This window comes from Anser anser (genome assembly GCF_964211835.1).
Source record: "Anser anser genome assembly, contig: HAP1_SCAFFOLD_36, whole genome shotgun sequence".
In the NCBI taxonomy this organism is placed as follows: Eukaryota; Metazoa; Chordata; class Aves; order Anseriformes; family Anatidae; genus Anser; species Anser anser.
Genome location: NW_028154189.1, coordinates 2,078,673 through 2,218,480, shown reverse-complemented (window position 1 = coordinate 2,218,480; position 139,808 = coordinate 2,078,673). Strand labels below are relative to the sequence as shown.

At 51.0% G+C, this 139,808-nt stretch overlaps 6 protein-coding genes across 21 annotated transcripts; 3 read left to right on the top strand and 3 right to left on the bottom strand.

Annotated features, from left to right (window-relative positions):
• Window positions 1–22,472: 22,472 nt before the first annotated feature.
• LOC310890400 (ATPase family AAA domain-containing protein 2-like) lies at window positions 22,473–50,692 on the top strand (the record flags this gene model as incomplete). The annotated part of the gene is made up of 7 exons (XM_083852758.1): window positions 22,473–22,595; window positions 33,211–33,442; window positions 33,593–33,789; window positions 34,959–35,118; window positions 35,457–35,588; window positions 42,826–42,954; window positions 44,372–50,692. The coding sequence occupies 5 exons, from the start codon at window positions 22,473–22,475 to the stop codon at window positions 35,525–35,527; spliced, it is 783 nt and encodes a 260-aa protein (XP_083708884.1). The 3' UTR covers window positions 35,528–35,588; window positions 42,826–42,954; window positions 44,372–50,692.
• On the bottom strand, window positions 49,216–57,250 carry LOC310890403 (uncharacterized protein). Its single transcript, XM_083852766.1, has 3 exons — window positions 55,998–57,250; window positions 55,648–55,727; window positions 49,216–55,322 (listed from the first exon to the last, which is right to left on the bottom strand). The coding sequence occupies exons 1-3, from the start codon at window positions 56,307–56,309 to the stop codon at window positions 55,196–55,198; spliced, it is 519 nt and encodes a 172-aa protein (XP_083708892.1). The 5' UTR covers window positions 56,310–57,250; the 3' UTR covers window positions 49,216–55,195.
• Window positions 57,251–60,908: 3,658 nt separating this feature from the next.
• LOC310890409 (uncharacterized protein) lies at window positions 60,909–64,215 on the bottom strand. Its single transcript, XM_083852772.1, has 4 exons — window positions 63,591–64,215; window positions 63,147–63,249; window positions 62,826–62,885; window positions 60,909–62,538 (listed from the first exon to the last, which is right to left on the bottom strand). The coding sequence occupies exons 1-4, from the start codon at window positions 63,978–63,980 to the stop codon at window positions 62,402–62,404; spliced, it is 690 nt and encodes a 229-aa protein (XP_083708898.1). The 5' UTR covers window positions 63,981–64,215; the 3' UTR covers window positions 60,909–62,401.
• A 229-nt stretch (window positions 64,216–64,444) lies between these two features.
• On the bottom strand, window positions 64,445–79,988 carry LOC310890407 (uncharacterized protein; the record flags this gene model as incomplete). Its single annotated transcript, XM_083852769.1, has 15 exons — window positions 79,852–79,988; window positions 77,084–79,746; window positions 76,865–76,986; window positions 75,487–75,635; window positions 69,568–74,159; window positions 69,238–69,363; window positions 68,900–68,979; window positions 68,471–68,582; window positions 68,055–68,144; window positions 67,127–67,231; window positions 66,845–67,000; window positions 66,532–66,686; window positions 66,022–66,169; window positions 65,251–65,388; window positions 64,445–64,831 (listed from the first exon to the last, which is right to left on the bottom strand). The coding sequence occupies exons 6-15, from the start codon at window positions 69,346–69,348 to the stop codon at window positions 64,445–64,447; spliced, it is 1,482 nt and encodes a 493-aa protein (XP_083708895.1). The 5' UTR covers window positions 69,349–69,363; window positions 69,568–74,159; window positions 75,487–75,635; window positions 76,865–76,986; window positions 77,084–79,746; window positions 79,852–79,988.
• LOC310890402 (ATPase family AAA domain-containing protein 2-like) lies at window positions 79,885–96,310 on the top strand. Of its 16 annotated transcripts, none has more exons than XM_083852761.1 (13): window positions 79,885–80,447; window positions 81,099–81,273; window positions 81,383–81,490; window positions 82,299–82,459; window positions 83,310–83,399; window positions 83,823–84,136; window positions 85,145–85,271; window positions 86,739–88,781; window positions 88,932–89,128; window positions 90,295–90,465; window positions 90,804–90,935; window positions 93,198–93,326; window positions 94,744–96,310. In XM_083852761.1, the coding sequence occupies exons 2-6, from the start codon at window positions 81,113–81,115 to the stop codon at window positions 83,840–83,842; spliced, it is 540 nt and encodes a 179-aa protein (XP_083708887.1). In that variant the 5' UTR covers window positions 79,885–80,447; window positions 81,099–81,112; the 3' UTR covers window positions 83,843–84,136; window positions 85,145–85,271; window positions 86,739–88,781; window positions 88,932–89,128; window positions 90,295–90,465; window positions 90,804–90,935; window positions 93,198–93,326; window positions 94,744–96,310. The 16 variants fall into 16 exon arrangements, 6 of the variants coding, with proteins under 6 accessions (XP_083708887.1, XP_083708886.1, XP_083708888.1 ...); XR_014577238.1 differs by lacking the exons at window positions 79,885–80,447; window positions 81,383–81,490 and adding an exon at window positions 80,684–80,808 and having other exon boundaries at window positions 82,299–82,458; window positions 83,314–83,399; window positions 86,739–86,994; ... (1 more) ...; window positions 89,792–90,465; window positions 90,895–90,935; XM_083852760.1 differs by lacking the exon at window positions 79,885–80,447 and adding an exon at window positions 80,684–80,808.
• Window positions 96,311–104,504: 8,194 nt separating this feature from the next.
• LOC310890410 (olfactory receptor 14C36-like) lies at window positions 104,505–105,611 on the top strand. Its single transcript, XM_083852773.1, has one exon. The coding sequence runs from the start codon at window positions 104,602–104,604 to the stop codon at window positions 105,526–105,528; it is 927 nt and encodes a 308-aa protein (XP_083708899.1). The 5' UTR covers window positions 104,505–104,601; the 3' UTR covers window positions 105,529–105,611.
• Window positions 105,612–139,808: the final 34,197 nt, after the last annotated feature.

The window sequence follows — 139,808 nt, the reverse complement described above, 5'->3', positions numbered from 1 at the left end:
TCTACCCTTTGGATATGCTTTGTTGCTCCAAAGAGATGCCTGAGTGCCCCAGAGACATGCGGTGTGCCAGACCAAGGGGCTCCAGGAGTCCACGGAGGTTTGTGGGTGACCCAGGAAGATCCTTGGGCATCCCAGGGAGATGTGTGTCTTCTCCTGGGAGGTGCTCGATGGCTGTAGGGAGGTGCTTGGGAGCTCCAAGGATGTTCTTGCATGCCCTATGGAGATGCTGGGATAGCTATGAGCAATGCTTTTGTGCCCCGAGGAGGTGCTTGGTTGCCGCAGGCTCTAGCAATTCCCTGTATGCCACAGTCATCTCACTCAGGCAGGCAGGAGTTTCCCAGGGAACTCAAGCATCTCCACATTTCTCTGATTCTCTCATCCATGGAGTTGCTTGTTGGCCCCACAGCCATTCTTGGTTTCTCCAGTGTGGACCTTGGGTGTTCCAGGGAGATGCTTGGTGAGTCAGCAAGATTCTAAGCACCCCTGGGGAGGTGTCTGAGTACATCAGGAGGTGCTTGGTTTTCCTGGGGATATGCTTAGGTGCCCAAAGAGGTGCTTGTGTTCCCCTGGAGGAGCTTGGGCGCTCCAGGGCAGGAGCCTGGTTCTTAACGATTGAGTGCTCCAGGAAGATACTTATGTGTGTCCAGGCAGAGAGAGAGTCAGGTGCTGCAGGGAGCTGCTTGGGTGCTCCAGGGTGGTGCCTTCTTTTCCCTGGAGGTGCTGGGGTGCCCTGGACTGATACACGAGTGCTCCGCTGAGTGCTTTGTGTGATCCATAAAGCTGCTTGCTTTCTCTGGGGAGATGCTTGAGTGCCCCAGGAAGTTGCTTGGCTGCTCCAGGAAGGTACTTGGATGAGCTTTGAGTGCTCAAACGGGGAGCTTGTGTTCTCTGGTTATGTGCTTGGGTACCCTGGGATGATGGTTTTTTCTTATTTTTCACTGCCTTGAAACTTGGGTGCCTTGGAGAGTAGAAATCAAGTATGTTGAAGACCCCTTTACTTGAAATACTGGAAGACTGCGATTCCTTTCTTAATCTCCTAATAAGAAAAACAAAGACAAATTAGCAGCAAGCACAAATGAAAGCTTAAGAACACTTTCTATTACTATAAAAATAAAGACTCTGTCATACAGAGTCAGTAATATTTAGCAAAATAGTGTGCTACCACCATCACAATGACCTATTACCCCTTCTAGCTTCAGATGCATCCTTATGCATCCAAAATAGAGGGTAGGATATAAACTGTATGGACCTGTATCAGCAGTGGTTTCACAACAATTAGGAAGAGTTAGAAACAGTTCCTGAAAAGCCACAACAAGCTCAAGAAGTTAATTTCTAGACTTTGAATAATTACCCGTTAAGTTCTCTCTCTTCCTACAGCAGAGCACGCTCCTGACTAACTTGTACAGTGCCCTCTGAATAGGAGAGATTTGTTTGTTAAAGCTAAAGGAAGAAATAGAAAACCAAGAAAGCTAATTACTTTTAATTTAAGTATTAAAAGTTAAGTTACAAAAGTTCACAGGCCCTGAGATAACAGAAGGGAAGCCCTTCTCAAGCTAAAAGATCTCATTTTTTCAGGAGCGGCCTCCCTGAATCCAAAGAATCCTCTCTCTTTCACAGGCGGAACAGAGCGTCCGTTCTAACTCCTTCTCAGATGTGGAAGAAGAGATCAAGATGACCAGTGCCTGAAAAAAGAGGCACTCTCTTTTTAGGGCAGACAGATAGGCATAACAACTTTTATCTGTTCTCAAGCACAAGCGACCCCAAGACAAATGGGTTCAAGGATCTTGAATCAGAAGACTGAATAGCCAACGTACACTGGGAACACCTGACTTGGACCACGGATGCCTCATGCAGATTTCTGCTGAGTTCTGACAACTCGGAAAGCATCTTTTACAGGAAGAGACCAGAGAATTTGACTCATTAGTGTAAAACTGGCACAGGCAGAAATCTCCCAAATTACAGATGGTCAAGCATATTAGTTAAAAAGAGATTAGAGTGTGACTAGAGAGAAGTCTCAAACTCTTGTTATATACTTCAATTTCTCTCCAAGGATGGAACGACTACGAAGTATTACCATGCCTGACTGGCCGTAGAGGGAGAGAGAGGAAGCGAAAGACTTAGAAAAGCACCTTCCCTTCATGGCCCTCCCGCCCCCAAGAAAAACTACTGACAGACTAAGGTTAACTGCTTTGAAAGGGCTGTGTGGGTGAACCCACTGTCTTCGAGTTCAAGCTTTCTCCTGCTGAAACTGCCAACAATTATGCCAAGTACAACAATGGTTTTGCAATACGGATAAACGTCTTCCAGACTGAAACGAAAAAGTCTGACTTGTGTTTTTGTCTGTGCACAGACAACTAAGCAGTAAAGAGCAATGCTAAATTACCGTGATAGCCAGAATGCACAAATACTGCAGAACGGTGACAGAAAGTGCTATAACACAAACCAAAAATTACCTCCACCAAATCGGTTTTGTCATAGTCTTCCCGATGTTTGTAAATACATTGATTAATCGTGCCATATACTTTTTCCAAGTGAAATACGTCAAATCCCTTAGTTAGCTCAATGACAGTGTGCAACAGTTTCTGAAGAAAACAATGGGGAAAAAAACAAATAACCTTACAAGAGCACGAGATCCTTTGAATACGCTCTTTATGTTTCCAGAGGTTCAACAGTAACAAGTGACATCCTACTTTTCTTACGCTCTTAAATAAAATGTGACGCTTCAGAGAACAGATTAAATATCCCATGTGATTTCAGTGGAGAAAATGAGTTCATTTTTCATACTTCAGAGAAAGGAAAGGCTTACATTTCAGACAATCTTTTATTACTAATCAATCTATCACATCTATGGTCATAATTGCAAGTCAGCTGCTTCCAAAGCAGCAGGGAATGACACGATCCTCTTTGTAGGATAGTTGCTGCCACAGCAAAGCCACTGTTGCATTTCACTAGAGAAGCCGTTGCAGCAGCACAGGGCGCTGTAAAAAGCATGTTTTGAAGCTGGGCTACAGATCTTGTAGATACAGCTGTGCCAGCTGGAGAAGGAAGCATCCTTAGGCGATTCCCTTTACCCTTTAGCCAAATGTGTACCATGCCTACAACTCTGCTGGCAGAACAGATTGCTCAAGCACCCAAAGCAAAGTTAGACTAGTTAGTTCAATCCTACCTTTCAATTCAGGGCTGGATAAATAGTAGAGACTGCTTGTAGCAATTACCAATCTCTCACACAGTCGTTTCTATTACCAAAGATGCAGAGATGATAATCTCTGGCACAGCCACAGTGACAAGCTAGTGGCAGCACCTTCTTCCACCGCCACAGCTGTTCACTATTGCTGTGAGACTGTGAGTATGTAGCTTTAGAGAGCAGCCATGCCAAACGGAAATACTACTGCGCCCTGGAAATACTGCTGCTCATCATCTTACCATCAAACTCTGCCTCTGCCTGCCTCAGACCACCTAGCACAAAACCTGAGTATTCCCCTCAACTTCATTCTATACAACATGGAGATAAAACACACGGAAAACACCCAGAGCGCTTTCAGCTGCAGTAAACAGAAAAGGAAAATCTGAGAAAGGTCGAGGTCCCATGTGAAACTGTACCTAACTGCTGCCATGTAGATGGCTGCACGCTGATCAAGAAGTTCACAGTATCACAGTATCACAGATTTCTAGGTTGGAAGAGACATCAAGATCATCGAGTCCAACCTTCGACCTAACACTAAGTACTCCACTAAACCATATCGCTAAGCTCTACATCTAAACGTCTTTTAAAGACCTCCAGGGATGCTGACTCCACCACCTCCCTGGGCAGCCCGTTCCAATGCTTAATAACCCTTTCGGTAAAGAAGTACTTCCTAACATCCAACCTAAAACTCCCCTGTCGCAACTTTCGCCCATCCCCCCTCGTCCTGTCACCAGGCACGCAGGAGAACAGACCAACCCCCACCTCTCTACAGCCTCCTTTAAGGTAACTGTAGAGAGCGATAAGGTCGCCCCTGAGCCTCCTCTTCTCCAGGCTGAACAAGCCCAGCTCCCTCAGCCGCTCCTCGTAAGACTTGTTCTCCAGACCCCTCACCAGCTTGGTCGCCCTTCTCTGGACTCGCTCGAGCACGTCCATGTCCTTCCTGTAGCGAGGGGCCCAAAACTGAACACAGTACTCGAGGTGCGGCCTCACCAGAGCCGAGTACAGGGGCACAATCACTTCCCTCGACCTGCTGGCCACACTGCTTCTTATGCAGGCCAGGATGCCGTTGGCCTTCTTGGCCACCTGAGCACACTGCTGGCTCATATTCAGCCGACTATCAACCAATACTCCCAGGTCCTTCTCGGCCAGGCAGCTTTCCAGCCACTCATCTCCCAGCCTGTAGCTCTGCTTGGGGTTGTTGCGCCCCAGGTGCAGGACCCGGCACTTGGCCTTGTTGAACTTCATGCAGTTGACCTCAGCCCATCGCTCCAGCCTATCCAGATCCTCCTGCAGAGCCTTCCTGCCCTCGAGCAGATCGACACACGCACTTAGCTTGGTGTCATCTGCAAACTTACTGAGGGTGCACTGGACGCCCTCATCCAGATCATCGATAAAGATATTAAAGAGAGCCGGCCCCAGTACCGAGCCCTGGGGGACACCACTAGTGAGCGGCCTCCAACCAGATTTGACTCCATTCACCACAACTCTCTGGGCCTGGCCACCCAGCCAGTTTCTAACCCAGCGAAGCGTACGCCAGTCCAAGCCCCGAGCAGCCAGTTTCTTGAGGAGAATGTTGTGGGGAACTGTGTCAAAAGCCTTACTGAGGTCAAGGTAGACCACGTCCACAGCCTTTCCCTCATCCACCAAGCGCGTCACTTGGTCATAGAAGGAGATCAGGTTCGTCAAGCAGGACCTGCCTTTCATAAACCCATGCTGACTGGGCCTGATCGCCTGCTTGCCCTGCAAGTGCCGCGTGATGACCCTCAAGATAATCTGCTCCATGAGCTTTCCTGGCACTGAGGTCAAACTGACAGGCCTATAGTTCCCCGGGTCTGCCCTGCAGCCCTTCTTATAGATAGGCGTCACATTGGCTAGCCGCCAGTCAACTGGGACCTCCCCTGATAGCCAGGACTGCCGATAAATGATGGAAAGCGGCTCGGCCAGCTCCTCCGCCAGTTCTTTCAGTACCCTCGGGTGCATCCCATCCGGTCCCATCGACTTGCGCACATCCAAGCTCCGTAGCAGGTCGCCAACCATTTCCTCATGGATAGCGAAGGCCACATCCTGCTCCCCATCCCCTTCCACCAGCTCAAGGCACTGGGTGTCCGGAGAACAACCGGTATTGCCGCTAAAGACTGAGGCAAAGGCGGCATTAAGCACCTCAGCCTTTTCCTCATCCTTAGTAACTAGGTTTCCCCTCGCATCCAGTAAAGGATGGAGATTCTCCTTAGTCCTCCGTTTCGCGTTGATATATTTGTAGAAGGATTTTTTGTTGTCTTTAACGGCAGTAGCCAGGTTGAGCTCCAGATGAGCTTTGGCCTTTCTAATTTTCTCCCTGCACAGCCTCGCTACATCCTTGTAGTCCTCCTCAGTGGCCCGCCCTTTTTTCCAAAGATTATAAACCCTCTTTTTTCTGCTAAGCACAAGCCGCAACTCTCTGTTGAGCCAGGCCGGTCTTCTTCCACGCCGGCTCGTCTTTGGGCACGTGGGGACGGACCGCTCCTGTGCCATCACGATTTCCTTCTTGAGGAGCGCCCAGCCTTCCTGGACTCCTCTGCCCTTCAGAACCGCCTCCCAAGGGACTCGGCCAACCAGCGTCCTGAGCAGCTCAAAGTCAGCCCTCCGGAAGTCCAATACAGCAGTTTTACTGGTCCCCTTCCTGGCCTCGCCAAGAATAGAGAACTCTACCATTTCGTGGTCACTCTGCCCAAGACAGTTTCCAACCACCACATCTCCCACCAGTCCTTCTCTGTTTGTGAAGAGAAGGTCTAGCGGGGCACCACCCCTGGTAGGTTCACTGACCAGCTGCGTCAGGAAGCTATCTCCCACGCTCTCCAGAAACCTCCTAGACTTCTTTCTCTGTGCCGTGTTGTGTTTCCAGGATATGTCCGGGAAGTTGAAGTCCCCCACGAGGACAAGCGCCGACGATTTTGCAACTTCTGTCAGTTGCCTATAAAACTCCTCATCCGTCTCCTCATCCTGGTTCGGCGGTCTGTAACAGACCCCGACCAGGATGCTAGCCTTGCCGGCCTTCCCGCGGATCCTAACCCACAGGGATTCAACCTTATCATTTCCAGCCTGGAGTTCCACAACATCGAAAGATTCTCTAATGTAGAGAGCCACGCCACCACCCCCTCTGTGCTGCCTGTCCCTCCTGAAGAGCCGATAGCCAGGCATTGCAGCACTCCAGTCGTGGGAGCGGTCCCACCACGTCTCCGTGATGGCAACCAAGTCGTAGCCTGCCTGCTGCACGATGGCTTCCAGCTCCTCCTGTTTGTTACCCATGCTGCGTGCATTAGTGTAGATGCACTTCAGCTGGGCCATCGCCTTCTTCCCCGGCCTAGCCATTGTTTCCCCTGGCACAGCTCCAACAAGCCTTGTTTGAGCCCCGTCCCCCTTCTTCCCTAGTTTAAAGCGCTCTCTATGAGCCCCGCCAGCTCCTGGCCTAGGATCCGTTTTCCCCTTGGAGATAGGGACCCATCTGGGGCCATCAGGCCAGGTGCCGAGTAAAGCTCCCCATGGTGAAAAAAAACAAAATTTCTGTGCTGGCACCAGCCTCTGAGCCACCTATTAACCACGCGAGCTTTCCGTGTCCTCTCCGTGCCTCTCCCTTCCCCCGTAGGGATAGACGAAAACACCACCTGCACTCCCGCTCCCTCCACCAATCGTCCCAGCCCCCTATAGTCCTGTTTGATAGCCTTGAGGCTTCTCTTTTCAACATCGTCACTGCCAGCCTGGACTATCAAAAGCGGGTAATAGTCAGAGGGGCGAACCAGGTTTGGAAGCTTCCTGGTAACGTCTCTGACCCTGGCCCCAGGGAGGCAGCAGACTTCCCTACGTGTGGGGTCAGGCCGACAAATAGGGCCCTCCGTTCCCCTGAGGAGGGAGTCGCCCACAACAATCACCCTTCTTTCTTTCTTGGTGGAGGCAGTCCTGAGGCGTGGAGTCAACTTCCTCACCTCAGGCATCCTCCCGGGTAGGCTTCCTACCTCATCCTCACCCACCGGTCTCTCCAGCTCCAGGGCCTCAAACCTATTGTTCAAGGGCACCTGGGAAGGCGGCACCGGAAGGGGAGGGCATCTCCTGCGAGGTTGAGCAGGGACCTGCCTCCATTCCTCCTCAACTCGCAGGTCCCCTCCCTCTGCCCGATGGCAACAGGGCAGGGGGTCCACCCCCCTTTGGAGCATCTCACCCTGGTCCCTCTCCCTCCGGTCCTGCAGGGAGTCGCTCCACCAGTCTATCTCCAGCTCGCACTCCCTGATATCCCTCAACCTCTGCACCTCCTCCTTGAGTTCCGCCACCATGCGGACCAGGTCGTCCACCTGCTCGCACCTCACGCAAGCAGTCTCTCTGCCCCCCGCCGATGGCAGCAAGAGGCTCAGACACTCCCCGCATCCGGAGACCTGAACTGCCGCGTGTTTGGACGGGCAGTCGGTCTGGGTGTGTACTGACTTCCTAGAGAAAGCACCGTGCCTGGTGGAGACCATCGCAGCCCAGCTGACGGGAGAGTGCCGTTGGAGGAGTTGTCCCTATGGGCGGGTGTGAGCGCTCCGCCCTGCCTGCCCGCCCTGCCTGCGCTCACTGCCTCGCTAACTGCCGCGTCACTCCCCCCGTGTCACTCCCTGTTCGCCGCGCTCCTGGTCGCTCGCGCTCCCTAAGGGCTGCCTTTGAACGGCCGGGGGGAGGAGCTGTCGCTGACGCTGCTGGCTCCGCCTACGCCTCGTCAGCCTCCCTCACGAGGGCTGCCGGTGCCTGGCGGCTCCCTCACGTAGGCTCGATGCCCGAAAAATAGCCCTGCCTGTCCCGATCCCGCGCTCCGCTGCAGCACGCGTCTGCCCCGGAGCCGGTCGCCTCGGCAAGTTCATCAGGTTCGAGGACAAAGGAGCAAACAACAACAACAAAAATCCAGCTACTTCTTGAGGTTTACCTAGCTGACTCTGTGAAAAACCTCTATGGCTTTTCCATATATATTGGCAGACACGAACAACAGAGAAACCTGGAATCTGCTTCCTTAGGAACACGCCTTTAAAAAGTTAGTATCGCCTCTACAAATTAGGTCACAGCTTAAGGATGTGACAAAAATTGTGTTGACAAGCCCCTTTACCAAAGAGGATTCTTATCTGCTCATAATCTCCCCACACAGGATTCATGCAGCACAGAAACAGCAGTCCTAATCTGTTTTGGGCCAACCTCCATGACTCCTAGCAATTTTCCTAAATTCTAATTTCCTCGTTCTAATTTCTAATTTCCCTCATTCTGCTCTCCACTCAAGATGGTCCTTACTCATGCCCTCTCCAACTCATGCAAAGGAACCTTTTTCCTCACGTACCTAGGGCCACTCTTACCCATTTCCCCCACTGGAGCCTAGGATAACCACCTTCCTCCCGTGAGGGATTGGCAAACCCTTATTACACTGCAATAGTATGGATGGGTGTCCTGGTTTCAGTTAGGACAGAGTTAATTTTCCTCCTAGTAGCTGGTAGGGTGCTATGTTTTGGATTAGGATGAGAAGAGCACTGATAACATGCTGATGTTTTAATTGTCGCAGAGCAGTGCTTACACCAAGCCAAGGACTTTTCAGCTTCTCGCTCTGTCCTGCCAGCGAGCAGGCTGGGGGTGCAGCGGGAGCTGGGAGGGGACAGACCCAGGACAGCTGACCCAAACCGGCCAAAGGGGTATTCCATACCATCTGACGTCATGCTAAACAATATATAGGGGTGGCTGGCCGGGGTGGGGGCCGGCTGCTCGGGGCTGGGCTGGGCATCGGTCAGCAGGTGGTGAGCAATTGCATTGTGCATCACTTGTTTCGTACACATTATTATTAGTAATACTATTATCATCATTATTATTATTGTTATTCTTATTTTCCTGTCTTAATAAACTGTCTTTATCTCAGCTCGCAGGCTTCACTTTCCCGTTTCTCCCCCCAGCCCTGAGAGGGAGGGGGGAGGGTGAGCGAATGGCTGTGTGGTGTTTAGCTGCCGGCTGGGTTAAACCACAACAATGGGAAATCCTAATACTGCATTTTGAAGGAATTTCAGAAAAGTAGTCGCTTATCCATGACTAGCTAGTTTATGTCAACCTGCTATCTTCAGGTTTAAAATCATCACTGCAAGAAATAAAGATCCTTTTCAGGTTCCTAATACATCAAAGCATGCAAAAAAAATTAAATACATAATAAACATCCCCAAAGAAAAGCCCTCAAACCCATCATAAAAATTGTTAAAACAACAATCATAACCAATAGTACTAAGCAGGTCATCAGTGCGGTATTTTAAAATTCAACGAGGCCTTTTACCTTAAAAATTAGGCAAAGAAACTGTCTCCTCAGCTACAGTTGACCAAAAGCAAACGGTAGCCTACAGAAATCTACACGAGGTGTGGAAACTAAACAGTCACGGTGCATTATAGGTTGAATTACTTCACAATCTAAATGTCCTTCCAATTAACTGTTTTAACTGGCATTGCTTAACAAATGACTTAATTTGCAGTTGTACAGGTCGCAAGAATATGTCCTATTTGAGTATTACAAAAACTTGGAATTAGACATACTTTGAGCTCATAGTGATCCACAATAACTACATTGTCTGGCTCTGTGGAAGCTTCCACAGTGTTCTCATCTGTTGCTGTCCTACCTGAGAATGTCCAGTAGGAGTCAGTTGAAGTGTCTAAGAATCTGGAATGACACAAATGTCTTCAGTCAGGTTTTCTGTTTATGTAGAATACAGTCTCAATGAAGTATCCTGTACCTGCAAAACAATCTCTTTCTACAAATACAGAGACAGAATTGTTATCATCTTCACTGAGAAATACTTGGCTTCTCCCTTCTTTCCAGCTAACGTCACTGCTCCATACAAATTTGAAACTGAGACAGAAAACAAACACCCCCCAATCAAACAAAAAGCAGATGTTCCTTGTGAACACTTAGATCCCAATTCCATGCCCAAGTAGCAAAATGCTGAAATATTTACAACCCGGTAAGAAATGTTCTCTGTGGATATCCAAAATCATCTAATCCATCCAAAGGCTACTGTCCACACACAGCATTTATCCATCTATACATCTGACAGATTTTTTAAACTAGGCATAAAAAGCACATCCTCACCTGCAGGTCTTTGATCTGGGTTGTATTCTAAGGCATTGTTACAGATTAGATCAATATCCTTCAGAAAGTCTCCTGCACTTAGGTATTGGGGCGAGTCAATTTTACTGAGAACTGGTGAAAGGTCCATTGCCTCTTTAATGACTGTTGCATAACCAGGTACCTGCCAATCAAATAGATGTGTTCAGAGGTTTTCTTACACTTGCACGCTGTCTACCAAAATCATTTGGAAAACTTTCAATAAATGTCTTCTTAAAACCCTGAATACTTGTGACGCATCAGAAGATGCTGAAATTAACCACTTCGCTTCTCAAAAACGGAAGGGCTCTTTCAACTGGCGTTACAGCTGCTACGAGAAGAAAAAATGAAGTAGGGAGGTCAGAAGCATGGTAGAGAAGGAACACCGAGGGTGGGAGAGTCATTTCACTTTGCTTCAGAAAAATCACAGCAATGAAATCTGAGTAAGCCATCCGACATTCTCTTTGTTGTTGACATTGAGAAAAAGGCGCACAAATTGCACCTCTGAGGCGTCTATTCCAGGCATCTGCTTTAGAATGAGATAACTGGGCTCAGGGGTGCTCATTTCTTTACTCAGACCGTAAGAGGCGCCTAATGACTAGTTTGCATGAGGACATATGTATTTGTCTAGATGTTTCACACCTCAAGAACCTAGGAGGAAAGGGGAAGAAAAGTCAGCGCATGCCTACGTGAACAGGACTTTGCTGATACGCGGGCATATTCCAGTTACATCTGTCTTTGAAGTATATGCCCCTAGTTTAGACTTTTTGAATACATGAAAGGAGAAAAAGGGACCTAAGCAGCAAATGGGAGGAAAAAGAAAACACACAGCACTTCAGGCTGATCTCATATTGAGGAGTTCCAGATGAAACAGAGAACAGAATCTCAAAACTTCTTTTACAAACTGCTGCTTCTACTCCTGTTCCCACAGAAACTGACAGTCCAATAAAGAGCTTCAGACTTCACTAACATAGTCCTGTAAATACTGTTTGTAATTATAAAGAAAGATCTCTGTGCTTTTCAGTGCTCTAACATGCCTACATATCAAAGCCTTTTCATGAGCAAGCCGTGGTGGCATTTGGTCTGACGGTTTAGAATGAAACCAGGGCTTTCAGCGAATAATCCAATCACAGATATTGGAGAGTCAGCAGAAGTAAAAGCCCTGCCTGCTTCTTGCAAAATCACAACAGTGCACTAGAGCAGTCCTAAAAACAAAGTTAAACCTTCCTTCCCCAAAATGCTGAGAAATACAAACACTGAGAAATTACAAGTACACACAGATAAGATGCTACGCACAGATCAACGCTCGTTTACCTTCTGTGGGTCAACGGGCTTTGTAAATTCCACGAAACGTCTGTCAGTGGCAAGTCTCTGAGTAAGCTCCCTTAAGAAAACTCTAAGTTCACGCAACGTATCCTCCAATTCCTCCTCCAGCAGTCCTACTTCTTCCTCTGTCGGCTCTTGAGGCTCAGCTGGTGATGCTACAGGCAGGACTTCCAATGTCCGGCGAACTTCAATTAACCAGGAAAAATTAGCCAATTCACAGTGCTCAAATACAAGCAGATGAAAAATTACCGATAGAAAATGACCAGCAAAGAAAATACCAAAGAGCTAGTAACTTTCAGTTAGGAAGGTTTTAGATGTACTTCTTAGATCCTCACCTGCTTTCTTTACCGGAGGCTTAACAGTTCCATTTAGAGTTAGGTCCTCAAAAAATTTTGTTCTGTCTTCCTTACTCGTAAACTTCTCCAAATTCCTTAATAAATAATTTTTGGATCGAAAGCAGAAGGAGAAAAAACATTTCAGATTTAAGGCCACAAAGAAATCATACTCTATTCCAAAAAGATGAGTACCTGTTAAAATTACTAATAACCTGAAGAAGACAAACTGAAGTTATCTTCTTGGCCTTAAAAGGCTACATTTTCACAGTTTAGCATGGCAAGTTCAAATATCACCTTTAAGAAACACCTGCAGAATTACATTTCAATGAAAGGATTGTGCAATGATAAAGTAATGGCATTCACCACATCCAAGATCGCTTACTTTGTATTTACTTGCCTTGCTGCCCTTTAGTTAGAACCTTTATGGCTATAGAGGGAAGAGAAAGGCTTCAGGAGACAAGTGAGGGCTTTTTGCTGAGTTTTTATTTCTGTACCAAAAGAAGGTGTCTGAAGTAGCTAGCACTTCTTGGGTTTCCTCCATTATTCAATTTCTAGTATCAAAAGGGAGGTAAGGAATTTCAAGACTTATTTTAGAAGGAATTTAGAACCAGCACACAAACTGCTGCGGAAACTTAAGCACTTTCAAAGCAGTTGACAATAAACACACCTACGTAAGACCCATTCTCTCCCCCAATAACTGAGACAAAATAATCAGAAGGAGAACAGCTTGTTCCTGTTTTGAACACCTTCCTTTAATGTAAACGCTCAGAAGTCATCCAAGTTATGCATGTACTTTTACTACAGTTTGTTTAGGAATACAACTATAAATTGATTTCAAAGTTACTTCAGCAGAAACTGGATCTCGGCTTTCCAGCTTAGAAAGCTTTGGCTCATATTTGGCTCGACTTGCTGAGGCGACCGGCTCTGGAGCAGACGTGTGCTGCAGCGGAGCGCGGGATCGGGACAGGCAGGGCTATTTTTCGGGCATCGAGCCTACGTGAGGGAGCCGCCAGGCACCGGCAGCCCTCGTGAGGGAGGCTGACGAGGCGTAGGCGGAGCCAGCAGCGTCAGCGACAGCTCCTCCCCCCGGCCGTTCAAAGGCAGCCCTTAGGGAGCGCGAGCGACCAGGAGCGCGGCGACCAGGGCCGGCAAACAGGGAGTGAAGCGGGGGGAGTGACGCGGCAGTTAGCGAGGCAGTGAGCGCGGGCAGGAAGGGCGGGGACCCATCGTCGCTCTGTTGCAGCTGCCTCTCCCTTCGGTGCTTGTAACCTGCTTGCGTAGAACCTGACCATGGTATCAACCAGGCAGAAAACCGTGGCCTCCGCATCTCGTGCGGCATCTCCAGCCACGGTCACCAGGGTGGCTACTCAGACGGAGGGCTCCGGGAAACACGCAGCCGTCCAGGTCCTGGGCTGCAGAGTGTGCCCCAGCCTTCTGTCGGTCTCCGACAGCAGTGGTGGGTATGCCTGTGGGAGGTGTGCCCAGGTTGAAGAACTGCTCAGACAGGTAGCGGTGCTCCGGGAGGAGGTGAACAGGCTCAGGAGCATCAGGGAATCGGAGATGGAAATTGACTGGTGGAGGTGCACTCTACCCTCTCTGAGGCAGGCTCACGAGCCTGCCACAGCACAGGCGTCTCCTGTTATGCAGAAGACGGAGGTTCCCTCCTCCTGCCAGGCAGCGGGAGGAGACCTAGATCAAGGGGGGGAATGGAGGCAGGTGCCTATTCGGGGTGGTAGGCGAGCCCTCTCTCTGCCCACCTCACCTTCTCATCTACCCTTAAATAATCGATATGAAGGACTAGAACAAGACAATCTGAATGACAAAGTAGATAAAAACCCGTCCCAGTTGGAGGGGGCGCCTAAGACAAGGCGACCTACACATCGCATTGCCACATCATCCTTCAAAAAAGAAAGAAGGGCTATTGTTATGGGGGGCTCCCTTCTGAAAGGGACAGAGGGACCGATATGCCGACCGGACCCAACCCGCAGAGAAGTCTGTTGCCTCCCTGGGGCTCGGGTGAGAGACTTCGCCAAGAAAGTCAAGCGCCTGGTACGGCCCACTGACTACTACCTGCTACTGGTCTTTCAGGCTGGTAGCGATGAAGTAGCAACGAGAAGTCCGAAGGCGATCAAAAGAGACTTTAGGGACTTGGGGTGACTACTTAGAGGATCAGGGGCGCAGGTTGTGTTTGCCTCTGTCCTTCCAATAGGGGGGATCGAAGCTGAAAGGCGTGCTGCTCACATAAACTCGTGGCTTCGAGACTGGTGTGACCGGCAGAACTTTGGGTTCTTTGATCACGGGAAGGTCTATGCTACACAGGGCCTGATGGCACCGGATGGGATGTGCCTCTCTCGGAGAGGGGTAAGGATCTTTGGTCAGGAGTTGGCAGGGCTGATAGATAGGGCTTTAAACTAGAGTCGAAGGGGGAAGGGGCTAAAACCAGGCACGCCGGTGAAGACCTAAGGGAAGGTACGCTAGAATCAGAGGGGCTGTGTGCCAGTGAGGTCCTTCGGGCAGATCCACAAGGTGCTGAGTGTAAGGAGACACACCTGAAGTGCTTCTACACGAACGCATGCAGTATGAGGAATAAAATGGATGAGCTAGAAGTCCTGGCCCAGTCCCGCAACTACGACATCATCGGCATAAGCGAAACCTGGTGGGATGAGTCCTGTGACTGGGGTGTCGCGATAGATGGTTACAGGCTCTTCAGGAGGGACAGGCAGGGTAGGCGAGGTGGTGGGGTGGCGATGTATGTGAAGCAGGGGCTGGACTGTGTGGAACTTCAGGTCGGCGATGGCGAAGTTGAGAGCCTCTGGGTAAGGATCAAGGGACGAACGAATAAAGGGGATGTCGTTGTGGGAGTCTATTACAGACCGCCTGGCCAGGACGATAGCGCCGATAAATTATTCTTTACAGAACTAAGAGAGGCCTTGAGATTAACTCCCCTTGTCCTTATGGGGGACTTCAACTTGCCAGACGTTAACTGGGAGTGCCACACGGCTGACACGAGCAAGTCCAGGAGGTTCATGAAGCACCTAGATGATAACTTCTTGGTGCAGGTGCTAACGGAGCCAACTAGGAAAGGTGCCCTCCTAGACCTGTTGCTAGAAAACAGGGAGGGTCTGGTGGGAGATGTGGTGATTGGTGGCCGCCTTGGTCATAGCGACCATGAAGTGGTTGAATTCAAAATTTACGGTGACAGAAGGAAAAGTGCCACCAAAACCTCATCCCTAGATATGGGGAAAGCGGACTTCAGGCTGCTCAGGGAACTAGTCAGCAAGGTCCCCTGGGAAACTGCTCTTGAAGGCCTCGATGTCCACCAGTGCTGGTCATTCTTTAAGCGATGCCTCCTAGAAGCACAAGATCAGGCAATTCCTAAATATCGCAAGTCAGGCAGGCGGGGCAGGAGGCCGGCGTGGCTGACCAGGAACATTCTAATGGAGATTAGGCGGAAACAGAGAGTGTTTCGCTACTGGAAGGAGGGCCAGGTGTCATGGAAAGGATACAGGGATGCTGTTCGTGTTTGTAGGGAGAAAATTCGTGTGGCCAAAGCACACCTAGAGTTGGAGCTGGCTGTGTCTGTGAGAGAAAATAAAAAGGGCTTTTTCAGATATGTGAATGGAAAAAAGAGAACTAAAGAATACATAGGGCCGCTCCTTGATAGGGAAGGTCTCCTCACAGACAATGACATAGGCAAAGCAGAGACGCTTAACGCCTTCTTTGCCTCTGTCTTCAATGCCAATGATGGGCTTCGGGACCCAGGGTGCCCTGAGCTGGAGGACCGGGACGGTGGGGATGACAAACTCCCAACCGACCCTGAACGTGTGCGGGATTTGCTACTCCACCTGGATCCCTACAAATCCATGGGTCCGGATGGGATTCATCCGCGGGTGCTGAAAGAGCTGGCGGACGTCATCGCGGAACCTCTCTCAATTATTTTTCAACGATCCTGGGAATTTGGAGAGGTCCCAGTAGACTGGAAGCTGGCAAATGTTGTGCCGATTTACAAGAAGGGTCAGAAAGAAGACCCTAGCAATTACAGGCCTGTCAGTCTCACGTCAGTGCCTGGTAAAATCATGGAGAAGATGGTTCTCGAACTTATTGAGGTGCACCTGGGGGACAAAGCAGTCATTGGTCCCAGCCAGCATGGGTTTGTGAAGGGTAGGTCCTGCCTAACTAACCTGATTTCCTTTTATGATAAGATCACCCGTATGATGGACCAAGGGAAACCAGCTGATGTGATTTTTTTGGACTTCAGCAAGGCTTTTGACACGGTTTCCCATAGGATCCTACTGGACAAAATGTCCACCATACAGCTAAATAAAAACATCATACGATGGGTGAGCAATTGGCTAACGGGCAGGGCCCAAAGGGTTATGGTAAATGGGGCTGCGTCAGGCTGGCGGGCGGTCACCAGTGGGGTCCCTCAAGGCTCCATTTTAGGGCCGGTACTTTTCAATATTTTTATAAACGATCTGGATGTAGGAATAGAAGGTATTTTGAGCAAGTTTGCTGATGACACCAAACTTGGAGGAGTTGTGGACTCGAATGAGGGTGGAAAGGCCTTGCAGAGGGATCTGGATAGGTTGGAGAGCTGGGCGATCACCAACCGCATGAAGTTCAATAAGAGCAAGTGCCGGGTCCTGCACCTGGGACGGGGAAACCCTGGCTGCACGTACAGACTGGGCGATGAGACGCTGGAGAGCAGCCTAGAAGAGAGGGATCTGGGGGTCGTGGTAGACAGCAAGTTGAATATGAGCCAGCAGTGTGCCCTGGCGGCCAGGAGGGCCAACCGTGTCCTGGGGTGCATCAAGCACGGCATCGCTAGTAGGTCAAGGGAGGTGATTGTCCCGCTCTACTCTGCGCTGGTGCGGCCTCACCTCGAGTACTGTGTGCAGTTCTGGGCACCACAGTATAAAAAGGACATGAAACTGTTGGAGAGTGTACAGAGGAGGGCTACGAAGATGGTGAAATGCCTGGAGGGGAAGACATACGAGGAACGGCTGAGGTCACTGGGCCTGTTCAGCCTGGAGAAGAGGAAGCTGAGGGGAGACCTCATCACAGTCTACAACTTCCTCGTAAGGGGGTGTCGAGAGGCAGGAGACCTTTTCTCCATTAACACCAGTGACAGGACCCGCGGGAACGGGGTTAAGCTGAGGCAGGGGAAATTTAGGCTTGACATCAGGAGGGGGTTCTTCACAGAGAGGGTGGTTGCACACTGGAACAGGCTCCCCAGGGAAGTGGTCACTGCACCGAGCCTGTCTGAATTTAAGAAGAGATTGGACTGTGCACTTAGTCACATGGTCTGAACTTTTGGGTAGACCTGTGCGGTGTCAAGAGTTGGACTTGATGATCCTTAAGGGTCCCTTCCAACTCAGGATATTCTATGATTCTATGATTCTATGATATGAAGAAAGAAGCTGATTTTTTTATTAAAGCGTTTCAATTCTCTACTAAATTGCATTATTAGCAGTTTACCCAGTACAGCATGAAATGACACACTGTCAGAAGAAATCTCTTCAGTAAAAATATCTTTTTGTCATTTACATTTCAAGCACTGCATATTTTGCACAAATTATGCTGGTGCTGTCTTCTGAGCATTTTGGATCAGCTAGCGAAAAGGAAAGCTTGGAGAAGAAAACTAAAACACTAAAAAAACTAAAACACGTAGAGTAGCCTGTTAAGACACAACTATCCAGTCATGTAACGGGTCTGTCCTTACTTGTACGGCTCACAAATGTTTTTACTAAAGGTGATGTCAAACAACAATTTCCTGCCTAAATGTAAAAACACCAAATCTGCTTATGTTTATTTTTTCGAGTTAAAACCACATCAGTTTGTAAATGAAGCGTTTTGTGAATTTTAATGCTTTGATTGCACATACTGCAACAGCACAAGTTGTATATGTACATGTAAAAACAAAACAAACAGAAGCCCCAGACCTTAGCTGCCTTACAAACAGAATAAAAAACAAGGCTACAAAAAGTACACGACATGCAGTCTGATACAGAGCCATCTACTGAGAGCACACAGTCTTATGAGGCAAGGAAAACTACTTTCTGGATCCCACTGAGACCAGCATTTCTTTCCACAGACAGAGCTCTATTAACAGCACCTCCCAGCTTCCTGAGCTGCTAGCAACATCCTCACTGTAAAATTCGGTATGGAAAATGTGGATGTGTACAACATCCATAATGTTTATGCTTTTCTCTAAAAGAAAAGTGGATTTTCAGACAGAAGCAAACATAACAGCACATGAAAACAAGGCCACCTCCATTACCAATGAATTTTGCTTACCTTACTTGCAACTCAATTGATCCTTTACATACAGTCAATGAATCCTATGAGAAGAAAAAGAAAAAAACATACCCCTCTGCATATTTCTTCTGGCGGTGCAATATTTGTAAACAGAATGGATAGGTCCAGGGTGTGAATGGGAAACTTCTCCAAAGCATGCAACACCGCAGATGCAAAATAAGAAACCTGGCCATATCCTGCTTTTCCTACTATTAGCAGATGAGGCTGACACGATGTCGGTTTGTAGTAAGCACTCCTAGAACAAGAGTCATAAGAAAACAAGTTTAGAAATGAGGTGCTGAATAGACACACAGATGTTCCAAGTACTTTTCCTATATACTTCCCCATCCCCCCTCCCCCCCCCAAATAATCTCCATTTTCCAGCAAGTAATAAGCTGTTCTGTGATCAGGAAGACTATCAAAGCCCATTTTCTTACAATCTTGTGCCATTACTCCCCCTCAGAAATCCCGCCCATCTCTATCGTGTCTGCTGTTCATTTGGCTGGGCTACGTAATGACTCCTCAAGTGTACACATGGACTGTCTAACCAAATACATAGACGACACCTGATCTGCTACCTGATATGGGGGAGCACAGCAACTTTCTCTCTCAGCACACACCAATCTGGATCTCATCACTTCCCATATACACCAGTCTTCAGAAGGTCTCAAGTTGAAGTACCCGAGAGATCTCTACATCTGTCAAGTTTAGCCGAAATGTGGCCCTAGTTACTGGAGAAGGTAGCAAGAAAGGAGCAGAACAGCTTTTCTAGAAAAAAATGGATGTGGGCGCTGAACCACATGGGCCATATCTAAAGCAGCACACAACTGGATCGGTTAAATGACAGCGGTACATTAAACACATGTAAGATTTCCAGTTAATTTATTCAGTCATTCTAATTGTTTCATCTTCTTCCCTTCTGTTTCCTATTCGTTACTAAAGACGCAAGACTTAATTTTCAAGACTGCAAATTAATAGCCTGGCAATCTTGCTTTCCTACTAGGAAATATATTTGCGAGAAGCATTTGCTTTTTTTCCACTACAATAAGGCTGTACCTTTACTGGCTTAAATCAAGGATGCTAGAGAGTTAACTTTGCTCAAAAGGACAGAACATTTCCTGGACAGCACAGCAACAGAAAGTGAGAAAAATAACTGACGCGACTGTGACAACATAATCTAACTTTCCAACCGTGGGCTTACGTGACTTCCACATTAAAATACCAAAAGATAACACAATTTGGTGGCTTAATGGTAACAAATAAAAACACCGTTTGAATTTGTCTCAAGGTGTTTTAACAAGCCATTTCTCAGTTTTCCTTCTGCTACAGAATTCACTACTTGTTTAGCAGTCCTGCAAAACAGAAGGGCAAAAGGTGGCAACACAAATCCAGAAAGTTGCTTATTTTTAGCTAAAAGGACAGACAGCACGTTTATGTGGTCTGGAGTCTTTCAAAGAATGCCATGGATTAAGTAGACATGTTCTAGTAGTCTGCGGATCACTTTGGCTCGGGAGGAGAAGCCTGGGCTTTTCACTTTGATCATTTAGAGCAACTTACTTCATTAGAACTTTAGTCCCTTCACACTTTCTTCTTGAGAATACCGAGCACCCCTTCAACACACAAACTTGATGTTCCCCCTTCATCTACCAACCCTCACCCTTTTAACGGCTGAAACTGTTTACAAAGACTCAGCAGTCCTAAGAATGTAAACATAATGGGGACCCATCTTTCTTTACCTGCAGAAACAGAGGAATTTTTCCTCTCGTCTGTCAGGCATTTTATCTGGTAGTTCATCTCCAGAGATTGAGGATGCGTCGTCATCACTGTCAAGTATATCATCTTGTAAAATAGGATTTAAATTGTCTGAAAGACAAAAGAGGTTTGTTAACTTTCCTGAATAGCCTGTGCCTCTTTCTCTTGCATTAATACAGCTTCTAAATCAGTGCCAAAACCATTGCTTCATTTGAGGGCACACACACAATGCTACTTCCTAGAGTTCATCCCACCACAGATCTAAGGAGATGGCACAAGTCTCAATAAAGCTGTCTTATGTCCCACTGATGTGTATGTATAAGGTACGCTACTCTCTTGGTGATTTTTTTCCCTCTTAGAATAAAGAAGATTAGGAACAATTTCTGTAGCTGCTAAATAGCTATAAAAACAAGACCCTTTCTTTCTGGAGGAGGTTCCCACAATGAAAGCACGGGGATTAAGGATGTGATGGTCACAGAATTCCATTCGTCTAGGACTACTGAGACCTGACAGAGAGACCAATGCATCTTCTACGTAAGGCTCCTTAAAGATCACTGAAGGAGAAGATAGAAGGCAGACAGCAGAGCGGGAGCGCAATTACCAATCCCCTAGCCTCTCTGCTTCCACAATCATTTAAATTAGGAGACTGGTGAAAAATCACGATAGCTAAAACAATATTTAGCTTAAACCAGTTATACTTGTATCCTGGTCCCGATGTTCTTCAGAAAGGAATTAAAAACACCAACCTAAAAATGCTTCCCCTCCACGTATCGGAGTTTTTATTTTTAAAGGAAAAGAGGCGCCTTATACTTCAAACCTTCAGTCAACCTCTACAAATGCTAATTGTCTTAGCTACTGTCAGAAGCAGGATGCTTTAGCAGAGAACGCATAGTCCTCTACCGGGTGTTGGGTCATTCAGAGCTTCTATTTGGCATTGCAGTTTAGAATCCAGAATAAAACCTATGCATTATATTCCAGATATTCCCAAAATAAACACACGCACATGCAAATAATAAAATTCTACCATCACTATGTCTGGAAGGTTTCTGTATGCTGATTGCACAAACCACAAGCTTTCGCTCTGGCAGAATTTTAAAGAAGTGGATGCTACGGTTATACCTTGCTGTCGGTCCTTCTTTAGCGCAAGCTCTGCATGCAGGAATGTCTTCTGCACGGCTTGTAAAATATTCGCTACTGAATTTTCAAAAAGCGGCTTAAAAATGGGTGACAGTGCTTGTCCAGGTGAAGCCACAATCCTGTTTGAAGCTGGAACAACCTTCTTCAGAGCCATAAAAAAAGCCTTTGCTTTTATTTTCATGGAATTAACGTCTAGTCGCAATTTCTCCCCACTTGCATAGATCGGAGGATAGCGTCGACACACAGAGCACAGCGCAGCTTCAGCACATAAGGATTTTATATCTGCACCACATTACCTTAATAAACAAAAATCAAATGTTACATTAGTCAAGGCCCAGGTTTACAATATGCAACATTTAAAGAATTTGTAATGCCAAAACTAAACAGGTTAACAGGGACTTGAAAGTGCTACCGCCCTGCAGGGAAGTTTTGTTATGTTGCTCACTGCCTGATATCCTGTGCTTATTAAGCCGAAGCAGACTCCTCATCAAGACTATACTCTTGAGGAAGATGCCCCAAAACCATTCAATGTTCTCAGACAACACGAAGAACGACAACAAAAAGTAAATAGATGAAAGCATCTAACAGATGCAGGCTGGAAGCATGGTTATTTAAATTCATAAAGGAAGCTTGCTTCCCGAACCTGTAATTGAATTAAGTTCTGACTCGTGTTTTTTTTTTCTTGTTTGCCAAGAAGACTGCCATCTTCTGTTAGTCATGCCAGATAGTCCATTAGCTCTATCAGTAGAGGTCCCAGATGCTAAAGTGAAAAATCGCGTTTTGGTGACATTCCAACCATAATGTTTTTGTGAATTTTTTCTTCAAATACTGCTGTTTTACTCTGTGTTTTCATTCTGGGCCTATCAGATGCGACCTTCAGTTATTTTCTTTGATGAGGTAGATGGCCTCGCTCCTGTGCAGTCCAGTAAACAAGACCAAATTCATAGGCAGTACATTTTTGCACCTACCTAAAATCTGCTTGATCTTTGGGGAACAAAAAAAAAAAGATGATAACCTGCTTAATTTCCTGTGAACACATTAATTTATCCTGAAAACTCGTAACTCATTTCCACTAAACTTCAGGTGATTTTAAACGATAGCTGAAAACAATACACTAAGCCAGATATCAGCACGTGGTCTGTGTTAACTTACCTATTTTTTTATGTCTTAAAATGAATCTTGTCCTTAAAAAGCTTGTCCTTTTTGACTACTCATGGAAGAAAGTCATGTGGAATGTAACAAAATTTACTGAACTGGTAAGTCTAAATTATGTTTTTCTACTAGTTCCATTATCTCAACACTTCTGACACTTCTGGATGACATGGACAACAGAGGGGAGATTGTGGTAGTCGGAGCCACCAACAGACTAGATTCTATAGATCCTGCTTTACGGAGACCAGGACGCTTTGACAGAGAGTTCCTCTTCAACTTGCCAGATAAAGAGGTGAGAACTTAAATTCAACGTTAATGCTAACGTGGCAAAGTCCAACTTTATAGAAAAAAAAATTTACAACGTGAGCAAAAGAGTGATATGTGGAGACACCGTGTCATACCGTGGTCGGCAAATGTGGTACTGAGTATATATGGTCAAGATGATACCACCAAGTAGTTAGTTCTGTAATCAAATCTTTGATTCCCGAAGTTGTTCCCGTTTGCTTAATTATTTAATCCACGTAGGCGCTTTCATCTTGACATTGTGTTCTTGGTCTCAGTACTTCCTTTATGAATGGATAGGGGACGTATTTGCATTTGATTGTTCCCCGGGTCAGTGGTAGTAGTTTGAGTCATAATTATTTTCTTCTTTATAGTAATTGTAGCAGCTTGAAACACAGCGCTAGAAGTGCTTTTTGCGAATTTACTGACTGAAAAAAAAAATTGATGAACTAATGAGACTGTCACAATGAAAGTTTGCTCAATTTTAGAGAAGTTTTTTGGAGAAAAAAGATCTGTTTCTGGATAAATTTTTCATTCCAGTATTTTCCTCTGGGTCATTAGGTCTCATATTTTGGAAACTTATTATAGAAGGTATAAATGCCTTTTCTTTCATTGCAGGTTCCTATCAAAAGTTCAGTGTAACAAATTAAGAAATACTGGATTTCCTGGTTGAAAATGCAGAGTGTATATTACGTAACTGTACAATACTTGAAAGTTTAGCAAATAAGAAAAGTATATTAATATATGGGGGGTTTTGAGGGAAGACTGTTTTTTGTTTGTTTGATTTTTGGTTTGTTTGTTTTTGTGGGTGTTTTTAAGGAAAACTTAGGACAAGCTAAAATGCGATGATTTTGTTTCCATGCTAGAAAAGAAATTTTCAAGATTCATACTCGTGACCGGATCCCTAAGCCACCGCACCTGTTGCTTGATGAGCTAGCTGAGAAATGCATTGGTAAGACTGAAAACAAAATGGATTAATGCTTGTGACTAAGTTCTGAAGAATCTTAGCTTGTGCCAGGCAGTACCCAAGCTCTTGTGCCTTTCTGCACAACTAGTCCATGAGTCAGCTGGCACGCCTTCGTAGCAATCAGGTGCTTTCATCTATTTATTTTTGTTGTCGTTCTTCATGTTGTCTGAGAACATTGAATGGTTTTGGGGCATCTTCCTCAAGAGTATAGTCTTGATGAGGAGTCTGCTTCGGCTTAATAAGCACAGGATATCAGGCAGTGAGCAACATAACAAAACTTCCCTGCAGGGCGGTAGCACTTTCAAGTCCCTGTTAACCTGTTTAGTTTTGGCATTACAAATTCTTTAAATGTTGCATATTGTAAACCTGGGCCTTGACTAATGTAACATTTGATTTTTGTTTATTAAGGTAATGTGGTGCAGATATAAAATCCTTATGTGCTGAAGCTGCGCTGTGCTCTGTGTGTCGACGCTATCCTCCGATCTGTGCAAGTGGGGAGAAATTGCGACTAGACGTTAATTCCATGAAAATAAAAGCAAAGGCTTTTTTTATGGCTCTGAAGAAGGTTGTTCCAGCTTCAAACAGGATTGTGGCTTCACCTGGACAAGCACTGTCACCCATTTTTAAGCCGCTTTTTGAAAATTCAGTAGCGAATATTTTACAAGCCGTGCAGAAGACATTCCTGCATGCAGAGCTTGCGCTAAAGAAGGACCGACAGCAAGGTATAACCGTAGCATCCACTTCTTTAAAATTCTGCCAGAGCGAAAGCTTGTGGTTTGTGCAATCAGCATACAGAAACCTTCCAGACATAGTGATGGTAGAATTTTATTATTTGCATGTGCGTGTGTTTATTTTGGGAATATCTGGAATATAATGCATAGGTTTTATTCTGGATTCTAAACTGCAATGCCAAATAGAAGCTCTGAATGACCCAACACCCGGTAGAGGACTATGCGTTCTCTGCTAAAGCATCCTGCTTCTGACAGTAGCTAAGACAATTAGCATTTGTAGAGGTTGACTGAAGGTTTGAAGTATAAGGCGCCTCTTTTCCTTTAAAAATAAAAACTCCGATACGTGGAGGGGAAGCATTTTTAGGTTGGTGTTTTTAATTCCTTTCTGAAGAACATCGGGACCAGGATACAAGTATAACTGGTTTAAGCTAAATATTGTTTTAGCTATCGTGATATTTCACCAGTCTCCTAATTTAAATGATTGTGGAAGCAGAGAGGCTAGGGGATTGGTAATTGCGCTCCCGCTCTGCTGTCTGCCTTCTATCTTCTCCTTCAGTGATCTTTAAGGAGCCTTACGTAGAAGATGCATTGGTCTCTCTGTCAGGTCTCAGTAGTCCTAGACGAATGGAATTCTGTGACCATCACATCCTTAATCCCCGTGCTTTCATTGTGGGAACCTCCTCCAGAAAGAAAGGGTCTTGTTTTTATAGCTATTTAGCAGCTACAGAAATTGTTCCTAATCTTCTTTATTCTAAGAGGGAAAAAAATCACCAAGAGAGTAGCGTACCTTATACATACACATCAGTGGGACATAAGACAGCTTTATTGAGACTTGTGCCATCTCCTTAGATCTGTGGTGGGATGAACTCTAGGAAGTAGCATTGTGTGTGTGCCCTCAAATGAAGCAATGGTTTTGGCACTGATTTAGAAGCTGTATTAATGCAAGAGAAAGAGGCACAGGCTATTCAGGAAAGTTAACAAACCTCTTTTGTCTTTCAGACAATTTAAATCCTATTTTACAAGATGATATACTTGACAGTGATGACGACGCATCCTCAATCTCTGGAGATGAACTACCAGATAAAATGCCTGACAGACGAGAGGAAAAATTCCTCTGTTTCTGCAGGTAAAGAAAGATGGGTCCCCATTATGTTTACATTCTTAGGACTGCTGAGTCTTTGTAAACAGTTTCAGCCGTTAAAAGGGTGAGGGTTGGTAGATGAAGGGGGAACATCAAGTTTGTGTGTTGAAGGGGTGCTCGGTATTCTCAAGAAGAAAGTGTGAAGGGACTAAAGTTCTAATGAAGTAAGTTGCTCTAAATGATCAAAGTGAAAAGCCCAGGCTTCTCCTCCCGAGCCAAAGTGATCCGCAGACTACTAGAACATGTCTACTTAATCCATGGCATTCTTTGAAAGACTCCAGACCACATAAACGTGCTGTCTGTCCTTTTAGCTAAAAATAAGCAACTTTCTGGATTTGTGTTGCCACCTTTTGCCCTTCTGTTTTGCAGGACTGCTAAACAAGTAGTGAATTCTGTAGCAGAAGGAAAACTGAGAAATGGCTTGTTAAAACACCTTGAGACAAATTCAAACGGTGTTTTTATTTGTTACCATTAAGCCACCAAATTGTGTTATCTTTTGGTATTTTAATGTGGAAGTCACGTAAGCCCACGGTTGGAAAGTTAGATTATGTTGTCACAGTCGCGTCAGTTATTTTTCTCACTTTCTGTTGCTGTGCTGTCCAGGAAATGTTCTGTCCTTTTGAGCAAAGTTAACTCTCTAGCATCCTTGATTTAAGCCAGTAAAGGTACAGCCTTATTGTAGTGGAAAAAAAGCAAATGCTTCTCGCAAATATATTTCCTAGTAGGAAAGCAAGATTGCCAGGCTATTAATTTGCAGTCTTGAAAATTAAGTCTTGCGTCTTTAGTAACGAATAGGAAACAGAAGGGAAGAAGATGAAACAATTAGAATGACTGAATAAATTAACTGGAAATCTTACATGTGTTTAATGTACCGCTGTCATTTAACCGATCCAGTTGTGTGCTGCTTTAGATATGGCCCATGTGGTTCAGCGCCCACATCCATTTTTTTCTAGAAAAGCTGTTCTGCTCCTTTCTTGCTACCTTCTCCAGTAACTAGGGCCACATTTCGGCTAAACTTGACAGATGTAGAGATCTCTCGGGTACTTCAACTTGAGACCTTCTGAAGACTGGTGTATATGGGAAGTGATGAGATCCAGATTGGTGTGTGCTGAGAGAGAAAGTTGCTGTGCTCCCCCATATCAGGTAGCAGATCAGGTGTCGTCTATGTATTTGGTTAGACAGTCCATGTGTACACTTGAGGAGTCATTACGTAGCCCAGCCAAATGAACAGCAGACACGATAGAGATGGGCGGGATTTCTGAGGGGGAGTAATGGCACAAGATTGTAAGAAAATGGGCTTTGATAGTCTTCCTGATCACAGAACAGCTTATTACTTGCTGGAAAATGGAGATTATTTGGGGGGGGGAGGGGGGATGGGGAAGTATATAGGAAAAGTACTTGGAACATCTGTGTGTCTATTCAGCACCTCATTTCTAAACTTGTTTTCTTATGACTCTTGTTCTAGGAGTGCTTACTACAAACCGACATCGTGTCAGCCTCATCTGCTAATAGTAGGAAAAGCAGGATATGGCCAGGTTTCTTATTTTGCATCTGCGGTGTTGCATGCTTTGGAGAAGTTTCCCATTCACACCCTGGACCTATCCATTCTGTTTACAAATATTGCACCGCCAGAAGAAATATGCAGAGGGGTATGTTTTTTTCTTTTTCTTCTCATAGGATTCATTGACTGTATGTAAAGGATCAATTGAGTTGCAAGTAAGGTAAGCAAAATTCATTGGTAATGGAGGTGGCCTTGTTTTCATGTGCTGTTATGTTTGCTTCTGTCTGAAAATCCACTTTTCTTTTAGAGAAAAGCATAAACATTATGGATGTTGTACACATCCACATTTTCCATACCGAATTTTACAGTGAGGATGTTGCTAGCAGCTCAGGAAGCTGGGAGGTGCTGTTAATAGAGCTCTGTCTGTGGAAAGAAATGCTGGTCTCAGTGGGATCCAGAAAGTAGTTTTCCTTGCCTCATAAGACTGTGTGCTCTCAGTAGATGGCTCTGTATCAGACTGCATGTCGTGTACTTTTTGTAGCCTTGTTTTTTATTCTGTTTGTAAGGCAGCTAAGGTCTGGGGCTTCTGTTTGTTTTGTTTTTACATGTACATATACAACTTGTGCTGTTGCAGTATGTGCAATCAAAGCATTAAAATTCACAAAACGCTTCATTTACAAACTGATGTGGTTTTAACTCGAAAAAATAAACATAAGCAGATTTGGTGTTTTTACATTTAGGCAGGAAATTGTTGTTTGACATCACCTTTAGTAAAAACATTTGTGAGCCGTACAAGTAAGGACAGACCCGTTACATGACTGGATAGTTGTGTCTTAACAGGCTACTCTACGTGTTTTAGTTTTTTTAGTGTTTTAGTTTTCTTCTCCAAGCTTTCCTTTTCGCTAGCTGATCCAAAATGCTCAGAAGACAGCACCAGCATAATTTGTGCAAAATATGCAGTGCTTGAAATGTAAATGACAAAAAGATATTTTTACTGAAGAGATTTCTTCTGACAGTGTGTCATTTCATGCTGTACTGGGTAAACTGCTAATAATGCAATTTAGTAGAGAATTGAAACGCTTTAATAAAAAAATCAGCTTCTTTCTTCATATCATAGAATCATAGAATCATAGAATATCCTGAGTTGGAAGGGACCCTTAAGGATCATCAAGTCCAACTCTTGACACCGCACAGGTCTACCCAAAAGTTCAGACCATGTGACTAAGTGCACAGTCCAATCTCTTCTTAAATTCAGACAGGCTCGGTGCAGTGACCACTTCCCTGGGGAGCCTGTTCCAGTGTGCAACCACCCTCTCTGTGAAGAACCCCCTCCTGATGTCAAGCCTAAATTTCCCCTGCCTCAGCTTAACCCCGTTCCCGCGGGTCCTGTCACTGGTGTTAATGGAGAAAAGGTCTCCTGCCTCTCGACACCCCCTTACGAGGAAGTTGTAGACTGTGATGAGGTCTCCCCTCAGCTTCCTCTTCTCCAGGCTGAACAGGCCCAGTGACCTCAGCCGTTCCTCGTATGTCTTCCCCTCCAGGCATTTCACCATCTTCGTAGCCCTCCTCTGTACACTCTCCAACAGTTTCATGTCCTTTTTATACTGTGGTGCCCAGAACTGCACACAGTACTCGAGGTGAGGCCGCACCAGCGCAGAGTAGAGCGGGACAATCACCTCCCTTGACCTACTAGCGATGCCGTGCTTGATGCACCCCAGGACACGGTTGGCCCTCCTGGCCGCCAGGGCACACTGCTGGCTCATATTCAACTTGCTGTCTACCACGACCCCCAGATCCCTCTCTTCTAGGCTGCTCTCCAGCGTCTCATCGCCCAGTCTGTACGTGCAGCCAGGGTTTCCCCGTCCCAGGTGCAGGACCCGGCACTTGCTCTTATTGAACTTCATGCGGTTGGTGATCGCCCAGCTCTCCAACCTATCCAGATCCCTCTGCAAGGCCTTTCCACCCTCATTCGAGTCCACAACTCCTCCAAGTTTGGTGTCATCAGCAAACTTGCTCAAAATACCTTCTATTCCTACATCCAGATCGTTTATAAAAATATTGAAAAGTACCGGCCCTAAAATGGAGCCTTGAGGGACCCCACTGGTGACCGCCCGCCAGCCTGACGCAGCCCCATTTACCATAACCCTTTGGGCCCTGCCCGTTAGCCAATTGCTCACCCATCGTATGATGTTTTTATTTAGCTGTATGGTGGACATTTTGTCCAGTAGGATCCTATGGGAAACCGTGTCAAAAGCCTTGCTGAAGTCCAAAAAAATCACATCAGCTGGTTTCCCTTGGTCCATCATACGGGTGATCTTATCATAAAAGGAAATCAGGTTAGTTAGGCAGGACCTACCCTTCACAAACCCATGCTGGCTGGGACCAATGACTGCTTTGTCCCCCAGGTGCACCTCAATAAGTTCGAGAACCATCTTCTCCATGATTTTACCAGGCACTGACGTGAGACTGACAGGCCTGTAATTGCTAGGGTCTTCTTTCTGACCCTTCTTGTAAATCGGCACAACATTTGCCAGCTTCCAGTCTACTGGGACCTCTCCAAATTCCCAGGATCGTTGAAAAATAATTGAGAGAGGTTCCGCGATGACGTCCGCCAGCTCTTTCAGCACCCGCGGATGAATCCCATCCGGACCCATGGATTTGTAGGGATCCAGGTGGAGTAGCAAATCCCGCACACGTTCAGGGTCGGTTGGGAGTTTGTCATCCCCACCGTCCCGGTCCTCCAGCTCAGGGCACCCTGGGTCCCGAAGCCCATCATTGGCATTGAAGACAGAGGCAAAGAAGGCGTTAAGCGTCTCTGCTTTGCCTATGTCATTGTCTGTGAGGAGACCTTCCCTATCAAGGAGCGGCCCTATGTATTCTTTAGTTCTCTTTTTTCCATTCACATATCTGAAAAAGCCCTTTTTATTTTCTCTCACAGACACAGCCAGCTCCAACTCTAGGTGTGCTTTGGCCACACGAATTTTCTCCCTACAAACACGAACAGCATCCCTGTATCCTTTCCATGACACCTGGCCCTCCTTCCAGTAGCGAAACACTCTCTGTTTCCGCCTAATCTCCATTAGAATGTTCCTGGTCAGCCACGCCGGCCTCCTGCCCCGCCTGCCTGACTTGCGATATTTAGGAATTGCCTGATCTTGTGCTTCTAGGAGGCATCGCTTAAAGAATGACCAGCACTGGTGGACATCGAGGCCTTCAAGAGCAGTTTCCCAGGGGACCTTGCTGACTAGTTCCCTGAGCAGCCTGAAGTCCGCTTTCCCCATATCTAGGGATGAGGTTTTGGTGGCACTTTTCCTTCTGTCACCGTAAATTTTGAATTCAACCACTTCATGGTCGCTATGACCAAGGCGGCCACCAATCACCACATCTCCCACCAGACCCTCCCTGTTTTCTAGCAACAGGTCTAGGAGGGCACCTTTCCTAGTTGGCTCCGTTAGCACCTGCACCAAGAAGTTATCATCTAGGTGCTTCATGAACCTCCTGGACTTGCTCGTGTCAGCCGTGTGGCACTCCCAGTTAACGTCTGGCAAGTTGAAGTCCCCCATAAGGACAAGGGGAGTTAATCTCAAGGCCTCTCTTAGTTCTGTAAAGAATAATTTATCGGCGCTATCGTCCTGGCCAGGCGGTCTGTAATAGACTCCCACAACGACATCCCCTTTATTCGTTCGTCCCTTGATCCTTACCCAGAGGCTCTCAACTTCGCCATCGCCGACCTGAAGTTCCACACAGTCCAGCCCCTGCTTCACATACATCGCCACCCCACCACCTCGCCTACCCTGCCTGTCCCTCCTGAAGAGCCTGTAACCATCTATCGCGACACCCCAGTCACAGGACTCATCCCACCAGGTTTCGCTTATGCCGATGATGTCGTAGTTGCGGGACTGGGCCAGGACTTCTAGCTCATCCATTTTATTCCTCATACTGCATGCGTTCGTGTAGAAGCACTTCAGGTGTGTCTCCTTACACTCAGCACCTTGTGGATCTGCCCGAAGGACCTCACTGGCACACAGCCCCTCTGATTCTAGCGTACCTTCCCTTAGGTCTTCACCGGCGTGCCTGGTTTTAGCCCCTTCCCCCTTCGACTCTAGTTTAAAGCCCTATCTATCAGCCCTGCCAACTCCTGACCAAAGATCCTTACCCCTCTCCGAGAGAGGCACATCCCATCCGGTGCCATCAGGCCCTGTGTAGCATAGACCTTCCCGTGATCAAAGAACCCAAAGTTCTGCCGGTCACACCAGTCTCGAAGCCACGAGTTTATGTGAGCAGCACGCCTTTCAGCTTCGATCCCCCCTATTGGAAGGACAGAGGCAAACACAACCTGCGCCCCTGATCCTCTAAGTAGTCACCCCAAGTCCCTAAAGTCTCTTTTGATCGCCTTCGGACTTCTCGTTGCTACTTCATCGCTACCAGCCTGAAAGACCAGTAGCAGGTAGTAGTCAGTGGGCCGTACCAGGCGCTTGACTTTCTTGGCGAAGTCTCTCACCCGAGCCCCAGGGAGGCAACAGACTTCTCTGCGGGTTGGGTCCGGTCGGCATATCGGTCCCTCTGTCCCTTTCAGAAGGGAGCCCCCCATAACAATAGCCCTTCTTTCTTTTTTGAAGGATGATGTGGCAATGCGATGTGTAGGTCGCCTTGTCTTAGGCGCCCCCTCCAACTGGGACGGGTTTTTATCTACTTTGTCATTCAGATTGTCTTGTTCTAGTCCTTCATATCGATTATTTAAGGGTAGATGAGAAGGTGAGGTGGGCAGAGAGAGGGCTCGCCTACCACCCCGAATAGGCACCTGCCTCCATTCCCCCCCTTGATCTAGGTCTCCTCCCGCTGCCTGGCAGGAGGAGGGAACCTCCGTCTTCTGCATAACAGGAGACGCCTGTGCTGTGGCAGGCTCGTGAGCCTGCCTCAGAGAGGGTAGAGTGCACCTCCACCAGTCAATTTCCATCTCCGATTCCCTGATGCTCCTGAGCCTGTTCACCTCCTCCCGGAGCACCGCTACCTGTCTGAGCAGTTCTTCAACCTGGGCACACCTCCCACAGGCATACCCACCACTGCTGTCGGAGACCGACAGAAGGCTGGGGCACACTCTGCAGCCCAGGACCTGGACGGCTGCGTGTTTCCCGGAGCCCTCCGTCTGAGTAGCCACCCTGGTGACCGTGGCTGGAGATGCCGCACGAGATGCGGAGGCCACGGTTTTCTGCCTGGTTGATACCATGGTCAGGTTCTACGCAAGCAGGTTACAAGCACCGAAGGGAGAGGCAGCTGCAACAGAGCGACGATGGGTCCCCGCCCTTCCTGCCCGCGCTCACTGCCTCGCTAACTGCCGCGTCACTCCCCCCGCTTCACTCCCTGTTTGCCGGCCCTGGTCGCCGCGCTCCTGGTCGCTCGCGCTCCCTAAGGGCTGCCTTTGAACGGCCGGGGGGAGGAGCTGTCGCTGACGCTGCTGGCTCCGCCTACGCCTCGTCAGCCTCCCTCACGAGGGCTGCCGGTGCCTGGCGGCTCCCTCACGTAGGCTCGATGCCCGAAAAATAGCCCTGCCTGTCCCGATCCCGCGCTCCGCTGCAGCACACGTCTGCTCCAGAGCCGGTCGCCTCAGCAAGTCGAGCCAAATATGAGCCAAAGCTTTCTAAGCTGGAAAGCCGAGATCCAGTTTCTGCTGAAGTAACTTTGAAATCAATTTATAGTTGTATTCCTAAACAAACTGTAGTAAAAGTACATGCATAACTTGGATGACTTCTGAGCGTTTACATTAAAGGAAGGTGTTCAAAACAGGAACAAGCTGTTCTCCTTCTGATTATTTTGTCTCAGTTATTGGGGGAGAGAATGGGTCTTACGTAGGTGTGTTTATTGTCAACTGCTTTGAAAGTGCTTAAGTTTCCGCAGCAGTTTGTGTGCTGGTTCTAAATTCCTTCTAAAATAAGTCTTGAAATTCCTTACCTCCCTTTTGATACTAGAAATTGAATAATGGAGGAAACCCAAGAAGTGCTAGCTACTTCAGACACCTTCTTTTGGTACAGAAATAAAAACTCAGCAAAAAGCCCTCACTTGTCTCCTGAAGCCTTTCTCTTCCCTCTATAGCCATAAAGGTTCTAACTAAAGGGCAGCAAGGCAAGTAAATACAAAGTAAGCGATCTTGGATGTGGTGAATGCCATTACTTTATCATTGCACAATCCTTTCATTGAAATGTAATTCTGCAGGTGTTTCTTAAAGGTGATATTTGAACTTGCCATGCTAAACTGTGAAAATGTAGCCTTTTAAGGCCAAGAAGATAACTTCAGTTTGTCTTCTTCAGGTTATTAGTAATTTTAACAGGTACTCATCTTTTTGGAATAGAGTATGATTTCTTTGTGGCCTTAAATCTGAAATGTTTTTTCTCCTTCTGCTTTCGATCCAAAAATTATTTATTAAGGAATTTGGAGAAGTTTACGAGTAAGGAAGACAGAACAAAATTTTTTGAGGACCTAACTCTAAATGGAACTGTTAAGCCTCCGGTAAAGAAAGCAGGTGAGGATCTAAGAAGTACATCTAAAACCTTCCTAACTGAAAGTTACTAGCTCTTTGGTATTTTCTTTGCTGGTCATTTTCTATCGGTAATTTTTCATCTGCTTGTATTTGAGCACTGTGAATTGGCTAATTTTTCCTGGTTAATTGAAGTTCGCCGGACATTGGAAGTCCTGCCTGTAGCATCACCAGCTGAGCCTCAAGAGCCGACAGAGGAAGAAGTAGGACTGCTGGAGGAGGAATTGGAGGATACGTTGCGTGAACTTAGAGTTTTCTTAAGGGAGCTTACTCAGAGACTTGCCACTGACAGACGTTTCGTGGAATTTACAAAGCCCGTTGACCCACAGAAGGTAAACGAGCGTTGATCTGTGCGTAGCATCTTATCTGTGTGTACTTGTAATTTCTCAGTGTTTGTATTTCTCAGCATTTTGGGGAAGGAAGGTTTAACTTTGTTTTTAGGACTGCTCTAGTGCACTGTTGTGATTTTGCAAGAAGCAGGCAGGGCTTTTACTTCTGCTGACTCTCCAATATCTGTGATTGGATTATTCGCTGAAAGCCCTGGTTTCATTCTAAACCGTCAGACCAAATGCCACCACGGCTTGCTCATGAAAAGGCTTTGATATGTAGGCATGTTAGAGCACTGAAAAGCACAGAGATCTTTCTTTATAATTACAAACAGTATTTACAGGACTATGTTAGTGAAGTCTGAAGCTCTTTATTGGACTGTCAGTTTCTGTGGGAACAGGAGTAGAAGCAGCAGTTTGTAAAAGAAGTTTTGAGATTCTGTTCTCTGTTTCATCTGGAACTCCTCAATATGAGATCAGCCTGAAGTGCTGTGTGTTTTCTTTTTCCTCCCATTTGCTGCTTAGGTCCCTTTTTCTCCTTTCATGTATTCAAAAAGTCTAAACTAGGGGCATATACTTCAAAGACAGATGTAACTGGAATATGCCCGCGTATCAGCAAAGTCCTGTTCACGTAGGCATGCGCTGACTTTTCTTCCCCTTTCCTCCTAGGTTCTTGAGGTGTGAAACATCTAGACAAATACATATGTCCTCATGCAAACTAGTCATTAGGCGCCTCTTACGGTCTGAGTAAAGAAATGAGCACCCCTGAGCCCAGTTATCTCATTCTAAAGCAGATGCCTGGAATAGACGCCTCAGAGGTGCAATTTGTGCGCCTTTTTCTCAATGTCAACAACAAAGAGAATGTCGGATGGCTTACTCAGATTTCATTGCTGTGATTTTTCTGAAGCAAAGTGAAATGACTCTCCCACCCTCGGTGTTCCTTCTCTACCATGCTTCTGACCTCCCTACTTCATTTTTTCTTCTCGTAGCAGCTGTAACGCCAGTTGAAAGAGCCCTTCCGTTTTTGAGAAGCGAAGTGGTTAATTTCAGCATCTTCTGATGCGTCACAAGTATTCAGGGTTTTAAGAAGACATTTATTGAAAGTTTTCCAAATGATTTTGGTAGACAGCGTGCAAGTGTAAGAAAACCTCTGAACACATCTATTTGATTGGCAGGTACCTGGTTATGCAACAGTCATTAAAGAGGCAATGGACCTTTCACCAGTTCTCAGTAAAATTGACTCGCCCCAATACCTAAGTGCAGGAGACTTTCTGAAGGATATTGATCTAATCTGTAACAATGCCTTAGAATACAACCCAGATCAAAGACCTGCAGGTGAGGATGTGCTTTTTATGCCTAGTTTAAAAAATCTGTCAGATGTATAGATGGATAAATGCTGTGTGTGGACAGTAGCCTTTGGATGGATTAGATGATTTTGGATATCCACAGAGAACATTTCTTACCGGGTTGTAAATATTTCAGCATTTTGCTACTTGGGCATGGAATTGGGATCTAAGTGTTCACAAGGAACATCTGCTTTTTGTTTGATTGGGGGGTGTTTGTTTTCTGTCTCAGTTTCAAATTTGTATGGAGCAGTGACGTTAGCTGGAAAGAAGGGAGAAGCCAAGTATTTCTCAGTGAAGATGATAACAATTCTGTCTCTGTATTTGTAGAAAGAGATTGTTTTGCAGGTACAGGATACTTCATTGAGACTGTATTCTACATAAACAGAAAACCTGACTGAAGACATTTGTGTCATTCCAGATTCTTAGACACTTCAACTGACTCCTACTGGACATTCTCAGGTAGGACAGCAACAGATGAGAACACTGTGGAAGCTTCCACAGAGCCAGACAATGTAGTTATTGTGGATCACTATGAGCTCAAAGTATGTCTAATTCCAAGTTTTTGTAATACTCAAATAGGACATATTCTTGCGACCTGTACAACTGCAAATTAAGTCATTTGTTAAGCAATGCCAGTTAAAACAGTTAATTGGAAGGACATTTAGATTGTGAAGTAATTCAACCTATAATGCACCGTGACTGTTTAGTTTCCACACCTCGTGTAGATTTCTGTAGGCTACCGTTTGCTTTTGGTCAACTGTAGCTGAGGAGACAGTTTCTTTGCCTAATTTTTAAGGTAAAAGGCCTCGTTGAATTTTAAAATACCGCACTGATGACCTGCTTAGTACTATTGGTTATGATTGTTGTTTTAACAATTTTTATGATGGGTTTGAGGGCTTTTCTTTGGGGATGTTTATTATGTATTTAATTTTTTTTGCATGCTTTGATGTATTAGGAACCTGAAAAGGATCTTTATTTCTTGCAGTGATGATTTTAAACCTGAAGATAGCAGGTTGACATAAACTAGCTAGTCATGGATAAGCGACTACTTTTCTGAAATTCCTTCAAAATGCAGTATTAGGATTTCCCATTGTTGTGGTTTAACCCAGCCGGCAGCTAAACACCACACAGCCATTCGCTCACCCTCCCCCCTCCCTCTCAGGGCTGGGGGGAGAAACGGGAAAGTGAAGCCTGCGAGCTGAGATAAAGACAGTTTATTAAGACAGGAAAATAAGAATAACAATAATAATAATGATGATAATAGTATTACTAATAATAATGTGTACGAAACAAGTGATGCACAATGCAATTGCTCACCACCTGCTGACCGATGCCCAGCCCAGCCCCGAGCAGCCGGCCCCCACCCCGGCCAGCCACCCCTATATATTGTTTAGCATGACGTCAGATGGTATGGAATACCCCTTTGGCCGGTTTGGGTCAGCTGTCCTGGGTCTGTCCCCTCCCAGCTCCCGCTGCACCCCCAGCCTGCTCGCTGGCAGGACAGAGCGAGAAGCTGAAAAGTCCTTGGCTTGGTGTAAGCACTGCTCTGCGACAATTAAAACATCAGCATGTTATCAGTGCTCTTCTCATCCTAATCCAAAACATAGCACCCTACCAGCTACTAGGAGGAAAATTAACTCTGTCCTAACTGAAACCAGGACACCCATCCATACTATTGCAGTGTAATAAGGGTTTGCCAATCCCTCACGGGAGGAAGGTGGTTATCCTAGGCTCCAGTGGGGGAAATGGGTAAGAGTGGCCCTAGGTACGTGAGGAAAAAGGTTCCTTTGCATGAGTTGGAGAGGGCATGAGTAAGGACCATCTTGAGTGGAGAGCAGAATGAGGGAAATTAGAAATTAGAACGAGGAAATTAGAATTTAGGAAAATTGCTAGGAGTCATGGAGGTTGGCCCAAAACAGATTAGGACTGCTGTTTCTGTGCTGCATGAATCCTGTGTGGGGAGATTATGAGCAGATAAGAATCCTCTTTGGTAAAGGGGCTTGTCAACACAATTTTTGTCACATCCTTAAGCTGTGACCTAATTTGTAGAGGCGATACTAACTTTTTAAAGGCGTGTTCCTAAGGAAGCAGATTCCAGGTTTCTCTGTTGTTCGTGTCTGCCAATATATATGGAAAAGCCATAGAGGTTTTTCACAGAGTCAGCTAGGTAAACCTCAAGAAGTAGCTGGATTTTTGTTGTTGTTGTTTGCTCCTTTGTCCTCGAACCTGATGAACTTGCCGAGGCGACCGGCTCCGGGGCAGACGCGTGCTGCAGCGGAGCGCGGGATCGGGACAGGCAGGGCTATTTTTCGGGCATCGAGCCTACGTGAGGGAGCCGCCAGGCACCGGCAGCCCTCGTGAGGGAGGCTGACGAGGCGTAGGCGGAGCCAGCAGCGTCAGCGACAGCTCCTCCCCCCGGCCGTTCAAAGGCAGCCCTTAGGGAGCGCGAGCGACCAGGAGCGCGGCGAACAGGGAGTGACACGGGGGGAGTGACGCGGCAGTTAGCGAGGCAGTGAGCGCAGGCAGGGCGGGCAGGCAGGGCGGAGCGCTCACACCCGCCCATAGGGACAACTCCTCCAACGGCACTCTCCCGTCAGCTGGGCTGCGATGGTCTCCACCAGGCACGGTGCTTTCTCTAGGAAGTCAGTACACACCCAGACCGACTGCCCGTCCAAACACGCGGCAGTTCAGGTCTCCGGATGCGGGGAGTGTCTGAGCCTCTTGCTGCCATCGGCGGGGGGCAGAGAGACTGCTTGCGTGAGGTGCGAGCAGGTGGACGACCTGGTCCGCATGGTGGCGGAACTCAAGGAGGAGGTGCAGAGGTTGAGGGATATCAGGGAGTGCGAGCTGGAGATAGACTGGTGGAGCGACTCCCTGCAGGACCGGAGGGAGAGGGACCAGGGTGAGATGCTCCAAAGGGGGGTGGACCCCCTGCCCTGTTGCCATCGGGCAGAGGGAGGGGACCTGCGAGTTGAGGAGGAATGGAGGCAGGTCCCTGCTCAACCTCGCAGGAGATGCCCTCCCCTTCCGGTGCCGCCTTCCCAGGTGCCCTTGAACAATAGGTTTGAGGCCCTGGAGCTGGAGAGACCGGTGGGTGAGGATGAGGTAGGAAGCCTACCCGGGAGGATGCCTGAGGTGAGGAAGTTGACTCCACGCCTCAGGACTGCCTCCACCAAGAAAGAAAGAAGGGTGATTGTTGTGGGCGACTCCCTCCTCAGGGGAACGGAGGGCCCTATTTGTCGGCCTGACCCCACACGTAGGGAAGTCTGCTGCCTCCCTGGGGCCAGGGTCAGAGACGTTACCAGGAAGCTTCCAAACCTGGTTCGCCCCTCTGACTATTACCCGCTTTTGATAGTCCAGGCTGGCAGTGACGATGTTGAAAAGAGAAGCCTCAAGGCTATCAAACAGGACTATAGGGGGCTGGGACGATTGGTGGAGGGAGCGGGAGTGCAGGTGGTGTTTTCGTCTATCCCTACGGGGGAAGGGAGAGGCACGGAGAGGACACGGAAAGCTCGCGTGGTTAATAGGTGGCTCAGAGGCTGGTGCCAGCACAGAAATTTTGTTTTTTTTCACCATGGGGAGCTTTACTCGGCACCTGGCCTGATGGCCCCAGATGGGTCCCTATCTCCAAGGGGAAAACGGATCCTAGGCCAGGAGCTGGCGGGGCTCATAGAGAGCGCTTTAAACTAGGGAAGAAGGGGGACGGGGCTCAAACAAGGCTTGTTGGAGCTGTGCCAGGGGAAACAATGGCTAGGCCGGGGAAGAAGGCGATGGCCCAGCTGAAGTGCATCTACACTAATGCACGCAGCATGGGTAACAAACAGGAGGAGCTGGAAGCCATCGTGCAGCAGGCAGGCTACGACTTGGTTGCCATCACGGAGACGTGGTGGGACCGCTCCCACGACTGGAGTGCTGCAATGCCTGGCTATCGGCTCTTCAGGAGGGACAGGCAGCACAGAGGGGGTGGTGGCGTGGCTCTCTACATTAGAGAATCTTTCGATGTTGTGGAACTCCAGGCTGGAAATGATAAGGTTGAATCCCTGTGGGTTAGGATCCGCGGGAAGGCCGGCAAGGCTAGCATCCTGGTCGGGGTCTGTTACAGACCGCCGAACCAGGATGAGGAGACGGATGAGGAGTTTTATAGGCAACTGACAGAAGTTGCAAAATCGTCGGCGCTTGTCCTCGTGGGGGACTTCAACTTCCCGGACATATCCTGGAAACACAACACGGCACAGAGAAAGAAGTCTAGGAGGTTTCTGGAGAGCGTGGGAGATAGCTTCCTGACGCAGCTGGTCAGTGAACCTACCAGGGGTGGTGCCCCGCTAGACCTTCTCTTCACAAACAGAGAAGGACTGGTGGGAGATGTGGTGGTTGGAAACTGTCTTGGGCAGAGTGACCACGAAATGGTAGAGTTCTCTATTCTTGGCGAGGCCAGGAAGGGGACCAGTAAAACTGCTGTATTGGACTTCCGGAGGGCTGACTTTGAGCTGCTCAGGACGCTGGTTGGCCGAGTCCCTTGGGAGGCGGTTCTGAAGGGCAGAGGAGTCCAGGAAGGCTGGGCGCTCCTCAAGAAGGAAATCGTGATGGCACAGGAGCGGTCCGTCCCCACGTGCCCAAAGACGAGCCGGCGTGGAAGAAGACCGGCCTGGCTCAACAGAGAGTTGCGGCTTGTGCTTAGCAGAAAAAAGAGGGTTTATAATCTTTGGAAAAAAGGGCGGGCCACTGAGGAGGACTACAAGGATGTAGCGAGGCTGTGCAGGGAGAAAATTAGAAAGGCCAAAGCTCATCTGGAGCTCAACCTGGCTACTGCCGTTAAAGACAACAAAAAATCCTTCTACAAATATATCAACGCGAAACGGAGGACTAAGGAGAATCTCCATCCTTTACTGGATGCGAGGGGAAACCTAGTTACTAAGGATGAGGAAAAGGCTGAGGTGCTTAATGCCGCCTTTGCCTCAGTCTTTAGCGGCAATACCGGTTGTTCTCCGGACACCCAGTGCCTTGAGCTGGTGGAAGGGGATGGGGAGCAGGATGTGGCCTTCGCTATCCATGAGGAAATGGTTGGCGACCTGCTACGGAGCTTGGATGTGCGCAAGTCGATGGGACCGGATGGGATGCACCCGAGGGTACTGAAAGAACTGGCGGAGGAGCTGGCCGAGCCGCTTTCCATCATTTATCGGCAGTCCTGGCTATCAGGGGAGGTCCCAGTTGACTGGCGGCTAGCCAATGTGACGCCCATCTATAAGAAGGGCTGCAGGGCAGACCCGGGGAACTATAGGCCTGTCAGTTTGACCTCAGTGCCAGGAAAGCTCATGGAGCAGATTATCTTGAGGGTCATCACGCGGCACTTGCAGGGCAAGCAGGCGATCAGGCCCAGTCAGCATGGGTTTATGAAAGGCAGGTCCTGCTTGACGAACCTGATCTCCTTCTATGACCAAGTGACGCGCTTGGTGGATGAGGGAAAGGCTGTGGACGTGGTCTACCTTGACCTCAGTAAGGCTTTTGACACAGTTCCCCACAACATTCTCCTCAAGAAACTGGCTGCTCGGGGCTTGGACTGGCGTACGCTTCGCTGGGTTAGAAACTGGCTGGGTGGCCGGGCCCAGAGAGTTGTGGTGAATGGAGTCAAATCTGGTTGGAGGCCGCTCACTAGTGGTGTCCCCCAGGGCTCGGTACTGGGGCCGGCTCTCTTTAATATCTTTATCGATGATCTGGATGAGGGCGTCCAGTGCACCCTCAGTAAGTTTGCAGATGACACCAAGCTAAGTGCGTGTGTCGATCTGCTCGAGGGCAGGAAGGCTCTGCAGGAGGATCTGGATAGGCTGGAGCGATGGGCTGAGGTCAACTGCATGAAGTTCAACAAGGCCAAGTGCCGGGTCCTGCACCTGGGGCGCAACAACCCCAAGCAGAGCTACAGGCTGGGAGATGAGTGGCTGGAAAGCTGCCTGGCCGAGAAGGACCTGGGAGTATTGGTTGATAGTCGGCTGAATATGAGCCAGCAGTGTGCTCAGGTGGCCAAGAAGGCCAACGGCATCCTGGCCTGCATAAGAAGCAGTGTGGCCAGCAGGTCGAGGGAAGTGATTGTGCCCCTGTACTCGGCTCTGGTGAGGCCGCACCTCGAGTACTGTGTTCAGTTTTGGGCCCCTCGCTACAGGAAGGACATGGACGTGCTCGAGCGAGTCCAGAGAAGGGCGACCAAGCTGGTGAGGGGTCTGGAGAACAAGTCTTACGAGGAGCGGCTGAGGGAGCTGGGCTTGTTCAGCCTGGAGAAGAGGAGGCTCAGGGGCGACCTTATCGCTCTCTACAGTTACCTTAAAGGAGGCTGTAGAGAGGTGGGGGTTGGTCTGTTCTCCTGCGTGCCTGGTGACAGGACGAGGGGGGATGGGCGAAAGTTGCGACAGGGGAGTTTTAGGTTGGATGTTAGGAAGTACTTCTTTACCGAAAGGGTTATTAAGCATTGGAACGGGCTGCCCAGGGAGGTGGTGGAGTCAGCATCCCTGGAGGTCTTTAAAAGACGTTTAGATGTAGAGCTTAGCGATATGGTTTAGTGGAGTACTTAGTGTTAGGTCGAAGGTTGGACTCGATGATCTTGATGTCTCTTCCAACCTAGAAATCTGTGATACTGTGATACTGTGAACTTCTTGATCAGCGTGCAGCCATCTACATGGCAGCAGTTAGGTACAGTTTCACATGGGACCTCGACCTTTCTCAGATTTTCCTTTTCTGTTTACTGCAGCTGAAAGCGCTCTGGGTGTTTTCCGTGTGTTTTATCTCCATGTTGTATAGAATGAAGTTGAGGGGAATACTCAGGTTTTGTGCTAGGTGGTCTGAGGCAGGCAGAGGCAGAGTTTGATGGTAAGATGATGAGCAGCAGTATTTCCAGGGCGCAGTAGTATTTCCGTTTGGCATGGCTGCTCTCTAAAGCTACATACTCACAGTCTCACAGCAATAGTGAACAGCTGTGGCGGTGGAAGAAGGTGCTGCCACTAGCTTGTCACTGTGGCTGTGCCAGAGATTATCATCTCTGCATCTTTGGTAATAGAAACGACTGTGTGAGAGATTGGTAATTGCTACAAGCAGTCTCTACTATTTATCCAGCCCTGAATTGAAAGGTAGGATTGAACTAACTAGTCTAACTTTGCTTTGGGTGCTTGAGCAATCTGTTCTGCCAGCAGAGTTGTAGGCATGGTACACATTTGGCTAAAGGGTAAAGGGAATCGCCTAAGGATGCTTCCTTCTCCAGCTGGCACAGCTGTATCTACAAGATCTGTAGCCCAGCTTCAAAACATGCTTTTTACAGCGCCCTGTGCTGCTGCAACGGCTTCTCTAGTGAAATGCAACAGTGGCTTTGCTGTGGCAGCAACTATCCTACAAAGAGGATCGTGTCATTCCCTGCTGCTTTGGAAGCAGCTGACTTGCAATTATGACCATAGATGTGATAGATTGATTAGTAATAAAAGATTGTCTGAAATGTAAGCCTTTCCTTTCTCTGAAGTATGAAAAATGAACTCATTTTCTCCACTGAAATCACATGGGATATTTAATCTGTTCTCTGAAGCGTCACATTTTATTTAAGAGCGTAAGAAAAGTAGGATGTCACTTGTTACTGTTGAACCTCTGGAAACATAAAGAGCGTATTCAAAGGATCTCGTGCTCTTGTAAGGTTATTTGTTTTTTTCCCCATTGTTTTCTTCAGAAACTGTTGCACACTGTCATTGAGCTAACTAAGGGATTTGACGTATTTCACTTGGAAAAAGTATATGGCACGATTAATCAATGTATTTACAAACATCGGGAAGACTATGACAAAACCGATTTGGTGGAGGTAATTTTTGGTTTGTGTTATAGCACTTTCTGTCACCGTTCTGCAGTATTTGTGCATTCTGGCTATCACGGTAATTTAGCATTGCTCTTTACTGCTTAGTTGTCTGTGCACAGACAAAAACACAAGTCAGACTTTTTCGTTTCAGTCTGGAAGACGTTTATCCGTATTGCAAAACCATTGTTGTACTTGGCATAATTGTTGGCAGTTTCAGCAGGAGAAAGCTTGAACTCGAAGACAGTGGGTTCACCCACACAGCCCTTTCAAAGCAGTTAACCTTAGTCTGTCAGTAGTTTTTCTTGGGGGCGGGAGGGCCATGAAGGGAAGGTGCTTTTCTAAGTCTTTCGCTTCCTCTCTCTCCCTCTACGGCCAGTCAGGCATGGTAATACTTCGTAGTCGTTCCATCCTTGGAGAGAAATTGAAGTATATAACAAGAGTTTGAGACTTCTCTCTAGTCACACTCTAATCTCTTTTTAACTAATATGCTTGACCATCTGTAATTTGGGAGATTTCTGCCTGTGCCAGTTTTACACTAATGAGTCAAATTCTCTGGTCTCTTCCTGTAAAAGATGCTTTCCGAGTTGTCAGAACTCAGCAGAAATCTGCATGAGGCATCCGTGGTCCAAGTCAGGTGTTCCCAGTGTACGTTGGCTATTCAGTCTTCTGATTCAAGATCCTTGAACCCATTTGTCTTGGGGTCGCTTGTGCTTGAGAACAGATAAAAGTTGTTATGCCTATCTGTCTGCCCTAAAAAGAGAGTGCCTCTTTTTTCAGGCACTGGTCATCTTGATCTCTTCTTCCACATCTGAGAAGGAGTTAGAACGGACGCTCTGTTCCGCCTGTGAAAGAGAGAGGATTCTTTGGATTCAGGGAGGCCGCTCCTGAAAAAATGAGATCTTTTAGCTTGAGAAGGGCTTCCCTTCTGTTATCTCAGGGCCTGTGAACTTTTGTAACTTAACTTTTAATACTTAAATTAAAAGTAATTAGCTTTCTTGGTTTTCTATTTCTTCCTTTAGCTTTAACAAACAAATCTCTCCTATTCAGAGGGCACTGTACAAGTTAGTCAGGAGCGTGCTCTGCTGTAGGAAGAGAGAGAACTTAACGGGTAATTATTCAAAGTCTAGAAATTAACTTCTTGAGCTTGTTGTGGCTTTTCAGGAACTGTTTCTAACTCTTCCTAATTGTTGTGAAACCACTGCTGATACAGGTCCATACAGTTTATATCCTACCCTCTATTTTGGATGCATAAGGATGCATCTGAAGCTAGAAGGGGTAATAGGTCATTGTGATGGTGGTAGCACACTATTTTGCTAAATATTACTGACTCTGTATGACAGAGTCTTTATTTTTATAGTAATAGAAAGTGTTCTTAAGCTTTCATTTGTGCTTGCTGCTAATTTGTCTTTGTTTTTCTTATTAGGAGATTAAGAAAGGAATCGCAGTCTTCCAGTATTTCAAGTAAAGGGGTCTTCAACATACTTGATTTCTACTCTCCAAGGCACCCAAGTTTCAAGGCAGTGAAAAATAAGAAAAAACCATCATCCCAGGGTACCCAAGCACATAACCAGAGAACACAAGCTCCCCGTTTGAGCACTCAAAGCTCATCCAAGTACCTTCCTGGAGCAGCCAAGCAACTTCCTGGGGCACTCAAGCATCTCCCCAGAGAAAGCAAGCAGCTTTATGGATCACACAAAGCACTCAGCGGAGCACTCGTGTATCAGTCCAGGGCACCCCAGCACCTCCAGGGAAAAGAAGGCACCACCCTGGAGCACCCAAGCAGCTCCCTGCAGCACCTGACTCTCTCTCTGCCTGGACACACATAAGTATCTTCCTGGAGCACTCAATCGTTAAGAACCAGGCTCCTGCCCTGGAGCGCCCAAGCTCCTCCAGGGGAACACAAGCACCTCTTTGGGCACCTAAGCATATCCCCAGGAAAACCAAGCACCTCCTGATGTACTCAGACACCTCCCCAGGGGTGCTTAGAATCTTGCTGACTCACCAAGCATCTCCCTGGAACACCCAAGGTCCACACTGGAGAAACCAAGAATGGCTGTGGGGCCAACAAGCAACTCCATGGATGAGAGAATCAGAGAAATGTGGAGATGCTTGAGTTCCCTGGGAAACTCCTGCCTGCCTGAGTGAGATGACTGTGGCATACAGGGAATTGCTAGAGCCTGCGGCAACCAAGCACCTCCTCGGGGCACAAAAGCATTGCTCATAGCTATCCCAGCATCTCCATAGGGCATGCAAGAACATCCTTGGAGCTCCCAAGCACCTCCCTACAGCCATCGAGCACCTCCCAGGAGAAGACACACATCTCCCTGGGATGCCCAAGGATCTTCCTGGGTCACCCACAAACCTCCGTGGACTCCTGGAGCCCCTTGGTCTGGCACACCGCATGTCTCTGGGGCACTCAGGCATCTCTTTGGAGCAACAAAGCATATCCAAAGGGTAGACAAGCATCTTCCTTGAGGAGCCAAGGACCTCCCTGGGGTAGCCAGGCATTTCCACAGGGCACCCAATCATCTTCCCAAGGGAAACAAGCACCTCTCTTGAGGCAGCAAGCGTCTCTGCACAACATTCAGAAATCCCACTGCAGCAATCAAGTATCTCCCCAGGCGACAGAAGCATCTCCGTCAGGACATACAAGCACATTCCTGCAGAACCCAAACATCTCCCCAGAGCATCCACGCACCTTCCTGGAACACTCAAATAACTTTTTGGGACACGTAAGGATGTCACCGGGGGATCCTAAAATCTCCCACAGTGTCCCCAGCATGTTTCTGGACCACCCAAGGAACATTCTAAGGCACTTTGCGTGTCCCTGAAGGCCCCAGGAATCTCCCTGGACCACCCAAGCATTACTGCTGGGCACCCAAACATGAATATTTGCAGGACCCAAGCAGTCCACAGAAGCAGAAAAGCATTTCCAAGGGCACACAGGAATCTCCTATGGGCACAGAATGGCCTGGGGCACATAATCATCTCTCGGGAGCACCCAGGAATTTCCCTCCAGCAATGGAACACCTCTCTGGAGAAACCATACATCGCCCTGGGTCAGTCAAACATCTCCCTAGGTACACAAGCATCTCCCTGGGGAATCCAAGCACCTTCCTGGAGGACCCAAGGAGCTTCTCGGGGTATGCAAGCATTTCCCCATGGCCCCCAAGCACCGCAAGTGGCACCTAAGCACCTCCCTGGAGGCTGCCACCACGTGCCTCTGGGTCACAAGCTCCTCCCAGGAGCACTCAAATATCTCACAGGGACACGCAAGCATCTCCTGCATGTCACATACTCCAAGATACTCCTGCATCTGACTGGAGAATCCAACCGTCTCCCCAAGGCTCCAAAATACCACCTGGGGCACACAGGTATCTGATTGGAGATGGGAAGCACCTCCCTTGGAACCCCAGAGCTTCTGTGGGGTGCAGGAGCCCCTCCCTGGGTCATTCAAGTACGTCCACAGGGCACCCAAGCACGTAAGCATTTTCCTGGTGGACCCATGCATCTCCTATTAGCACTCAAGCATCTCACTATGGATGCACTGAAAAATTCTCCCACACCACAAAAACATCTCCTTGGAGAAGTTAGGATTCTACCTAAGGCACCGAATCATCTCCCTTGGGCACCCAAGTACATCCTTCAGGCATCTCTCCTGTTGCATCCCAACCCCTCTTTGCATTACCCAAAAGCATCTCCCCTTAGAAAAGAAGCATCTCCTTGGAGGACCCAAGCACCTCCCTGGGAAAGAGTAGCATCAACTGTGGGCACCCAGCTGTGTAAAAGGGGCACCCAAGAACATCCTTGTAGCACCCAAGCATCTCCCTAAGGCAAACCAGCACGGGACAGCCAAACACCTCGCTGGGGAACGCAATCACCTCCCTTGAAGACCAAGGATCTCCCTGGTGTACCCAAGCATTTTCCCAGGGCATGCTGGCATCTCCTCAGGGCATCCGAGCACCTTCCAGGAGCACAACATCTTCTCCTGGAGGCACACAAGAACGTGCCCAGAGCACCCAAGCATAGATTTGGAGCAAGAAAGCACAACACAGGGGCACCCAGGCATGTCTCTGGAGCACGCAAGCATCTCCTTTGTGCAATGTAGCATCTCCTCAAGGTACACAAGCACCTCCAGGGGCATCCAGACATCTTCCTGGGGACCATCAGCGGTCCACAAGCACCTCCCAGGGGGACACGAGCTTGTTTCCAGTAAACCAGTGCTTCTCATCTGAGGAAACATACATCTCCCCGAAGCACCCAAACATCGTTCTCTTTATTCCTGTCAATAACAAACTACAGCAGTGAGAATCAAAAGCAAACTAGAAACACCTTCCTCCCTTACGCACTCTTCTACCTCCTTCCCGCAAGCAGCACAGGAGAATGGGGAAGGGGGGCCCGGGCCTCCTGCTCCACTGTGGGCTGCTCTCCACAGGCAGCAGCTCCACTCCAGAGTCTGCTTCTCTGGGGCCTCTCCATGGACGGCAGCCTCCTTCAGGCCAGATCCACCTGCTCCTCCATGGGCTCCTCTGGCGGCGGGTCCTTTTTGGAGCCATCTGGGGATGGTTCTTGCTTGCCTTGCGGCATCTCCTGGGCTCTTCTCACACAAGCTGCCCCTGCAGAACCCCCCTATCAAAACCTTGCCACATAAGACATCCAGAAGGACACCAAGGGGACTGGTCTTGTAGTTCGAGTTTTATTCAGAGAGATCTTCCCCAGGGAAGCTCTGTGGCTCCCTGGCTGTTCAGGGCCAGCAGCGCAGTGCTGCCAGCCTAGCCCATCTTGATGCGGGTTGCTGCTGTACTTGACGTTGCAGGATCTCTATGGTCCCAGCTGCCAGGTGACGGATCGATGGATGGATGTCGTATTCCGAATGAATTTGGAGGTCTGCGACAGAAAGACACAGAGCAGAGATGAAACCCGTTGACCTACAGAGACCATCCAGCATCACTCTGGACCACGCCAACCCCATCATATACTTCTAGGGCCAGCAGGAACAGGTCAGACTAGCATGTCCCTTTGCCCCTGCAGCATCTCCTTGGAGCAGGTCAAGGCATGGAGCTGCAGACTGCAGGGGCTGTGCCCCCTGTCACTTGGTCCCAGTACCCCCAGCACTGCCCTCACTCACAGGTGATGATCATACGCAGCTTCTCTTTGTCTAGGTCCCCGGAGTGCAATGCAGCAAACGCTAGGAAAAGAGCACCAGTCAGATCCTGCTCCCCATTACAGCCCCTGGTATAGACAGGGCTGTGCCCTCCCCCCCTGCCCCCAGCACCCCTGCAAGCACGGTGCCCAAGGAGGAACCTGAGCAAGGCACACACCAGGCCCACCTGCATGGGCAGGGGGCTGAGGGAGGCACAGGGCTCCTGGGGCTACAATCAGGGGCTTCAGGGCCCACAGGGCTGCGCCTTGCTGCCAGGGCAGGGCCCAGACAGGGAAGTGGGGCCTGGGCTCACCGATGAATTTGACAGCCTCCTGTCGCAAGTTGGCCTGAGCATCCTCCAGATATGGCAGGCATCCTTCCACCCTGCTGATCTTCTGCTTGAGCTGGAGAAAGCACAAGGGCGCGGGGCTCACATACCCTCCCCAGCCAGCCGGACCAGTCCCTCCTGCCAGCACCCCCCTCCCCCTTTACCCCAGGCCATCCCCAGCTCCCAGCCAGGAGCTCTGTGGGGCCGAGGTTTGGAGAGAGTTAGGAGACCCTTCTGTCCCGCTGCCAAGGCCCAGATGAGCTAGGGTCTCCTCCAGCATCGGGGGAGGGGAGGGTCAAGGGGCCTGCAGAAGAGCCCCCCCGGGGCTCTGTGCTGGAGGGAAGGGAGCCACAATGCAGCTGCAAGTGGTGGGCTCTGGGCTGCAGCAGCCTGGGCATGTCGGGCAGGCTTGTCCATTTGGGGTTGGGGCTGGGCGGTTCTCCTTACCAAGTACTCCCAAATCCTCCAGATGTCCTCAGTCTGAGTCAGCTGCTCAAGCTGTTTCCACTTCAGGAACTTTGCACAGGCAAGTAGGACTACTGCAGAGGCCTGTGGAGAAGCAGAGGCAGGGAGGTGGCACCGCACACACATCTCTAAAGTGTCTGATTGCCTGCTGCCCTGGCTCCCCCATGCCCAAAATACCCCTCTGGTGTCAGCACACCCAGTGCCCACATCAACGGCCAGGTGTGAAATCTGTACCTTGGCCACGCTCTGAGTCTCGTCACTCATCCGGAACAACAGTGGAATAAGGGCCCTGCGCACGGTCGTTTTCATTGCTCCTTTTTTCCACCACACCACAGACTCCATCAGGTCTTTGAAGAGGAGCATGGAGCGCTCCCGCACCTCACTGGACACCTGCTAAGGAGGACAAAAGGAGGATTTCAGCAACTGCCAGCCTCCCCTGCCCGTGGGGAGCAAGGGCCGTAGGGTGGCTGATGTGAAGGGTGAAGCCTTGTATTGCGAACAAAGGAGCTGGAGGCCCACACAAGGCAAACTGACAGGTTTCCTGCACGGGGTGCCTGTACCGTAGAGTGTGCTCCAAGCCAGCCCACTTTTACTACTAGCTGCACCAGCCATGTCAAAGTACAGCTCACCCAAGGAAAGGGCTGAGGAGGATATATGGCTGGCCTTCGATAAGGCTTCTGGGGCACACTCTGTCTCCTCAGCTTCTGCCTTTCTGCCTCAGCACAGGGAACTTTTGACTGTGCTGAGTTGTCAACCTGACAGGGAGAAGCCCTGTTGGACTGCAGAGCCCAGAAGACAGCCCACAAGTGCCCAGAGGAGCAGAGAGAGAAGAAGGCCCTGCCCGAGTGCTGCCCACAGGCCTGGGCTGAAGGGCAACGCCATTGCGGAGTGCCCGTCTGCAGGGCTCAGTCACCCACAGCAGCCTTACGTTGTTAAAAAGAGGCAGGAGTCTCTCAGCCAGTGCCAGAGCGATGGGGCTGGCCTCCCTCTTCTCCAGATGACCGATCACGTTTTCGAAGACAGTCAGGGCCTTCTCAGTGATGTGTGTGTTGTCATACTGCAGAGTCTCCATGACTTCTGGCAGCAGGAGCTGCACTACCCTCACCTGTACAGAAAGACACCATTGCTTTTAGTGAAGAAAACGGCCACCTTAGCCAAGATGCTCTGGTTACAGAGCACCATCATCCTGCTCGCTTCCTGGCAGCTGCCATGGGAATCTCACCAACAACCTTCCGTCAGGCAATGGCCATGAGTGTGGTGATTAAGTAGCTGGGAGAGCAGGGCACGGGGAAGGGAGGTGATGAGAGCAAGGGCTCCGTTTCCCCCACCGAGTCGCCCCCTTTGCAAATGTCCCCCAGGGAAGCCATCTGGAAAGCTCCTGGGATCCTCCACAGGCAGACACCAGGCCCCACCACCACCATCACCCCACCTCCTGACTCCCAGCTAATGACAAGCCATGGCGGTGCCTCCTGTCCCAGCACCAGGCTGCCAACAGGGCTTTGCTTGGCAAAGTGCGACTCACCATCTCAGATCTCTCTGACAACATGACGAGGGCTCTGAGCACCAGCCAGAGAATCGGCAGGTTGTCAAGACTCAGAAGCAGCAGGAGCTTTTCTGTGTCACATAAATCCGCTAGTACACGTTCAGTTGGACACATCATCTGAAATGAACACAGCCGTGAGAGATGGGCAGAGCCTGCAGCATGCCCGTCACCCTGCAGCTCCTGGCTCCCCTGGCAGCTCAGGGCAGGGTGCAGGGGACACAAACCCTGGTGCCCGTCCAGGTGCCCGTCCTGGGGCAGCTGTGCCTGCAGAAGAAAACAGGGCCCTTCTGTGCCCTGTGCGTGGCACCACGCAGCACCTTTTCTTTGCCTGCTCCTCCTGCCCTCTGGCTGTCCGCAGCCTCTTGCTGCCATGCCTCTGAGGAGCAACAGACCAGCATGAACTGGCACAAAGCAGGCACTGGAAGCAGGTGGCTACAGGTGCTACTTGTGCCCGGTCTCACAGCCTGCCCAGACTGTGCAAAGACCATGGCTCCGCCCCAGCCCCAGCCGTTGCTGTGACAATACCCCTGGCCCTGCCACTGCCACAGGTTTCCAGTCTGAAGGGCAAGGTAGGGGGGTGCCGAAGATGGCGAAAAGTGAGCACTGCGTATAAAGGGGTAGGCTTCGTCTTCGTGCACAGGGACCCCATACGGTTGATGTAGGGGGGCTGGTGCTGGCCCTAAGGGGCTGTGTCTATGAGTCCTGGAAGAAGTGACAGTTTGGGGAAGATGGGGCGGGGAAAGGCCTGTGCCTCTTTCCTGGAGGAGAGCACACAGCCCTGAAGAGGAGCAAGGTGTGTCCTCTGGTTACTCACAGCCAAGTTAAGAAGGCTGGTGTGCTCTGTCTGGACGTGCAAAGACCAGCACACCCGTTCGTCCTGGAGAACGTTCTGTAGCTCTCGCAAGATCTTCCCTGAAGTCATTGGAAGGGAAAGCATCGCCTTCCAGATGTCCAGCGTAGTGCTGCAAGCCCAGAACACTCTGTTGGCAGGGCTGCCCCGCCCGCAGAGCTGTGACCCAGACAAGCCCCGCAGGTCCCAGGCTGTCCTGCAGCCCTGGCCCTGACCCACCCCGTGCTTAGGGAACTGTTGGGGCTGGTACCTGTCAAGTGACGGAAGGCTGGTCAGCACACTTCTGAGAGCTTCCCTGGGAAACTGGTTAGTCAGTGCCTTCAGTACTAAGAAGAAGCTCTGCCGGAGTAAAGATGTGCTGTTGCTCTTTTTTAGGTTTTCATGGAGGAATCTCAGAATCTTTTGCACCTGGAGGGGACACAGAAGAGAATGTAGCTGCCACTGGACTGCAGCCAGTTGCCCAGCTGCCGCTGAAATTGCTGCTGGGTGTGCGAGGCAGGATGTGAGCAAGGCTTGAAAGGGCTCAGGGGCAGGGCAATCCAGCCACGGGCTGCTTACTTCCATCAGCCAAGAGGCAGAGTCTCTCACGGCCACTTCCAGCATGAACTTGGCCCACTGGTTCTTCTTGTTATCGATGCAGCAGTCTCTCATGGTCTCAAGTGTCCTGAGGACGATGGCTGTCCTCTGAGGAGGCTGGAGGTATTTTCCAAATGGCTACGGAAGGAAGGAAGGAAGGAAGGAAGACATGACACATTGAGTCAGAGAGCAGCGCCTGGGGAGGGAAGATCAGGGGAAAGGAGGAAGAAAGACCCTCCCTTCAGGGCAGAGCTGTGCTGACAGCCCCCACCTGTGCCCAGCTTTGCCTCGCAGGCACCCCTGAGCTGCAGGCTGCTCTGGAACACAGGGAAGGGGAGATGGCCTGGCTGGAGGGTGCCTGCGTCCTTACCTCCTGATCAGAACAGCTAGAAATGAAACCAGTCAGCCTCCAGATCCTTTCCATGGCTCTCTCCTTTGCAAGTTTGTTCTGAGAGTTCGCAAAGCGTAGCAGCACCTGCAGGAAGCAAAGCTGCTGGTCTGCTCTGGGAGCTGACAACTGCTCCAGCAGAAGCAGCACTGCTGAACTCCTGGCTGGAGTCACGATGTTCATTAGGGATTCCCAGAGCTGGAGCAAAGCCCTCAGTGGGTCACTGAGCCATGGGGTCCCTTCACACAAATCCCAAGGCCAACCCTGTAGCCAGGCAAGTAGGCAGATGCCATCCCAGGGAAGCCCTAGCTCCTTCCCATTCCCGCCCCCAGAACACAGTTCCCTGTCCCCTCTCCATGAAGGCTGGCTTTTGGAGCAATGTCCTGGTTTCAGCTGGGATAGAGTTAATTTTCCTCCTGGTAGCTGGTGTGGTGCTGTGTTTTGCAGTTAGGGTGAGAATAATGTTGGTAACACACTGATGTTTTAATTGTCGCAGAGCAGTGCTTACACCAGGCCAAGGACTTTTCGGCTTCTCGCTCTGTCCTGCCAGCGGGCAGGCTGGGGGTGCAGCAGGAGCTGGGAGGAGACAGACCCAGGACAGCTGACCCAAACTGGCCAAAGGGGGATTCCATGCCATCTGATGTCATGCTGAACAATTATATGGGGGGGCTGGCTGGGCTGGGGGGACCGGGTGCTCGGGGATAGGCTGGGCATCGGTCAGCAGGTGGTGAGCAATTGCATTGTGTATTATTAGTAGTACTATAATCATTATTATTATTATCTTCCTTTCTTTTCTGTCCTGATAAACTGGCTTTATCTCAACCCGCAGGCTTCATTTTTTCTGATTCTCTCCCTCATCCCAAAGAAGGCGTGGGGAGGGTGAGTGAACTGCTATGTGGTGCTGGGCTGCCGGCTGGGTTAAACCACAACAGGCAGAAATGGCCTGGGTTTATGCAGTGCCACAGTGATATGTCTTCCAGGAGGCCAGGAGAACAGAGTTTCGGGGCTGGGCTCCTGTGCAGGACGGGCAGGTCCCAGGAGAACTCTGCCCCATTCACACCTGGCAAGGAAAGCACGGGGCACCAGGAAAGCAGGGCGATGGCAGCTCCAGATGCTGCCAGTGCGGTGCACAAGGACAGGGCTCAAATTCTGCCACTGCTTTGCTGCAAGGAGAGCTCTGGGGGCAGAGGAGGCCCAGAAGTGCTGGGGGGAAGCTGTGCTGTGACACAGGAAGGACCTGTGGAGGGCAAGGGACGTTGACAGCAGCCAGGGGACACTGGGGCCCTAGAAGAGCTTGGTGGGCAGCCCCTGGCTCCCCTGAGCGTGCTGGGCACACTCCCGGCAGGCACTATGGTCTCTGTGCACGGCACAGGAGGCACTCTCCACTATTACACGTCACCTTGCTCTAGGGTGAGGAACAGCCACTGTGAAGCCCACACTGTGAAAATGACAAACCTGCAAGATCTTATGCAAATTCTCCTCGAAGCTGGAGGCAGGAGGGCTGATCAGCAACATCTGCAGCATGTTGTCCATACTTTTCAGGGTCTGCAAGAAGGACAAATTGTTGTGGTGGCAGGCTTTCAGTGGTCCTTCAAAGCTCTAACTTTGAGACTGTGCTGAACTCCCCCTTGTACTGGGTTTACATAGCAAGGTTTTGGGGGGCTGCAGGGTGGGCCTCTGTGAGTAGAATCCAGAAGCAGCCCCTTGTTAGATAAGGGCCTGTTTCAACCAGCTCCAAGGGGACCCCCTCGCTGCCCAGAGCCAGGCTAATAAGCAATGTTGAAATGCCTCTGTGAGAGCATTCTTAAGACAGGGTGGATTAAATATATATATATATACATATAGCTGCACAACAGCAGCTGGGAGAGCAAGGAGTGAGAAGCGGCCCTGCAGACACCAAGGTCAGTGCAGCAGGAGGGCAGGAGGTGCTCCAGGTGCAAGAACTGAAGTTCCCCACGGCCTGTGGAGAGGCCCCTGGTGGAGCAGGCTGTCCCCCTGCAGCCCACGGGACCCACACGGAGCAGATCTCCACGCTGCAGCCCGTGGAGGAGCCCGCGGTGGAGCAGGTGGATGTGGCCTGGAGGAGGCTGCGGCCCATGGAGAGCCCCCGCAGGAGCAGGCCCTGGGCCGGAGCTGCAGCCTGTGGAGAGGAGCCCACGCAGGAGCAGTTGATGTGGGGGCATCTGCTACCTATGGGAGACATATGTTGGAACAGTTTGCTCCTGACAGATGGACCCCATGGTATGGACCCATGTTGGAGCAGTTTTTGAAGAGCTGCTGCCTGTGGGAAGCCCACACAGGATCACTTTGTGAAGGACGGCATCCCATGGGAGGGACCCCACACCGGAGCAGGGGCAGAGAGGGACCGTGAAGGAGCGGTGGAGACAAAGTGTTATAGACTGACTGCAAACCCATTCCCCCGTTCCCCTGGAGGGGAGGACGTCAAATAGGGTGGATGGGGGAAGGTGTTTCCTTTTTTTTTTTTTGAGTTACTCACTGCTCTAGCTTGTTAGAAATAGGTAATAAATGTTACTAATCTCCCTGCTCTGAGCCTGTTTTGCCCTTGATGATAGTTGTTGAGGGATCTCCCTGTCCTTAGCTCAACCCTTGAGCCCTTTCCATCATATTTTCTCCACCTTTCCCTTTGGGGAGGGAAAGTGAGAGAGCAGTTGTGGTGGAACTCAGATGTCCTGCAGGGCAAAACCACCACATCCCTTACTGCCAAGGAAGGACAGCTGCAGCTCTGTGCGCTGCCCACGGGAGGCCTCAGGGCAGAAAAGGTGCTGTGTGCAGACCAGGCCTCAAGCATTGGATACAGCCAGGCAGATGGAAAGGGTGAGAGGGACGTGATGGGGTGAAGCAAGGCTGAGACCCTGCCCAGCAAGGATCTTCAGTCATCTGTAAATACAGGCAAGCCAGGAGGTAGCTCAAAGAGATATGGGCGCTCCTGTTGCTCACCCAGCACATACCATACTGTAGAGGCGAATGTTGAGTTCCTCTTCCGGAGGAAGGAAGAAGATGCTCTTGAAGGATGCAAGTAACAGAAACGTCATTTCATCCTCCACCGCCATCTCCACTGTGCTGCAAAGAGAGAGACACTGGTGCTGGCAGCAGTGCCTCCATGACAAAGGGAGGTGGACACAGACCTCCCATAGGCAGAACTCGAAGGGAGGGCTGGGGAGCCCTGCTGGGATCAGTGTCCTTCTCCATGAGGCTGGCCTGGGCCAGAGGACGGTCCTGACACCTCCCAGCAGAAAGCTTCAGTGCTCCCTTTGTCCTCTGGACAAGCCCCGAGCAGGGGAGAGCAGAGGCCCTGCCTGGATGGTGAATGCCTCCTTGCCAGGGTCAGATCTGCCAGGACCATGCCCTAGGGATATGCCAGCTGAGCCAAGGACAGGGCACGTACCTCAAGGCAGAGACAGCAAGCATGGCTTGCTGCCGCACCGCTGTGAACAGCTTGTCCTTGGGCTCCTCGTCCAGCAGCACCTGCAGAGCACAACCGGGATAGGACCTGGCAGCCGCTGATACTCAGCACCAGCAGAGCCAGCACTGCTGGGCAGGACCAGAGGAGCCCTGGTGGCCCCAGCCCAGCACCGGCACCCAGAGTGCCCCCTGCACCTTCCAACACTGAGGTCCCAGCAGCATCCACAGTCTCACTGGGAGCAGCTTGGCGTCCATGCATTTGGCCCCCAGTCACCCCTGCCCAATGCCCAGGGAGCCTCGCTCCCTTCCCCAGCCCGCCAGACGTCCCCTCACCTGGATGTTCTGTGCCAGCTTATTTCTGCTGCAGAAGATGTCCAGGCCCTCTAACAAGCCCTTCTGTTGGGCGGTTGTGCACACAGTGACGACGTTGCTCAGGAACTTCATCTTCTGCACCTCATCCTGGCAGCCACAGAGATACCAAGAGGGAGCGTGAGGGGGGGAGCCACAGCCAGCAGGACCGCAGCATTGCGGGGTGCGGAGCTGTGCGGGACGCCTGGAGGGCAGCAGCTCTGCCCAGCCAGCAGCCCTCCAGCAGCCTGGCAGCAGAGCCGGGGCACGGCCAGGACATGCAGGCACAGCCGCCATGGAAAGGGCTGCTCTTACCCTTTCCGGGTTTCTGACGTAGGCCTCGATGAAGTCCACAGCTTCCTCTTCCTCTTCATACACAGGTAGCCAGATAGCGTCTAAGACAGAAGGAGAGCGAGCATTGCTGTAGAGAGGGGCTTAAGGATGAAGCAAGGGAAGGGGGCCCTGGCTTCAAGCAGGGGGCGTGGCTGGCCCCAGCCCTGCCCACCCCAGCGCAGACCCTCGCTCACCAGGCTGCAGCGGCTCCACCTCGCACACCTCGATGGGCTCCATTAGAGAGCTGCTCTCCTGGGAGCTCTCATCCTCTTCCCAGGCCACCCTGGGGCGGCTTGGGGGTCTCTGCTCCATTGAGTGATGAGGGGTGAGGGTCAGGAGGGGGCAGGCTCGGGACTGCCACGGGCAGTGGGGAAAGACGTGGGCTGCACTCGGGGGCTCCTCGCCAGTCCCACTCGCTCCTGCCCTGTCCCCTCGCTGTCCTGACGGACAGTGCGGGGCCACTGTGCCAGCACCAGCTATTGCCAGGTGACACCGGCCTGTGTCACAAAGGGCCTCTCTGTGACCTCACGCCCCCACTCGGTGGGGCAGCACTGCTGGGGCACAGCAAGAGCAACAACAGTGCAGACAGAATGGCCAGGAAGGGCTCAAGATCACTGCGCAGCCACTGTCACCTGTGGCTTCCTGACTCCTGCATCCACCAGCTCCTGCCTGTTTGCGTAGTTTGCACAGCCATTTCCAGCCAGGTTGTCTTGGTTTCAGCTAGGATAGACTTAATTTTCTGTTTTAGACCAGCTTAAGATCAGCTTGACAGCTGATCTCTGCGCGATTTACCAGCTGCCCCGGTAACTAAAGTTTAGCAGCAAGGAAGACTTCTGGCCTTCATCAAAAGACCAACAGAGTACGCTGGACGACCACCCGAGGACTCCAGCGCACATGCAAATAGGGGCGGGAACCACTGTTAATGATTCTTCCGATACCTAATGAATATGCAAGAGACTTACGGGGGAACTGAAATGAATATGTATATATCCTATCAGTATAAGCACCCTGGTAGTAAGCCTTGGTGCACAAGCTAGGTGGAACGATCCCCCTTGCACCCAGCGCTGCAATAAACATACCTGCTTTATAACTCTCCTTGAGTTGTAAAGTTTCTTTTCCGTGTGTCAGAACACAGTGAGGAAGACTACCGATGACCACCAGAGACCCCCAAAACACCACCAGTGGAAACAAATGTGCATGCGCCAGAGACATTTTCAAATTTTAATGAGTTATGGGAAATAGTATGGATATGTTAACTATTTCTTAGCAAGCTGATGAATATGCATGTTTTTATTGTATATAACCCTCGTAGCTTGAAAAAGTCAGCACGCACACTGGGTGGAGTGATCCCCTGTGCATCTGGCGCCGCAATTACAGAATGCCTGGTTTCTAAAATTCCAAACTGATTACTAGAGAGTTTCTTTGACTGACTTTTACAGTAACACCATACTTACAAAACCATATCTCAGAAACTATTAATAATTACACTTTTACCTTTTCTCCTCAAGGAGCCAATGGGGGGGCTGGGAGGGGGTACAAGGGAGGAATACTTTTCCTCCCTCTTCACTCTGCCTTTCTCCTTCACTTTCCCTTCTACTTGAAGAGCTAGTTACGATGGCTCTTCAAAACTTTGACAATCCTTGGGATGTTCAGACCAGCGTGTTCTTATTCTTATGTCTCCTGAATGCACTTTGTGTTTCGTTTAAAATTAAACAACTGCTTAAGAATGCCATCCAGAGATCTGTCCTGAGGCAGGATAGTTATGAGTGGCAGGGAGTGTGGGAGGATAAGGGCAGGCTTCTAGAGCAGTGCTTTGTACATTTGATTATTCTTATTCTTATCATTTTCTTCTTCACTATCATCATCATCATCATCATCATCATTATTCCTTCCCTTTTTGGCCTACTACACTGTTTTTATTTCAGCCCAAAAGTTTTGTTTTTTCCTCTTTGTTTCTTTCTTTTCCCGATTCTCTTCCCCATTCCACAGGGTTGGGAGGAGGGTGAGCGAACGGCTGTGTGGTGCTGAGCTTCCTGCCAAGTTAAACCACAACAGTCCTTTCTGGCACCCAATGCGGAGCCTGAAAGGTTGAGTGTGTTAAAAGGAATTTCTTACAAGCATTAGATCAGTTTAATAGTTGCCGATCACGAGGTTGACTTTTTCTTTTTTTATGTTGGGTTTGCTGTGTTTGTTTTCAGAATTGTGTTGTATGGCACATTACTTGCTCTATGTGTTCCCTGTTGTGCTGTTTATCATTTTGGGGGGCTGTTGTAAGGTTATCATTTTGCTGTGCTGTGTAACACTGGCTTCTGATACGATACAATTACTGGTCATGAGACAAATCAGGCCATCACCTCCATACTCCCGGAACCATCTCTCAGAAACTGTTAAGAATTATACGCTTTATCTTATCTCCTCAGGGAGCAAATCTGCTGGGGAGAAAAGAGGGGATCCTTTCCTCACTTCTTCACTTTCTTTTCTTGTCCTGCTTGGACTGGCGCAAAGGCCGCTGCATAAACTCTCTCCCGTTTACTTTGTTCAAAGGCTTGCTGTTACTCCGGCCCCAATTTGAAATCATTCTTCTTCTGTGTCACCTGATAGAGCGGGCTTACAATCAGACTGTAACTTGTAACGTCCATTCTCCAAAAAACATCAATGCTTCAGAAAGATTGAGTTTCCTTTTTTCTACTTAGAGGAGACATAGCTGTTACTTTGTTGATCACATCCATTGGGATCCAAATAAGTTCCCCTTGCCATTTAATTCCTAAAAACTGGATTTCCTGTTCTGGTCCCTTGACTTTATTTTGTTCTATGGCAAAGCCAGCTTTCAGAAGGATTTGGGCTACTTTCTTCCCTTTCTCAGAAACTTCTGCTGTGTCACCCCACATGATGATCTCATCGATGTATTGCAGGTGTTCAGGAGACTCCCCCTGTTCCAGTGCGGTCTGGAGCAGTCCCTGGCAAATGAGGGGGCTGCACGTACCCATGCCTCTAGGGTCGAGGCAGATTTTCCATCCCATTTTCTCATGTCCTCTCCATGGTCACGTAGGTAAAACCACAGGACAGCACGTGGTGCGTGTACTCCCTGTATCTCCTTTCCTGAACAGAGGGATGCTTGCTCCTGATAGCTGAGACACTGGTTCACATAGGTGGGGAGGAAGATATATTCTCTTTAAATTGGTCGACCTCCTGGGAAAGTTTCTCCCCAGCCAAGATGCAGGAAGAAGAGAGACTTTCTTTGTACTGCTGGAATTGTCTAGTCAATTCGTCCATCACAGGTTCCTCTCGTTTTCTCTAGGTCATTGCTGCCAATGAGCTGGCATATTATGATGGTGCTCTCTGTAAAAACGTCCGCCACATGGGTCGCGTACACTTGACTTCATCTGGATCTTTGGATAGCTGTTCGTTGTCTAGGTCATCCTAAATCACATCCAGCATGGCTAATACCCTCACGTGCTGGAAACCCTTCTCCACGGTGGTCCTCTTGCCTAGTTGACATGCAAGACCTTTCTTGAAGGGATACCTTTCCTTCATGCCTGACAGGAGTCGCCTCCAGAGGGTGAACATTTGTGCTCCTTTTCCTTTTTTCATTTGTGCTTTGTCAATGCCCCCTTCCCTAGTGAGGGATCCCAGCTGCCTGGCTTCCCTGACCTCTAATTGCAGGCTATTGGCCCTGCTATCTGAGCACCGGAGCAGCCAGGTGACAAGGTACTCACTTGGACGATGACTGAAATCTTTTCGCATATCTCGTAGCTCACAATTGGATAGGCATCAGGTAGTCATTGATGCTCTTATGATGTCTTGCTCTTCATATGCCTGTTCCTCTGATGGCCCAGCCACTTTGGAGTATCCTGTCTTGTCTTCCCCCCCCCCCCCCCGTCTGAGTAGGAGTTCCTCTGCTTTCTGAACGACCTGACATCCATTGTTTCATCTTGGATACAGGGGCAACTGACACCGGCACAGTTTGTTTCCTTGGACCAGCCTTGGAGACTGCCACATGGGTTGGAGTGGCCGCAGGGCCTGTCACAGGGGTTGGAATGGCTGCAGGGCCCGTCACAGCGGTTGCAACGGCCGCAGGGCCCATTGCAGGGGTTGGAGTGGCTGCAGGGCCTGTCACAGGGGTTGCAGTGGCCACAGGGCCCATCAAAGCGGTTGCAACGGCCGCAGGGCCCATTGCAGGGGTTGGAGTGGCTGCAGGGCCTGTCACAGGGAACGCAGTGGCCACAGGGCCCATCAAAGCGGTTGCAACGGCCGCAGAGCCCATTGCAGGGGTTGGAGCCAGCCCTGCCCACCCCAGCGCAGACCCTCGCTCACCAGGCTGCAGCGGCTCCACCTCGCACACCTCGATGGGCTCCATTAGAGAGCTGCTCTCCTGGGAGCTCTCATCCTCTTCCCAGGCCACCCTGGGGCGGCTTGGGGGTCTCTGCTCCATTGAGTGATGAGGGGTGAGGGTCAGGAGGGGGCAGGCTCGGGACTGCCACGGGCAGTGGGGAAAGACGTGGGCTGCACTCGGGGGCTCCTCGCCAGTCCCACTCACTCCTGCCCTGTCCCCTCGCTGTCCTGACGGACACTGCCAGCACCGGCAAGGTGTCACCAGTGTGGGCCACAAAGGATCCGTCCATGACCTCATGTCCCCGGCTGGGTGAGGCTGGTTCGGGGCCCTCCCTTGTGCTCAGCTCCTCTCAAACCCCTGAAATCTCTCTTCATCGTTCGCAGGCTTCTCTGAACGATTTCATCACTGCCCTCCTGAACTATGAGCAATGGGTAGTAATCAGTGGGGTCAACCAGCTCCAGGAGTTTTCTAGTTATGTCCTTGAGCCGGGCCCCAGCTAGGCAGCACACTTTCCCTACGGCTCGGATCTGGTCTGCAAATGGGGCCCTCCGTTCCTCTGAGAAGGGAGTCGCCTGCCACAACCGCCCTTCTTTCTTTCCTGGCAGTGGCCGCAGGGCCTGTCACAGGGGTTGGAATGGCTGCAGGGCCCGTCACAGCGGTTGCAACGGCCGCAGGGCCCATTGCAGGGGTTGGAGTGGCCGCAGGGCCTGTCACAGGGGTTGGAATGGCTGCAGGGCCCGTCACAGCGGTTGCAACGGCCGCAGGGCCCATTGCAGGGGTTGGAGTGGCTGCAGGGCCTGTCACAGGGAACGCAGTGGCCACAGGGCCCATCAAAGCGGTTGCAACAGCCGCAGGGCCCATTGCAGGGGTTGGAGTGGCCGCAGGGTCTGTCACAGGGGTTGCAGTGGCCACAGGGACTGTAACAGGGGTTGGAGTTGCCGCAGGGTCTGTCACAGGGGTTGCAGTGGCATTGACTGTGGCCCATTGAGCACAGGCCAAGCCCCAGCACGTTGCAGTGTTTTTTGTCTCTTTGGAAGTGCCAGGGTGATGCCACACATTTTTCAAGCATTCTGCCAGCGTTTTAGGATTTTGCACTTGTTCAGGGGTGAATTTCCTGTTATTCGGGAGGACAGACGTTTCCACAATGAGAGCCCACCCCTCGCCTCTCCTTCCTTTTTCCACCTTTTATTGCTGAGTGTGACATCATATGGCATGGAATATCCCTTTGGTTGGTTTAGGTCAGCTGCCCTGGTGATGTTCCTTCCTCACCTCTTGCCCATCCCCAGCCTGCTGGCTCTTGGGGGATTAGAGGGAGTCCTGATGCAGTGCCAGTATTGCTCAGCAGTAAACACAACACTGGTGTGATACCAACGCTCTTCTACCTACACGTGCAGATCACAGCAGTGTATACTCTCCCCCTCCTTCTTCACTGACCTTGGCGCCTGCAAGGCTGTTTCTCACTCCTCTCACTCTCCCAGCTGCTGTGTAGCAGCATTTTTTTTCTTCCCTTTCTTAAATATGCTCTTGCAGAGGCACAAACAACATCGTTTATTGGCTTGGCTCTGGTCAGCAGCAGGGCCCTTATCTAACATGGGGCATCTAGATTCTTCTCACAGAAGCCAACCCTATGGTCCACTGATACCAAAACCTTGCCACGTAAACACACTACACAGTTTTATAAAGACACATTTTTTGCAGGGGAGCTCGACAGACCCCTGGCTTTTCAGGGCCAGCAGCACAGTGCTGCGAGCCAAGTCCTTTGTGATGCTGGCTGCTGCCTATGATGTCTCAGGATCTCGATGGTCCCAGCTGCCAGGTGACGGATCCGCTCATGGGCATCATCTTCCAAAGGCTGGAGGGCTGTGACAGTAAGAAAGTGAGCAGAGATGAAACCCATCGACTGGCAGAGACCCCCCCGGCATGCCTCCAGACCATGCCAGCCCCACCTGTCTCCTTCCCTGGCCACGGGGAGCAAGTGGGATAAAGGGATCAGCTGGAAGCGGCTGCTCAGGAGCATCCCACATGTCCCCCCACATCCCTCTGCCACTGCAGCATTTCCCTGGAGCAGGGCAAGGCATGGCTGCACACTGCGTGGGCTCTGCCCCCTCTCCACTGGGCGCAGCACCCCCAGCACCGCCCGCACTCACCTTGGATGAGCTCATTCAGCTTCTCCTCACTCTGGATGCCAGCATGGTAGACAGCAAGCCCTAGGCACAGTGTTACGGTCAGAGCCTGCTTCCCAGCACAGCCCCATGTCCAGCCAGCCTGGCTGCGTCCCCTCCAGCTCCCCGCCAAGGACGGAGCCTAAGGGGGAGCTTGAGCAAGGCACACACCAGGCCCACCTGCATGGGCAGGGGGCTGAGGGAGGCACAGGGCTCCTGGGGCTACAATCAGGGGCTTCAGGGCCCACAGGGCTGCGCCTTGCTGCCAGGGCAGGGCCCAGACAGGGAAGCGGGGCCTGGACTCACCGATGAATTTGACAGCCTTCTTTCGCAAGTTGGCCTGAGCATCCTCCAGGTATGGCAGGCTCTGCTGCAGGTATCCGTCCACCCTGCTGCTCTTCTGCTTGAGCTGGAGAAAGCACAAGGGCGCGGGGCTCACATACCCTCCCCAGCCAGCCGGACTAGTCCCTCCTGCCAGCACCCCCCTCCCCCTTTCCCCCAGGCCATCCCCAGCTCCCAGCCAGGAGCTCTGTGGGGCTGAGGTTTGGAGAGAGTTAGGAGACCCTCCTGTCCCGCTGCCAAGGCCCAGATGGGCTAGGCTCTCCTCCCGCATCCTGGGGGTGGGGAAGGCAGGGGGGCCTGCAGAAGAGCCCTTGGGGCTCTGTGCTGGAGGGAAGGGAGCCACGATGCAGCTGCAGTATTGTCCCTTTGGGGCCTGGGGTTGGGCTGTTGCTGTATGTTTCTCCTTACCAAGTACTCCCCAGTAATACAGGTTTCTGCTTGCTGAGTCTGAGTCAGCTGCTCAAGCTGTTTCCACTTCAGGAACTTTGCACAGGCAAGTAGGACTACTGCAGAGGCCTGTGGAGAAGCAGAGGCAGGGAGGTGGCACCGCACACACATCTCTAAAGTGTCTGATTGCCTGCTGCCCTGCCCCCCCCCCCATGCCCAGAATACCCCTCTGGTGTCAGCACACCCAGTGCCCACATCAACGGCCAGGTGTGAAATCTGTACCTTGGCCACGCTCTGAGTCTCGTCACTCATCCGGAAAAACAGTGGAATAAGGGCCCTGCGCACGGTTGTTTTCATTGCTCCTTTTTTCCACCACACCACAGACTCCATCAGGTCTTGGAAGAGGAGCATGGAGAACACTCGCACCTCGCTGGACACCTGTTAGGGAGGACAAAAGGAGGATTTCAGCAACTGCCAGCCTCCCTCTGCCCGTGGGGAGCAAGGGACGTAGGGTGGCAGTTGTGAAAGGCGATGTGTCTCCTTTTCTACAGAAAGGAGATGGGGGCCTATGCAAAGCAAAGCACCAGGTTTCCAGCATCGGGTGCCTGTGCCTCCCAGCAAGCCCACATATACTACCAGCTGCACCAGTCATACCAAAGCACAACTCTCCTGGGAATAGGCAAATGAGGAGAGATATATGGCTGGCCTTTGGTAAGGCCTCTGGTGCATGCTCCGCCAGTTCAGCCTCTGCCTTTCTGCCTCAGCACATGGGGAGGTCACCTGGTCCTGCCTGGCACTGGTGGTGGAGGCAGCACTTGATGGTCTGAAAGCAACTCTTGGGGGGCAGATGGTTTGCTGAGAGGCTGGGCTGGGCCTCAGCACATGGGCCCCGAACCACCCATATCTATCAACCTGACAGGGAGAAGCCCTGTTGGACTGCAGAGCCCAGAAGACAGCCCACAAGTGCCCAGAGGAGCAGAGAGAGAAGAAGGCCCTGCCCGAGTGCTGCCCACAGGCCTGGGCTGAAGGGCAACGCCATTGCGGAGTGCCCGTCTGCAGGGCTCAGTCACCCACAGCAGCCTTACGTTGTTAAAAAGAGGCAGGAGTCTCTCAGCCAGTGCCAGAGCGATGGGGCTGGCCTCCCTCTTCTCCAGATGACCGATCACGTTTTCGAAGACAGTCAGGGCCTTCACAGTGATGTGTGTGTTGTCATACTGCAGAGTCTCCATGACTTCTGGCAGCAGGACCCGCACTTCCCTCACCTGTGCAGAAAGACACCATTTGTTTTTAGTCAAGAGGTGAATGGCCACCCCGGCCAGGACGCTCTGGTTACAGAGCACCAGCCTCCTGCTCACTTCCTGGCAGCTGCCATGGGAATCTCACCAGCAGCCTCCTGGCAGGCAGTGGCCATGGACATAGTGATGGGGATGTGGGGAGAGCAGGGCACGGGAAAAGGAGGTCAGGAGAGCAAAGGCTCTGCGTCCCCTCCCGAGTCAGCCCCTTTGCAAACAGCCCCCAGGAACCCACTTGGAAAGCTTCTGGAAAGCTCCACAGGCAGACACCAGGCCCCATCACCACCATCACCCCGCCTCCTGCCTCCCAGCCAAGCCAAGCCATGGCGTTGCCTCCTGCCCCAGCACCAGGCTGCCAAAAGGTCTTCACTTGGCCAAATACTACTCACCGCTTCACATCTCTCTGACTCCATGACAAGGGCTCTGAGCGCCAGAGAGAGCATCGGCAGGCTTTGAAGCCTCAGACACCTCTGGAGGTACTTTGACTCATAGAAATCCTCTGGTGTTCGACGCCCACGGATCACTCTCTGAAGTGAACACAAATGGGAGAGGTGGGTACACCCGCAGCAAGCCCCGCAGCCTGCAGCTCCTGGCTCCCCTGGCAGCTCAGGGCAGGGCATGAGGGACACGCAGCCTGTCCTGGAGCAGCCATGCCTGCAGAGGACTGTGTGGCTCCTCCGTGCCCTGCGCCTGGCAACACAGAGCATCCTTCCTTTGCCTGCTCCTCCTGCCCTCTGGCTGTCCGCAGCCTCTTGCTGCCATGCCTCTGAGGAGCAACAGACCAGCATGAACTGGCACAAAGCAGGCGCTGGAAGCAGGTGGCTACAGGTGCCACTAGTCCCTGGCCTCACAGCTTGCTCAGCCCGTGCAGAGGCCATGGCTCTGCCCCAGCCCCAGCCATTGTCCTGACTCTGCCCCAGCCATTGCCAGGAGCCGGGGTAAAGAGAGCACTGCCAGGAAAGGGGCAGGCTTCATGTCTGAGCACACAGACCCCACATGGCTGGTGGAGGGGTGCTGGTGCTGGCCCTAACGGGCTGTGTCCATAAACCCCGGAAGAGGTGACAGGTTGAGGAAGATGGGAAAGGCAGAGAGCTGTGATGGTTTTCCTGGGGGGGTACGCACGGCCATGGATGGGAGCTAGGCCTGCTAGGGTAACTCACAATTATATGAACGATGCTGCTGTTGATTGTGTTGGCTCTGAAAAGCTTGCGGCTCCTTCGACTACGGACCACAGTGCACAGCTCCCTCAAGACGGTTCTTGAAATTTTAGCCTGGGAAATCATCTCTTCCCACATGTCCAGGGTAGTGCTGCAAGATGAAAACGCTGTTGGCAGGGCTGCCCTGGTCACAGCGCCGTGACCCAGACCAACCCCGCAGGCCCCAGGCTGTCCTGCAGCCCTGGACCTCCCCACCATGTGCTTAGGGAGCCCTGGGGGACCAGGCTGGGCAAGCAGGAGGGGCAGGAGGGAGCGTGACGGGCTCTCTGGGCTGCCTTGGTCCGGTCCGGATGCTGAGGCCCTGGCTGCCCCAACAGGGCTGGCGAGCACCGTGCGATGGAGGGGCCCACATCTCAGGGATGTCGTGCAGCTTTCCTTGGCTCTGGCAGCCAGAGAGTCTCTGGAACCCTCTCCCAGTATGGAACAGGCCCCGAGGACTGTCAGAGCTGGTACCTGTCAAGTGACGGAAGGTCAGTCAACACGCTTATGACCGCTTGTCTGGGAAACTGGCCGGTCAGCGCATGCAGTACTGAAGTGAAGATGTTCCGGGGTAAAGATGTGCTGTTGCTATTTAGGTTTTCATGGAGGAACCTCAGAATCTTTGGCACCTGGAGGGGACACAGGAGAGAATGTAGCCACCACTGGACTGCAGCCACTTGCCCGGGGGCCACTGAAACTGCTGCCCAAGTGCTGGGAATGCGAGGCAGGATACAAGCGAGGGATGAAAGGGCTCGAGGGCAGGGCAATCCAGCCATGGGCTGCTTACTTCCATCAGCCAGACTTCAGGGTCTTGGATGGCCACTTCCAGCATGAAATTGGCCCAGTGCTTCTTGTTGTTATCGATGCTGGATTCTCGAATGATCTCAAGTGTCATGCGGACAATGTCTTTTCTATGAGAAGGCTGGATGTAGTTTCCAAATATCTATTGGAGAAAGGAAGGAAGGAAAGGAAGACATGTCACACTGAGTCAGAGAGCAAGGCCTGCGGAGGGAAGATCAGGGGAAAAGGAGGGACAAAGTCCCTGGCTGGAGGGTGTCTGGCTCCTTACCTGCTTCCCGGAAAAAACGTACAGGAAAAAAATAACCTTCCAGATCCTCTCCATGGCTCTGTCCTTTACAATTTTAGTCTCGGAGGTGGTGAATTGCAGCAGCACCTGCAGGAAGCAAAGCTGCTGATCTGCTCTGGGAGCTGACAACTGCTCCAGCCGAAGCAGCGCTGCTGAACTCCTGGCTGGACTTGCACTGTTCATCAGGGATTCCCCAGAGCTGGGGCAAAGCCCTCAGTGGGGCACCAAGCCGCCGGGTCCCTTGACACAGATCCCGTGGCCAACCTTGCAGCCAGGCAAGTAGGTACATTCCACCCCTGGTGGAGGCTCAGCTCCTTTCCCTTCCCGTGCCCTCCCCCAGAACACGGCCCTCTGTCCCCTCTCCATGAAGCCTGGCTTCTGGAGCATGAACTGCCCTGCAGGGGTCTGCAGTGGGGTGGAGATATTGCCAGTGGGAGGCCAGGAGAACAGAGTTTCGGGGCTGGGCTCCTGTGCAGGACGGGCAGGTCCGAGGAGAACTCTGCCCCATTCACACCTGGCAAGGAAAGCACGGGGCACCAGGAAAGCAGGGCGATGGCAGCTCCAGATGCTGCCAGTGCGGTGCACAAGGACAGGGCTCAAATTCTGCCACTGCTTTGCTGCAAGGAGAGCTCTGGGGGCAGAGGAGGCCCAGAAGTGCTGGGGGGAAGCTGTGCTGTGACACAGGAAGGACCTGTGGAGGGCAAGGGACGTTGACAGCAGCCAGGGGACACTGGGGCCCTAGAAGAGCTTGGTGGGCAGCCCCTGGCTCCCCTGAGCGTGCTGGGCACACTCCCGGCAGGCACTATGGTCTCTGTGCACGGCACAGGGGGCACTCTCCACTATTATATGTCACCTCCCTCTAGGGTGAGGAACAGCCCCTTGTGAAGCCCACGCTGTGCGAATTGCAGACCTGAAAGATAATGTTCACCCTGTCCCAGAGGCTGGAGGCAGGAGCGCTGATCAGCAATGTTCTCAGCATGATGTCCAGATTGTTCAGGGTCTGGAAGAAGAACAAGAGGTTGTGACAGGCTTTCAGCAGTTCCTCACGCTGCTAAGAAACTGTGCTGAACTTCTCCTTGCTGCCAAGAAAGGACAGCTGCAGCTCCATGCACTGCCCAGGGGACGCCACAGGGCAGAAAAGCTGCTGTGTGCAGACCAGGCCTCAAGCACTGGCTGCTGCCAGGCGGATGACAAGGGTGAGAGGGAAGGAATGGGGTAAAGCAAGGCTGAGACCCTGCTCTGCAAGGCTCTTCAGTCATCTCTAAACACAGGGAAACTGCACGGAGCCAGAGGGATGGGGGCTCCTGTGGCTCACCCAGCACATACCATATTGTAGAGGTGAATGTCCAGTTCCTCTTCCGGAGGAAGGAAGAAGACACTGCTGGAACACGCAGCTACAAGAGACATCATTTTGTCCTCCAACACCATCTCCACCACGCTGGAAAGAGAGACAATGGTGCTGGGATCAGTGCCCCAATGACAAAGGGAAATGGACACGCACCTCCCGTGGGCAAGATTCCCTGTAAGGGATGGGGAGTCCTGCTGGGAGGAGCATCTTCCTCCGCGAGGCTGGCCTGGGCCAGAGGACAGTCCTGACACCTCCCAGCAGAGAGCTTCAGTGCTCCCTACACCTTCTGGGCAAGCCCCGAGCAGGGCAGAGCAGAGGCCCTGCCTGGATGGTGGATGCCTCCTTTCCAGATCTGCCAGGCCCATGCTCTGGGGAAGTGCCAGATCAGCCAGGGACAGGGTCCGTACCTTAAGGCATAGATAGCAAGCATGGCTTGCTGCCGCACCGCTGTGCACAGCTTGTCCCTGGGCTCCTCGTCCAGCAGCACCTGGAGAGCACAAATTGGATGGGACCTGGCAGCCACAGGCACACAGCGCCAGCAGAGCCAGCACTGTCGGCAGGGTTGGCAGAGTCCCGGTATCCCCCGCCAAGAGTGCCCCCCTGCACCTCGCAATGCTGAGGTCCCAGCAGCACCCGAGATCCCACTGGGGGAAGCTTGGTGTCCATGTATGTTTGCTCCCAATCACCCCTGCCCAATGCCCAGGGAGCCTCGCTCCCTTCCCCAGCCCGCCAGACGTCCCCTCACCTGGATGTTCTCCGCCAGCTTATTTCTGCTGCAGAAGATGTCCAGGCCCTCTAACAAGCCCTTCTGTTGGGCGGTTGTGCACACAGTGACGATGTTCCTCAGGAACTTCATCTTCTGCACCTCATCCTGGCAGCCACAGAGATACCAAGAGGGAGCGTGAGGGGGGGAGCCACAGCCAGCAGGACCACAGCATTGCGGGGTGCGGAGCTGTGCGGGACGCCTGGAGGGCAGCAGCTCTGCCCAGCCAGCAGCCCTCCAGCAGCCTGGCAGCAGAGCCGGGGCACGGCCAGGACATGCAGGCACAGCTGCCATGGAAAGGGCTGCTCTTACCCTTTCCGGGTTTCTGACGTAGGCCTTGATGAAGTCCACAGCTTCCTCTTCCTCTTCATACACAGGTAGCCAGATAGCGTCTAAGACAGAAGGAGAGCAAGCATTGCTGTAGAGAGGGGCTTAAGGATGAAGCAAGGGAAGGGGGCCCTGGCTTCAAGCAGGGGGCGCGGCTGGCCCCAGCCCTGCCCACCCCAGCGCAGACCCTCGCTCACCAGGCTGCAGCGGCTCCACCTCGCACACCTCGATGGGCTCCATTAGAGAGCTGCTCTCCTGGGAGCTCTCATCCTCTTCCCAGGCCACCCTGGGGCGGCTTGGGGGTCTCTGCTCCATTGAGTGATGAGGGGTGAGGGTCAGGAGGGGGCAGGCTCGGGACTGCCACGGGCAGTGGGGAAAGACGTGGGCTGCACTCGGGGGCTCCTCGCCAGTCCCACTCGCTCCTGCCCTGTCCCCTCGCTGTCCTGACGGACAGTGCGGGGCCACTGTGCCAGCACCAGCTATTGCCAGGTGACACCGGCCTGTGTCACAAAGGGCCTCTCTGTGACCTCACGCCCCCACTCGGTGGGGCAGCACTGCTGGGGCACAGCAAGAGCAACAACAGTGCAGACAGAATGGCCAGGAAGGGCTCAAGATCACTGCGCAGCCACTGTCACCTGTGGCTTCCTGACTCCTGCATCCACCAGCTCCTGCCTGTTTGCGTAGTTTGCACAGCCATTTCCAGCCAGGTTGTCTTGGTTTCAGCTAGGATAGACTTAATTTTCTGTTTTAGACCAGCCTAAGATCAGCTTGACAGTTGCTGACCACAATGTTGATTTTTTTAATCTCAGGTCTGCTGTGTTTGTTTTCCCAAGTGAGTTATACAGCACTTTACTTACTGTACGTGGTCCCTGTTGTGCTATTTATTGTTTCTGGGGGATGGTTTAAGGTTATCATTTTGCTGTACTGTGTAACACTGGCTTTTGATATGATAAAATTACTGGTCATGAGACTCATTTGGTATTTGTACTCAGCATTGCCATCACCTCCGTTGATACCAAGCTGAGAGGACAAACGGTCTCTTCGTTGACACAATAACAGAGCCAGATTTGAAGTACCACAAGAATGTATAACTTAAAATAATAATCAAACTTATTTGTATCATCTCTGGCCGTGTTCCTCATGGAGTAACTCACTTTACAGCAATATTTTGTCTCAACGCCTGTGGGGTACCCTCCTCCCTTACGGGGACTATGCTGCATGCAGGACGTCTCTGCGCGATTTACCAGCTGCCCCGGTAACTAAAGTTTAGCAGCAAGGAAGACTTCTGGCCGTCATCAAAAGACCAACAGAGTATGCTGGACGACCACCCGAGGACTCCAGCGCACATGCAAATAGGGGCGGGAACCACTGTTAATGATTCTTCCGATACCTAATGAATATGCAAGAGACTTACGGGGGAACTGAAATGAATATGTATATATCCTATCAGTATAAGCACCCTGGTAGTAAGCCTTGGTGCACAAGCTAGGTGGAACGATCCCCCTTGCACCCAGCGCTGCAATAAACATACCTGCTTTATAACTCTCCTTGAGTTGTAAAGTTTCTTTTCCGTGTGTCAGAACACAGTGAGGAAGACTACCGATGACCACCAGAGACCCCCAAAACACCACCAGTGGAAACAAATGTGCATGCGCCAGAGACATTTTCAAATTTTAATGAGTTATGGGAAATAGTATGGATATGTTAACTATTTCTTAGCAAGCTGATGAATATGCATGTTTTTATTGTATATAACCCTCGTAGCTTGAAAAAGTCAGCACGCACACTGGGTGGAGTGATCCCCTGTGCATCTGGCGCCGCAATTACAGAATGCCTGGTTTCTAAAATTCCAAACTGATTACTAGAGAGTTTCTTTGACTGACTTTTACAGTAACACCATACTTACAAAACCATATCTCAGAAACTATTAATAATTACACTTTTACCTTTTCTCCTCAAGGAGCCAATGGGGGGGCTGGGAGGGGGTATAAGGGAGGAATACTTTTCCTCCCTCTTCACTCTGCCTTTCTCCTTCACTTTCCCTTCTACTTGAAGAGCTAGTTACGATGGCTCTTCAAAACTTTGACAATCCTTGGGATGTTCAGACCAGCGTGTTCTTATTCTTATGTCTCCTGAATGCACTTTGTGTTTCGTTTAAAATTAAACAACTGCTTAAGAATGCCATCCAGAGATCTGTCCTGAGGCAGGATAGTTATGAGTGGCAGGGAGTGTGGGAGGATAAGGGCAGGCTTCTAGAGCAGTGCTTTGTACATTTGATTATTCTTATTCTTATCATTTTCTTCTTCACTATCATCATCATCATCATCATCATCATTATTCCTTCCCTTTTTGGCCTACTACACTGTTTTTATTTCAGCCCAAAAGTTTTGTTTTTTCCTCTTTGTTTCTTTCTTTTCCCGATTCTCTTCCCCATTCCACAGGGTTGGGAGGAGGGTGAGCGAACGGCTGTGTGGTGCTGAGCTTCCTGCCAAGTTAAACCACAACAGTCCTTTCTGGCACCCAATGCGGAGCCTGAAAGGTTGAGTGTGTTATAAGGAATTTCTTACAAGCATTAGATCAGTTTAATAGTTGCCGATCAAAAGGTTGATTTTTTTTTTTATGTTGGGTTTCCTGTGTTTGTTTTCAGAATTGTGTTGTATGGCACAGGGACTGTAACAGGGGTAGGAGTTGCCGCAGGGTCTGTCACAGGCGTTGCAGTGGCATTGACTGTGACCCAGTGAGCACAGGCCAAGCTCCAGCACATTGCAGTGTTTTTTGTCTCTTTGGAATTGCCAGGGTGATGCCACACCTTTTTCAAGCATTCTGCCAGCCTTTTAGAATCATAGAATCATAGAATATGCCAAGTTGGAAGGGACCCATAAGGATCATCGAGTCCAACTCCTGGCACCACACAAGTCTACCCAGAAAATCAGACCATGTGACTAAGTGCACAGTCCAAACGCTTCTTAAATTCAGACAGGCTCGGTGCAGTGACTACTTCCCTGAGGAGCCTGTTCCAGTGCGCAACCACCCTCTCAGTGAAGAACCTCTTCCTGGTGTCTAGCCTAAACCTCCCCAGCCTCAGCTTGACACCATTCCTGCGGGTCCTATCGTTGGTGATTAAGGAGAACAGATCGGCGCCTGCCTCTCCACTCCCCCTTGTGAGGAAGCTGCAGGCCATGATGAGGTCTCCCCTCAGCCTCCTCTTTTCCAGGCTGAACAGGCAAAGTGACCTCACCTGCTCCTCATACGTCTTCCCTTCTAGGCCATTCACCATCTTTGTAGCCCTTCTCTGGACACTCCAACAGTTTTACGTCGTTTTTTCACTGTGGTGCCCAGAACTGCACACAGTACTCGAGGTGAGGCCGCACCAGCGCAGAGTAGAGCGGGACAATCACTTTCCTCGACCGACTAGAGATGCCGTGCTTGATGCACCCCAGGATACGGTTGGCCCTCCTGGCTGCCAGGGCACACTGCTGGCTCATATTCAACTTGCTATCAACCACAACCCCCAGATCCCTCTCTGCGGGGCTGCTCTCCACTGTTTTGTCGCCCAGTCTGTACGTATAGCCAGGGTTGCCCCGTCCCAGGTGCAGGACCCGGCACTTGCTCTTGTTAAACTTCATGCGGTTGGTGATCGCCCAGCTCTCCAATCTGTCCAGATCTCTCTGCAAGGCCTTTCCACCCTCAACAGAGTCCACAACTCCTCCGAGTTTAATGTCATTGGCAAATTTGCTCAAAACACCTTCTAGTCCTACATCCAAATCGTTTATAAAAGCAATGAAGAGGACTGGCCCTAAAATGGCGCCTTGGGGGACCCCACTGGTGACCGTCTGCCAGCCTGATGTGGCCCCATTTACCATAACCCTTTGAGCCCTGCCTGTCAGCCAATTGCTCACCAATGATACTGGAGATTCTTTGTGAGCTATCAAGAAAAAAAACATGTTAACAGGAATGAAAATTTGAGTGAGTGACAAACACAGGCAGCTATGCACTAACTTTTATTAAGCTTTCCAAGGAAATGTGTTCCTGAGCAGGATGAGAAATATGATTTAGGAGCTAAGGATAAAAAGATAAACAGCTTAAACTGTCAAGGTGATGGAAAGCACCAGTCTTTTGGCATATTCAGTCCCCCAGTCAGAGCTTTTAGTAAGATTTGGAGTAAAAACCCAAGTCCAAAACAGCTGTTTGTAAACAGTGTCCATTCAAAAAGCAGAAGGCAATTCAGAAACTGGAATAGAAGACATGCATTCCAGCATCTCCCTGTTATCTCACGTCTTCTGCAGAAGATACTTCCTCCACTCTTAAAAGATATCTGGACAACAAGACATGAAGTTAGAATTAGAGAGCAAGACTGTATGTTACTTTAGACCACACTATTCTTTGGAAGGAAGCCATTTCAGTTCAATTAAAATTACAACTACATTACTTCCCTAGGTGAAATACTCTACTTAAACAAAAATGGCAAAATAAAGGAGTATTTGCTTCTGGGTTGCTGCGCACCTCAACATCTTCCAAATTCAAGATTTGGCATCTATGGACCTTCTCCATTTCATCCATTTTTGGCAACACAACTTCTGCAGTACGAAGATTAAAAAGTTGACATAGAAGAGCAAAGTTAGGCATGGATGAAAAAAATTAAAATACTACACATCATCAATAGGACATTTTAATATAGTACACACAAAGCAAAATCATTGATACTTAGCCAAGATTTTAGACGCTACCAAAAAATTAGGTCAAATCTTTATTTTTGAGGGAGATTTAAGAACAAACGTTTGAGGATTTGCAAACATACACTGTTTTCAGGTTTGTTTTCCCTCTTACTGAGCACATTAAAAAATACATATATTTAAATGCAGGAGGAAAATAAGAATTCTGAATAACATAGTAAGACATTAGAAAGAATTTATGTCAGCTTTTAATACTACTTAAGTTGCTCTGCACAGTAGCATTAAGTCATTTTTTGTTAACCGAGGAAAGGCTGTTTGCTCTTCTCTTAATAGTAATCTAAGTTTCATGTTGTAGAAAACAATGAAACGAAAGGAAAGGGAATTCTGAAGCAGAAAACAATTGTGGCTTCAGAAACAGAAATAAACCACAGACAGAAACGCGGAATCGCTAGGACTACTTTGCTTTGACTGTATCAAACCGTCCTCAGTTTCTTAAGCAAACGTTACATTCCCTTTTGTAAGTATGGAACAAAAAGTTCATTGAAAATGAAGGCACTTCTGATACTAAGAAAACTGCTGCGTGGGGAAAGTTAAATCTAATGAAAGTCACAGGTAAAGTAATCGTTTTGGTTCAGAAGACAACCCAGAAACCCACTAGGCCCATATACAAAAGATGCTCAGGATGAAGATCTCTCATCAAACGGCAGTCCCACAACTACAACCTCAGCGGCAAATTAAACCAATTGGGCCCAAATTCTTTAGACATGAAGCACCTTCCAAGCTCATCCTCTCCCACACCCTCTCAGTCCAGGCAGACTTAACGAGCCATGACTACCCAATTCCAAAAAAGTCAGGTTAAACAGCTTGGCAATGAGCTACCAGTGTAGGCCAAGGAAAGAGGTGACCATCAGTAGAGCAATGAAGAGAGCACCACCTACGCTCACCAGCTAGGAAAACTGCTAAGCAGTGGAATGCTCGGACCAAACATTCCAAAAGCCTGTGATACCTGACCAGTAACGGTCACTGGTGGCCAGTAGTTACCAGTAGCAACGCATCGCATACACGGGGGCACGTAAGGAAGTCTCAGCCTACACCCGAATATACTGAACTCTCAATGCCAGGAGTGACAATACCTCTCTGTTGTCACAATAAAGAGGCCAATACCGTGCCATAGCACAAAGGCTTGCTAAGAAGGATCATTTTAGTAGGTTTTCAAGAAAAGACGACTTACTTTGTTATAAGTTTGTCAAACAGAAGGGATGGATTTGTAGTAAGGTAACGACTTCGTCGAAGTCTGCAGCTTCGGCTCCAAATTCCCATTTGCTCCATGGGCTCGCCTTGCAGCTTTTGCGTCAGCTCTGGTCCTCAGCGTTCTGGTGACTGAAATGCAGAAACATATAAAATATTTTGAGACAGTAAAGATGGGATTATCTTGATTTCACCGTTGCTCTTGTAAAATGTAAACAAACAAATAAAAAAAAAAAGACGCCCTGAAGCGGACTGATTTTTCTTTAAATACCAAATTAGAAGTCCTTGTCATGACCACTGCATTCCTCTTATTTATCGTTCTGCACATTTAAACTATCCACTTAAAAGCGTGACCTGTAGAGAAACTTTTTCATAGACTGAAAGCTAGTCTGGCAAAAACAAATGTGCAACTTTTGTTCCACGCAGGAGGGAAGTTTACCACAGTTACTTCTTTTTTGGAAAAGCGAAAACAATCAACACCTTTCTCCAAGGTGTTTTCAGTCCGTTTATGTAAAACTCTATCTAACTGTTCAAAGAAGCTATTACATTGTAAGTCTCTTCCTAAGGTGTATATGTTTTATTACCCTGTTTAAGCATGCAGCACTTTCATTTCCTGCATTATGATCTAACAGCTCAAGGAGATAAGAACCGTTTCAAGAGAGATACCCAAATACCAGATAACCCCAACCCATTGCTTTTCAGAAAAAAACTCTGCCCACTGTTTACCATACAGCATCCTTTGGCACAGGTTTGTTGCTTGCACTCTCATTAAAATAGCCAAGAGCACAAGGGGAAGGTAAGAGCTACACCACTGTGGTAGTAGCATCACAGCTAAGATTTAATTTGCTGATTGCCAACTATAAAACTAAGTTTGAGCTTACTAAATAACAATTTACTTTGCACAATGAGAATTTGAATTACAGCACGTGAAATGCTGTATTTCAGGCCCCTTGTCCCCCTTTGGCCCACAGCTGCTAGGACACTGCCTGCAACTAAGGGATTTTTCCAGCCATCAGCAAGTGGCCTCACCGCACCAAGCGTGCCTGTTAACTTAGCATTGCACTTTGGTTTCAAGTCAAACTGCTCAACTTCAGTGAAAGCTTCCAAACATCAGTGGCTCTGTGCATCTCCTCACTGAATTACTCGTTAACTTACGCATACTGTAACACTGTAGTATTCCCTCCTATTTGCAAGAGCAATTTTCAATTATTTTGTGTCCTGCAGACTTCAGAAAATCCACGTAATAGACAAACCTGAGGTAAGGAACAGATTCCTTTGTGCCTACGAACAAGCTGGAATTCACACTGCTCTCTCCCCAAGCCTTCAAGGAATTCATAAAATAGCCTCCTATTTGCACCTACCTCTCTTCACAGAAAAGTCACTGATGAGTGAACGAGCTGACGAGTTAAGAAGGTTCTGGGGCCAAATGAAATAGATGGAGTGACCAAGTGCCATCCTCTTCAGTAACCAGTGCTGCTTTTAGCTGGAGGTTTATCAAGACACGACTCACTGGACGTGCTTTCACTCTTGCTTTTCAATCTATACATTGAACAGAGACTGAACCTAGAGAAATACAATACCTTGAAAAGTGTCCTCTAGTGACATTTTCACTCAATATTGTCATACTTTCCTCAAAGCTAGAGTCTGAATGTGGCAGGATGCTTTTTCTCATTGATCTTAAACAGTGTCCATTGAAACATTCAATACTGCCAGTAGAATAATCCCATGAAAAGAAGGAAATATGGATTTATTTATGTGAACCACGTAGATTCAGATAAAGAAATTCTGCCTCGCGCAGGTTTAGTTAGCTCTCGTGATTTGGTAGTGGGGCAACTAATGGCAGGTAGAACCACTGAACCATGGAACCACTGCTGTGCCCAAGAAAAACACAGAAGAGAAAAAAAAGAAAGAAAAAAAACAGCTTTTAAAACTAACCGTTTTCTTGTGGATAAAAATATATTCTTTGGATAAGCAAAACCTTTCACAAAAACTTAGTGTTTCATGAAAAAAACAAACAAACAAAAAAACACTTAAATTTCAATTGGTCAGAGGAACAGTCAAGCTTGACATTATACATCCTAGAATTAAAATCTCCATATCTCCATACCTTGCCAAATATGTTTATTAGGAGCTCTCTCCAGAAAAGAGCAAGGGTCATTATATCAAAGCTTAGAACCTTTCTTATTGCTGTTGACCTTCGTCATATCGCTGCTCCTACAAGGATGACTACTATCATTTTTACTACAGGAGGGAAGTTGTGAAAACCTGGGGGGCGCTCGTTCTGCTTAAAAAATGAAGTTTCATTGAGAGTATATCAAACTAAATTTTGGTCTAAAGTCAGAAAATAGACAAGATTCTTCTACTCCTCGGCACCCACTTTACTAAGAGCTTAGTTAGTGCTTGCTCAAGATAATGGCAAAGGCATGAAGAAGACTGTTAGAAGAGGCCACTGGCAAGGGCATGTGGAAGAGCACCTTTCTTCCTCCTGTTCTCCGTGCTGATGGAAAGGGGCCTCACGTGATGCTTGCCCTAGCACGTGTTTGAATCCAAGCACCTGAAACAACTCTTGAAGACATTTTTTGTTTCCCAGATCCAGCAGAGATGTAACAAGATCTAAAGCGTGACGAGAGCCAGCCTGGTCTGTCACAGTGATGTTTTTCCTCTGGGAGGCTTAAGAAAGAAATCAGAATAGAAAGCCTTACAACTTATTGTTTTATATGACAGCGGTCGTCGCCTAAACTTAATAAAACTTTACTGCCTCTTAGGATTTTCAAATGCATTTATTTGCACACCATGCTCCCCAGGCTGAAATGCAACGCAAGGAGCTGCCAGCTGACCCGAGCACATCGGTCAGCTCTGACTGCTTCGGTTTGAGCTCTGGCCAAAGGCCCGCGGGGACCGGGACAGTTCAGGCGGTGCGCAGGGTGGGCTGCCTGGGCAGCCCCGCACACGCAGCCCAGTTCTGGAAGCAAGCCCCCAGACAAAACGCCATTCCCTGACACAAATGGAGTGCGACTCCAGTCCACAAAGTACGAGGGGAACGGAGAAAGAAACCAGCTCCGATGTGATTCCTGAAAGTGGCCCCGAGCTTATCTGAGGAAAGCTAAACTCCAGACTGAAAGAAGAACAAACCCTTAGGGAATGCCAGTATTGATGGTAGGGGGAAAAAAAGTGCAGTAACTGGGGAAATCTTTGTACATATAGTTATGCATTTGTTCGTTGACATCTCTCCAACAAGCACAGTGCCATGGACTTGTGTTATTCTTTATCGGCTCTTCTTTTATCTTCACCTTGTCTCAAACGAGGGCACAGCCAAAGCAGGAACAATGGACATTGCTAACTCTGACCATCCTCCACTCCTACAAAGGCATCCCAACTCACCGAGACAGCAGACACTGAGAAGCACTACGTTAACTGCAGCAAGCTGCCAGCAGAGCAGGAGAACTAGCCCATATCAACCGTACAAGGTTGAAAAAATGCACTCAAGAAGTGAAATCCAGTAGAAGCAAGTGGCTAAAGCAGAACAACAAGGAAACTGGAGGAAGGAATTCCGTGAACTATTCTGTGAACTATTTTGTATTTTGAAACTTACTTTCCTGCTACTATGAGAAGCGATCAACAATTGCTTCTGAAAAGTTAGCTGTTGGGTGTCTCTAAGGAAGTAAGCGGATGCTCAAGTGCCAGCCAAACAGATAAGTGTGTTTAGGCTACGAGGCTGGGAGCTCTGGTGCCGAGTCCCTACACAGGTGACTTAGGAAGGCTCAGCACGGAAAAGGGCCACTTTCCACTTTGCCCAAACCAAAAGGGAACTCTGGAGCACACAGGTGTCAAGTACAGGTCACAATAAAACCACCTCGTTTGGCCTGAGGAATTACACCGGGGTTGCAAAGCTAGAGAGGCACAGCCTCCACAGGGACAGCAGCCGCTTACGGTCTGCCACGGGACTCCTTGGGACTGGAGATCTGGGAGAAGATAAAGCCATCAGATTCCAGTTTACCTTAGACTTTCTGCTGCATGCTTCTTAACCTAGATGGAGGAAATATGCTGAATAACTGGAGATAAACAGCTTGCTGATATCGGGGAAACTGCAAAAGCTGCTACTGCCAAGTCTTTGTGCATCAGAAAGTAAGGGAAGAGACATCAGGACTTGAACACGCAGCTAGGTGCAGGATCATCATCTCTGTCGTCTAGGGCACTTCCACACGTCTCCGCAATTTGAGTGCTTCGGCAAAGCCTGGCAGTCCTACAAATGAAACAAGAATGGCTCTGTGCCTCGAAGCATGGGAAAGTTCTGCAACGAGGGGAAAAGCACAAAGAAAGAAACCAAAACAAAGAAACAAAAACTTACAACCCATTTCATAATAAGGATTCTGCTTTCACTTCAGGGAAAATTTGACGTTTAACTTCCTCATTCCTGCTCCCACAATGAAAGCGGGCCAGCTGTTTTCTCTGCCTAACTTTGTATCGCCTTCCTTCAAGTGCCACAGGCAGCTCAAGTCCTTGCAGGCTTTGACAACCACTTCTCGGGTACACTGCAAAAGCAAAGTCGGGATCTTTACGCAGCCTCCAGTGCCTGTTTGCAAAGAGAAGCCACCCCAAGGACTTCTTCCTTCTTAGCTCAGTAGTCTTGAAAAGAGGAGGGGAAGAGAAAAGCAAAACAAACAAAACAAAACCACAACCTGAATCCAAACAACGGAGAATCCTGAGCTCAGCTGCACGGAGACCCAGGGCACTGAAAGCACCCCTTGGAGGCAGGGCTCGCCCCAAGAGCTGTGGGCCGGATCCGCTCTGCTTTGCCATGCCATGGCTATGCGGGACGCCCCGCTGCACGGAGCCTGCCTTGCGAAGAGCAGAGCTTTAGCTCCGGAGAGCTGCGCTTAAAGCAGCCAACTCCTCCAAGTGATGCTGATCGGGGATGGAAGCAGCACGACGGAGCTGGAAACGGTGTGGAATACTAGACGGCCTCTGCAGCCGCGCAAGTTGCCCCTAAGAACAAAGCAGGGTTTTCCCCCGAACCATCAAAACCTTAAGGAAAGTCGTAACCAGATGAAGCCCCCCAAGGAAGCGCTTTTACTTAAACACTGATTCTAAACCCTGGTTCTTAGCCCTGCACCTCTGCGGTTCCCCCCGCCTCCTTCTCATCACCTTTCTCCTCCCCTCCCTCTCCTTTCCTCCCTCCCTCCCTCCCTCCCTCCGTGCCTCGGCTCTCCCGCCGCCGCCCCGCTCCCCGCCCTGAGGCTTAGGCCCTCCTCAGCCTTGTGCTCTGCCCCTCTTTAAGGGGGGGGGGGGGAATGCTGCGGCTTTGGTCGGTTTTCTAAATTTATTTGTCTTTTTTTCATTTGATTTGGGAGATTTATTGATTTATTTATTGAGGAAAGGGCGTCCCAGCCGCGTCCCCTCACGGCAACCTCCCCCGGGCCCGGCGGGGCCGCCCCGGGCCGCCTGAGCCCAAGCGGCTGCTGCTGGGAAGGGAGGCGCCAGGAAGGGGGAGCTGGAAGCGGAGCTAAAGCCCCCGGGGAGACCTTCCCGGCCCGGTTTGTGTTGCTGGAGGTGAAGCTGCAAGGGGGATTGAAAAGAAAACCTTTTTTCTTGCAGAGGCCGTTTGTTCTATGGCTCCCCAGGAACGGGAAAGACGCTGGTTGTTCGTGCTCTTGCTAACGAATGTAGCCGAGGTGACAGAAAAATACCGTTTTTTACGAGAAAAGCTTCAGAGTGCCTGGGACAATGGGTGGGGGAATCAGAACGTCAGCTTCGCTCGGTATTTGGACAGGTAAGGTTGAAATGTGCAATGTATTCTGTCAGAGTTGAAACCATCATTTTTATGGTCAACATTTTTAAGTAGAACTTGCTCTTTTTTTTTTTTTGTTACTTTGGATCAGGGGCTTGAAACTGAGTTGTGTGGGGAAGGAACAAAACGAGAAATCTTTGCAAAGCAAGAAATTACCTCCCACCAAAACAGCCACTGAAAAGTCTGCAGGAGGCAAGAGGTGATGGCTTTGGATGAGAGGGAAACAGATGCAGGCTGGAAGCATGGTTATTTAAATTCATAAAGGAAGCTTGCTTCCCGAACCTGTAATTGAATTAAGTTCTGACTCGTGTTTTTTTTTTTTTTCTTGTTTGTTTGTTTGTTTTTTTATGGTAGCCAAAAAGCTGTAGTAAGTACTGGTCTGATTTGTTTTGTGTCGCCCAGTAACAGTGGGTTGCCACAGACTGCCATCTTCTGTTAGTCATGCCAGATAGTCCATTAGCTCTATCAGTAGAGGTCCCAGATGCTAAAGTGAAAAATCGCGTTTTGGTGACATTCCAACCATAATGTTTTTGTGCATTTTTTTCTTCAAATACTGCTGTTTTACTCTGTGTTTTCATTCTGGGCCTATCAGATGCGACCTTCAGTTATTTTCTTTGATGAGGTAGATGGCCTCGCTCCTGTGCAGTCCAGTAAACAAGACCAAATTCATAGGCAGTACATTTTTGCACCTACCTAAAATCTGCTTGATTTTTGGGGAATAAAAAAAAGGATGATGACCTGCTTAATTTCCTGTGAACACATTAATTTATCCTGAAAACTCGTAACTCATTTCCACTAAACTTCAGGTGATTTTAAACGATAGTTGAAAACAGTACACTAAGCCAGATATCAGCACGTGGTCTGTGTTAACTTACCTATTTTTTTATGTCTTAAAATGAATCTTGTCCTTAAAAAGCTTGTCCTTTTTGACTACTCATGGAAGAAAGTCATGTGGAATGTAACAAAATTTACTGAACTGGTAAGTCTAAATTATGTTTTTCTACTAGTTCCATTATCTCAACACTTCTGACACTTCTGGATGACATGGACAACAGAGGGGAGATTGTGGTAGTCGGAGCCACCAACAGACTAGATTCTATAGATCCTGCTTTACGGAGACCAGGACGCTTTGACAGAGAGTTCCTCTTCAACTTGCCAGATAAAGAGGTGAGAACTTAAATTCAACGTTAATGCTAACGTGGCAAAGTCCAACTTTATAGAAAAAAAATTTACAACGTGAGCAAAAGAGTGATATGTGGAGACACCGTGTCATACCGTGGTCGGCAAATGTGGTACTGAGTATATATGGTCAGGATGATACCACCAAGTAGTTAGTTCTGTAATCAAATCTTTGATTCCCGAAGTTGTTCCCGTTTGCTTAATTATTTAATCCACGTAGGCGCTTTCATCTTGACATTGTGTTCTTGGTCTCAATACTTCCTTTATGAATGGATAGGGGACGTATTTGCATTTGCTGGTTCCCCGGATCGGTGGTAGTAGTTTGAGTCATAATTATTTTCTTCTTTATAGTAATTGTAGCAGCTTGAAACACAGCGCTAGAAGTGCTTTCTGCGACTTTACTGACTGAAAAGCAAATTTGATGACCTAATGAGACTGTCACAATGAAAGTTTGCTCAATTTTAGAGAAGTTTTTTGGAGAAAAAAGATCTGTTTCTGGATAAATTTTTCATTCCAGTGTTTTCCTCTGGGTCATTAGGTCTCATATTTTGGAAACTTATTATAGAAGGTATAAATGCCTTTACTTTCATTGCAGGTTCCTATCAAAAGTTCAGTGTAACAAATTAAGAAATAGTGGATTTCCTGGTTGAAAATGCAGAGTGTATATTACGTAACTGTACAATACTTGAAAGTTTAGCAAACAAGAAAAGTATATTAATATATGGGGGGTTTTGAGGGAAGACTGTTTTTTGTTTGTTTGATTTTTGGTTTGTTTGTTTTTGTGGGTGTTTTTAAGGAAAACTTAGGACAAGCTAAAATGCGATGATTTTGTTTCCATGCTAGAAAAGAAATTTTCAAGATTCATACTCGTGACCGGATCCCTAAGCCACCGCACCTGTTGCTTGATGAGCTAGCTGAGAAATGCATTGGTAAGACTGAAAACAAAATGGATTAATGCTTGTGACTAAGTTCTGAAGAATCTTAGCTTGTGCCAGGCAGTACCCAAGCTCTTGTGCCTTTCTGCACAACTAGTCCATGAGTCAGCTGGCACGCCTTCGTAGCAATCAGATGCTTTCATCTATTTATTTTTGTTGTCGTTCTTCGTGTTGTCTGAGAACATTGAATGGTTTTGGGGCATCTTCCTCAAGAGTACAGTTTTGATGAGGGGCCTGCTTCTGCTTAATAAGCACGGGATATCAGGCAGTGAGCAACATAACAAAACTTCCCTGCAGGGCGGTAGCACTTTCAAGTCCCTGTTAACCTGTTTAGTTTTGGCATTACAAATTCTTTAAATGTTGCATATTGTAAACCTGGGCCTTGACTAATGTAACATTTGGTTTTTGTTTATTAAGGTAATGTGGTGCAGATATAAAATCCTTATGTGCTGAAGCTGCGCTGTGCTCTGTGTGTCGACGCTATCCTCCGATCTGTGCAAGTGGGGAGAAATTGCGACTAGACGTTAATTCCATGAAAATAAAAGCAAAGGCTTTTTTTATGGCTCTGAAGAAGGTTGTTCCAGCTTCAAACAGGATTGTGGCTTCACCTGGACAAGCACTGTCACCCATTTTTAAGCCGCTTTTTGAAAATTCAGTAGCGAATATTTTACAAGCCGTGCAGAAGACATTCCTGCATGCAGAGCTTGCGCTAAAGAAGGACCAACAGAAAGGTATAACCGTAGCATCCACTTCTTTAAAATTCTGCCAGAGCGAAAGCTTGTGGTTTGTGCAATCAGCATACAGAAACCTTCCAGACATAGTGATGGTAGAATTTTATTATTTGCATGTGCGTGTGTTTATTTTGGGAATATCTGGAATATAATGCATAGGTTTTATTCTGGATTCTAAACTGCAATGCCAAATGGAAGCTCTGAGTGACCCAACACCCGGTAGAGGACTATGCGTTCTCTGCTAAAGCATCCTGCTTCTGACAGTAGCTAAGACAATTAGCATTTGTAGAGGTTGACTGAAGGTTTGAAGTATAAGGCGCCTCTTTTCCTTTAAAAATAAAAACTCCGATACGTGGAGGGGAAGCATTTTTAGGTTGGTGTTTTTAATTCCTTTCTGAAGAACATCGGGACCAGGATACAAGTATAACTGGTTTAAGCTAAATATTGTTTTAGCTATCGTGATTTTTCACCAGTCTCCTAATTTAAATGATTGTGGAAGCAGAGAGGCTAGGGGATTGGTAATTGCGCCCCTGCTCTGCTGTCTGCCTTCTATCTTCTCCTTCAGTGATCTTTAAGGAGCCTTACGTAGAAGACGCATTGGTCTCTCTGCCAGGTCTCAGTAGTCCTAGACGAATGGAATTCTGTGACCATCACATCCTTAATCCCCGTGCTTTCATTGTGGGAACCTCCTCCAGAAAGAAAGGGTCTTGTTTTTATAGCTATTTAGCAGCTACAGAAATTGTTCCTAATCTTCTTTATTCTAAGGGGGAAAAAAATCACCAAGAGAGTAGCGTACCTTATACATACACATCAGTGGGACGTAAGACAGCTTTATTGAGACTTGTGCCATCTCCTTAGATCTGTGGTGGGATGAACTCTAGGAAGTAGCATTGTGTGTGTGCCCTCAAATGAAGCAATGGTTTTGGCACTGATTTAGAAGCTGTATTAATGCAAGAGAAAGAGGCACAGGCTATTCAGGAAAGTTAACAAACCTCTTTTGTCTTTCAGACAATTTAAATCCTATTTTACAAGATGATATACTTGACAGTGATGACGACGCATCCTCAATCTCTGGAGATGAACTACCAGATAAAATGCCTGACAGACGAGCGGAAAAATTCCTCTGTTTCTGCAGGTAAAGAAAGATGGGTCCCCATTATGTTTACATTCTTAGGACTGCTGAGCCTTTGTAAACAGTTTCAGCCGTTAAAAGCGTGAGGGTTGGTCGAGGAAGGGGGAACATCAAGTTTGTGTGTTGAAGGGGTGCTCGGTATTCTCAAGAAGAAAGTGTGAAGGGACTAAAGTTCTAATGAAGTAAGTTGCTGTAAATGATCAAAGTGAAAAGCCCAGGCTTCTCTTCCCGAGCCAAAGTGATCCGCAGACTACTAGAACATGTCTACTTAATCCGTGGCATTCTTTGAAAGACTCCAGACCACATAAACGTGCTGTCTGTCCTTTTAGCTAAAAATAAGCAACTTTCTGGATTTGTGTTGCCACCTTTTGCCCTTCTGTTTTGCAGGACTGCTAAACAAGTAGTGAATTCTGTAGCAGAAGGAAAACTGAGAAATGGCTTGTTAAAACACCTTGAGACAAATTCAAACGGTGTTTTTATTTGTTACCATTAAGCCACCAAATTGTGTTATCTTTTGGTATTTTAATGTGGAAGTCACGTAAGCCCACGGTTGGAAAGTTAGATTATGTTGTCACAGTCGCGTCAGTTATTTTTCTCACTTTCTATTGCTGTGCTGTCCAGGAAATGTTCTGTCCTTTTGAGCAAAGTTAACTCTCTAGCATCTTTGATTTAAGCCAGTAAAGGTACAGCCTTATTGTAGTGGAAAAAAAGCAAATGCTTCTCGCAAATATATTTCCTAGTAGGAAAGCAAGATTGCCAGGCTATTAATTTGCAGTCTTGAAAATTAAGTCTTGCGTCTTTAGTAACGAATAGGAAACAGAAGGGAAGAAGATGAAACAATTAGAATGACTGAATAAATTAACTGGAAATCTTACATGTGTTTAATGTACCGCTGTCATTTAACCAATCCAGTTGTGTGCTGCTTTAGATACGGCCCATGTGGTTCAGCGCCCACATCCATTTTTTTCTAGAAAAGCTGTTCTGCTCCTTTCTTACTACCTTCTCCAGTAACTAGGGCCACATTTCGGCTAAACTTGACAGATGTAGAGATCTCTCGGGTACTTCAACTTGAGACCTTCTGAAGACTGGTGTATATGGGAAGTGATGAGATCCAGATTGGTGTGTGCTGAGAGAGAAAGTTGCTGTGCTCCCCCATATCAGGTAGCAGATCAGGTGTCGTCTATGTATTTGGTTAGACAGTCCATGTGTACACTTGAGGAGTCATTACGTAGCCCAGCCAAATGAACAGCAGACACGATAGAGATGGGCGGGATTTCTGAGGGGGAGTAATGGCACAAGATTGTAAGAAAATGGGCTTTGATAGTCTTCCTGATCACAGAACAGCTTATTACTTGCTGGAAAATGGAGATTATTTGGGGGTGGGAAGTATACAGGAAAAGTGCTTGGAACATCTGTGTGTCTATTCAGCACCTCATTTCTAAACTTGTTTTCTTATGACTCTTGTTCTAGGAGTGCTTACTACAAACCGACATCGTGTCAGCCTCATCTGCTAATAGTAGGAAAAGCAGGATATGGCCAGGTTTCTTATTTTGCATCTGCGGTGTTGCATGCTTTGGAGAAGTTTCCCATTCACACCCTGGACCTATCCATTCTGTTTACAAATATTGCACCGCCAGAAGAAATATGCGGAGTGGTATGTTTTTTTCTTTTTCTTCTCATAGGATTCATTGACTGTATGTAAAGGATCAATTGAGTTGCAAGTAAGGTAAGCAAAATTCATTGGTAATGGAGGTGGCCTTGTTTTCATGTGCTGTTATGTTTGCTTCTGTCTGAAAATCCACTTTTCTTTTAGAGAAAAGCATAAACATTATGGATGTTGTACACATCCACATTTTCCATACCGAATTTTACAGTGAGGATGTTGCTAGCAGCTCAGGAAGCTGGGAGGTGCTGTTAATAGAGCTCTGTCTGTGGAAAGAAATGCTGGTCTCAGTGGGATCCAGAAAGTAGTTTTCCTTGCCTCATAAGACTGTGTGCTCTCAGTAGATGGCTCTGTATCAGACTGCATGTCGTGTACTTTTTGTAGCCTTGTTTTTTATTCTGTTTGTAAGGCAGCTAAGGTCTGGGGCTTCTGTTTGTTTTGTTTTTACATGTACATATACAACTTGTGCTGTTGCAGTATGTGCAATCAAAGCATTAAAATTCACAAAACGCTTCATTTACAAACTGATGTGGTTTTAACTCGAAAAAATAAACATAAGCAGATTTGGTGTTTTTACATTTAGGCAGGAAATCCTTTTTGTTGTTTGACATCACCTTTAGTAAAAACATTTGTGAGCCGTACAAGTAAGGACAGACCCGTTACATGACTGGATAGTTGTGTCTTAACAGGCTACTCTACGTGTTTTAGTTTTTTTAGTGTTTTAGTTTTCTTCTCCAAGCTTTCCTTTTCGCTAGCTGATCCAAAATGCTCAGAAGACAGCACCAGCATAATTTGTGCAAAATACGCAGTGCTTGAAATGTAAATGACAAAAAGATATTTTTACTGAAGAGATTTCTTCTGACAGTGTGTCATTTCATGCTGTACTGGGTAAACTGCTAATAATGCAATTTAGTAGAGAATTGAAACGCTTTAATAAAAAAATCAGCTTCTTTCTTCATATGAGCCAAAGCTTTCTAAGCTGGAAAGCCGAGATCCAGTTTCTGCTTAAGTAACTTTGAAATCAATTTATAGTTGTATTCCTAAACAAACTGTAGTAAAAGTACATGCATAACTTGGATGACTTCTGAGCGTTTACATTAAAGGAAGGTGTTCAAAACAGGAACAAGCTGTTCTCCTGATTATTTTGTCTCAGTTATTGGGGGAGAGAATGGGTCTTACGTAGGTGTGTTTATTGTCAACTGCTTTGAAAGTGCTTAAGTTTCTGCAGCAGTTTGTGTGCTGGTTCTAAATTCCTTCTAAAATAAGTCTTGAAATTCCTTACCTCCCTTTTGATACTAGAAATTGAATAATGGAGGAAACCCAAGAAGTGCTAGCTACTTCAGACACCTTCTTTTGGTACAGAAATAAAAACTCAGCAAAAAGCCCTCACTTGTCTCCTGAAGCCTTTCTCTTCCCTCTATAGCCATAAAGGTTCTAACTAAAGGGCAGCAAGGCAAGTAAATACAAAGTAAGCGATCTTGGATGTGGTGAATGCCATTACTTTATCATTGCACAATCCTTTCATTGAAATGTAATTCTGCAGGTGTTTCTTAAAGGTGATATTTGAACTTGCCATGCTAAGCTGTGAAAATGTAGCCTTTTAAGGCCAAGAAGATAACTTCAGTTTGTCTTCTTCAGGTTATTAGTAATTTTAACAGGTACTCATCTTTTTGGAATAGAGTACGATTTCTTTGTGGCCTTAAATCTGAAATGTTTTTTCTCCTTCTGCTTTCGATCCAAAAATTATTTATTAAGGAATTTGGAGAAGTTTACGAGTAAGGAAGACAGAACAAAATTTTTTGAGGACCTAACTCTAAATGGAACTGCTAAGCCTCCGGTAAAGAAAGCAGGTGAGGATCTAAGAAGTACATCTAAAACCCTCCTAACTGAAAGTTACTAGCTCTTTGGTATTTTCTTTGCTGGTCATTTTCTATCGGTAATTTTTCATCTGCTTGTATTTGAGTACTGTGAATTGGCTAATTTTTCCTGGTTAATTGAAGTTCGCCGGACATTGGAAGTCCTGCCTGTAGCATCACCAGCTGAGCCTCAAGAGCCGACAGAGGAAGAAGTAGGACTGCTGGAGGAGAAATTGGAGGATACGTTGCGTGAACTTAGAGTTTTCTTAAGGGAGCTTACTCAGAGACTTGCCACTGACAGACGTTTCGTGGAATTTACAAAGCCCGTTGACCCACAGAAGGTAAACGAGCGTTGATCTGTGCGTAGCATCTTATCTGTGTGTATTTGTAATTTCTCAGTGTTTGTATTTCTCAGCATTTTGGGGAAGGAAGGTTTAACTTTGTTTTTAGGACTGCTCTAGTGCACTGTTGTGATTTTGCAAGAAGCAGGCAGGGCTTTTACTTCTGCTGACTCTCCAATATCTGTGATTGGATTATTCGCTGAAAGCCCTGGTTTCATTCTAAACCGTCAGACCAAATGGCACCACGGCTTGCTCATGAAAAGGCTTTGATATGTAGGCATGTTGGAGCACTGAAAAGCACAGAGATCTTTCTTTATAATTACAAACAGTATTTACAGGACTATGTTAGTGAAGTCTGAAGCTCTTTATTGGACTGTCAGTTTCTGTGGGAACAGGAGTAGAAGCAGCAGTTTGTAAAAGAAGTTTTGAGATTCTGTTCTCTGTTTCATCTGGAACTCCTCAATATGAGATCAGCCTGAAGTGCTGTGTGTTTTCTTTTTCCTCCCATTTGCTGCTTAGGTCCCTTTTTCTCCTTTCATGTAATCAAAAAGTCTAAACTAGGGGCATATACTTCAAAGACAGATGTAACTGGAATATGCCCGCGTATCAGCAAAGTCCTGTTCACGTAGGCATGCGCTGACTTTTCTTCCCCTTTCCTCCTAGGTTCTTGAGGTGTGAAACATCTAGACAAATACATATGTCCTCATGCAAACTAGTCATTAGGCGCCTCTTACGGTCTGAGTAAAGAAATGAGCACCCCTGAGCCCAGTTATCTCATTCTAAAGCAGATGCCTGGAATAGACGCCTCAGAGGTGCAATTTGTGCGCCTTTTTCTCAATGTCAACAACAAAGAGAATGTCGGATGGCTTACTCAGATTTCATTGCTGTGATTTTTCTGAAGCAAAGTGAAATGACTCTCCCACCCTCGGTGTTCCTTCTCTACCATGCTTCTGACCTCCCTACTTCATTTTTTCTTCTCGTAGCAGCTGTAACGCCAGTTGAAAGAGCCCTTCCGTTTTTGAGAAGCGAAGTGGTTAATTTCAGCATCTTCTGATGCGTCACAAGTATTCAGGGTTTTAAGAAGACATTTATTGAAAGTCCAAATGATTTTGGTAGACAGCGTGCAAGTGTAAGAAAACCTCTGAACACATCTATTTGATTGGCAGGTACCTGGCAGGTACGTGGTTATGCAACAGTCATTAAAGAGGCAATGGACCTTTCACCAGTTCTCAGTAAAATTGACTCGCCCCAATACCTAAGTGCAGGAGACTTTCTGAAGGATATTGATCTAATCTGTAACAATGCCTTAGAATACAACCCAGATCAAAGACCTGCAGGTGAGGATGTGCTTTTTATGCCTAGTTTAAAAAATCTGTCAGATGTATAGATGGATAAATGCTGTGTGTGGACAGTAGCCTTTGGATGGATTAGATGATTTTGGATATCCACAGAGAACATTTCTTACCGGGTTGTAAATATTTTAGCATTTTGCTACTTGGGCATGGAATTGGGATCTAAGTGTTCACAAGGAACATCTGCTTTTTGTTTGATTGGGGGGTGTTTGTTTTCTGTCTCAGTTTCAAATTTGTATGGAGCAGTGACGTTAGCTGGAAAGAAGGGAGAAGCCAAGTATTTCTCAGTGAAGATGATAACAATTCTGTCTCTGTATTTGTAGAAAGAGATTGTTTTGCAGGTACAGAATACTTCATTGAGACTGTATTCTACATAAACAGAAAACCTGACTGAAGACATTTGTGTCATTCCAGATTCTTAGACACTTCAACTGACTCCTACTGGACATTCTCAGGTAGGACAGCAACAGATGAGTGTTGAGAACACTGTGGAAGCTTCCACAGAGCCAGACAATGTAGTTATTGTGGATCACTATGAGCTCAAAGTATGTCTAATTCCAACTTTTTGTAATACTCAAATAGGACATATTCTTGCGACCAGTACAACTGCAAATTAAGTCAGTTGTTAAGCAATGCCAGTTAAAACAATTGGAAGGACATATAGATTGTGAAGTAATTCAACCTATAATGCACCGTGACTGTTTAGTTTCCACACCTCGTGTAGATTTCTGTAGGCTACCGTTTGCTTTTGGTCAACTGTAGCTGAGGAGACAGTTTCTTTGCCTAATTTTTAAGGTAAAAGGCCTCGTTGAATTTTAAAATACCGCACTGATGAGCTGCTAGTACTATTGGTTATGATTGTTGTTTTAACAATTTTTATGATGGGTTTGAGGGCTTTTCTTTGGGGATGTTTATTATGTATTTAATTTTTTTTTTGCATGCTTTGATGTATTAGGAACCTGAAAAGGATCTTTATTTCTTGCAGTGATGATTTTAAACCTGAAGATAGCAGGTTGACATAAACTAGCTAGTCATGGATAAGCGACTACTTTTCTGAAATTCCTTCAAAATGCAGTATTAATATTTCCCATCCATACAATTGCAGTGTAATAAGGGTTTGCCAATCCCTCACGGGAGGAAGGTGGTTATCCTAGGCTCCAGTGGGGGAAATGGGTAAGAGTGGCCCTAGGTACGTGAGGAAAAAGGTTCCTTTGCATGAGTTGGAGAGGGCATGAGTAAGGACCATCTTGAGTGGAGAGCAGAATGAGGGAAATTAGAAATTAGAACGAGGAAATTAGAATTTAGGAAAATTGCTAGGAGTCATGGAGGTTGGCCCAAAACAGATTAGGACTGCTGTTTCTGTGCTGTATGAATCCTGTGTGGGGAGATTATGAGCAGATAAGAATCCTCTTTGGTAAAGGGGCTTGTCAACACAATTTTTGTCACATCCTTAAGCTGTGACCTAATTTGTAGAGGCGATACTAACTTTTTAAAGGTGTGTTCCTAAGGAAGCAGATTCCAGGTTTCTCTGTTGTTCGTGTCTGCCAATATATATGGAAAAGCCATAGAGGTTTTTCACAGAGTCAGCTAGGTAAACCTCAAGAAGTAGCTGGATTTTTGTTGTTGTTGTTTGCTCCTTTGGCCTCGAACTTGATGAACTTCTTGATCAGCGTGCAGCCATCTACATGGCAGCAGTTAGGTACAGTTTCACATGGGACCTCGACCTTTCTCAGATTTTCCTTTTCTGTTTACTGCAGCTGAAAGCGCTCTGGGTGTTTTCCGTGTGTTTTATCTCCATGTTGTATAGAATGAAGTTGAGGGGAATACTCAGGTTTTGTGCTAGGTGGTCTGAGGCAGGCAGAGGCAGAGTTTGATGGTAAGATGATGAGCAGCAGTATTTCCAGGGCGCAGTAGTGTTTCCGTTTGGCATGGCTGCTCTCTAAAGCTACATACTCACAGTCTCACAGCGATAGTGAACAGCTGTGGCGGTGGAAGAAGGTGCTGCCACTAGCTTGTCACTGTGGCTGTGCCAGAGATTATCATCTCTGCATCTTTGGTAATAGAAACGACTGTGTGAGAGATTGGTAATTGCTACAAGCAGTCTCTACTATTTATCCAGCCCTGAATTGAAAGGTAGGATTGAACTAACTAGTCTAACTTTGCTTTGGGTGCTTGAGCAATCTGTTCTGCCAGCAGAGTTGTAGGCATGGTACACATTTGGCTAAAGGGTAAAGGGAATCGCCTAAGGATGCTTCCTTCTCCAGCTGGCACAGCTGTATCTACAAGATCTGTAGCCCAGCTTCAAAACATGCTTTTTACAGCGCCCTGTGCTGCTGCAACGGCTTCTCTAGTGAAATGCAACAGTGGCTTTGCTGTGGCAGCAACTATCCTACAAAGAGGATCGTGTCATTCCCTGCTGCTTTGGAAGCAGCTGACTTGCAATTATGACCATAGATGTGATAGATTGATTAGTAATAAAAGATTGTCTGAAATGTAAGCCTTTCCTTTCTCTGAAGTATGAAAAATGAACTCATTTTCTCCACTGAAATCACATGGGATATTTACTCTGTTCTCTGAAGCATCACATTTTATTTAAGAGCGTAAGAAAAGTAGGATGTCACTTGTTACTGTTGAACCTCTGGAAACATAAAGAGCGTATTCAAAGGATCTCGTGCTCTTGTAAGGTTATTTGTTTTTTTCCCCATTGTTTTCTTCAGAAACTGTTGCACACTGTCATTGAGCTAACTAAGGGATTTGACGTATTTCACTTGGAAAAAGTATATGGCACGATTAATCAATGTATTTACAAACATCGGGAAGACTATGACAAAACCGATTTGGTGGAGGTAATTTTTGGTTTGTGTTATAGCACTTTCTGTCACCGTTCTGCAGTATTTGTGCATTCTGGCTATCACGGTAATTTAGCATTGCTCTTTACTGCTTAGTTGTCTGTGCACAGACAAAAACACAAGTCAGACTTTTTCGTTTCAGTCTGGAAGACGTTTATCCGTATTGCAAAACCATTGTTGTACTTGGCATAATTGTTGGCAGTTTCAGCAGGAGAAAGGTGGAACTCGAAGACAGTGGGTTCACCCACACAGCCCTTTCAAAGCAGTTAACCTTAGTCTGTCAGTAGTTTTTCTTGGGGGCGGGAGGGCCATGAAGGGAAGGTGCTTTTCTAAGTCTTTCGCTTCCTCTCTCTCCCTCTACGGCCAGTCAGGCATGGTAATACTTCGTAGTCGTTCCATCCTTGGAGAGAAATTGAAGTATATAACAAGAGTTTGAGACTTCTCTCTAGTCACACTCTAATCTCTTTTTAACTAATATGCTTGACCATCTGTAATTTGGGAGATTTCTGCCTGTGCCAGTTTTACACTAATGAGTCAAATTCTCTGGTCTCTTCCTGTAAAAGATGCTTTCCGAGTTGTCAGAACTCAGCAGAAATCTGCATGAGGCATCCGTGGTCCAAGTCAGGTGTTCCCAGTGTACGTTGGCTATTCAGTCTTCTGATTCAAGATCCTTGAACCCATTTGTCTTGGGGTCGCTTGTGCTTGAGAACAGATAAAAGTTGTTATGCCTATCTGTCTGCCCTAAAAAGAGAGTGCCTCTTTTTTCAGGCACTGGTCATCTCGATCTCTTCTTCCACATCTGAGAAGGAGTTAGAACGGACGCTCTGTTCCGCCTGTGAAAGAGAGAGGATTCTTTGGATTCAGGGAGGCCGCTCCTGAAAAAATGAGATCTTTTAGCTTGAGAAGGGCTTCCCTTCTGTTATCTCAGGGCCTGTGAACTTTTGTAACTTAACTTGTAATACTTAAATTAAAAGTAATTAGCTTTCTTGGTTTTCTATTTCTTCCTTTAGCTTTAACAAACAAATCTCTCCTATTCAGAGGGCACTGTACAAGTTAGTCAGGAGCGTGCTCTGCTGTAGGAAGAGAGAGAACTTAACGGGTAATTATTCAAAGTCTAGAAATTAACTTCTTGAGCTTGTTGTGGCTTTTCAGGAACTGTTTCTAACTCTTCCTAATTGTTGTGAAACCACTGCTGATACAGGTCCATACAGTTTATATCCTACCCTCTATTTTGGATGCATAAGGATGCATCTGAAGCTAGAAGGGGTAATAGGTCATTGTGATGGTGGTAGCACACTATTTTGCTAAATATTACTGACTCTGTATGACAGAGTCTTTATTTTTATAGTAATAGAAAGTGTTCTAAAGCTTTCATTTGTGCTTGCTGCTAATTTGTCTTTGTTTTTCTTATTAGGAGATTAAGAAAGGAATCGCAGTCTTCCAGTATTTCAAGTAGTGGGATCTTCAACATGATTTCTACTCTCCAAGGCACCCAAGTTTCAAGGCAGTGAAAAATAAGAAAAAACCATCATCCCAGGGTACCCAAGCACATAACCAGAGAACACAAGTTCCGTGTTTGAGCACCAAAGCATCTTCCCGGTGCATTCAATCACCATTCTGGAGCACCCAAGCTTCTTCTTGGATGTGGTCTTAAACTAACAGAGGATTCATTTCCATTAGATTTTTGGAGGAAATTCTTCATACTGCCCACTGTGACACCTGGGTGACACAGCCACCGCTGCCCTCCTAGAACAACAAGCTTGTTTCCAGAAAAGCAGCGCATCTTACCTGAGGACACATACATCTCCCTGAAGCACCCAAGTATTGTTCTCAAGCACTCAGCAATCTCGGAGCACCCAGGCATGTTAACGGGGCAAACAAGCACTTGCCCAGGGAACGCAACGACACTTGTAGTAATCAGGCCCCTTCCTGGAGGAGACAAACTGCTCTCTGCAGTACTCAAGCACCTCCTGGGGCACCCACGTATCTCCCAGGTTAATAGGAGCATCTTCCTAGAGAGCCCAAGGACATTCCCAGGGCACACAAGCACCTCCCTCCTCAGAGCACATAAGCATATCCCTGCTGCACCCAAGGTTCTCCCCTGGTCACTCAGGCATCTCCCTGGAGATCCTAAAACATCTTGGTGGAACACACAAGCACCTCCCTGGGGACACCACCCATCTTTGTGGACCTGCAGACATCTCCCCAAGGAATCCAGCACCTTCCTGGAACACCCAACTGTCTTGCTCAGGGCAAGCAAGCACTTCCCTTGACACCAAAACCTATACCTGGAGCACCCATGCCTCTTCGTGGAGCACCCAAGGATCTCCCTAAGATACCCAAGCATCTTCCCAGGACACCCAAAAACTTGGGCTGAAGGTCTGCAACACCGTTTCTGCAGCAGACACTTGGTTCCCGTTCTGCTGGGGGGGCTGCTCAAAGCCAGCCCCTGCTTGAGCAGCTGCTGAGCTCCAGCCCCTGCTCAGGCTGCAGCGGGACTCTGGCCCTGCTCAGCCTCAGACACGGCTTCAGCCCCTGCTCCATCGCGCACTCACCTCCCTGTCCTGCCCTGCTCTGCACTCTGCTGCCTGCTACCAGGGTCTTCCGTCCCAGCTGGGGCCTGCCTGCAACCAGGGGCCTTTTATCCTGACTGGGCTGCCATGTCACGGCCCCGCTGTGACACCTGGGTGACACAGCCACCGCTGCCCTCCTGCCCACGGTAACACCTGGGTGACACAGCCACCTCTGCCCTCCCGCCCAATGTGACACCTCGATTACACAGCCACAGCTGCCATCCCACCTACTGGGACACCACTCAATATCTCTTTTTTTACACTCACAGGTTTGTCAGTGAAAATAAAATTTAAAAGAATTTGTCAGATTCACCCCCAGAAAAAAATATTTCTGGCAACTTCTGTAAAGCTCACCGGTAATGAATACCAAATAATTCTTGAAGTTCTAATTAAAAGTGTTGGTGTTTTTATTTCTTTGTGTGTTTCTTGTCCTTTTCTTATTAAAGTTACATGCATATGCTTTTCTCTTTCTCTAGCTTGGAAAGTTCTCTTACAAAGATACCTTCTATATCTAGCTGCTTTCTCTACTCTTCTGTTAAGAAGAATCCTCATGGTCTGTGTCTTGTCCTTGTCTCTGTGTTTGCTTGGTCAGGTCTGTGTCTCAGCACTTCTGCTTATTATCACAGAATCGTAGAATCATTTAGACTGGAAAAGAGCTCTGAGGTCATCAAGTCCAAGCGCTAACCCAGCCCTGCCAAGTCTACCACTAAACCACATCCCCAAGCACCGCATCTACACGTCTTTTGCATAGCTGCAGGGACAGTGACTCAACTCCTTCCCTAGGCAGCCTCTTTCAAGGCCTCACAACCCTTTCAGGGAAGAAATTGTTCCTCATACCCATCCCGTACCTCCCCTGGTGAAACTTGAAGCCATTTCCTCTTCTCCTATTGCTTGCTACTTGGGAGAAAGACTGACCCTCATCCTGCTACAACCCCTTAGGAGGGAGTTGTGAGAGCGGAAAGGTCTCCCCGAGCCTCCTTTTCTCCAGGCTAAACAACCCCAGCTCCCTCAGCCTCTCCCATCAAACTTGTTCTCTAGAGCATTTACCAGCTCTATTGCCCTCCTTTCCACATGCTGCAACACCTCGATGTCCTTCTTGCAGTGAGGGGCCCCAAACTGAACACAGTATTCGAGGTGCGGCCTCACCAGAGCTGACTACAGGAGACGGTCACTTTCCTCGCCCTGATGGCTGCACTGTTTCTGATCCCAGACAAGATGCTGGTGGCCTTGTTGGCCACCTGAGCACACTCACGTCTCATACTCATATTGTTCTTTTTTTTTTTGTCCTGTATTTGTTACCCCTTTTGATGCTACTTCTTGCTGTTATCTCAGTTTAGAACCCCTCAATCAGACAGCCTTGTGTGAGTCAGCATCCCCACATTCTGTCCCTTTCCTTATCAACTGGCACCTTGCAGGACCTCATCCTTAGAACTCAACATGAATTGCTCAGGGATTTGAAAGAGGTGAGAACGTAGAGTTGAGGATGCTGAGAGAGGGGAACAAGGCAAAGGAGAGAACTTGAGGTGAGCAGAGTTGGGCCTGCTGAGGGACCTGCTTGGAGGATTCCTTTGGGATATTGCCCTGTAGAGAGGAGGGCTGCAGGGAGGTGGCTGATGTTTGAGCATTGACTGATAGAATGGACTGGGTTGGAAGGGATCGTCAAGGTCATCTAATTCCAACCCCCCTGCCATGGGCAGGGACACCTTCCTCTAGACCTGCTTGCTCAAAGCCCCATCCAACCTGGTCTTGAACGCTTTCTGGGATGGGGCATCCACAGTTTCTCTGGGCAACCTCTTCCTAGGGCACACCACCCTGATAAGAAAATAATTTCTTCCTCATATCTAATCTAAATCTACCCTTCTTTGGGATCCAAACTGTCGCTCCTTTTTCTACCATGTCCTCGTCAAGCTCATGAACGATCCAACCTGACACACAGGAAGTAAGCAAAGTGGCAGGAGGCTGACACATATGAAAAAAGAACTCCTGACCAAAATCAACGGGAGAAGGAGGCAGATAATGCTTGGAGCTTGCTGCCTCCCAGCATCAAAGGTTCGGTGATTCTGTACAGGGGAGACTCATCATGGTTTGTGTGTTTAGGGAATGGGAGGGGACGTGGGGCAAGCTCCTGGCTAGACAGAGGGTCCAAGTCCAGCTGTTGGATGGATCCATATTGCATGTGTGTCTGTAGAGGTATATGTTTTCCCAGAAAATACCCTAGAAGAGAACAAGCCCAACATCCATTCAGTTGGTCCTGGCTTTGCTTGCTTTATAGTGTCATTGTTTTTTTCAGAGACGGTTCTCATGGTAATTCTTGCCTGGGTCAGAAATTCCTCTAAATTACGTCCCTTAGTGCCTGTAGACTCGTGACACTCCTCACGCTGTTATCTTGTGAGAGTCACCACCATCAGGGTGAGCCATCTGCACCCATCCATGAACAGGTGACAAAATGGAGCTTCAGAGCATTGAGAATCTCCAGCCTTCAGCCAACAGAAACCCCCTGAAGGTGCCAAGGAGAAGTGGCCAGTGCTGCACGTGGGGCAGAATACCTGCATCCATCAGGACAGGGTGGGACCTGAGCAGCTGAGGGGGGACCCTGAGGAGAAGGGGCTGGGTGCTACGAGGACACCGTAGGAGCCAGTGGGACATGCTGACAGGAAGCAGCACCTTACAGGGCTGCACTAGAGGCAGCAGGGGCCACCTAGACCACTTGGGTTATCATCCCCCTCGACTCAGTGCTGCTGTGGCTACCTGTGGAGCAGTGTGTCCTAGGGTGCATCTCCTGGTTTTGGAGGAGTACAGAGAAACTGGAGAATGTGGAGGGGAGGTCTGCCAAGGTGGGCACAGAATCACAGAATCATCTAGTTTGGAAGAGACCTCTAAGATCACCTAGTCCAAACTCTGACCTAACACTAACAAGTCCTCCACTAAACCATATCACTAAGCTCTACATCTAAATGTCTTTTAAAGACCTCCAGGGATGGTGACTCAACCACTTCCCTGGTCAGCCCGTTCCAATGCCTAACAACCCTTTCGGTAAAGAAATTCTTCCTAATATCTAACCTAAACCTCCCCTGTTGCAACTTTAGCCCATTCCCCCTCGTCCTGTCACCAGGCACATGGGAGAACAGACCAACCCCCACCTCGCTACAGCCTCCTTTAAGGTAACTGTAGAGTGTGACAAGGCCACCCCTGAGCCTCCTCTTCTCCAGACTGAACAATCCCAGCTCCCTCAGCCGCTCCTCAGAAGACTTGCTCTCCAGACCCCTCACCAGCTTTGTTACCCTTCTCTGGACACACTCAAGCACCTCCATATCCTTCTTGTAGTGAGGGTCTGTTGCGTTAAGGGGTGTAGCCGATTAACCGTTACGGGTCCGGTCGGATTCAGGATACTGAACTATCACAATCACAGATTCACCAATAAGGCATTAACCGATATGGGTCTGGTCGCATTCAGAGCACTGAACTGCCATGGTCATGGATTCAGCAATAACGTATAACCGCCCTTACTGTAGCCGTGTTCAGTGAGAACTATCACAGCTAGGAACAATGAAGTTAAGTGCAATTTATTACAGCAACAGGTACACAGGTTCTTTAGATTGCCAGCAATAGTTACTGTCTGCAAAAGCAAGCTAGCATGCATGAAATACACAGGTGCGCAGCCTGGAAATTAACGTGTTAAAAGGCACAAAGACTCTATAGAGATTTCTAAGTTTCCGCGGAGACACACTGTATAACCGAGTGTTCAAATCTCACCCAAAGGCGTTCCAGTAGGGGGGAAGAGAGGCTCAGCCTGTCGACTGATCCCAGGAGTCAGGAGGTCCTCTGGATGGTGTATTCCCTCATGATGGTATCTCCCCTGATGGTGGGATCTTCCCTTGACATCCCCTCTCTCTTAGGCCAATTTATACTATTTTCTATCTTTTAGGTGGAGCTTGAGTGACTCTAGTCAAGCATATCTTAGCTATTATTGGTGAAAATTTTTCCTGTCTCTGTTAAAGGTATAGGCTCCGAGAAATTCAGAGCGCGTGCTCAGTGAGGGGTAGTCGCACCTTGGAGGTGGGTAGCTTTTGGGATGGAGGTGTGTTTTGATATTATAATGATACTATAATGAGCAAAAGTACACTAGAGTACAGCGTTTGTCAAAACATGACAGGTCATTGGCTCAGGGTAGCAAAAAGTGCGGCTTATCGGTCTCGGTGTGCACAAGAACAGTTGAGTCCCCACCTGGTCACAGAGCCTAGCCATGGTGTCTCCACTCCACTCTACGCTCCGTACTGTTCCTTAAAGCCAGCACACCAGGTTCCCCCAGTGCGACAGCATCTAAGCTTGGAAGCCTAGGGAATGCTCAGGTAATGCAGCTACGCCCTACCCTGAAAGCCTCTTCAATGCTGTACATTTTCTTTAAAATGTGAATGTTAGTTTTATTTTCCTAGTTACTTTAGGCAATTGCACCACAGGGTCCCAAAGCTGAACACAGTACTCGAGGTTTGGCCTCACCAGAGCAGAGTACAGGGGGACAATCACTTCCCTAGCCCTGCTGGCCACACTGTTTCTTATGCAAGCCAGGATGCTGTTGGCCTTCTTGGCCACCTGAGCACACTGCTGGCTCATATTCAGCCGACTATCCACCAATACTCCCAGGTCCTTCTCTGCCAGGCAGCTTTCTAACCACTCATCTCCCAGCCTGTAGCTCTGCTTGGGGTCGTTACGCCCCAGGTGCAGGACCCGGCACTTGGCCTTGTTGAACTTCATGCAGTTGACCTCAGCCCATCGCTCCAGCCTATCCAGATCCTCCTGCAGAGCCTTCCTACCCTCAAGCAGATCAACACTCTCTGTGAAATTGGTGTCATCTGCAAACTTACTGAGGGTGCACTCGATCCCCTCATCCAGATCATCGATAAAGATATTGAAGAGGACTGGCCCCAGTACTGAGCCCTGGGGGACTCCACTAGTGACCGGCCTCCAACTGGATTTGACTCCATTCACCACAACTCTCTGGGCCCGGCCATCCAGCCAGTTTTTAACCCAACGAAGCGTACGCCAGTCCAAGCCATGAGCAGCCAGTTTTTTGAGGAGAATGCTGTGGGAAACAGTGTCAAAAGCCTTACTGAAGTCAAGGTAGACCACATCCACAGCCTTTCCCTCATCCACCGAGCATGTCACTTTGTCATAGAAGGAGATCAGGTTCGTCAAGCAGGACCTGCCTTTCATAAACCCATGCTGACTGAGCCTGATCGCCTGGTTGCCCTGCAAGTGCCGCGTGATGACACTCAAGATAATCTGCTCCATGAGCTTTCCTGGCACTGAAGTCAAACTAAGAGGCCAATAGTTTCCTGGGTCTACCCTCCGGCACTTCTTGTAGACGGACATCACGTTTTCTAGCTGCCAGTCTACTGGGACCTCCCCTGATAGCCAAGACTTATGATAAATAATGGAAAGTGGCTTGGCCAGCTCTTCTGCCAGTTCTCTCAGTACCCTCGGGTGGATCCTATCCGGTCCCATTGACTTGCGTACATCTAAGTGCTGTAGCAGGTCGCCAACCATTTCCTTGTGGAAAAAGATGAAGATAAAGAGCAAGCTCCAGATCCAACTCCTGAGTCCAAAAATCCCTTTAATATGAAGTCCTCTCATCGAGGACGTATCAGATATTAAACTGATAAGAATAGATACTGCACTTGATCTTAGCCAAAAGGCCGAGAAGCACATGAGATGGACAGTTTGAGAGACCTAGGCTCCTTCGGCCCTGGGGTATGGAGGCTCCAGGCAGTAGAGAAGTACGCAGAGACTGTTTGAGGGGTGGTTTCAGATATGTAGGTGCTTTTCCTCCCAGTAGAAAAGAGCATGAGAAAGAATGAATATCACAAAATGCAGCTGCAGGCACTGAGACTGAGGTGGAAGAGAAAGGTTTATTGAAGGATGGAGGTCACCCAGAGCCCTGGCTTTGTGTTTCAGGTATTACTGAGGGCAGATGGAAAGACATCAGTCAAGGCAGGAAGGTGCTCAGGTGAGAACAACGTGGGGAAGCAGTGTGGATACCAAAGTCCTGCAGGGAAACGGTTGCAGACATGGGACAGCATAGGACAGCGTGTGGTGGTTATGGTCAAGTTTTTTTTGCACAGCTGAAGGTCCCCAACAGAGGGAACACCTTTGTCTGCTGATCTCTGACTCTCGTCTTTGTCAATGATGCCTATGAGGAAACAAATCATCCTTACAGCAATAGGGTCTCAATGCCTCCTCATCCCCCTCCAGGAGCTGTCCTCCTGTAGCCTTGTACTTGGCATTGCCCTTACCCACATTGCACTGACCCAGGAAGAGCCCTAAACCCCGATGGAGGGACAGGATCTCCCTTCCCAGAGGCTGGGGTCAGGGCCCAACTCTTGGACTTCATGGGACACATCAAGGTTAACAAGGCCAAGTGCCGGGTCCTGCACCTGGGGTGCAACAACCCCAAGCAGAGCTACAGGCTGGGAGATGAGTGGCTGGAAAGCTGCCTGGCCGAGAAGGACCTGGGAGTATTGGTTGATAGTCGGCTGAATATGAGCCAGCAGTGTGCCCAGGTGGCCAAGAAGGCCAACGGCATCCTGGCCTGCATAAGGAGCAGTGTGGCCAGCAGGTCTAGGGAAGTGATTGTGCCCCTGTACTCGGCTCTGGTGAGGCCGCACCTTGAGTACTGTGTTCAGTTTTGGGCCCCTCGCTACAGGAAGGACATGGACGTGCTCGAGCGAGTCCAGAGAAGGGCGACCAAGCTGGTGAGGGGTCTGGAGAACAAGTCTTACGAGGAGCGGCTGAGGGAGCTGGGCTTGTTCAGCCTGGAGAAGAGGAGGCTCAGGGGCGACCTTATTGCTCTCTACAGTTACCTTAAAGGAGGCTGTAGAGAGGTGGGGGTTGGTCTGTTCTCCTGCGTGCCTGGTGACAGGACGAGGGGGAATGGGCGAAAGTTGCGACAGGGGAGTTTTAGGTTGGATGTTAGGAAGTACTTCTTTACCGAAAGGGTTATTAAGCATTGGAACGGGCTGCCCAGGGAGGTGGTGGAGTCACCATCCCTGGAGGTCTTTAAAAGACGTTTAGATGTAGAGCTCAGCGATATGGTTTAGTGGAGTACTTAGTGTTAGGTCGAAGGTTGGACTCGATGATCTTGAGGTCTCTTCCAACCTAGAAATCTGTGATACTGTGAAGGTTTCCTCAGCATCAGGGCCACCTTTACTTGGCCTAGGTCTCCCCATCATCACTGCCTGCACTTTTCTGTTCTAACAAGTCCATGGGGAGACTTTGTCAGTAATGTCCCTCAGTGGGACTCATTGATGCTGTGAGAGGCTTTGGTGTTTGCATCTGCGTTCTCTACTTGAGAAATGTCTTCCATTTCCTCTCAGTGTCTGAGGCTCCTGGGCTCTGCCCAAACCCACCAGGGGAGGTCAGTAAATGCCTTGGGCTGGGCCTGTGCTGCTGAGCTGGGATGGCTCGTGGGATGGAGGGAGGGAGCTCCTGGGAAGCAGGCAGCGCTGCAGAGAGACAGCTCTGCCCAGGAGCAGCTCCTCTGCAGGGCGCAGCAGGGCTGGGGGCACTGCCTGCAGCTGGCATGGGGAGAGGAGAGAAGGGGGAGAGAAGTTCAGGGCAGCCTGGGCGGGGAAGGGGAAGGCAGAGGAGAGCTCGCTGGGGAGAAATCTTCCCAGCCACCTCCCCACGGTAAGTTTCTGGGTGCAGGGCAGTGCCGCTGCGTACCCTGCCAGGCTCTCCTGGAGCTGGCACATCCCTCAGCCGATGGGAGCTGTCAGGAGGATGCTCGGTGTTGGAGTTGAAGGGTACGCAGGGCCTGTGTGCTGCAGGGTCAGCATACAGGGCCTGAGGGCTCGCTTCTCTTGGGGCCAGCTGCAGGCTGTGCAGCTGGGGGTGCAGGCTGGGGTGCCCAGGGCTGTGGTGCAGAGCAGGGTCCCTAATGTACCCCAGGGGCTGTGTGCCAGGGCAGGGCCCCTGCCGCCTGCAGGCTCAGCATTCAGCCTGCCTGGGGAGCTGCCCAGGGGCAGTGGGGAGAAGCTGCGGGTGGAAGGAGCCCCCCGGCAGGGCAGGGCAGGGTCCTGCTGCTGCCCAGAGCCTGCTGCCTGAGACAGGCCACTCACAGCTCCACACATCCCCAAGCTGAAGCAGAACTGCAAGGCAAGGTCTACCAGAAGGCAATGCACTTTTTAGAATCTGCTTCAGTTTCCCGCCCATGTGCTGAGGCAGAGGGATGGTAATGGAGTAGTAACATCCATATTGGATACTAAGGCTCCTTGAGCATTGCTACACGTCCGTGAGGCACCTCAGAAAATCCCTTCACAAACCTCACCCTACAGACAGTACCAACATCACCTTTGTTGTTTCTTGAGGAATTATTTGACTTTCTCCTCATGTCCTGCAAACAGGGAGATGTCCCTGGCCAGTGGACTTCTCAGATCACTCTGGGTTCCCTTTTACATGATGCTGTAGACCAGGACTGACTGCTGCAGAGCACACAGCACAGCCCCCTGCTTTGTTGTGGCACCCTCAGAGCACCAACCACAGGTAAGTCAAGGAGCTGCAGAAAGCTCTTCCTGAAAGGAATGAGGCACAGATTATTGCGTGGGAAGGTGTTCTTTGAGACATGTGATGGCTTTTGGTCAGAGAAGTAATTAAATTTTGCACTGTCATTTCTTCATTTTGTCAGGCTCCCTTGCTCAGTGTAAATGTGTAACAGCAGTTCCAACAATGAGTTCCTCCTCCTGGCATTCACAGACACGCGAGAGCTACAGCTCCTGCACTTCGGGCTCTTTCTGGGCATCTACCTGGCTGCCCTCCTGGGCAATGGCCTCATCATCACAGCCGTAACCTGCGACCACCGCCTCCACACCCCCATGTACTTCTTCCTCCTCAACCTCGCCCTCCTCGACCTGGGCTTCATTTCCACCACTCTCCCCAAAGCCATGGCCAACTCCCTCTGGAACATGAAGACCATTTCCTATGCGGGATGTGCTGCACAGGTCTTTTTGCTAATCTTGTTCTTTTCAGCAGAATTTTCTCTTCTCACTGTCATGGCCTATGACCGCTATGTTGCCATCTGCAAGCCCCTGCACTATGGGACCCTCCTGGGCAGCAGAGCTTGTGCCCAGATGGCAGCAGCTGCCTGGGGCAGTGGCTTTCTCCACGCTGTGCTGCACACTGCCAATACATTTTCATTACCTCTCAGCTGTGGCAATGCCCTGGACCAGTTCTTCTGTCAAATTCCCCAGATCCTCAAGCTCTCTTGCTCAGACTTGTACCTAAGGGAAGTTCGAATTACTATGGCTAGTGCTTTTCTACTCTGTGGGTGTTTTGTTTTGATTGTTCTGTCCTATGTGCAGATCTTCAGGGCTGTGCTGAGGATCCCCTCGCAGCAGGGACGGCACAAAGCCTTTTCCACGTGCATCCCTCACTTGACTGTGGTCTCTCTGAATTTCAGCACAGTCATGTTTGCCCACCTGAAGCCCCCCTCCATCTCTTCCCCTTCCCTGAACCTGGTGGTGGCAGTTCTGTACTTGCTGGTGCCTCCAGCAGTGAACCCCCTCATCTACAGCATGAGGAACCAGCATCTCAAGGATGCTGTGCAGAAATTGATGACTGGCAATATTTCGTAAGCAATAAATTGCCTGCCCTGTTCTGCAAATCACTCTTAAAAGTACTCATGACAAGCAAAGCTTGTCTTATGTTCTTGTGCTGATTATTTCCCCCCCAATTTTATTCTTACAAAAGTTGTCCAGAAAGAAATATAATTCTGCATTTTGCCTGTGTATTTTATCCAATTAAAGTGATTTTTTTTTTTTTTTTGGTATATCTTTCCTGGGAGACCTTTTCTGCATGGGCAATGCCCGTGTGTGGAGGTGGAGAGAAAAATAGTCCCAGCCCAGCAGCACAGCCAGGGAGCACCAGCGCTGGGTCCATGCAGAGCTGCTCTCTTGCCACTGCCACCCTCTCCTTCTGAGCCCTGCTGGTGGTGTAAGGCCTGGCTGCTCCTGTAGCTTGATGCCAGAGCTGCTGTGTGGCTACGCTTGGACTGCAGGCAGGGACAGGCAGTGGGCACTTGGGTGACACAGCTGGCCTCCAGAACAGCATTTCCCTCCTGAAAGGACCGTGCCTGAAGGCTCACATCTGCTTTCAGAGCTGCTGACGTCTCAGAACATGCTGAAGGAAGAAAGTCCAAAGAGGCTCCTCGCTCTGCTAGGCCAGGCACCTCTGAGCACCCCATGGCCACAGAAGAGCTGTGGGAGCTGGTCAGTGGCAGGGCCCCCACCAACTGGCTCTGCCCCCCAGCCTGCCCACCATGGTCCTGCAGAGTGCCCCAGTCACCACAGCCCCCTCACTCTGCAGAGCAGCACCACCAGCTGGGGCTGTGGGGAGAGTGGTGAGGGGCTGCAGCAGTGGCCGGCCAGGCCAGCACAGACGTGCTCACCTGGGAAAGGCTCCCTGGGCGATGGGATGTCTCGGGAGAAGAGAAGGGCCCTGTCCATGTGCAGAGAAGACATGGGAACAGAAACACTTTGCTGCTGCTGCCAGCAGGCACAGAGAGGAAGATGACTGGGCACAAAGACCATCAGCTATTCCTGGGGGAGTCATGAAGGCCAGTGGGGCAGACATCGTCTCCAGGTCCCTTCATCCTGAGAGAAACAACCACTGGGCAACTGCCTGAATAGCACAGAATAGTTCAGGTGGAAGGCATCTTCAGAGACCATCTAGTCCGAAGTGCAAGACCTGATTGCAGCTCTGGGATGTGCTTCCTTGAACCCCCAAGGCCCCTGTGCCCATTCTTCATGCCGTGGGGCATCTCAGAGGAAGGCAGAGCAGGGTGAGGCACCGCAGGGCTGAGGTGCCTCCCAGCCTCTGGCAGTGGCTGCAGGAGCCAGACGGACCCTGCAAGTGCTGCAGTGCACTGCCTGCGTGTGTGCAAGGCAGGGACTCATGTCTCTGAACAGCCCAGTGTGGATGAGCAGTGCACAAGGCCAGCTCAGATGTGGGCACCTCACAGAGCCCTGACATTTCTCTGTGCGGAACTCAGTAATTATCCCCAGTGTTCACATGACATTTCTGTCACCCTCCTTGCACAGGTTCATTGCAAATGCCTCTCTCTGATACATCACGCTACCTTGCCTTCTGGTCTGGTGGTGACAGCAAACTGGTGGCTGTTGGTGACAGCCAACATGGCTTCACTAAGGGCATATCGTGCCTGACAAATCTGGTGGCCTTCTACGATGGGCTTATGACATTGGTGGAGAGGGGAAGAACAACTCAGTGTCATGAATCTTGACTTGTGCAAATCATTTGACACTGTCCCACACGATATCCTTGTCTCTAAATTGGAGATACATGGATGTGATGGATGGATCACCTGGTGGGTAAGGAATTGGCTAGATGGTCACCCTCAAGGAGCTGGAGTCTACAGCTCAATGTCCAAGTGGAGATCAGTAAAGAGTAGTGTTCCTCAGGGGTCAGTATTGGGACCAGCACTGTTTAACACTTTGTCAGTGACATGGACAGTGTGATTGAGTGCAGTCACAGTGAGTATGCTGATGACACCAAGCTGGGTGGTGCAGTCAATACACTGGAGGGAAGAGATGATATGCAGATGGACCTGGACAGGCTTGAGAGATTTTCCTGTGAGAACCTCATGAGGTTCACAAAGGCCAAGTGCAAGGTCCTGCAACTGGACTGGGGCAACCCCAAGCACAAATACTGGCTGGGTGGAGAATGGCTAGAGAGCAGCTCTGAGGAAAAGGACCTGGGGTGTTGGTGGATGAGAAGCTCAACCTGTGCCGGCAATGTGAGTTTGCAGCCCAGAAAGCCAACCGTATTCTGGGCTGCATCAAAGTTTGGCCCAAAGGTTGAGGGAGGTGATTTTCTCCCTCAACTCTGTTCTCGCGAGACACCTTCTGGAGTACTGTGTTCAACTCTAGGGCCCTAAACTCAAGAAGGACATGGAAGAATTAGAAGGAGTCTAGAAGATGCTGAGAACATGATAGAGAGGCTGGGGCACCTTTTCAATGAAGACAGGCTGAGAAAGCTGGTTCTCTTCAGCCTGGAGAGACCCTATAGCAGCCTTCCAGTACCTAAAGGGGGCCTTTACATAATGTCTTAAAACTAAAAGAGGGTACTTTAAAATTAGATATAAGGAAGAAATTCTTTCCTTTGGGGGTGGTGGTCACTGGAACAGGTTGCCCAGAGAAGTTGTGGCTCACCCATCCCTTGCCCCTTCGTGGCCAGAAACCTCCTGTGCCAAACCGAGATGGAGACCCCTTCTGCAAAGCTGCTGTTTAACCTCATATTTTCTGCATGGGGCCTCCTCTGCACCACAGAGCCCAATCTCAGCTCCCACTTTACCACAAGCGTTCTGCATGGACACTACAGGGCCTAACTGTACCATGTCCTGCCCTGGCTATGCCATCCTGTGGGACAGGAGAGAGGGTGGTGACAGCAAAGGGATGCGTTTGGGTGTGGAAAGGGGGGCCCAGTAGAGACAAGGAGTTGAGGCAGAGGTCAGGGTAAGGCAGCAAAGGCAGTACAAGTGGTGGTGTTAGTGCAGGGCCATGTTTGTGCCAGGAGCCTGAGTGGGCAGCAGCTGGCAGCAGGCAAGGGTAATACTGTAAAAGCCAGTCAAAGTAACTCTCTAAGACTCAATTTGGAGTTTTAGAAAGCATGCATTCTTCTGTTGCAGTGCTGGATACACAGGGGATCACTCCACCTAGTGTGCGTACAGAACTGTTCAAGCTATAGGGGTTATATACTATCAAAACATACATTTTAATCAGATTTCCCAAAAAAGGTTGACATATTCATACTATTTCCTGTAAGTCATTAAAATAAGTAAATGTCTCTGACACATGCACATTTGTTTTCATTGTCTTTCAGGGGTCCCTGGTGGTCATCGGTAGTTTTCCTCACTATGTTCGCTAGTTGAACCCAGTTCTTGTCCAGGCTCAAACCGTCTAAATCTTTCTTCTCTTATTCTTTCATATTGGGCATGCATACAAAGTTTAGTCAGTTACACATCCAAGAATATATGCATGGCATGAGTTCCTCACCTAATCTTCTTCTGACACATCCTCCAAGCCTGGGTCACCTTGCCCTCATTCTGAGATACAAGTCTGTAGGCTCTTATAGATAAAGCTGACTAATTAGTGACTAAAGTAACATCAGGGATACAAAATTTCTAAACTTCCTTCTATCTAACAAAACCTAGTAAAGGTTTCACCTATCTGCTAATGAAGCTTTTCAAATTTGACTCCATTGTTCTGTCAAGGGAGAGACCATTTGTCCTTTCAGCTCAGTATTGAGGGGAGGCCAGGAAGCACCTCCCAAGGTCGCTCCTGACAGTAGAGACAAGGCCGGGGCCGAGGGGAGGGGAGGGGGCTGGAAGGGCCCTGGTGGTGAGGTCCCTGCCGCTGTGTGGCCTGGTTGCCCCCCAGGAGATGTGCTGGCCAGCAGGCCTTGTGAGGTCACCCAGTGCATCACAGAGCACTGCAAGGCAGCAGTGATGGCACTGGCGAGGTGGGTGGCAGAGCCCAGACAGGGGCTGGATGTGGGTCCCCTCTGCTGCAGCCGCCTGACGGAGCGTGGCAGGAGGAGGGCAGGCAGGGCTTGTGGCTGCCGTGCTCACGGTTCCCAGTTTCTTTACATGGTTCCTAACCTGAGACTCGTCCATCAAGGGTAAGTCTTCCTTGCAGAGGACCTTGTGAAACACTGGGATTTGGTGAATTAATGTCATTCTGTCTTCCAAGGAGAAGAGAGCCTCTCTTTCCCATCTTCTGATGCTCTGCATCAGAGTCAGAACAGCTCCATACATCACAGCAGGCTTGGACTGGACTGCAGGAAGAGCAACTTGGAGGAAAAGAGCCTGGGCACAACCAGGGATGCCATATGAGCCGGCAGTGCTAAACACAGATATCGTCATGTCCACACTGGGCTGCACTAGGAGGAGTGTGACCACCCGGGCAAGGAACTTATCATCTTCCATGACACCACACTGGTGTGGCCCTAACTGGTAGAGAGCTTCCCAGTGTGGGGCTCCTATTCTGAAGGAATAGGGAGGAAAGGAGAGGTTTCAGAGAAGGTGCGCCAAGACAGGGCTAGGAGTCATGTGTGTGGAGGCTGAGAGACCTGTGTTTCTTAGGCCTGGTGAAGCACAGGTTCAGGGCAGACTTGTAGGAGCTCCCGAGAGCTGGAAATCTGTTTTCAGAGATGATGGCACATTTTGGGGAGGGAGAAAGAGCATGAGAAAGGAAAGCCACCATAATCTGCTGTTTTGGATGTCCAGTGTGGTGATGAGGAGAAGGAAATGCCACTCCAAAGTCAGTGCTGTGGTGAGTCAGAGGGAGTCTGGTTCAGCCCATGGCTTTGTGTTTCAAGTCAAAGGCAGTGAGGACAAGGAGTCCCTGGTACGGGTAGGGAGGTGCTGTGGTGGGGAAGCAGGTTGGATGTCTCCAGGATGAAGGGAAAATGATTCAGACGTGGTACAGGATAGGACAACCTGTGGGGAGATGGCCAAGGGCACTGACAGGGCTGGAAGACCCTGACAGAGCAGAGGTCTTTATCCCCTTGGCTATGGCTGTTGTCTCTGCCGCTGGGGCCTATGAGATGACACATTGTGCTCCTGGCACTGGAACCATGTGGCCTCCTTGCAGCCCCGTCCAGTAGTGTTGTACTGTTGTCCTTTAGTTGTCATCACACACCCCATATCCCACTGCCTCTTGAAGAGCAGTGTGAGGGACAGAAGCTCTCTTCCCAGAGGCTGGGTGTCAGGCCTTGGTGTTTGCTTTGATAAAACACATCAAGTTTTCCTTGGCGTCAGGGCCACCTTTACTTTGCCTTTGCCTGTCTAACATCACTGCCTCCCATTTTCTTCACTAACAAGTCCATAGGGGAGCTGTGGTGGTAATGGGCCCCAGTGGGATCCATTAACACTACAGGAAACTTCGGTGTTTCTTCTGGCCTTAACCTCTTGAACAGCCTGTGCTTCTCCTCTCAGCATCAGAGGCCCATGGACTCAGCACCAAATACACCCTGGGGCTCATTATAATGCAGAGAGCCCTCCTGTGCCCTCTTTCTGCCCAGCAGTTCCTTCAGGGCTTCAGGGCTTGTACATCTAATTGGGGAGATTTCAGGAGGATAGTGAATGAGGCAGATTTCAATGAGCAGTTGATAATAAGGGAGTTTTCCCTTCAAGTTGGATTCTTTATTGATTTATTTCAATTCCCTGCCCTCTCCCATTGCTATTGATCCAGAGGGTCTCCTAAGGAGGCCTGGTCAGCTTGGAAAAGCAGTCCTTTGAGGCTAGGCACTCTGTGGGCAACCTTGCTGCTCACCTCCCCAGCCCCACCATTTCTCTCAGGAGCCACCTGGGACTTGCAGCACTTCTCCTCCCATCAGACTTCTCCACTCAGGTCTGCAGCTGCATGTTACATCTCCTTTGCACCAGCTCCCATCCCTTTTCCCCACAGAACTGTCTGCACACAGACACTGAGAGCAATGGAGAGGGACAGGCTTCCCATGGAGAGCAATGTATCAATATTTTAGAACTTTGGCTTTGTCTTTTTTGTTTTGTTGTTTTGTTTTGTTTTCATTTTTATTGACATTTTTCTAAACATTTCTAGTACTGTTAGGCCAACAACATTAAATAAGATTATTCTGTGTCTTGTACAAAGCCCTGTGCCCCCCTAAAAACCTTATCTGCCCAGGAATGTCCATGGCAATTCACAGTCTTTGCATAAAGCAAATCACACTGAAATGTTGATCTCTCTGCAGAGATGGAGGAAAGCAGGGCCACGAAAATCTATGCAATGTTCACTTTTCCAGGTGAAAAGTCCAGGAGATGTGGAAATGTAGCAAAAGTAGAAAACTTGCTCAGCTTTATGGCCAGCACAGAGTATGCATTTCCCTTCAGGTAGGAAAGAAAGTGAAAAACGAAGCAATCTACAAGAGAAGCAGAATGAAGAAGGAGAGAATTAACACCCCAGAAAAGTTCAGATTTCTTCCCACACCTCAGAGCACATCCAGACAATGGACTTTCAGGTGCTTACAGCTGGAAGATAGGAGCTTGAGGTGTAATGCAGAGGTGGCTGAGGCAGTGCCTGCCAGGCTTCAATTATAGCCAAGGGAGAAGAGAAGGAGTTCACCTGCCTGGCTTTAGATGGTCCCCTACAGCACAGGAAGATTCAGACCCCATAGCATGTCCTCGTTCGCCACCAGAAATTGGGCCTGAGGTCAAAGGACCATAAGGCATGTTGGCAGAGACCTCAGGAGGTCTCCAGCCCACATTGTCACAAGCACAGGGTCAGAACAGGCTGTTCAAGGCTTGATCCTGTTGCATTTTGCAAAACCGGCAAGACAGAGACTGCACAGCCTCTGGGTGACACCTGGTTGAGCTCATGATTAAAAGGCTTTTTGCCTTCTCTCCAGCCTGAAGCTCTCCTCTTTCACCCTCACAGCTGTTGTCTTTTGTCCTCCCACTCTGAAGCCAGCTGAAGATCCTGACTCTGCATCCTCCACAACCCCCTCAGAGATACAGCCAGAGGAGGTCCCCCTCATCCTGCCCTTCTCCAGGCTGGACAAGCCCAGCACCCTCAGCCTCTCCTCACAGGCAGACTGCTCCAGAGCATCTTGGGGGCCCTGTGCTAAACCCACTGCAGCTTGCTGACATCCCTCCTGTCCTGGGGACCTGAAATCTGGATGCCATCTTCTGGATCATCTCTTCCCTGCATCCCCTGGCCATTTCCAGCTCACACAGCTCAGGATGCTGCTGGCTGTCCTTGCTTGTTACAATTCTTTTGTTATTATGCTCCCATCCTTTTCTGTCCTCTTCAACTGTTTTTACCTCAACCCACATTTTTTTCCATTTTCTGATTCTTTCCCATATCCCTGAACACAGAGAAGAGGCAGATTTTTGGCAAAGACTACAGCAAAAAGAAGGCACTGAGTCCCTCAGCCCCATCTGTGCCTGCTGCTATGAAATGACCTCTTTGGCACTGAGGAGATGCGGGGGGATGCCTCCCATGACTGGTGTGTTGGAATGGAAGGACACGGGCTCTTTAGGAAGGACAGGCTGGGGACACAAGGAGGGGGCAACGCCCTCCCTGTCAGTGAGCAGCTGGAGTGCCTGGAGCTCTGCCTGGGGACGGATGTACCTTAGGGAGGTTCTTGGGTGCCCCTGTAATGCTTTTATACCCCAGGGAGGTTCCTAGTGATCCAGAGAGAACCTTGGATGCTCTATGGAGATGCACTGGGTTTCCAGAGACATGTCTGTGTACCCCAGGGAGGTATTTGTGAACCATGGGGAGGGGTTGGAGGTCCCCATGGGGGATCTTGGCTGTCCCTGGAGGTGCTTGTGTACCCTGGGGAGATGCTTCTGAGTTCCATGTCAAGGCTTCTGTGTCCAGGGCAATCTTTGTTTGTACCAGGAGGCACTTGGGTACCCTGCGGAGATGTTAAAATGCTCAAAGGAGATGCCTGGGTGCCCCAGGGGCACGTCTGGGTGCTCCAGGGACATACCTGGGTGACCCAGTGAGTGCTTTATTGCTCCAAATAGATGCTTGGGTGTTTTCAGAATGTACTTGGGTGCCTCTGGGAGATGCTTGTGTTATCCGGGAATTACTTGGGTGCCCAAAGTAGTGCTTGTGAGCCCTGGGACATTTGTCTTCAATGGGAGGAGCCTGGGTGTCTCACAAAAGTGCATGGATGGGCTGGGGTGGTGCTTGGGTGCTCCAGAAAGATGCTTGTGTGCTCCAGGAAGGTTGCGTGGATCAAGCGAGGAGATGCTAGCGTGCCCTGGAAAAATGCTTGGGGATTCCACGGAGATCCTTGGGTCCTCCAGGAAGGTGTTTGCGTTCCCCAGGGAGACGCTTGTGTGGTTTCTCCAAGGAGATACTTCATTGCTGTGTGGAGATGCTTGGGTCCTGCAAAGATTTTCTTGTGTGCCCCATGGAGATGCTTGGGTGCCCATGGTTGATGCTACTCTTCCATAGAGAGGTGCTTGGGTCTTCCAAGAAGAAGGGGAATGCACCACTGGGGATGCACTGCAGTGAGTCCAGAGAGTGCACTGGCACCACTGGGGATGCACTGCAGTGAGTTCAGAGAGTGCACTGGCACCAGTGGGGATGCAGTGCAGTGAGTCCAGAGAGTGCACTGGCACCAGTGGGGATGCAGTGCAGTGACTCCAGAGAGTGCACTGGCACCAGAGGGGATGCAGAGCAGTGAGTCCAGAGAGTGCACTGGCACCACTGGGGATGCAGTGCAGTGAGTCCAGAGAGTGCACTGGCACCAGTGGGGATGCAGTGCAGTGAGTCCAGAGAGTGCACTGGCACCACTGGTGATGCAGTGCAGTGACTCCAGAGAGTGCAGTGGCACCACTGGGGATGCAGTACAGTGAGTCCAGAGAGTGCACTGGCACCACTGGGGATGCACTGCAGTGAGTCCAGAGAGTGCACTGGCACCAGTGGGGATGCACTGCAGTGAGTCCAGAGAGTGCACTGGCACCACTGGGGATGCAGTGCAGTGAGCCCAGAGAGTGCACTGGCACCAGTGGGGATGCAGTGCAGTGAGTCCAGAGAGTGCACTGGCACAAGTGGGGATGCAGTGCAGTGAGTCCAGAGAGTGCGCTGGCACCAGTGGGGATGCAGTGCAGTGAGTCCAGAGAGTGCGCTGGCACCAGTGGGGATGCAGTGCAGTGACTCCAGAGAGTGCACTGGCACTAGTGGGGATGCACTGCAGTGAGTCCAGAGAGTGCAGTGGCACCACTGGGGATGCAGTCAGTGAGTCCAGAGAGTGCACTGGCACCAGTGGGGATGCAGTGCAGTGAGTCCAGAGAGTGCACTGGCACCAGTGGGGATGCACTGCAGTGAGTCCAGAGAGTGCACTGGCACCACTGGGGATGCAGTGCAGTGAGTCCAGAGAGTGCACTGGCACCACTGGGGATGCAGTGCAGTGAGTCCGGCGAGTGCACTGGCACCAGTGGGGATGCACTGCAGTGACTCCAGAGAGTGCACTGGCACCAGTGGGGACGCAGTGCAGTGAATCCAGAGAGTGCACTGGCAGCAGTGGAGATGCAGTGCAGTGAGTCCAGAGAGTGCACTGGCACCACTGGGGATGCAGTGCAGTGAGTGCAGAGAGTGCACTGGCACCAGTGGGGATGCAGTGCAGTGAGTCCAGAGAGTGCACTGGCACCAGTGGGGATGCACTGCAGTGACTCCAGAGAGTGCACTGGCACCACTGGGGTTGAAGTGCAGTGACTCCAGAGAGTGCACTGGCACCAGTGGGGATGCACTGCAGTGACTCCAGAGAGTGCACTGGCACCAGTGGGGATGCAGTGCAGTGACTGCAGAGAGTGCACTGGCACCAGTGGGGATGCAGTGCAGTGAGTCCAGAGAGTGCACTGGCACCACTGGGGATGCAGTGCAGTGACTCCAGAGAGTGCACTGGCACCAGTGGGGATGCACTGCAGTGAGTCCAGAGAGTGCACTGGCACCACTGGGGATGCAGTGCAGTGACTCCAGAGAGTGCGCTGGCACCACTGGGGATGCACTGCAGTGAGTCCAGAGAGTGCACTGGCAACAGGGGGGATGCAGTGCAGTGAGTCCAGAGAGTGCACTGGCACCACTGGGGATGCAGTGCAGTGAGTCCAGAGAGTGCACTGGCACCAGCGGGGATGCAGTGCAGTGAGTCAAGTGAGTGCACTGGCACCAGTGGGGATGCAGTGCAGTGAGTCCGGAGAGTGCACTGGCACCACTGGGGATGCAGTGCAGTGAGTCCAGAGAGTGCACTGGCACCAGTGGGGATGCAGTGCAGTGAGTCCAGAGAGTGCGCTGGCACCAGTGGGGATGCAGTGCAGTGACTCCAGAGAGTGCACTGGCACCAGTGGGGATGAACTGCAGTGAGTCCAGAGAGTGCACTGGCACCAGTGGGGATGCAGTGCAGTGAGTCCAGAGAGTGCACTGGCACCAGTGGGGATGCAGTGCAGTGAGTCCAGAGAGTGCGCTGGAACCAGTGGGGATGCAGTGCAGTGACTCCAGAGAGTGCACTGGCAACAGTGGGGATGAAGTGCAGTGACTCCAGAGAGTGCACTGGCACCAGTGGGGATGCAGTGCAGTGAGTCCAGAGAGTGCACTGGCACCACTGGGGATGCAGTGCACTGAGTCCAGAGAGTGCACTGGCACCACAGGGGATGCAGTGCACTGACTCCAGAGAGTGCACTGGCACCACTGGGGATGCACTGCAGTGACTCCAGAGAGTGCACTGGCACCAGTGGGGATGCAGTGCAGTGAGTCCAGAGAGTGCGCTGGCACCAGTGGGGATGCAGTGCAGTGAGTGCAGAGAGTGCACTGGCACCACTGGGGATGCAGTGCAGTGACTCCAGAGAGTGCACTGGCAGCAGCGGGGATGCAGTGCAGTGACTCCAGAGGGTGCACTAGCACCAGTGGGGATGCAGTGCAGTGACTCCAGAGAGTGCACTGGCAGCAGTGGGGATGCAGTGCAGTGAGTCCAGAGAGTGCACTGGCACTACTGGGGATGCACTGCAGTGAGTCCAGAGAGTGCACTGGCACCACTGGGGATGCAGTGCAGTGAGTGCAGAGAGTGCGCTGGCACCAGTGGGGATGCAGTGCAGTGAGTCCAGAGAGTGCACTGGCAACAGTGGGGATGCAGTGCAGTGAGTCCAGAGAGTGCACTGGCACCAGTGGGGATGCATTGCAGTGACTCCAGAGAGTGCACTGGCACCAGTGGGGATGCAGTGCAGTGAGTCCAGAGAGTGCACTGGCACCAGTGGGGATGCAGTGCAGTGAGTCCAGGGAGTGCACTGGCACCAGTGGGGATGCAGTGCAGTGAGTCCAGAGAGTGCACTGGCACCACTGGGGATGCAGTGCAGTGAGTCCAGAGAGTGCACTGGCACCTGTGGGGATGCAGTGCAGTGAGTCCAGAGAGTGCACTGGCACAAGTGGGGATGCAGTGCAGTGAGTCCAGAGAGTGCGCTGGCACCAGTGGGGATGCAGTGCAGTGAGTCCAGAGAGTGCACTGGCACCAGTGGGGATGCACTGCAGTGACTCCAGAGAGTGCACTGGCACCACTGGGGATGCAGTCAGTGAGTCCAGAGAGTGCAATGGCACCAGTGGGGATGCAGTGCAGTGAGTCCAGAGAGTGCACAGGCACCAGTCGGGATGCACTGCAGTTAGTCCATAGAGTGCACTGGCACCACTGGGGATGCAGTGCAGTGAGTCCAGAGAGTGCACTGGCACCACTGGGGATGCAGTGCAGTGAGTCCGGAGAGTGCACTGGCACCAGTGGGGATGCACTGCAGTGACTCCAGAGAGTGCACTGGCACCAGTGGGGACGCAGTGCAGTGAATCCAGAGAGTGCACTGGCAGCAGTGGAGATGCAGTGCAGTGAGTCCAGAGAGTGCACTGGCACCAGTGGGGATGCAGTGCAGTGAGTGCAGAGAGTGCACTGGCACCAGTGGGGATGCACTGCAGTGACTCCAGAGAGTGCACTGGCTCCACTGGGGTTGAAGTGCAGTGAGTCCAGAGAGTGCAATGGTACTGCTGGGGATGCAGTGCAGTGAGTCCAGAGAGTGCACTGGCACCACTGTGGATGCACTGCAGTGAGTCCAGAGAGTGCACTGGCACCAGTGGGGATGCAGTGCAGTGAGTCCAGAGAGTGCACTGGCACCAGTGGGGATGCAGTGCAGTGAGTCCAGAGAGTGCGCTGGCACCAGTGGGGATGCACTGCAGTGACTCCAGAGAGTGCACTGGCACCAGTGGGGATGCAGTGCATTGAGTCCAGAGAGTGCACTGGCACCAGTGGGGATGCAGTGCAGTGACTCCAGAGAGTGCACTGGCAACAGTGGGGATGAAGTGCAGTGAGTCCAGAGAGTGCACTGGCACCAGTGGGGATGCAGTGCAGTGAGTCCAGAGAGTGCAGTGGCACCACTGGGGATGCAGTGCACTGAGTCCAGAGAGTGCACTGGCACCACTGGGGATGCAGTGCACTGACTCCAGAGAGTGCACTGGCACCAGTGCGGATGCAGTGCAGTGACTCCAGAGAGTGCACTGGCACCAGTGGGGATGCAGTGCAGTGAGTCCAGAGAGTGCACTGGCACCACTGGGGATGCAGTGCAGTGACTCCAGAGAGTGCACTGGCACCAGTGGGGATGCAGTGCAGTGAGTCCAGAGAGTGCACTGGCACCACTGGGGACGCAGTGCAGTGAGTCCAGTGAGTGCACTGGCACCACTGGGGATGCAGTGCAGTAACTCCAGAGAGTGCACTGGCACCAGTGGGGATGCAGTGCAGTGAGTGCAGAGAGTGCACTGGCAGCAGTGGGGATGCAGTGCAGTGAGTCCAGAGAGTGCACTGGCACCAGTGGGGATGCAGTGCAGTGAGTCCAGAGAGTGCACTGGCACCACTGGGGATGCAGTGCACTGAGTCCAGAGAGTGCACTGGCACCACTGGGGACGCAGTGCAGTGAGTCCAGAGAGTGCACTGGCACCAGTGGGGATGCAGTGCAGTAACTCCAGAGAGTGCACTGGCACCAAGGGGGATGCAGTGCAGTGAGTCCAGAGAGTGCACTGGCACCACTGGGGATGCAGTGCAGTGACTCCAGAGAGTGCACTGGCACCTGTGGGGATGCAGTGCAGTGACTCCAGAGAGTGCACTGGCAGCAGTGGGGATGCAGTGCAGTGAGTCCAGAGAGTGCACTGGCACCAGTGGGGATGCAGTGTAGTGAGTCCAGAGAGTGCACTGGCACCAGTGGAGATGCAATGAAGTGAGTCCAGAGAGTGCACTGGCACCACTGGGGATGCAGTGCAGTGACTCCAGAGAGTGCACTGGCACCAGTGGGGATGCAGTGTAGTGAGTCCAGAGAGTGCACTGGCACCAGTGGGGATGCACTGCAGTGAGTCCAGAGAGTGCACTGGCACCACTGGGGACGCAGTGCAGTGAGTCCAGTGAGTGCACTGGCACCACTGGGGATGCAGTGCAGTAACTCCAGAGAGTGCACTGGCACCACTGGGGATGCAGTGCAGTGAGTGCAGAGAGTGCACTGGCAGCAGTTGGGATGCAGTGCAGTGAGTCCAGAGAGTGCACTGGCACCAGTGGGGATGCAGTGCAGTGAGTCCAGAGAGTGCACTGGCACCACTGGGGACGCAGTGCAGTGAGTCCAGTGAGTGCACTGGCACCACTGGGGATGCAGTGCAGTGAGTCCAGAGAGTGCACTGGCACCACTGGGGATGCAGTGCAGTGAGCCCAGAGAGTGCACTGGCACCAGTGGAGATGCAATGCAGTGAGTCCAGAGAGTGCACTGGCACCACTGGGGATGCACTGCAGTGACTCCAGAGAGTGCACTGGCACCAGTGGGGATGCAGTGTAGTGAGTCCATAGAGTGCACTGGCACCAGTGGGGATGCACTGCAGTGAGTCCAGAGAGTGCACTGGCACCACTGGGGATGCAGTGCAGTGAGTGCAGAGAGTGCACTGGCACCACTGGGGATGCAGTGCAGTGAGTCCGGAGAGTGCACTGGCACCAGTGGGGATGCACTGCAGTGACTCCAGAGAGTGCACTGGCACCAGTGGGGACGCAGTGCAGTGAATCCAGAGAGTGCACTGGCAGCAGTGGAGATGCAGTGCAGTGAGTCCAGAGAGTGCACTGGCACCAGTGGGGATGCAGTGCAGTGAGTCCAGAGAGTGCACTGGCACCTGTGGGGATGCAGTGCAGTGACTCCAGAGAGTGCACTGGCACCAGTGGGGATGCAGTGCAGTGACTCCAGAGAGTGCACTGGCACCAGTGGGGATGCAGTGCAGTGAGTGCATAGAGTGCACTGGCAGCAGTGGGGATGCAGTGCAGTGACTCCAGAGAGTGCACTGGCACCAGTGGGGATGCAGTCTAGTGAGTCCAGAGAGTGCACTGGCACCAGAGGGGATGCAGTGCAGTGACTCCAGAGAGTGCACTGGCACCAGTGGGGATGTAGTGCAATGAGTCCAGAGAGTGCACTGGCACCAGTGGGGATGCACTGCAGTGACTCCAGAGAGTGCACTGGCACCAGTGGGGACGCAGTGCAGTGACTCCAGAGAGTGCACTGGCAGCAGTGGAGATGTAGTGCAGTGAGTCCAGAGAGTGCACTGGCACCACTGGGGATGCATTGCACTGACTCCAGAGAGTGCACTGGCACCAGTGCGGATGCAGTGCAGTGACTCCAGAGAGTGCACTGGCACCACAGGGGTTGAAGTGCAGTGACTCCAGAGAGTGCACTGGCAACAGTGGGGATGAAGTGCAGTGAGTCCAGAGAGTGCACTAGCACCACTGGGGATGCACTGCAGTGAGTCCAGAGAGTGCACTGGCACCAGTGGGGATGCAGTGCAGTGACTCCAGAGAGTGCACTGGCACCACTGGGGATGCAGTGCAGTGAGTCCAGAGAGTGCGCTGGCACCAGTGGGGATGCACTGCAGTGACTCCAGAGAGTGCACTGGCACCAGTGGGGATGCAGTGCAGTGAGTCCAGAGAGTGCGCTGGCACCAGTGGGGATGCAGTGCAGTGACTCCAGAGAGTGCACTGGCAACAGTGGGGATGAAGTGCAGTGAGTCCAGAGAGTGCACTGGCACCAGTGGGGATGCAGTGCAGTGAGTCCAGAGAGTGCACTGGCACCAGTGGGGATGCAGTGCACTGAGTCCAGAGAGTGCACTGGCACCACTGGGGATGCAGTGCACTGACTCCAGAGAGTGCACTGGCACCAGTGGGGATGCAGTGCAGTGACTCCAGAGAGTGCACTGGCACCAGTGGGGATGCAGTGCAGTGAGTCCAGAGAGTGCACTGGCACCAGTGGGGATGCAGTGCAGTGAGTCCAGAGAGTTCACTGGCACCACTGGGGATGCAGTGCAGTGACTCCAGAGAGTGCACTGGCACCAGTGGGGATGCAGTGCAGTGAGTCCAGAGAGTGCACTGGCACCACTGGTGACGCAGTGCAGTGAGTCCAGTGAGTACACTGGCACCACTGGGGATGCAGTGCAGTAATTCCAGAGAGTGCACTGGCACCACTGGGGATGCAGTGCAGTGAGTGCAGAGAGTGCACTGGCACCAGTGGGGATGCAGTGCAGTGAGTCCAGAGAGTGCACTGGCACCAGTGGGGATGCAGTGCAGTGAGTCCAGAGAGTGCACTGGCACCAGTGGGGATGCAGTGCAGTGACTAAAGAGAGTGCACTGGCACCTGTGGGGATGCAGTGCAGTGACTCCAGAGAGTGCACTGGCACCTGTGGGGATGCAGTGCAGTGACTCCAGAGAGTGCACTGGCACCAGTGGGGATGCAGTGCAGTGAGTCCAGAGAGTGCACTGGCACCAGTGGGGATGCAGTGCAGTGAGGCCAGAGAGTGCACTGGCACCAGTGGGGATGCAGTGCAGTGTGTCCAGAGAGTGCGCTGGCACCACTGGGGATGCAGTGCAGTGACTCCAGAGAGTGGACTGGCACCACTGGGGATGCAGTGCAGTGACTCCAGAGAGTGGACTGGCACCACTGGGGATGCAGTGCAGTGACTCCAGAGAGTGCGCTGTCACCAGTGGGGATGCAGTGCAGTGAGGCCAGAGAGTGCACTGGCACCAGTGGGGATGCAGTGCAGTGACTAAAGAGAGTGCACTGGCACCTGTGGGGATGCAGTGCAGTGACTCCAGAGAGTGCACTGGCACCTGTGGGGATGCAGTGCAGTGACTCCAGAGAGTGCACTGGCACCAGTGGGGATGCAGTGCAGTGAGTCCAGAGAGTGCACTGGCACCAGAGGGGATGCAGTGCAGTGACTCCAGAGAGTGCACTGGCACCAGTGGGGATTTAGTGCAATGAGTCCAGAGAGTGCACTGGCACCAGTGGGGATGCACTGCAGTGACTCCAGAGAGTGCACTGGCACCAGTGGGGACGCAGTGCAGTGACTCCAGAGAGTGCACTGGCAGCAGTGGAGATGTAGTGCAGTGAGTCCAGAGAGTGCACTGGCACCACTGGGGATGCAGTGCACTGACTCCAGAGAGTGCACTGGCACCAGTGCGGATGCAGTGCAGTGACTCCAGAGAGTGCACTGGCACCACAGGGGTTGAAGTGTAGTGACTCCAGAGAGTGCACTGGCACCAGTGGGGATGCAGTGCAGTGAGTCCAGAGAGTGCACTGGCACCAGTGGGGATGCACTGCAGTGAGTCCAGAGAGTGCACTGGCACCAGTGGGGATGCAGTGCAGTGAGTCCAGAGAGTGCACTGGCACCACTGGTGATGCACTGCAGTGACTCCAGAGAGTGCACTGTCACCAGTGGGGATGCAGTGCAGTGAGTCGAGAGAGTGCGCTGGCACCAGTGGGGATGCAGTGCAGTGAGTCCAGAGAGTGCGCTGGCACCACTGGGGATGCAGTGCCATGAGTCCAGAGAGTGCACTGGCACCAGTGGGGATGCAGTGCAGTGATTCCAGAGAGTGCACTGGCACCACTGGGGATGCAGTGCAGTGAGTCCAGAGAGTGCACTGGCACCACTGGGGACGCAGTGCAGTGAGTCCAGTGAGTGCACTGGCACCACTGAGGATGCAGTGCAGTAACTCCAGAGAGTGCACTGGCACCACTGGGGATGCAGTGCAGTGAGTCCAGAGAGTGCACTGGCACCAGTGGGGATGCAGTGCAGTGAGTCCAGAGAGTGCACTGGCACCACTGGGGACGCAGTGCAGTGAGTCCAGTGAGTGCACTGGCACCACTGGGGATGCAGTGCAGTGAGTCCATAGAGTGCACTGGCACCACTGGTGTTGCAGTGCAGTGAGTGCAGAGAGTGCACTGGCACCAGTGGGGATGCAGTGCAGTGACTCCAGAGAGTGCACTGGCAGCAGCGGGGATGCAGTGCAGTGACTCCAGAGGGTGCACTAGCACCAGTGGGGATGCAGTGCAGTGAGTCCAGAGAGTGCACTGGCACCACTGGGGATGCAGTGCAGTGAGTCCAGAGAGTGCACTGGCACCAGTGGAGATGCAATGCAGTGACTCCAGAGAGTGCAGTGGCAACACTGGGGATGCAGTGCAGTGACTCCAGAGAGTGCACTGGCACCAGTGGGGATGCACTGCAGTGAGTCCAGAGAGTGCACTGGCACCACTGGTGATGCAGTGCAGTGAGTGCAGAGAGTGCGCTGGCACCAGTGGGGATGCAGTGCAGTGAGTCCAGAGAGTGCACTGGCAACAGTGGGGATGAAGTGCAGTGAGTCCAGAGAGTGCACTGGCACCAGTGGGGATGCAGTGCAGTGAGTCCAGAGAGTGCACTGGCACCAGTGGGGATGCAGTGCAGTGAGTCCAGAGAGTGCACTGGCACCACTGGGGATGCAGTGCAGTGAGTGCAGAGAGTGCGCTGGCACCAGTGGGGACGCAGTGCAGTGAATGCAGAGAGTGCACTGGCAGCAGTGGAGATGCAGTGCAGTGAGTCCAGAGAGTGCACTGGCACCACTGGGGATGCAGTGCAGTGAGTGCAGAGAGTGCACTGTCACCAGTGGGGATGCACTGCAGTGACTCCAGAGAGTGCAGTGGCACCACTGGGGTTGAAGTGCAGTGACTCCAGAGAGTGCACTGGCAACAGTGGGGATGAAGTGCAGTGAGTCCAGAGAGTGCACTGGCACCAGTGGGGATGCAGTGCAGTGAGTCCAGAGAGTGCACTGGCACCAGCGGAGATGCACTGCAGTGACTCCAGAGAGTGCACTGGCACCAGTGGCGATGCAGTGCAGTGACTCCAGAGAGTGCGCTGGCACCAGTGGGGATGCAGTGCAATGACTCCAGAGAGTGCACTGGCAACAGTGGGGATGAAGTGCAGTGACTCCAGAGAGTGCACTGGCACCAGTGGGGATGCAGTGCAGTGAGTCCAGAGAGTGCACTGGCACCAGTGGGGATGCAGTGCACTGAGTCCAGAGAGTGCACTGGCACCACTGGGGATGCAGTGCACTGACTCCAGAGAGTGCACTGGCACCAGTGGGGATGCAGTGCAGTGAGTCCAGAGAGTGCACTGGCACCAGTGGGGATGCAGTGTAGTGAGTTCAGAGAGTGCACTGGCACCACTGGGGATGCAGTGCAGTGAGTCCAGAGAGTGCACTGGCACCAGTGGGGATGCAGTGCAGTGACTCCAGAGAGTGCACTGGCACCAGTGGGGATGCAGTGCAGTGAGTCCAGAGACTGCACTGGCACCACTGGGGACGCAGTGCAGTGAGTCCAGAGAGTGCACTGGCAGCAGCGGGGATGCAGTGCAGTAACTCCAGAGAGTGCACTGGCACCAGTGGGGATGCAGTGCAGTGAGTCCAGAGAGTGCACTGGCACCACTGGGGATGCAGTGCAGTGACTCCAGAGAGTGCACTGGCACCAGTGGGGATGCAGTGTAGTGAGTCCATAGAGTGCACTGGCACCACTGGGGATGCACTGCAGTGAGTCCAGAGAGTGCACTGGCACCACTGGGGATGCACTGCAGTGAGTCCAGTGAGTGCACTGGCACCACGGGGGATCCAGTGCAGTGAGTCCAGAGAGTGCACTGGCACCAGCGGGGATGCAGTGCAGTGAATCCAGAGAGTGCACTGGCACCACTGGGGATGCACTGCACTGAGTCCAGAGAGTGCACTGGCACCAGTGGGGATGCAGTGCAGTGAGTCCAGAGAGTGCACTGGCACCACTGGGAATGCAGTGCAGTGACTCCAGGGAGTGCACTGGCACCAGTGGGGATGCAGTGCAGTGACTCCAGAGAGTGCACTGGCACCACTGGGGACGCAGTGCAGTGAGTCCAGTGAGTGCACTGGCACCAGTGGGGATGCAGTCTAGTGAGTCCAGAGAGTGCACTGGCACCAATGGGGATGCACTGCAGTGAGTCCAGAGAGTGCACTGGCACCAGTGGGGATGCAGTGCAGTGACTCCAGAGAGTGCACTGGCACCACTGGGGATGCAGTGCAGTGAGTCCAGTGAGTGCACTGGCACCAGTGGGGATGCAGTGCAGTGACTCCAGAGAGTGCAGTGGCAACACTGGGGATGCACTGCAGTGAGTCCATAGAGTGCACTGGCACCAGTGGGGATGCAGTGCAGTGACTCCAGAGAGTGCGCTGGCACCAGTGGGGATGCAGTGCAGTGAGTCCAGAGAGTGCGCTGGCACCAGTGGGGATGCAGTGCAGTGACTCCAGGGAGTGCAGTGGCACCAGTGGGGATGCAGTGCAGTGACTCCAGAGAGTGCACTGGCACCAGTGGGGATGCAGTCAGTGAGTCCAGAGAGTGCACTGGCACCAGTGGGGATGCAGTGCAGTGAGTCCAAGGAGTGCACTGGCACCACTGGGGACGCAGTGCAGTGAGTCCAGTGAGTGCACTGGCACCACTGGGGATGCAGTGCAGTGAGTCCATAGAGTGCACTGGCACCACTGGTGTTGCAGTGCAGTGAGTGCAGAGAGTGCACTGGCACCAGTGGGGATGCAGTGCAGTGACTCCAGAGAGTGCACTGGCAGCAGCGGGGATGCAGTGCAGTGACTCCAGAGGGTGCACTAGCACCAGTGGGGATGCAGTGCAGTGAGTCCAGAGAGTGCACTGGCAGCAGTGGGGATGCAGTGCAGTGAGTCCAGAGAGTGCACTGGCACCAGTGGAGATGCAATGCAGTGACTCCAGAGAGTGCACTGGCACCACTGGGGATGCAGTGCAGTGACTCCAGAGAGTGCACTGGCACCAGTGTGGATGCAGTGCAGTGAGTCCAGAGAGTGCACTGGCACCACTGGGGATGCACTACAGTGAGTCCAGAGAGTGCACTGGCACCACTGGGGATGCAGTGCAGTGAGTGCAGAGAGTGCGCTGGCACCAGTGGGGATGCAGTGCAGTGACTCCAGAGAGTGCACTGGCACCAGTGGGGATGCAGTGCAGTGACTCCAGAGAGTGCACTGGCACCACTGGGGATGCAGTGCAGTGAGTCCAGAGAGTGCACTGGCACCAGTGGGGATGCAGTGCACTGAGTCCAGAGAGTGCACTGGCACCACTGGGGATGCAGTGCAGTGAGTGCAGAGAGTGCACTGGCACCAGTGGGGACGCAGTGCAGTGAATCCAGAGAGTGCACTGGCAGCAGTGGAGATGCAGTGTAGTGAGTCCAGAGAGTGCACTGGCACCACTGGGGATGCAGTGCAGTGAGTGCAGAGAGTGCACTGTCACCAGTGGGGATGCACTGCAGTGACTCCAGAGAGTGCACTGGCACCACTGGGGTTGAAGTGCAGTGACTCCAGAGAGTGCACTGGCAACAGTGGGGATGAAGTGCAGTGAGTCCAGAGAGTGCACTGGCACCACTGGGGATGTAGTGCAGTGAGTCCAGAGAGTGCACTGGCGCCAGTGGGGATGCAGTGCAGTGAGTCCAGAGAGTGCACTGGCACCAGCGGGGATGCAGTGCAGTGACTCCAGAGAGTGCACTGGCACCAGTGGCGATGCAGTGCAGTGACTCCAGAGAGTGCACTGGTACCAGTGGGGATGCAGTGCAGTGAGTGCAGAGAGTGCACTGGCACCAGTGGGGATGCAGTGTAGTGAGTTCAGAGAGTGCACTGGCACCAGTGGCGATGCAGTGCAGTGAGTCCAGAGAGTGCACTGGCACCACTGGGGATGCAGTGCAGTGACTCCAGAGAGTGCACTGGCACCAGTGGGGATGCAGTGCAGTGAGTCCAGAGAGTGCACTGGCACCACTGGGGACGCAGTGCAGTGAGTCCATAGAGTGCACTGGCAGCAGTGGGGATGCAGTGCAGTAACTCCAGAGAGTGCACTGGCACCAGTGGGGATGCAGTGCAGTGAGTCCAGAGAGTGCACTGGCACCACTGGGGATGCAGTGCAGTGACTCCAGAGAGTGCACTGGCACCAGTGGGGATGCAGTGTAGTGAGTCCATAGAGTGCAGTGGCACCAGTGGGGATGCAGTGCAGTGAGTCCAGAGAGTGCACTGGCACCACTGGGGATGCACTGCAGTGAGTCCAGTGAGTGCACTGGCACCACAGGGGATCCAGTGCAGTGAGTCCAGAGAGTGCACTGGCACCAGCGGGGATGCAGTGTAGTGAATCCAGAGAGTGCACTGGCACCACTGGGGATGCACTGCACTGAGTCCAGAGAGAGCACTGGCACCACTGGGGATGCAGTGCAGTGACTCCAGAGAGTGCACTGGCACCACTGGGAATGCAGTGCAGTGACTCCAGGGAGTGCACTGGCACCAGTGGGGATGCAGTGCAGTGACTCCAGAGAGTGCACTGGCACCACTGGGGACGCAGTTCAGTGAGTCCAGTGAGTGCACTGGCACCAGTGGGGATGCAGTGCAGTGAGTCCAGTGAGTGCACTGGCACCAGTGGGGATGCAGTCTAGTGAGTCCAGAGAGTGCACTGGCACCACTGGGGATGCACTGCAGTGAGTCCAGAGAGTGCACTGGCACCAGTGGGGATGCAGTGCAGTGAGTCCAGAGAGTGCACTGGCACCACTGGGGATGCACTGCAGTGAGTCCAGTGAGTGCACTGGCACCAGTGGGGATGCAGTGCAGTGAGTGCAGAGAGTGCACTGGCACCAGTGGGGATGCAGTGCAGTGACTCCAGAGAGTGCACTGGCACCACTGGGGATGCACTGCAGTGAGTCCATAGAGTGCACTGGCACCAGTGGGGATGCAGTGCAGTGACTCCAGAGAGTGCGCTGGCACCAGTGGGGATGCAGTGCAGTGAGTCCAGGGAGTGCAGTGGCACCAGTGGGGATGCAGTGCAGTGACTCCAGGGAGTGCACTGGCACCACTGGGGATGCAGTGCAGTGACTCCAGAGAGTGCACTGGCACCAGTGGGGATGCAGTCAGTGAGTCCAGAGAGTTCACTGGCACCACTGGGGACGCAGTTCAGTGAGTCCAGTGAGTGCACTGGCACCACTGAGGATGCAGTGCAGTAACTCCAGAGAGTGCACTGGCACCAGTGGGGATGCAGTGCAGTGAGTCCAGAGAGTGCACTGGCACCAGTGGGGATGCACTGCAGTGAGTCCAGAGAGTGCACTGGCACCACAGGGGATGCAGTGCACTGACTCCAGAGAGTGCACTGGCACCACTGGGGATGCAGTGCAGTGAGTCCAGAGAGTGCACTGGCACCACTTTGGATGCAGTGCAGTGAGTGCAGAGAGTGCACTGGCACCAGTGCGGATGCACTGCAGTGACTCCAGAGAGTGCACTGGCACCACTGGGGTTGAAGTGCAGTGACTCCAGAGAGTGCACTGGCAACAGTGGGGATGAAGTGCAGTGAGTCCAGAGAGTGCACTGGCACCACTGGGGATGCACTGCAGTGAGTCCAGAGAGTGCACTGGCACCAGTGGGGATGCAGTGCAGTGACTCCAGAGAGTGCGCTGGCACCAGTGGGGACGCAGTGCAGTGAATCCAGAGAGTGCACTGGCAGCAGTGGAGATGCAGTGCAGTGAGTCCAGAGAGTGCACTGGCACCACTTTGGATGCAGTGCAGTGAGTGCAGAGAGTGCACTGGCACCAGTGGGGATGCACTGCAGTGACTCCAGAGAGTGCACTGGCACCACTGGGGTTGAAGTGCAGTGACTCCAGAGAGTGCACTGGCAACAGTGGGGATGAAGTGCAGTGAGTCCAGAGAGTGCACTGGCACCACTGGGGATGCACTGCAGTGAGTCCAGAGAGTGCACTGGCACCAGTGGGGATGCACTGCAGTGAGTCCAGAGAGTGCACTGGCACCAGCGGGGATGCAGTGCAGTAAGTCCAGAGAGTGCGCTGGCACCAGTGGGGATGCACTGCAGTGACTCCAGAGAGTGCACTGGCACCACTGGGGATGCAGTGCAGTGAGTCCAGAGAGTGCGCTGGCACCAGTGGGGATGCAGTGCAGTGAGTCCAGAGAGTGTACTGGCAACAGTGGGGATGAAGTGCAGTGACTCCAGAGAGTGCAGTGGCACCAGTGGGGATGCAGTGCAGTGAGTCCAGAGAGTGCACTGGCACCAGTGGGGATGCAGTGCACTGAGTCCAGAGAGTGCACTGGCACCACTGGGGATGCAGTGCACTGACTCCAGAGAGTGCACTGGCACCAGTGGGGACGCAGTGGAGTGAGTCCAGAGAGTGCACTGGCACCAGTGGGGATGCAGTGCAATGAGTCCAGAGAGTGCACTGGCAGCAGTGGGGACGCAGTGCAGTGAGTCCCGTGAGTGCACTGGCACCACTGGGGATGCAGTGCAGTGAGTCCAGAGAGTGCACTGGCACCACTGGGGATGCAGTGCAGTGACTCCAGAGAGTGCACTGGCACCAGTGGGGATGCAGTGTAGTGAGTCCATAGAGTGCACTGGCACCAGTGGGGATGCACTGCAGTGAGTCCAGAGAGTGCACTGGCACCACTGGGGATGCAGTGCAGTGAGTCCAATGAGTGCACTGGCACCAGTGGGGATCCAGTGCAGTGAGTCCAGAGAGTGCACTGGCACCAGTGGGGATGCAGTGCAGTGACTCCAGAGAGTGCACTGGCACCACTGGGAATGCAGTGCAGTGACTCCAGGGAGTGCACTGGCACCAGTGGGGATGCAGTGCAGTGAGTCCAGAGAGTGCACTGGCAGCAGTGGGGATGCAGTGCAGTGAGTGCAGAGAGTGCACTGGCACCAGTGGGGATGCACTGCAGTGACTCCAGAGAGTGCACTGGCTCCACTGGGGTTGAAGTGCAGTGACTCCAGAGAGTGCACTGGTACTGCTGGGGATGCAGTGCAGTGAGTCCAGAGAGTGCACTGGCACCACTGGGGATGCACTGCAGTGAGTCCAGAGAGTGCACTGGCACCAGTGGGGATGCAGTGCAGTGAGTCCAGAGAGTGCACTGGCACCAGTGGGGATGCAGTGCAGTGAGTCCAGAGAGTGCGCTGGCACCAGTGGGGATGCACTGCAGTGACTTCAGAGAGTGCACTGGCACCAGTGGGGATGCACTGCAGTGAGTCCAGAGGGTGCGCTGGCACCAGTGGGGATGCAGTGCAGTGACTCCAGAGAGTGCACTGGCAACAGTGGGGATGAAGTGCAGTGACTCCAGAGAGTGCACTGGCACCAGTGGGGATGCAGTGCAGTGAGTCCAGAGAGTGCACTGGCACCACTGGGGATGCAGTGCACTGAGTCCAGAGAGTGCACTGGCACCAGTGGGGATGCAGTGCACTGACTCCAGAGAGTGCACTGGCACCAGTGCGGATGCAGTGCAGTGACTCCAGAGAGTGCACTGGCACCACTGGGGATGCAGTGCAGTGAGTCCAGAGAGTGCACTGGCACCAGTGGGGATGCAGTGCAGTGAGTCCAGAGAGTGCACTGGCACCACTGGGGATGCAGTGCAGTGACTCCAGAGAGTGCACTGTCACCAGTGGGGATGCAGTGCAGTGAGTCCAGAGAGTGCACTGGCACCACTGGGGACGCAGTGCAGTGAGTCCAGTGAGTGCACTGGCACCACTGGGGATGCAGTGCAGTAACTCCAGAGAGTGCACTGGCACCACTGGGGATGCAGTGCAGTGAGTGCAGAGAGTGCACTGGCACCAGTGGGGATGCACTGCAGTGACTCCAGAGTGCACTGGCACCACTGGGGTTGAAGTGCAGTGACTCCAGAGAGTGCACTGGCAACAGTGGGGATGAAGTGCAGTGAGTCCAGAGAGTGCACTGGCACCACTGGGGATGCACTGCAGTGAGTCCAGAGAGTGCACTGGCACCAGTGGGGATGCACTGCAGTGAGTAAAGAGAGTGCACTGGCACCAGTGGAGATGCAGTGCAGTGAGTCCAGAGAGTGCACTGGCACCACTGGGGATGCACTGCAGTGAGTCCAGAGAGTGCACTGGCACCAGTGGCGATGCAGTGCAGTGACTTCAGAGAGTGCACTGGTACCACAGGGAATGCAGTGCAGTGACTCCAGGGAGTGCACTGGCACCAGTGGGGATGCAGTGCAGGAAGTCCAGAGAGTGCACTGGCACCACTGAGGATGCACTGCAGTGAGTCCAGAGAGTGCACTGGCACCAGTGGGGATGCAGTGCAGTGAGTCCAGACAGTGCAGTGGCACCAGTGGGGATGCAGTCTAGTGAGTCCAGAGAGTGCACTGGCACCAAGGGGGATGCAGTGCAGTGAGTCCAGAGAGTGCACTGGCACCACTGGGGATGAAGTGCAGTGACTCCAGAGAGTGCACTGGCACCAGTGGGGATGCAGTGCAGTGAGTCCAGAGAGTGCACTGGCAGCAGTGGGGATGCAGTGCAGTGAGTGCAGAGAGTGCACTGGCACCAGTGGGGATGCACTGCAGTGACTCCAGAGAGTGCACTGGCTCCACTGGGGTTGAAGTGCAGTGACTCCAGAGAGTGCACTGGTACTGCTGGGGATGCAGTGCAGTGAGTCCAGAGAGTGCACTGGCACCACTGGGGATGCACTGCAGTGAGTCCAGAGAGTGCACTGGCACCAGTGGGGATGCAGTGCAGTGAGTCCAGAGAGTGCACTGGCACCAGTGGGGATGCAGTGCAGTGAGTCCAGAGAGTGCGCTGGCACCAGTGGGGATGCACTGCAGTGACTTCAGAGAGTGCACTGGCACCAGTGGGGATGCACTGCAGTGAGTCCAGAGAGTGCGCTGGCACCAGTGGGGATGCAGTGCAGTGACTCCAGAGAGTGCACTGGCAACAGTGGGGATGAAGTGCAGTGACTCCAGAGAGTGCACTGGCACCAGTGGGGATGCAGTGCAGTGAGTCCAGAGAGTGCACTGGCACCACTGGGGATGCAGTGCACTGAGTCCAGAGAGTGCACTGGCACCAGTGGGGATGCAGTGCACTGACTCCAGAGAGTGCACTGGCACCAGTGCGGATGCAGTGCAGTGACTCCAGAGAGTGCACTGGCACCAGTGGGGATGCAGTGCAGTGAGTCCAGAGAGTGCACTGGCACCAGTGGGGATGCAGTGCAGTGAGTCCAGAGAGTGCACTGGCACCACTGGGGATGCAGTGCAGTGACTCCAGAGAGTGCACTGTCACCAGTGGGGATGCAGTGCAGTGAGTCCAGAGAGTGCACTGGCACCACTGGGGACGCAGTGCAGTGAGTCCAGTGAGTGCACTGGCACCACTGGGGATGCAGTGCAGTAACTCCAGAGAGTGCACTGGCACCACTGGGGATGCAGTGCAGTGAGTGCAGAGAGTGCACTCGCACCAGTGGGGATGCACTGCAGTGACTCCAGAGAGTGCACTGGCACCACTGGGGTTGAAGTGCAGTGACTCCAGAGAGTGCACTGGCAACAGTGGGGATGAAGTGCAGTGAGTCCAGAGAGTGCACTGGCACCACTGGGGATGCACTGCAGTGAGTCCAGAGAGTGCACTGGCACCAGTGGGGATGCACTGCAGTGAGTCCAGAGAGTGCACTGGCACCAGCGGGGATGCAGTGCAGTGAGTCCAGAGAGTGCGCTGGCACCAGTGGGGATGCACTGCAGTGAGTCCAGAGAGTGCACTGGCACCAGTGGGGATGCAGTGCGGTGAGTCCAGAGAGTGCGCTGGCACCAGTGGGGATGCAGTGCAGTGAGTCCAGAGAGTGCACTGGCAACAGTGGGGATGAAGTGCAGTGACTCCAGAGAGTGCAGTGGCACCAGTGGGGATGCAGTGCAGTGAGTGCAGAGAGTGCACTGGCACCAGTGGGGATGCAGTGCACTGAGTCCAGAGAGTGCACTGGCACCACTGGGGATGCAGTGCACTGACTCCAGAGAGTGCACTGGCACCAGTGGGGACGCAGTGGAGTGAGTCCAGAGAGTGCACTGGCACCAGTGGGGATGCAGTGCACTGAGTCCAGAGAGTGCACTGGCACCACTGGGGACGCAGTGCAGTGAGTCCAGTGAGTGCACTGGCACCAGTGGGGATGCAGTGCAGTGACTCCAGAGAGTGCACTGGCACCACTGGGGATGCAGTGCAGTGACTCCAGAGAGTGCACTGGCACCAGTGGGGATGCAGTGTAGTGAGTCCATAGAGTGCACTGGCACCAGTGGGGATGCAGTGCAGTGAGTCCAGAGAGTGCACTGGCACCACTGGGGATGCAGTGCAGTGAGTCCAGTGAGTGCACTGGCACCACGGGGGATGCAGTGCAGTGAGTCCAGAGAGTGCACTGGCACCAGCGGGGATGCAGTGCAGTGAATCCAGACAGTGCACTGGCAGCACTTAGGATGCACTGCACTGAGTCCAGAGAGTGCACTGGCACCAGTGGGGATGCAGTGCAGTGACTCCAGAGAGTGCACTGGCACCACTGGGAATGCAGTGCAGTGACTCCAGGGAGTGCACTGGCACCAGTGGGGATGCAGTGCAGGAAGTCTAGAGAGTGCACTGGCACCACTGGGGATGCAGTGCAGTGAGTCCAGTGAGTGCACTGGCACCAGTGGAGATGCAGTGCAGTGAGTCCAGAGAGTGCACTGGCACTACTGGGGATGCAGTGCAGTGAGTCCAGAGAGTGCACTGGCAGCAGTGGGGACGCAGTGCAGTGAGTCCAGAGAGTGCACTGTCACCAGTGGGGATGCAGTGCAGTGAGTGCAGAGAGTGCACTGGCACCACTGGGGATGAAGTGCAGTGACTCCAGGGAGTGCAGAGGCACCACTGGGGATGCAGTGCAGTGAGTCCAGAGAGTGCACTGGCACCAGTGGGGATGCCGTTCAGTGACTCCAGAGAGTGCACTGGCACCACATGGGAAGCAGTGCAGTGACTCCAGAGAGTGCACTGGCAGCAGAGGGGATGCAGTGCAGTGACTCCAGAGAGTGCACTGGCACCAGTGGGGATGCACTGCAGTGAGTCCAGAGAGTGCACTGGCACCAGTGGGGATGCAGTGCAGTGAGTCCAGAGAGTGCACTGGCACCAGTGGGGATGCAGTGCAGTGAGTCCAGAGAGTGCACTGGCACCAGTGGGGATGCAGTGCAGTGAGTCCAGAGAGTGCGCTGGCACCAGTGGGGATGCACTGCAGTGACTTCAGAGAGTGCACTGGCACCAGTGGGGATGCACTGCAGTGAGTCCAGAGAGTGCGCTGGCACCAGTGGGGATGCAGTGCAGTGACTCCAGAGAGTGCACTGGCAACAGTGGGGATGAAGTGCAGTGACTCCAGAGAGTGCACTGGCACCAGTGGGGATGCAGTGCAGTGAGTCCAGAGAGTGCACTGGCACCACTGGGGATGCAGTGCACTGAGTCCAGAGAGTGCACTGGCACCAGTGGGGATGCAGTGCACTGACTCCAGAGAGTGCACTGGCACCAGTGCGGATGCAGTGCAGTGACTCCAGAGAGTGCACTGGCACCAGTGGGGATGCAGTGCAGTGAGTCCAGAGAGTGCACTGGCACCAGTGGGGATGCAGTGCAGTGAGTCCAGAGAGTGCACTGGCACCAGTGGGGATGCAGTGCAGTGACTCCAGAGAGTGCACTGTCACCAGTGGGGATGCAGTGCAGTGAGTCCAGAGAGTGCACTGGCACCACTGGGGACGCAGTGCAGTGAGTCCAGTGAGTGCACTGGCACCACTGGGGATGCAGTGCAGTAACTCCAGAGAGTGCACTGGCACCACTGGGGATGCAGTGCAGTGAGTGCAGAGAGTGCACTGGCACCAGTGGGGATGCACTGCAGTGACTCCAGAGAGTGCACTGGCACCACTGGGGTTGAAGTGCAGTGACTCCAGAGAGTGCACTGGCAACAGTGGGGATGAAGTGCAGTGAGTCCAGAGAGTGCACTGGCACCACTGGGGATGCACTGCAGTGAGTCCAGAGAGTGCACTGGCACCAGTGGGGATGCACTGCAGTGAGTCCAGAGAGTGCACTGGCACCAGCGGGGATGCAGTGCAGTGAGTCCAGAGAGTGCGCTGGCACCAGTGGGGATGCACTGCAGTGAGTCCAGAGAGTGCACTGGCACCAGTGGGGATGCAGTGCGGTGAGTCCAGAGAGTGCGCTGGCACCAGTGGGGATGCAGTGCAGTGAGTCCAGAGAGTGCACTGGCAACAGTGGGGATGAAGTGCAGTGACTCCAGAGAGTGCAGTGGCACCAGTGGGGATGCAGTGCAGTGAGTGCAGAGAGTGCACTGGCACCACTGGGGATGCAGTGCACTGAGTCCAGAGAGTGCACTGGCACCACTGGGGATGCAGTGCACTGACTCCAGAGAGTGCACTGGCACCAGTGGGGACGCAGTGGAGTGAGTCCAGAGAGTGCACTGGCACCAGTGGGGATGCAGTGCAGTGAGTCCAGAGAGTGCACTGGCACCAGTGGGGACGCAGTGCAGTGAGTCCAGTGAGTGCACTGGCACCAGTGGGGATGCAGTGCAGTGACTCCAGAGAGTGCACTGGCACCAGTGGGGATGCAGTGCAGTGACTCCAGAGAGTGCACTGGCACCAGTGGGGATGCAGTGTAGTGAGTCCATAGAGTGCACTGGCACCAGTGGGGATGCAGTGCAGTGAGTCCAGAGAGTGCACTGGCACCACTGGGGATGCAGTGCAGTGAGTCCAGTGAGTGCACTGGCACCACGGGGGATCCAGTGCAGTGAGTCCAGAGAGTGCACTGGCACCAGCGGGGATGCAGTGCAGTGAATCCAGAGAGTGCACTGGCAGCACTTAGGATGCACTGCACTGAGTCCAGAGAGTGCACTGGCACCAGTGGGGATGCAGTGCAGTGACTCCAGAGAGTGCACTGGCACCACTGGGAATGCAGTGCAGTGACTCCAGGGAGTGCACTGGCACCAGTGGGGATGCAGTGCAGGAAGTCTAGAGAGTGCACTGGCACCACTGGGGACGCAGTGCAGTGAGTCCAGTGAGTGCACTGGCACCAGTGGAGATGCAGTGCAGTGAGTCCAGAGAGTGCACTGGCACTACTGGGGATGCAGTGCAGTGAGTCCAGAGAGTGCACTGGCAGCAGTGGGGACGCAGTGCAGTGAGTCCAGAGAGTGCACTGTCACCAGTGGGGATGCAGTGCAGTGACACCAGAGAGTGCACTGGCACCACTGGGGATGAAGTGCAGTGACTCCAGGGAGTGCAGAGGCACCACTGGGGATGCAGTGCAGTGAGTCCAGAGAGTGCACTGGCACCAGTGGGGATGCCGTTCAGTGACTCCAGAGAGTGCACTGGCACCACATGGGAAGCAGTGCAGTGACTCCAGAGAGTGCACTGGCAGCAGCGGGGATGCAGTGCAGTGACTCCAGAGAGTGCACTGGCACCAGTGGGGATGCACTGCAGTGACTCCAGAGAGTGCACTGGCACCAGTGGGGATGCAGTGCAGTGAGTCCAGAGAGTGCACTGGCACCAGTGGAGATGCAATGCAGTGAGTCCAGAGAGTGCACTGGCACCACTGGGGATGCAGTGCAGTGAGTCCAGAGAGTGCACTGGCACCACTGGGGATGCACTGCAGTGAGTCCATAGAGTGCACTGGCACCACTGGGGATGCACTGCAGTGAGTCCAGAGAGTGCACTGGCACCACTGGGGATGCAGTGCAGTGAGTCCAGTGAGTGCACTGGCACCACGGGGGATCCAGAGCAGTGACTCCAGAGAGTGCACTGGCACCAGTGGGGATGCAGTGCAGTATGTGCAGAGAGTGCACTGGCACCACTGGGGATGCAGTGCAGTGAGTCCAGAGAGTGCACTGGCACCAGTGGAGATGCAATGCAGTGAGTCCAGAGAGTGCACTGGCACCACTGGGGATGCAGTGCAGTGAGTCCATAGAGTGCACTGGCACCACTGGGGATGCAGTGCAGTATGTGCAGAGAGTGCACTGGCACCACTGGGGATGCAGTGCAGTGAGTCCAGAGAGTGCACTGGCACCAGTGGGGATGCAGTGCAGTGACTCCAGAGAGTGCACTGGCACCACCGGGGATTTACTGCAGTGAGTCCAGAGAGTGCACTGGCACCAGTGGGGATGCAGTGCAGTGAGTCCAGAGAGTGCAGTGGCACCACTGCGGATCAGTGCAGTGACTCTAGAGAGTGCACTGGCACCAGTGGGGATGCAGTGCAGTGACTCTAGAGAGTGCACTGACACCAGTGGGGATGCAGTGCAGTGAGTCCAGAGAGTGCACTGGCACCAGTGGGGATGCAGTGCAGTGAGTGCAGAGAGTGCACTGGCACCACTGGGGATGCAGTGCAGTGAGTCCAGAGAGTGCACTGGCAGCAGTGGGGATGCAGTGCAGTGAGTCCAGAGAGTGCACTGGCACCACTGGGGATGCAGTGCAGTGAGTCCAGAGAGTGCACTGGCACCACTGGGGATGCAGTGCAGTGAGTCCAGAGAGTTCACTGGCACCAGTGGGGATGCAGTGCAGTGACTGCAGAGAGTGCACGGGCACCAGTGGGGATGCAGTGCAGTGAGTCCAGAGAGTGCACTGGCACCACTGGGGATGCAGTGCAGTGAGTGCAGAGAGTGCACTGGCACCAGTGGGGATGCAGTGCAGTGACTCCAGAGAGTGCACTGGCACCAGTGGGCATGCAGTGCAGTGAGTCCAGAGAGTGCACTGGCACCAGTGGGGATGCAGTGCAGTGAGTCCAGAGAGTTCACTGGCACCACTAGGGATGCAGAGCAGTGACTCCAGAAAGTGCACTGGCACTACTGGGGATGCACTGCAGTGAGTCCAGAGAGTGTACTGGCACCAGTGGGGATGCAAAGCAGTGACTCCAGAGAGTGCACTGGCACCAGTGGGGATGCACTGCAGTGAGTCCAGAGAGTGCATTGGCACCAGTGGGGATGTAGTGCAGTGAGTCCAGAGAGTGCACTGGCACCAGTGGGGATGTAGTGCAGTGAGTCCTTAGACTGCACTGGCACCAGTGGGGATGCAGTGCAGTGAGTCCAGAGAGTGCACTGGCACCACTGGGGATGCAGTGCAGTGACTCCAGAGAGTGCACTGGCACCAGTGGGGATGCAGTGCAGTGAGTCCAGAGAGTGCACTGGCACCACTGGGGATGCAGTGCAGTGACTCCAGAGAGTGCACTGGCACCAGTGGGGATGCAGTGCAGTGAGTCCAGAGAGTTCACTGGAACCACTGGGGATGCAGTGCAGTGAGTGCAGAGAGTGCACTGGCACCACTGCGGATCAGTGCAGTGACTCTAGAGAGTGAACTGGCACCAGTGGGGATTCAGTGCAGTGACTCTAGAGAGTGCACTGGCACCAGTGGGGATGCAGTGCAGTGAGTCCAGAGAGTGCACTGGCACCAGTGGGGATGCAGTGCAGTGAGTGCAGAGAGTGCACTGGCACCAGTGGGGATGCAGTGCAGTGAGTCCCTAGAGTGCACTGGCACCAGTGGGCATGCAGTGCAGTGAGTCCAGAGAGTGCACTGGCACCAGTGGGGATGCAGTGCAGTGAGTCCAGAGAGTTCACTGGCACCACTAGGGATGCAGTGCAGTGACTCCAGAAAGTGCAGTGGCACTACTGGGGATGCAGTGCAGTGAGTCCAGAGAGTGCAGTGGCACCAGTGGGGATGCAGTGCAGTGACTCCAGAGAGTGCACTGGCACCAGTAGGGATGCAGTGAAGTGAGTCCAGAGAGTGCCCTGGCACCAGTGGGGATGCACTGCAGTGAGTCCAGAGAGTGCACTGGCACCACTGGGGATGCAGTGCAGTGAGTCCAGAGAGTGCACTGGCACCAGTGGGGATGCAGTGCAGTGAGTCCAGAGAGTTCACTGGCACCACCGGGGATGCAGTGCAGTGACTCCAGAGAGTGCACTGGCACCAGTGGGGATGCAGTGCAGCGACTCTAGAGAGTGCACTGGCACCAGTGGGGATGCAGTGCAGTGAGTCCAGAGAGTGCACTGGCACCACTGGGGATGCAGTGCAGTGAGTCCAGAGAGTGCATTGGCACCAGTGGGGATGCAGTGTAGTGAGTCCAGAGAGTGCACTGTCAACAGTGGTTATGCAGTGCAGTGACGCCAGAGAGTGCACTGGCACCAGTGGTTATGCAGTGCAGTGAGTCCAGAGAGTGCACTGGCACCAGTGGGGATGCAGTGCAGTCAGTCCAGAGAGTGCACTGGCAACAACAGGGGATGCACTGCAGTGTCTCCGGAGAGTGCACTGGCACCACTGGGGATGCACTGCAGTGAGTTCAGATAGTGCACTGGCACCAGTGGGGATGCAGTGCAGTGAGTCCAGAGAGTGCACTGGCACCTGTGGGGATGCAGTGCAGTGACTCCAGAGAGTGCACTGGCACCACTGGGGATGCAGTGCTGTGAGTCCAGAGAGTGCACTGGTACCAGTGGGGATGCAGTGCAGTGAGTCGAGAGAATGCACTGGCACCACTGTGGATAAGTGCAGTGACTCCATAGAGTGCACTGGCACCAGTGGGGTTGGAGTGCAGTGACTCTAGAGAGTGCACTGGCAGCAGTGGGGATTCAGTGCAGTGAGTCCAGAGAGTGCACTGGCAGCAGTGGGGATGCAGTGCAGTGAGTGCAGAGAGTGCACTGGCACCAGTGGGGATGCAGTGCAGTGAGTCCAGAGAGTGCAGTGGCACCAGTGGGGATGCAGTGCAGTGAGTCCAGAGAGTGCACTGGCACCAGTGGGGATGCAGTGCAGTGAGTCCAGAGAGTGCACTGGCACCAGTGGGGATGCAGTGCAGTGAGTCCAGAGAGTTCACTGGCACCAGTGGGGATGCAGTGCAGTGCAGTGAGTCCATAGAGTGCACTGGCACCAGTGGGGATGCAGTGCAGTGAGTCCAGAGAGTGCATTGGCACCAGTGGGGATGCAGTGCAGTGACTCCAGAGAGTGCACTGGCAGCAGTGGGTATGCAGTGCAGTGAGTCCAGAGAGTGCACTGGCACCACTGGGGATGCAGTGCAGTGAGTCCAGAGAGTGCAGTGGCACCACTAGGGATGCAGTGCAGTGACTCCAGAAAGTGCACTGGCACTACTGGGGATGCAGTGCAGTGAGTCCAGAGAGTGCACTGGCACCAGTGGGGATGCAGTGCAGTGAGTCCAGAGAGTGCACTGGCACCAGTGGGGATGCAGTGCAGTGAGTACAGAGAG

Bases quoted from the DNA above. Each gene is read 5' to 3' on its own strand.
- LOC310890402 (XM_083852761.1), top strand. From the start codon at position 81,113: ATGGCTCCCCAGGAACGGGAAAGACGCTGGTTGTTCGTGCTCTTGCTA. The intron at 81,274-81,382 runs GTAAGGTTGAAA...ACTTTGGATCAG, and splicing joins TTCGCTCGGTATTTGGACAG to GGGCTTGAAACTGAGTTGTG. The intron at 81,491-82,298 runs GTGATGGCTTTG...TTTTTCTACTAG, and splicing joins AAGTCTGCAGGAGGCAAGAG to TTCCATTATCTCAACACTTC.
- LOC310890409 (XM_083852772.1), bottom strand. From the start codon at position 63,980: ATGCTCCTCTTCCAAGACCTGATGGAGTCTGTGGTGTGGTGGAAAAAA. The intron at 63,250-63,590 runs GTAAGGAGAAAC...TGCTTTCTCCAG, and splicing joins GTATTACTGGGGAGTACTTG to CTCAAGCAGAAGAGCAGCAG. The intron at 62,886-63,146 runs GTGAGTCCAGGC...CACTGTGCCTAG, and splicing joins GAAGGCTGTCAAATTCATCG to GGCTTGCTGTCTACCATGCT.
- LOC310890410 (XM_083852773.1), top strand. From the start codon at position 104,602: ATGTGTAACAGCAGTTCCAACAATGAGTTCCTCCTCCTGGCATTCACA.
- LOC310890403 (XM_083852766.1), bottom strand. From the start codon at position 56,309: ATGGCGGCTGTGCCTGCATGTCCTGGCCGTGCCCCGGCTCTGCTGCCA. The intron at 55,728-55,997 runs GTGAGGGGACGT...TGTGCTCTGCAG, and splicing joins AGCTGGCACAGAACATCCAG to GTGCTGCTGGACGAGGAGCC. The intron at 55,323-55,647 runs GTACGTGCCCTG...CTCTCTTTGCAG, and splicing joins CTTGCTGTCTCTGCCTTGAG to CACAGTGGAGATGGCGGTGG.